This window comes from Cnephaeus nilssonii (assembly GCF_951640355.1).
Source record: "Cnephaeus nilssonii genome assembly, chromosome: X".
Classification (NCBI taxonomy): Eukaryota; Metazoa; Chordata; class Mammalia; order Chiroptera; family Vespertilionidae; genus Cnephaeus; species Cnephaeus nilssonii.
Genome location: NC_137071.1, coordinates 93,102,668 through 93,246,846, shown reverse-complemented (window position 1 = coordinate 93,246,846; position 144,179 = coordinate 93,102,668). Strand labels below are relative to the sequence as shown.

Here is a 144,179-nt window from a genome sequence, read left to right as displayed (position 1 = left end):
TCAGAGGAAACCATCCCTGCTAACAAAGTTGTCTTAAACTTTTAGCTTTCTGAATTGGACTATAATAAATGTCTGTTGTTTAAACCACCAAGTCCATGGTACTTTCTTACAGCAGCCCTAGCCAACCAGTACAGTACTAAACCAAACATCCAAATATTATTAGACATCTGTGGAATACTTTCAACATGAAAGACAGAATCCAAAGAAACAGACTAAAAACAAACAAAAATGATTCAGAGAAAGCAAGGACTATTCATAAAGGAAAAAAAAAAAAACTTCTAAAGTACTAATCCATGCTACAATATAGATGAACCTTGAAAACATGCTGATTGAAAGGAGCCAGATTTTAAGGGCCATATATTATATTATTCTATTCTGTTTATATAAAACTAGAGGCCCAGTGCATGAAATTAGTGCACGGGGTGTGTGTCCCTCAGCCCAGCCTGCACCCTCTCCAATCTGGGACTCCTTGAGGGATGTCCGACTGCCTGTTTAGGGCCGATGTTATCGGGCCTAAACAGGCAGTCGGACATCACTCTCACAATCCAGGACTGCTAGCTCCCAACTGCTCGCTTGCCTGCCTTCCTGATTGCCCATAATCGCTTCTGCCTGCCAGCCTGATCACCACCTAACCACTCCCCTGCCAGCCTGATTGATGCCTAACTGCTCCCCTGACAGCCTGATTGCCACTAACTGCCCTCCCCTGCAGGCCTGGTCACCCCTAACTGCCCTCCCCTCCAGGCCTGGTCACCCCTAACTGCCCTCCCCTCCAGGCCTGGTCACCCCTAACCCCCCTCCCCTGCAGGCCTGGTCCCCCCAACTGCTCTCCCCTGTAGGCCTGGATCCCCCCCAACTGCCTTCCCTGCAGGCCCAGTCACCCCCAACTTCCCTCCTCTGCCAGCCTGGTCACCCCTAACTCCCTTCCCCTGCTGGCCTGATCGCCCACAACTGCCCTCCCTTGCAGGCCTGGTCCTTCCCAACTGCCCTCCCCTGCTGGCCATCTTGTGGTGGCCATCTTGTGTCCACATGAGGGCAGCCATCTTTGACCACATGGGGGTAGCCATCTTGTGTGTTGGAGTGATGGTCAATTTGCATATTACTCTTTTATTAGATAGGATAGAGGCCTGGTGCACAGGTGGGGGCCAGCTGGTTTGCCCTAAAAGGTGTCCCAGATCAGGGTGGGGTTTCCCTTGTGGTGTGGGGTGGCCTGGGAGAGGAGTCTGTGGTGGTTTGCAGACCAGCCATGCCCCTCGGCTACCCAAGCAGAGACCCTGGTATCTGGGATTTATTTATCTTCTATAATTGAAACTTTGTAGCCTTGAGCGGAGGCCAGGGCCAGCCAAGAAGCTTGGCTTCCTTCATTGCCAGGGAAACCCAAGCCTCCTGCTTGCTCCGTGGCCGCAGCCATCTTGGTTGGGTTAATTTGCATACTCGCTCCTGATTGGCTTGTGGGCGTAGCTGAGGTACGGTCAATTTGCATGTTTCTCTTTTATTAGTGTAGATACCTAGAATAGGCAAATCCATACAGGCAAAAAGCAGAGTTGTGGTTGCCGGGGGTGAGGGGAGACTACTAATGAGTACTGGGTTTTGAAGGGGAATCCTATATAATAAAAGGCTAATATGCAAATAGACCAGATGGTGAAACAACCAAACAACTGAACAACAGGTCGTTATGACATGTGCTGACCACCAGAGGGTGTGTATGGAACATGGCGGGCATCGGCCATGGTGGGATGGTGGAGTAGGTGAGCAGGGGTGCCCGACCAAGGCAGAGCACTGGTTGCTGTCATCAGGATGAGCCTCCGGTGGTTATTGAAAATTCTTTGCTCCCACGCATGGCAGGCCCACCCAGCGCTCGCACCTGCTGCCGGTGCCGGCCTCACTTGCACCTGCTGCTGGCATCAGAGCTGCTGCTCACACACGTTGCTGGTGCCCGACGCTAGCCCCAATCACTCAGCACCATCAGCGGGTGCAAGCAGCAGCTGCCAGCCCCAATAGCCCCCCAGGGCTTCTCCACCTCCCCCTGCTCCTATGGGGCCATCGGGGCCAGCAGCCGCCTCTCACACCTGCTTCTGGCAACTGCCCCACTCAAACCGGCTGCAGGTGCAGAGCGATTAGGGCCAGCGCCAGGAGAATGTGCAAGTGGGGCCAGCACAGTCAGCAGGTGCAAGCAGTGGCTGCTGGCCCTGATCTGCCAATGAGGGCTTCTCCACCTCCCCCTGCTCCTTAGGGGTGATTGGGGCAGCAGCCGCAGCTCACACCTGCTGCTGGCACCAGCCCCAATCACTACACACCATCAGTGGGTGCGAGCAGGGCCAGCGCCATCAGCGCATGGGAACAGTGGCGGTGGGAGTGGGGCTGCTAGCAGACAGGGGACCGGGGACCACAGTGGGAGGGCCTAGGAGGGTGTGCGGATGATGGACCAAGACCCACCCCTGTGCCCACCGCAGCCTCACGGCCCACAGTTACTTTCAAGGTGCACAAATTCATGCACTGGGTCCCTAGTTAGATAATAATGGTGGTTACATAACTGTGAATATACTGAAAACAACTGCATTTTATATTTTGAAAGGGTGAGTTTTATGAGATCTAAATTATATCTCAGTAAACTTCTTTTAAAATTATATAATAATCTTAGAGATATACGTATGAAAAGATAGGATATATATGAAATACAAATAGGATGCTATAAATAAGGAACATTAAAAAAACATAAAAAGAGGTCCTGTATATTAAATTATATTATAGTGAAAAAATAATTCAGTAGAAGGATTGAAATATAAAATTGAGAAAATCTCCCAGAAAGTAGAGCAAAATGAGAAAAATAACAGGGGGGGGAAAGGTAAGAAAATTAGAGGACCAGTCCAAGAGATACAGCCCACAAATGATGGCAGTATAAGAGAGAATAGAGAGAAAACCTAGAAAGTTTTTAATTATCTACTGCTGCAAAATATCTTTCACCAAAATATAGCAGTTTAAACAACAATAATCACTATCTCTTCTGGTTTCTGTGGTACAGGTATTCAGACAGGGCTCCACAATGTCTGGGCTTCTGCTTGAAGGCTCCAAAGCTGCAGATTGGAATAATCTGATTGCTCATCCATATGCTTTGTGGTTGGTTCTGGCTATGGACTGAAAGTCTAGCTGGGGCTTTCAACTGGTACATCCATGTGGCCTGGGCTTTCTCACAATGGCAGCTTGATTATAAGAATAAGTATCCTGAGAGAGAAAAGAAATAGAGATATATCCAGGCAGAAATCATATTTCCTTTTTTTGACCTAGCCTTTGAAGATGCACAGTGTCTTTTCTGCCACATTCTATTGATTGAATTAGTTACATAGGTCCACTCCTGCTCAAAGGGAGGAAATATAGACTATACCACTCCTTGGAGGAATGCCAAGATCATACTGTAAGAAGAGTATGTAGGAAAGGAGATATATTGGCATCATCTTTGGAAAATACAATCTGCCACAGGAGAAAAACTTCAGAGAAATATGAAAGTAAAGGGAAAATTTTCCAGAACTGAAGAATATGAGTTTCCAACTTGAAAGGATGCATTAGGTACACAATCCATTGTATGAAAATAGAACCACACTAAGTCATCTTATTGAGAAATTTCAGAACATGAGGTCAAAAAGAAGATCCTGCAATCTTTGGTTAATTTTTTGACTCTCCTATGTCTTTTATTTTTGGAATCTTACACTGCCCCATTGGGGAGACTATGCATTATCACATACTCTACTTCCCCTAACTTAGGAGAGTACACTTACTTGCCCCAAGCCAATCAATGTACCTCATACTCCTAAGCATGCTAGTTGCTTCAGGGATGGACACATTTCACAAATAAAGCCAAGCCTAGCTTTTTTTTTTAGGGGGACTTCTATTGGTTATAAAAGAGCCTCTTCTGAGATTGCAAAGCAACAGGGCCAATGTAAGCCTGGAGCTGCCAGCATCTCTTTTCAGCCAAGTGGGAAAGGCCTGCTTGAGAATGAAGCCAACACTAATGGAAGTAGAGCCAAGAGATGGAAAGAGAAAGAATTAAAATGATATTGTTAGAATGCCCAGAACTAGCTGTACCCTTGGCCATCCATGGTTAAGTAAGTCAACCAATTCCCACCCTCAGCCCCCCCCCATTTATTTGTTTGTTTGTTTGTTTGTTTTTATTTTTTGCTTAAGCTGATTTGAGATGTTTCTGTCATAAACCAAGAGTCCTGATTAATTCACTAACTCACTGCATTGGTGTTTCAAATAAGAATAACCACATGAGATAGTAATCACCAGAATATACTGTACAAACTTTGTCAATTCCCAAGGGTAGATTCCAATAGTAGCAAGCATTCCTAGGGCACTCAAAAAATTCAAGAAACAACTAGAAAAGATTTTGCCCCCAGGATTTACTCACATTTCAATGAGCTATTTTAAGGAAACAGAGAAAGATCCAGTCCTGGCCAGGTAAGTAAGTTGGTTAGAGTATCATCCAGATACACCATAGTTGCGGGTTTGATCCCCAGTCAGGGCACATACAAGAATCAACCAATGAATGCATAAATAAGAGGAAAAACAAATTCTCTCTCTCTCTCTCTCAAATCAATGAATAAAATTTAAAAAAAAAATAGAGAAAGATCCTATTGACCTATCAAAATAAAATTTTACTTGTAATTCAACATTAGTGATATGTGTGCAAAAGTTAACTTTTTAAAACAGCAATGCCGTTATTTTCAGAAATGGCATATATTCTAAATGTGAGTGAGTTCTAAGTTATATGGTACAGCTGCAAACATGATAAAAGGAGTTTATAATTCTGATCTGTTTCAGAGATCCTTTGTAATCTCTTTAATTTTCTAAACACTTTATAATCATTATAACTTACTATTTTTTTATATATTTTATTGATTTTTTACAGACAGGAAGGGAGAGGGATAGAGAGCTAGAAACATCGATGAGAGAGAAACATCGACCAGCTGCCTCCTGCACACCCCCTACCGGGAATGTGCCCGCAACCAAGGTACATGCCCTTGACCGGAATCGAACCTGGGACCTTTCAGTCCGCAGACCGATGCTCTATCCACTGAGCCAAACCGGTTTCAGCATAACTTACTATTCATAATATATATATATGTATACATATCCTATATAATAAAAGCCTAATACACTAAGTGTCTGGTTGTCCAGTCGTCCGTTCAACCAATCAAAGCATAATATGCTAATGATATGCTAAGGCCGCTCAACTGTTCACTATGACGTGCACTGACCACCAGGGGGCAGACAGTTGACAGGTCAACCAGTCGCTATGACGTGCACTGACCACCAGGGGGAAGACTCTCCAACTAGTAGGTTAGCTTGCTTCTGTGGTCTGGCCCATCGGGACTGAGCAAGATGGGCCGGACACACCCTGGAGCCCTCTCACAGTCCCTCCCTGGCTGGCCAAACTCCCATGTCTCTCCCTGGCCTTGATTATGCACCAGTGGGTTCCTTGGCCTGGCCTGCACCCTCTCGCAATCAGAGACCCCTCGGGGGATGTCGGAGAGCCAGTTTCAGTCCAATCCCGCAGGCCAGGCTGAGGGACCCCACTGGTGCATGAATTCGTGCACCAGGCCTCTAGTATATATATATTCTCCTCAGGGCATATATTCAGAATTAAAAGAGAAAGGTATTTTCAAACACTGTTGGTAATCAGACTAGTGTGAGGTTATACTTTGGTGTTTATCTTTTGGAAACTGAACATATTCATTTTCCTTTCCAGAAGTGGGGAAGGAAGGAAAAGAAGTAGGGAGGGGAGACAGAGAAAAAAAAGCAAAGGAAAAGCAATATTAAGTAAGACTTCAATTATTTGTTAATTATAAGTATAATATCAAATTTCCCGTTACAAAAATACAAGGCAGAATATTTTTGCATAATTATAATTCTATCCAGCCTAGTTCCCAAATGGATGTGTTCTAAACTTGATATAAATAAATAACAATGCAGGGGAATGTATTTCCCCATGACAGTACCTCAGAGGAAAGAAAGTTTCAAACTCAGCTTGCTTTATCTTTACAGTTTAATGTCATGCTGTCTCCAGAATAAAAAATGACAGTATACTAAACCATGTATTATTAGACATATCTGAGATGTATTTAGAGCCATCAAAACACTTGATCCAGAATTTTGGTTTTGTTTATCTATGTTATTCACCCTGGAGAATAGAGCCAACTAGGATTTCTAAGGAAGTTAAAAATCAAACAATATTCTAATCACCAGATCATGATTCGTTGGATTGACTTTCAGAAAAGTTAAATACATGAAATTATTGGCTTTTGTCACCATTTCTTAGATAAAAAGAAAGGTATTTTAAGGCACATTTCTCCTATAATCTTTAGGAGCTAGACAGTTGTTTTTTGTCTCAGACACTCCTTAAGTATTTTACATACTTTATTATTTAATTGTCACGGAATCCTATGTGATGAGTACTATAATTGTTTGCATTTTAGAAGGGAGGAAACAGAGGCATAAATTTATTAAATAACTTTCTAGAAGCATGACAGCTAGTAAGTAGGGGAACCAGGATCTGAACTTCCAGCACTATGGTCCCACTATCTTAACCATCTCTCTCTCTAGTGCCTACAACTCAGAACTGGTTTGAAAATGCCCCCTGGAAATAGATGATCAGTCTGAAAAAAACCTTGTACATCCTGTCTGACAGAGAGCCACACTTAATATAAAAATTGGGCCCAGCATGGTTCAGTGGTTGAGTGTAGACCTATGAACCAGGAGGTCATGGTTCAATTCTTGGTCAGGGCACATGCCCAGGTTATGGGCTCGATCCCCAGTGGGGAGTGGAGGGTGGGGGTGCAGGAGGCAGCCAATCAATGATTCTCTCTCATCATTGATGTTCCTGTATTTCCCTCTCCCATCCTCTCTGAAACCAATAAAAATATCAGCCACCTAATAAATATCTACTCAGATCAAAGCATTTTTAATTAAATTTATTGGGGTGACACTGGTCAATAGGGTCAAAGAGGTTTCTAGTGTACATATCTATGATACATGATCTATGCATTGTATTGTGTGTCCACTACCCAAAGTCAAATCAGCTTCTGTCACAACACAAACCATTTTAAGTATATACAATATAAGGAAATTTCATGGTTATTAATATCCAATTTATGAGAATAAGAAAACATCTGGGTCTAATTAATCATTATAAACTTTGTATATTCTTATTCAAAGAGCTATCAAATTAACTCTGTCCACAATCAGCTAAGAATTAATTATAGTAATTCATGCATACTAGCTTATCACAACACAAAACCAAAAGCAACTTTCCCTGTCTCTATTTTTATTTTATCAAAGTAATGAATGTAAGTGGTAAAAAAACAAAGGATACAGAAAATCCTAGGACAAAAAGGCTGTAAACCCTTTCCCATCTCACCCTTCCACAACACTAATTCCACTTATCAAAAGCAATCCATTTTTACTACTTATCTTTTTGGCTCTCTGGAAATATGGCTGCTATGCTTAGACATCTATTTCTTGATTTGTATCTGTTGATGCCCTAATATACCTGATATGAAAGAAGCACTTAATTCACATGATCCCTCTGGCTGTCTCTCATCTTCCTGATTGTTGATCTTTGTTATTTCTAGTTATCTCCCTCTGGTTACCTTGGTAATTTTAAATACTGTATTATTTAAAGTTCTATTTCTAGTTCTAACAAGTTTTGATAGTATCTCTTGGACATAATGTAAGTACAAGTAATAATGGCAATATAGAATGTGGAATGTGGATAGGGCCAGTTTTCTGGACATGCAATTTGTGCAATCATACAGAGCCTAGAAACATTGTCTGGTTTAATGATCAACTGTCAGTGTCTTTAAATCCTCAAAATATTAAAGTAAATCTTTAAAAAAATAGAAAGGGATACCTTATTCATTGTCGAGTGATCCATAATTTAGTGTAATTCCAACTAAAATACCAACATATATTTTAAAGTTTCTCAATAGGGGCATTCTAAAGTGTATATGCTCTAGGATATCCAAGGTTTGCTTTTGCTATATCAGATGTCAAAAATTGTTATAAAGCAACATTAATGTGATATTGGTATAGGAATAAAGAACTGAAAAGTGAAACAGAAGAGTATGGAGAAATAGACCCATGGATATTAGAAATGATATATGCCAGGAGTGGTAATACAGAGATAGGATAGATTATTCAAACAATGCTGTTAGGACAATTGAATATCCTACCATATGACACACTCAAAAATTATTAACTCCTATTCATCAAAAGAGAAAGTTATCCCTTGCTACTTTCTTTTGGCTAATGGATAGAGAATCTCAGGTTTGACTCGGTGGATAGAGCATCGGCCTTCAGATTGAAGAGTTGGTCCCAGGTTCAATTCCAGTCAAGGGCATGTACCATGGTTGCAGGCTCCTCCCTGGCCTGGGCCCTGGTGAGGGCTCATGCAGAAGGCAACCAATCAATGTGTTTCTCTCACATTGATGTTTCTCTCTGTCTTTCCCTCTCTCTTCTACTCTCTAAAAATCAATGGAAAAATATCCTCAGGTGCGGATTTAAAAAAAAGTGAGAAGATAAGTGATAAACAAGAAGAAGATATATGCATCAAATATGCCTGACAAAATAATATCTAGAATAAATAAATCTTACAAATCAATAAGAAAAGACAATCAAACAGAAAATTGGACCAAAGACATGAACAGATATTACACAGAAGAAAAATGAGTGGCACAAAACCATGTAAAAAGATGTTCAGCCACATTAATTATCAGAGAAATATATTTGTACCATAATTTCATATCTACTAGTTTGTTACAAATTAAGAAATATGATATCATCAAATATTTGTCAGGATGCAAGTCACTGGGAACTACTGCTGTGAGTAGAAACAGTAGAAACACTTTTCAAAACTATTTGGCACTATTTTATAAAGTTTAACATTCAAATATGCTAACCACTCCTAGGATATATATATATCCTTGCATATGTGCATCAAGCTCATACCTACATAGTTCATAATAGCAAAAAATAAAAATGAAAAAAATGTCCAACAACAGGTGAATATAGACAAATGGTGATAAATTAAGATAATTAAATATTATACAGCAAAAAACTTAATTCACTGTAACTATATGCAATAACATGAATGAATCTTTAAACACCATATTGATTGGGAAAAAAGTATTTTTATTTTTATTTTTTAATATATCTTTATTGATTTCAGAGAGGAAGGGAGAAGGAGAAATAGAAACATCAATGATGAGAGAGAATCATTGATCAGCTGCCTCCTACATGCCCCCTACTGGGGATTGAGACCACAACTGAGACATGTGCCCTTGACCAGAATTGAACCCAGGACCGACCCTTCAGTCCACAGGCTGACACTCTATCCACTGAGCCAAACTGGCTAGGGCAATATTTCATTTTTAGAAAGCTCAAAATAAGCAGAGATGTATGTAAACACAAACACAAAATTCAGGACAATAGCTACCTCTGGGGGAAGGCTTGAAGATGGATGAGGGAAGAGGTACACAGATGTATACACCATCCAAAGCCCTGGATGAAGCAAACACATTTTTTTGTTCTCCCATTTCCTGGAAGATGAAATTTTTCTAGTTCACTTTTCATTTTGAGTGCCTCAACTTTATGTGGGTGTCTTAGTTCAATGGTCCACATTCTGCAGTCCCATGGGTTTATCTCCTGTCCTGCCAGAGTCATTATATTCTAAACCCTTTGTTATTGAGATTGGCAAGCATGGTGGATAGCTTCATCCCCAACTCCAGTTTACACCACTGGTTTTCAGCTACATTTGTTTTATTCCCTGAGAATTGGCCTTATTTTCTTTTGAGCTTTTATATGCTTCTGAGATAATCTACATTATACAAGACCAGGGGCTGTCACAACTAAATTATGAGACGGACAACTGGTCACCAGGAAGTGCATGGAGCACCTCTAGGTCCCTCCCCTGAGGCCCACAGGCTCTTATCACAGCAAGGCTACCGGCTGTTGGGTGGGCGGAGTAGTGGGGGATGGGCGGGGTGAGGCGGGCACCGAGAGGTAGTTAGCCTCCGGCCTAGGGCTGGGCCAGAGGCCTAATGACCTCACCGCTGTCACTGTGGCTGCGGATCAGGCCCAGAGAGAGAGGCAGGGCCTGATCTGCAGCTGCCAGGAAGGCTGGGGATCAGGCCTGAAGATAGGCCCAGAGAGAGAGGCAGGGCCTGGTCCACAGCAGCCGTGGCAGCTGCAGATCAGGCCCAGAAATAGGCCCAGAGATAGGCCGGGAGACTCTGACTGACATAGAAACCAGCCAATCAGAACCAAATCTGGGTGAACTGTGAGGAGCCAATGGCTGCCTAGGAGGCGGAGCTATTGATGCTGACTGGCGTAGAAACCGACCAATCAGAACCTCCCAGATTGCGAGAGGGATGTCCTGTGGGATCAGGCCTAAACTGGCAGTTGGACATCCCCCAAAGGGTCCCCGATTGGAGAGGGTGCAGGCTGGGCTGTGGGAAGCCCCCTGTGTATGTATTTCATGCACCAGGTCTCTAGTCTATCTACAAATTGGTTGGGACACCACCACAGCAATGACCCATCAGCAGGCTGTGTGGGCAGTAGGTGGGTGGGGACTTTCAGCGTGGGGATGCAATGGTGGCTGCTGCTTGCCCAGGGCTGGTCTGGAGCTCCAGAAAGCCACCAATGGCTGCTGCCACTTGCCTAGGGCCATCCTGGGGCAAGTAGCAGCGGGGATAGGAATGGGGGAAGGGGAGGGGGCGCCCAGCAGATGGCAGCCTGTACTCCCCACATGGTGGCGGCGGCTATGAGCACACCTGATGGCTGCTGCCACTTGCCCAGGACTGGCCAAGGGCTCTAGCAAGCCGCTGATGACCACTGCCCCTTCGAGGGCCCGAGGCTCAGGCAAGCTGCAGTGGCTACAATGGCTAAGGCTCAGGAAGCCTCACTGCCAGCAGTGGCAGTAGCAGAGGTGTGATGGGGGTGTCACCTTCCCCTGATTGCTGGGTCGCCTCCCTCAGAGGGAGGCCAGATTGCAGCTTAGGCCTGCTCTCTGTGGGGAGCGGGCCTAAGCCATCAGTAGGACATCTCCTGAGGGCTTCCGGACTGTGAAAAGTGGCAGGTTGGGCTGAGGGAACCCCCCTCCAGTGCATGAATTTCATGCATCAGGCCTCTAGTGTTTATGATATTTATCTAACATTCTCTGTTGGATTTTAGCATGGCACATCTTAAATTATTTTTCCAATCTCTTCTATGAAATTGATCTTTGCAAGTTTTCCAGTTCTACTTTGGTCAATTTTGGTCATCATATACTAAAAAGCAATTAGCAATCCCTCTATGTTTTCCCATTTACAGCCAAACACATGTATAGAATACTAACATAATTTGATCTCCAGATGTTACCTATGAATTTATGTTTCCTTTCTGCTTATGAATTTTACCAATTTTGGTTTTTTTCTACTTTTTTTCCTTGATCAATCTAGCAAAGGATTTATATAATTTATAGTTATTTCCTAAGTACAAGGTTTTGAATTTTTATCCTATCTACTACCATATTTTGTTTTCTAATTTATGAAATTTCATCTTTATTTTTCTTGTGTTTTCCTAGCTCCTTCCAGTTTCTTTCCTTGTTCTTTCTCTATTATTTTTAGGTGAGTACTTAGATTCTTTGTTTTTCATCATCCTTTAAAAAAATGAAGATATTGAAGGCCATGGATATTTTAATATGATTTACTTTCATTGTTTTCTAAGTAGTTTTCAATTTCTCTTTTTCTTTTATACAGAGATTATTTAGAAATGTGTTTTTTAATATCTAAGGACATAAGAGTCAACTTTGTATTATTTAAATCATATTTTATTTAAAGTGGATCAGTGAATATAATCTGTAAAGGAACTACTTTAAAAATTGGGTTTCAGGCCTTGGCTGATATTGCTCAGTAGTTAGAGTGCTGGCCCAAGCAGCGAAGTGTCACAGGTTCAATTCCCCATCATAGGCAATGTACCTGGGTTGAAGGTTTGCTCTCTGGCCCCTGTTGGGGACCATGCAGGAAGAAACAAATCTATGTGGCCCTCTCACAGTGATATTTTTTTCTCTCTCTCCCCACTTCCTCTCTCGCTTCTACTCTCTTTAAAAATAAAATCAATGGGAAGGATATCCACAAGTGAGGATTAACAACAACAACAACAAAAATTTGTTTCAACTTTCTTTTAGGACCAACTCATGATTGATAGTATTAAATCGTCCATTGCTTCCCACTTTATCTCCACAAAATAGTATGCTTACCAATCCACACATAGCTATTAACTCAAGTCTATTTATTGTTATTCAATTATTCTCTGTATCAGACAGGAATGGTGGTCATCGACTAGAAAGAGAACTAATACAACAATGATTTAAAAATGATAAAGGTGTGTGTGTTTTTCTCACACAAAAAAAGTAAATTTTGCAATAAGGACTGGCAACCCTATGATATTATTAATGCACCAAAGTGCCAGGTTCCTTTCATCTTTCTGCTTTGAATTTTTGAGTTTCATCTTCCATCCTCAAAGTTGCTTAATGCCCAAAAGATAGCTGTTGCAGTTTCAGCCATCACATCCAACATTCTAGAGAGAAGGAGAGAGAAATGGAAGGGGCACCAGAGTCAGCCTCCTTTTAAAAGTGTGTCTGGAACCCCCACCCAATGGTTTCTTTTTATAGGTCAACAACCAAACCTACTGTATGAATTTAGTTACTATATTGTTTACTGCATAGGTTTATGTGTATGTTTGTTTTGCTTTGCTTGTTATAATCACATAAGTCCTTCTTTGTCCTCATTGGTGCTTTTAACTTTGAATTCCTCCTCCATTCTTTTTTATCTGTATTTGCCTAATACTTATTGACAATTCCTTAATTCCAATATTTTTATCATGTTAAGAGTACTTTTAATCTATTTAACAGTCTATATATTTTAATGGAAGAAAACAGTTCATTCAAATATATATAATATACACTGAGTGGCCAGATTATTATGATCTCTGAACGCATAATAATCTGGCCACTCAGTGTATATCCTATATAATAAAAGGCTAATATGCAAATTGTCCCCTCGACCAGGAGTTTGACCAGCAGGCAGGCCAGCCAACCGCCCATGTCTCCTCCCCCTCTCCAGGCTGGCCAGACCCCACCCATGCACGAATTCATGCATCGGGCCTCTAATATATATATATATATATATATATATATATATATATATATATATATACACACACACACACATATATACACTGAGTGGCCAGATTATTATGTGTTCAGAGATCATAATAATCTGGCCACTGAGTGTATAGTCTGATGTGCTTGATTTTATGTTTTGCATCTTGCTTTACATTTACTATTTTTAAAAATACTAGTGGCCTGGTCCACGAAATTTGTGTATGGGGGTGGGGGGTGGTCCCTCAGCCTGGCCTGCACCCTCTCCAATCTGGGTCCAATCTGGGATCCCTCTCACAATCCAGAACCACTGGCTCCTAAGTGCTCACCTGCCTGCCTGATGCCCCTAACTGCTCTCCCCTCCTTGTCTGATCCCCTTTACTGCCTATATGCTCTCCCCTCCTGGCCTGATCCCCCTAACAGCCTATCTGCACTCCCCTCCTGGCCTAAACCCCCTAACTGCCTATGTGCTATCCATTCCTTTCTGCGCCTTCAGACCCCAGCAAATGAGTGCTGAGAGCTCTCCGCCGAGGCCCCGCCCCCATCCTGATGCCCCTCCAGGCCAGGCTTCCAACAGGGTGGGAACCCCCTGTGGCAGCCTCATGTCCCAGTGGCGCAAGTCCTCACCCCCGTCCCTGCCCACCAGCTCCTGTGCACACATAGCCTGGTTGTGACTGTGACACCATTAGGACCAATTAGCAAATTACCTCTTTATTATATAGATACTAGAAGCCCGATGCACAAAGATTCATGCAAGAATGGGCCTTCCTTTCCCTGGCTGCCGGCACCGCCTTCGCTCTGGCCCGGAGCCGCCATCCCATGCTGCCCAGAGGCCTCAAGTGGCTGAGGTGGTGCGGAACGCCTGCGTTGTTGCCATGGCGATGACGCAAGTGTTACGCACCTGGCTGCTGGGCACCTGCGTATGCAAATTAACCCACAATCTTTGTTGGGTTAATTTGCATACTCACTCCTGATTGGCTGGTGGGCATCACAAAGGTGCGGTCAATTTGCATCTTTCTCTTTTTTTAGTGTAGATTTTTATTTTTTTCCATTTTAAATTTTTTATTGATTAAGGTATTACATGTGTACATATCTTCCCATTGTCGCCCCCACCCCACTCCTATACATGCCCTCACCCCCCAGTGTCTTGTGTCCATTGGTTATGCTTATATGCATGCATACAAGTCCTTTGGTTGATATCTTATATCCCCCACCCCTCCCCAACCTTCCCACTGTAATTTGACAGTCTGTTTGAGGCTTTACTGCCTCTGTATCTATCTTTTTGTTCATCAGGTTCTAATGTTCTTTATTATCCATAAATGAGTGAGATCATGTGGTATTTTTCTTTCATTGACTGGCTCATTTCACTTAGCATAATGCTCTCCAGTTCCATCCAGGCTGCTGCAAATTGTAAGAATTCCTTCTTACTCTCTTATTCTCCTAACTAGAGGCCCAGTGCACAAAATTCATCCATGGGGAAGGCAGTGTGTGTGTCCCTCAGCCCAGCCTGCACCCTCTCCAATCTGGGACCCCTTGAGGGATGTCCAGGTAGGATTGGGCCTAAATGGGCAGTCGGACATCTCTCTCACAATCCAGGACTGCTGGCTCCCAACCGCTCATCTGCCTGCTTCTGCCTGCCAGCCTGATCACCCCCTAACCATTCACCTGCCAGCATGATGGATGCCTTACTACTCCTCTACTGGCCCGATTGCCCCTAAATGCCCTCCCAGCTGGCTTGGTCACCCCTAACTGCCCTCCCCTGCCAGCCTGGTCACCCCCAACTGCCCTCCCCTGCTGGCCCAGTCATCCCTAACTTCCCTCCCTTGCCAGCCTGGTTGCCCCTAACTGCCCTCCCCTGCATGCCTGATCACCTCCAACTGCCCTCCCTTGCAGGCCTAGTCCCTCGGAACTGCCCTCCCCTGCTGGCCTAATCGCCCACAACTGCCTTCCCCTGCTGGCCATCTTGTGGCAGCCATCTTGTGTCTACATGGGGGTGGCCATCTTTGACCACATGGGGGTGGCCATCTTGTGTGGAGTGATGGTCAATTTGCATATTACCTCTTTATTATATAGGATTGCTTAGTTTCACTCACTAAACTCAAACCTATATGCTCTCTCCTCTATTCTCCTTTTCCAAAAATAGATGAATATATAAATAGATGAACTTTAAAAATTTATCTTTTTTTAAATTTATTATTTTATTTTTAAATTTTTCTTCTTATCCACTTATTCTCTTTCAACCTTCACTATACTGAACCGTGGCCATTCCCCTATTATTTAATTCCTTTACTTTACTTTCTGGATATAAGCTCTGCCTCTACAGATTCTGAGACCCTCCCCCCCCCCTTTTATCCTGGTGTTTGTTGTTTGCATTTTTTTGGTGTATTTGTTTGTTTAATGGAGTTTTCTCCCTATATATGTATTTTCTGCTTCTTTTTTCTTCTTTTCTCTCTTACCTTTTTTCCTTTTCTCAATATAATTTTTGCTCTCTCTTCTCTCTCCTAATTCCCATTTCCCTGTTTGCCACTTTTATTGGGGTTATTGGTGTCATGAGTACATTCATGTTTTATTCTTTTTATGTCATGTCTTGTCGAGTTGTATTTTGCACTGTTCAGTCAGCGTAGTAGATAGTAAGGCACATAACCAGACACCCTGAGAGGAGACTCCATCCACAAATGGGACAATAACACTCAAGACATAACTACACCAAGAGAATCCAAATATTCCAAGTAGGGGGAATACATAGAATACCCAGCCCAGAAGACCTGACAGACTACACCACTGGGTCACACAAAACATCTACTATATAAGACAAACTCATGAAAATCTGGGTGACATAAAAGTTTTATCTAATACATAGAAACAACCACAAAGGAACAGCAAAAATGAGAAGATAAAGAAAAAAACATAATGAAAGAAATGGAGAAATCACCAGAAAAGGAAGTAAACAAAATGAAGGCAAGCAATTGGTCAGAGAAAGAATTCAGAGTAATGATTATAAGGATGCTGAAAAGGATGAAAGATAAATTCAACAACATGTGTAAGGATAAAGAGGAAATGGAGAAGAACCAAGAAAAAAATCTAGAATGACATAGCTGCAATAAAGAACACAATAGAAATCATCAACAGTAGATTAAAGAAGCTGAGGACTGCATTAGTGATCTGGAAGACAAGGAAGAAAAAAATCACCCATGGAGAGCAGCAACTGGAAAATAAAATTAAAAAGCAGGAGGAGAGCCTAAGGGAGCTTTGGGATAATATGAAACGAAACAACATCCACATAATAGGGGTGCCAGAGGAGCCGAAGCAGAGCAAAGAATAGAAAACCTGTTTGAAGAAATACTGACAGAAAACTTCCCTGATGTTGGGAAGAAAAAAGCCACACAAGTCCAAGAAGCACACAGAGTCCTACACAAAATGAACCCAAAAAGATTGACACCAAGACACATCATAATAAAACTAGCAAACAACAATGAGAAAGTAAGAATCTTAAAGGATGCCAGAGAGAGACAGAAAGTTACCTACAAGGGATATACCATTATAATATCAATTGATTTGTCAACAGAAACACCTCAGGCCAGAAGGGAATGCAATGAAATCTGCAAAGTGGTGGAAAGTAAGAGTCTGAATCCAAGAATACTATACACAGTAAGACTATCATTCAAACTTGAAGGTGAAATCAGGAGCTTCACAGACAAATACGGGCTAAGGAAGTTTATTACCACCAAGCTGTCAATGCAAGAAATGCTAAAGGGACTGCTGTAAAACAAATAAATAGAAAGGGAAGAAGGAACACAGGCATTAAGAATAAAAATTGAGACAAAAAAGAACCTATCAATAATAATCATGAGACTGCTCCATCTTGAAGGGGAGAGTGGCTGTGATCAGAAGCCTATACATTCCGGGACTCTACAACCACAACATCCAGGGACCAGCTATGAACTCAGGAACATAGGATCTCAAGCAGCGCGAATATGCAGACTCAGATGCGCTCTGCACTTTTTCACAGAAAGGTCAGATTTCACCTAGGAAAAAGTAAGGTCTGCAATCCAGGCTGGAGAGAGAAACGCACACAACTGGATCGAGAGGTTTGGGGGAAGTCTGAGCCCCACAAAATCCACAGCCATTGGGGCTAGCATGATCTGCCAATGTGGAAGGGGATCTGCAGGGTTGCTGGCAGAAGGGAACTCTAAAAATAAACCCATAGCTGGATTGGGTGCAAAAAGGCAGCCTGAAATTTAACCAGTGTGCTGGCTGCTTAGTGCCAGGGGAAAAAAAGACATGCACAGAGACGTTCACAGAGTTGCGCACAGTGCCAGAGGGTAAAAGTCGCGAGTTCACACACTTACTCTGGCTCTTTTTTTCTCTTTAAATCCTTGCTTTTGATTACTAAGCACAGTACATAGGATCACCCAATTGAGGACACACTGAGAGACTACAGGGGAAAATTGAATTTGTGGAACCTGGGGATCAGAGCGGGGAGTAATGATCAGAGAACCAACTCTGGGGCAGTCCATTCTCCCAAACCAGTATTAAGTGTAACAGGGAAAACAAAATCAAAATACTGGATACAGAGAACTTATAGCCCCAGAGGTCAATCCAGAAACACTGCCACCCAAGGGTTGAATCACAAATTGACTCTTGGGTAAAGACAAATAAAGGAGTCTAAGAAACAAAATACTGCCTGCTAGAAAATCAGGACTGTGGCTTACAACACAGAGGAGCAGTGGAACGCAGGGAACTTCAATACGGTCCTGACTATCTGACAGGAAACAGGCATGCCAAACAGAACATTAGAGGAAGTGAATAACCTTCACTACTGTACATTTTTATTTTTTCATCTTTTACTTAAAAAAATATTCTTTTTCTTTTTTCCTCACTTGATTTTACCTTTTAAATTATTATATTTTTATTTATAATCAATATTATTACTATTACTATTTTACCTTTTCTGTAAAAGTGTCATTTTATTTTCTCTTTCTTTTATTTTGGGATTAGTGTTCTACATTCTATTTTCATTTATCCTTAAACATCATTTTACTCTATCACAACTTTACTTTATGCCAACCCCTCTTCCTCATTTTCCCCTTTTGTTGTCCTATTTCTCTTACCCTATTCCTGCTTTAGATTTTCCCTATTCCTTCTTTTTACCCCCTGTTAAAATTTCACCATACTTATATATCTAATTTCCAATCCTGTGCTCTAAGTCTATACACACCTCTCTCTTCTCTTTCTCCACTATCCAAATTTATTTCTCTGTCTTTTTGTTGTTGTTTGATTGATTGTTGATCATATTGGTTTTTTATGCTTTTTTGTGAGATTGTTTCACTCTTTCTTTTTGTTTTGTTTTGTTTTTTGCTTTTGTTTTCACTCGCCTCATTTGACATTAGTTGTTGTTTATACTTTGCATTCATCTATAGGTATTTGTTGCTGGCATTTGTTGGGATTAGTGGATGTTCTATTGGAGTTTTCTCCCCATATAAATAGTTTTTCCCCTCTTCTTTCTTATTCTCTTTCTTTTCTCTCTTACTTTTTTTCCTTTTCTCAATATCATTTTTGCACTCCTTTTTTTCTTTCTTTCTATCTTATCCCCTATTTCTATAGTGGTGACCTTTATTTGGGGTTATTAGCATCGTGAATACATTTGTGTTCAAGTGCCCTGTGCATTGTGCCTTGTTGTGTTGTATTTTGTACCATTAAATAAACGCAGGAGAGAGAGAGCTACATAACCAGACACCAAAAGAAGAGAGATCATGGGGAGACAAAGAAATAGCCTGCACAAAAAGAAAAGGAGGCATCACCAGAAAAGGAAGTAAACAAAATGGAGGCAAGCAATTTGTCAGAGAAAGAATTCAGAGAAATTGTCCTGAGGTTGCTGAAAAGAATGGAAGACAAATTCAACAATATGTGTAAGAACCAAGAGGAAATGAAAAAGAACCAAGAAGAAATGAAAAATGACATTGCTGCTATAAAGAACTCAATAGAAAGCATCAACAGTAGACTAGAAGAAGCAGAGGACCGAATCAGTGAGCTAGAAGACAAAGTAGGAAAAAATGCCCAAGCAAACCAGCATCTAGAAAAAAAAGTTAAAAAAACAAGAGGAGAGCCTAAGGGAACTTTGGGAAAACACAAATGAAACAACATCTGCGTAATAGGGGTGCCAGAAGGAGAGGAAACTGAGCAAGGAATAGAAAACCTGTTTGAAGAAATAATGACAGAAAACTTCCCTGATATAGGGAATAAAACTCACAGAAAACCAAGAAGCTCACAGCGTCCCAAACAAAATGAACCCCAAAAGACCAACACCAAGGCACATTATAATTAAGTTGGCAAACAACAACAACAAAGCAAGAATCTTAAAAGCGGCCAGAGAGAGACAGAAACTTACCTACAAAGGATCCTCCATCAGACTAGCGACTGATTTCTCAACAGAAACTCATCAGGCAAGAAGGGAATGGAATAAAATATACCAAGTCATGCAAAGGAAGGGTCTGAATCCAAGAATACTGTACCTAGCAAGGCTATCAATCAAAATTGAGGGGGAAATCAGGAGCTTCACAGACAAAAAAGGAATAAGGGAGTTTATTACCAACAAACTAGCAATGGAAGAAATACTAAAGGGTCTGCTATAAAAAGAAGAAATAGGAAGCAAAGAAGGAACACAGGAGTAAAGAATAAAAATGGCAACAAAGAAGTACCTATCAATAATAACTTTAAATATAAATGGATTAAATGCCCCAATCAAAAGACATAGGGTAGCTGAGTGGATAAGAAAACATGACCCATATGTCTGCTGTCTACAGGAAACCAACCTCAGAAAAAAAAGGATTCACACAGACTGATGGTGAAGGGATAGAAAAAGGTTTTTCAGGCAAATGGAAATTTTAAAAAAAGCTGTGGTAGCTATATTTATATCTGACAAATTAGATCTCAAAGGGAAGGACATAATAAGAGATAAAGAAGGCCACTTCATAATACTGAATGGAACAATCCAACAAGAAGATATAACTCTGGTAAACATATATGCACCCAATACAGGAGCACCCAAATACATAAAAAAAAAACTTTTGGAGGATATCAAGGGAGAGATTGACAGCAATACAGTGATAGTAGGGGACTTTAATACCCCATTATCACCATTGGAGAAATCCTCTAAACAAAAAATCAGCAAAGAAACAGCAATCCTAAATGACTCACTAGATCAGATGGAATTAATTTACATCTTCAGAACATTTCACCCCAAAGCCACAGAATATACATTCTTCTCAAGTGCACATGGGCCATTTTCAAAGATAGACCATATATTGGGTCACGTGCAAAGTCTCTTCAAATTCAAGAAGATAGAAATCATATCAAGTATCTCCTCACATCACAATGGCATAAAACTAGAAATCAACTACAATAAAAACAATCAAAAAAGATCAAACACCTGGAGGATAAATAGCATGCTATTAAACAATAACTGGGTTACCAGAGAGATCAAGGAAGCAATCAAATGCACCATGGCAACAAACGGCAATGAAAAAACAACAATCCAAACTCTATGCGACATAGAGAAAGCAGTCTTGAGAGGGAAGTTTATAGTTCTACAAGCCTACCACACAAAAAAAAGAAACAATGGTAATAAATTACCTAACCCTACAACTCAAAGAGTTAGAAAGAGAGCAACAAGAAACACCCAGAATAAGCAGAAGGAAGGATATAATAAAGATCTGAGTGGAGATAAATGAAATAGAGACCAAAAAAAACAATACAAAAGATCAACAAAACCTAGAGCTGGTTCTTCAAAAGGATAAACAAGATTGATGAACCTCTAGCCAGGCTCACCAAGAAGTAAAGAGAGAGGACCCAAATAAAATCAGAAATGAAAGATGTGAAATAACAACCGATTTCACAGAAATACAAACAATTATGAAAAAATACTATGAACAACTCTATTCCAACAAAATGGAAAACCTAGATGAAATGGGCATAATCTTAGAAAAATAAAAGCTCCCAAAACTCAACTAATAAGAATTAAAAAAAACCTGAATAGGCCAATAACTACCAAAGAAATTGAAACTGGGATCAAAAATCGTCCAGCAAACAAAAGCTCTTGTCCGGATGCCTTTACAGGGGAGTTCTACCAAGCATTCAAAGAAGAACTAAAACCTATCCTCCTCAGAATATTCCAAAAAATTCAAGAGGAAGGCACACTCCCAAGCTCTTTCTATGAAGCCAGCATTACCCTAATTCCAAAACCAGATAAAAACACCACAAAAAAAGAAAACTACAGGCCAATATCCTTGATGAGCATAGATGCTAAAATTGTCAACAAAATTCTAGCAAATCATATTCAGCAATACATTAAAAAGATCATACCCCATGACCAAGTGGGATTTATTCCAGGGATAAAAAGATGGTACAATATTCACAAAACAATAAATGTGATACATCCCATAAAAAAATTGAGAGAAAAAAAATCACATAATCATATCAATTAATGCACAAAAAGTATTTGACAAAATTCAACAACCTTTCTTGATAAAAACTCTCAGCAAAGTGGGGATAGAGGGATCATACCTCAACATAATAAAAGCCCTACATGACAAACCTATAGCCAACATCATACTCAATGGTAAAAAACTAAACCCATTTCCCCTAAGAACAGGAACAAGACAAGGATGCCCACTTTTACCACTCCTGTTCGACATAGTACAAGAAGTACTAGCCATAGAAATCAGACAAGAAGAAGAAATAAAAGGCATCCAAATTGGAAAAGAAATAAAACTGTCCATATTTGTTGATGACATGATACTATACATAGAAAACCCCAAAGACTCCATCAAAAAACCACTAGACCTAATAAATGAATGTGGCAATTCAGAAGGATACAAAATTAACATCCAGAAATCTATGACTTTTTTATACACCAATAATGAACTCACAGAGAAAGAAATGAAAAAAACAATCCCATTTAACATTGCACCAAAAAAATTAGGATACCTAGGAATAAACTTAACCTAGGACGTGAAAGACCTGTACTCGGAAAACTACAGGACATTGGAAAAACAGATAGAGGGAGACATAAACAAATGGAAGAACATACCATGTTCATGGATTGGTAGAATCAACATCATTAAAATTTCCAAAATACCTAAAGCAATCTATAGATTCAATGCAATACCTATTAAAATACTAATGGCATATTTCAAAGATCTAGAACAAACTCTCCAAAAATTCATCGGAAATAAACAAAAGACCTCAGATAGCCACAGCAATCCTGAGAAAGAAGAACATAGTTGGAGGGATCACAATACCAGACATCAAACTACATTACCAAGCCACAGTTCTCAAAATTGCCTGGTACTGGCACAAGAACAGACATATAGACCAATGGAACAGAATAGAGAATCCAGAAATTGACCTAAGCCATTATAATCTATTAATATTTTCCAAGGTGGCAAGAGCATACAATGAAGTCAAAACAGCCTCTCTAATAAGTGGTGCAAGACTCCATAGGCAGCAAAATTGCAGACATATGTCCTAGCAATCTCTTTACAGACGTAGATCCTAGGGCAAGAGAGACTAAGGAGAAAATAAACAAATGGGACTACATCAAATAAAAAGCTTCTGAACAGCAAAAGAAACCCATCAACAAAACAACAAGAAAGCCCACTGCATGGGAGAACCTATTTGTCAATGTTACCTCTGATAAGGGTTTAATCTCCAACATTTACAGGGAACTCATAAAACTTAACAAAAGGAAGATAAACAATGCAATCAAAAAATTGGCAAAGGACCTAAATAGAGACTTTTTGAAAGAAGACATTCAGAAAGCCTAGAGACACAAGAATACATGCTCAAAGTCACTAATCATCTGAGAGATGCAAATCAAAACAACAATGAGGTACCATCTCACACCTGTCAGAATGGCTCTCATCAACAAATCAACAAATGATAAGTGCTGGAGAGGAAGCAGAGAAAAGGGAACCCTTTTGCACTGCTGGTGGGAATGCAGACTGGTGCAGCTACTGTGGAAAACAGTATATCATTTCCTCAAAAATTTAAAAATTTAACTGCCATTTGACCTAATAATCCCACTTCTAGGAATGTATCCCAAGAAAACAGAAATACCAATCAGAAAGGGTATATGCACCCTTATGTTCATAGCAGCACAATTTACAATAGCTAAGATTTGGAAAGAGCCTAAATGCCCATCAGTAGATGAGTGGATTAGAAAACTGTGGCACATCTGCACAATGGAATATTACACTGCAGTAAAAAATAAGGAATTCTTACCATTTGCAACAATATGGATGGAACTGGAGAGCATTATGCTAAGCGAAATAAGCCAGTCAGTGAAAGATAAATACCACATGATCTCACTCATTTGTGGAATAATAAAGAACATTATAAACTGATGAACAAAAATAGATACAGAGGCAAAGAAGCATCAAACAGATTGTCAAACTACAATGAGAAGGCAAGGGAGGGTTGAGGGGTAAGAGACAAACCGAAGGACTTATATACATACATATAAGCTTAACCAATGGACACAAGACACTGCAGGGGGAGTGAGGACATGTGCCAGAGGGTAGGGGAGGCCCGGGGGGGAGGGGTTGGTCAATGGGGAAAAAGGAGACATATTACTACTATTTGTAATACTTTAAAAAATAAAAAAAAGAAAACCTATTTGAAGAAATAATGACAGAAAACTTCCCCTACCTGGTGAAAGAAATAGATTTACAGTCCAGGAAGCACCGAGAGTCCCAAACAAGAGGAGTCCAAAGAAGACCACACCAAGACACATCATAATTAAAATGCCAAGGGTTAAAGACAAAGAGAGAATCTTAAAAGCAGCAAGAGAAAAGCAGTTAGTTACCTACAAGGGAATGGCCATACAACTATCAGCTGATTTCTCAACAGAAGCTATACAGGCAAGAAGGAAGTGGCAAGAAATATTCAAAGTTATGAATGGCAAGGACCTACAATCAAGATTACTCTCCCCAGCAAAGCTATCATTTAGAATTAAAGGTCAGATAAAGAGCTTCATAGACAAGAAAAAGCTAAAGGAGTTCATCTTATATGAAATGTTGAAGGGTATTCTTTAAGAAAAGGAAGAAAAAGAAAAGGATAAAAAATATGAACAACAGGGAAAACCAAATGGCAGCATAGGTAAACACCTAAACTGCTGCCTCGCACAACAATATCAAAACTACAACTAAAAGACAAAACGGTCACCATCCAGAACCACAGGAAATCTGGCTGAGTGGAAATTCTACAACTAGAAGAAAAGAGGAAAGCACATTAAGACTTAGAGGATCTGCAAAAGGCTGAGGTACGGAGACTCGCACGCAGAGAAGACGGGCAGCTGAGTGCGCAGCTGGCTTTCTAAAGCGGGAGGGAGAAGGAAGCTCCCGACTGCACTGAACTCCAGTCCCAGGCAAGATGCTGGGAAACCAGACTCATTTGGGGGGAAACTAGACTGTCAGGAAAAGAAAAAGCACACTGAGACTCGGGAGCTGCAGAGGCAGAGGTCCAGAGGTGCATGCGCAAAGAGAGGACTGACTGCTGAATGCATGGGAGGCTGAGTGTGTGGCTGGCTTTCTAAAACGGGAGGGAGAAGGAAGCTGCTGACTGCACTGAACTCCAGTCCCAGGCGAAATGCTGGGAAACCAGACTCATTCGGGGGAAACTGGACTGTCAGGAAAAGAGGAAGCACACTGAGACTCGGGAGCTGTAGAGGCAGAGGTCCGGAGGCGCGCGTGCACAGAGAGGACTGATTGCTGAATGCATGGGAGGCTGAGTGCGTGGCTGGCTTTCTAAAGCTGGAGGGAGACGGAAGCTCCCGACTGCACTGAACTACAGTTCTGGGCAAGTTTCCAGAAACCCCGACTCATTCGGGGAGAATCTGGACTGTCTGGCAGCGGGCGAAACTCAAGGGCAGCATTCTCTCAGAGGTGCTTGCAGCAATTACTGAGGGACACTGAGACCCAGGGGCCTCATAGGGCAGGGCTGATGGGAAACCAAGGCTGTCTGCTCCGCCTGAAACTCTGGCCCATCCAAGCTGAGCACAGAGGCTTTTGCAGTTTTGCAAGTCTTGTCTCATAAGAGTGTCTCCAGCACAGAAGTTCTCCCAGTGTAGACACAGCTGATCCTCACAGCCAATTGGCCTGGAGGTCAATTCCTCCCAGTGATACCAACAACAATCAAGACTTAACTACAACAAGGCTGAGCACTCAGTCCACAAAGGGGTGCACCAAGAGTGTCCACCTCAGGTAACTGGGAAGGCTGAGCCACTGTGCCCTAGAGGACACCTACCACACAAAGCTACTCTACCAACTCAGGGAAGCAGCAAAAATGTGGAGACAAAGAAACAGATCACAAATGAAAGAAATGGAGGAAAACAAACAACTGGATATAGTGTTCAAAACCACGGTTATAAGGTTTTTCAAGAATTTCCTAGAAAAGGCCAATAAATTTAGTGAGACCCTCGAGGATATGAAAAAGGACCAACTAGAAATTAAACATACACTGACTGAAATAAAAAATATTATACAGAGACCTAACAGCAGACTAGAGGACCGCAAAATCAAGTCGAAGATTTGAAATACAAAGAAACAAAAAACACTCAGCCAGAAAAGCAAAAAGAAAAAAGAATCCAAAAATTTGAAGATAGTGTAAGGAGCCTCTGGGACAACCTCAAGCATACCAACATCCAAATTATGGGGGTGCCAGAAGAAGGGAGAGAGCAAGATACTGAAAACCCATTTGAAGAAATAATGACCGAAAACTTCCCCTACCTGGTGAAAGAAATAGACTTACAAGTCCAGGAAGCGCACAGAACCCCAAACAAAAGGAATCCAAAGAGGACCACACCAAGACACATCATAATTAAAATGCCAAGAGCAAAAGACAAAAAGAGAATATTAAAAGCAGCAAGAGAAAAACAGTTAATTACCTACAAGGGAGCACCCATACGATTGTCAGTTGATTTCTCAACAGAAACTATGCAGGCCAGAAGGGAGTGGCAAGAAATAGTCAAAGTGATGAATAGCAAGGACGTACAACCAAGATTACTCTACCCAGCAAAGCTATCATTCAGAATCGAAGGGCAGATAATGAGCTTCACAGATAAGAAAAAGCTAAAGGAGTTCATCACCACCAAACCAGTATTATATGAAATGCTGAAAGGTATTCTTTAAGAATAGGAAGAAGAAGAAAAAGGTAAAGATAAAAATTATGAACAACAAATACATGTCTATCAACAAGTGAATCTAAAAATCAAGTGAATAAAAAATCTGAAGAACAAAATAAACTGGTGAATATAATAGAATCAGGGGCATAGAAAGGGAGTGGACTGACAATTCTTGGGGGCAAAAGGGTGTGGGAGGTGCGGGAAGAGACTGGAAAAAAGCATACACCTATGGATGAGGACAGTGTGGGGGAGGTAAGGGCAGAGGGTGGGGTGGGTACCGGGTGGAGGGGAGCTATGGGGGGAAAAAAGAGGAACAATTGTAATAATCTGAACAATATTTATTAAATAAGTCAAATTTATAGAAAATATTCCTTTATTAACCTTTGGTCGAGAATATGTTTGTATATTTTCAGAAAACAACTCCGAGACCATGTGGATTCCAGCAAGAGAGGAATCGACAGGACTACTCCAGCCATGAAGACAGAAGAGAAGCAGTCCAGAGACGGAAGACGCTGATGTGGCCTTCCCATACTAGCAGTTAGCAGCTGTGCATCACTGCAGATTGCCCAGGACCAAACCGGACAGAGTCGGACCTGCATTACCACCATTTGTCCACCATCCAGAACTGAAATGTCAGTGCTGTCATGTACACATAAGGAACTGTTGGACATTGAAATTGGGTCTCAAAAGAACTGTTGGCCCAGAAAGACACTCACTACACACTGACTCATTTGCCTGTCACCATAACCATTATTGCTTGTCTCATTTTCGGTTCTTATAAGTGTATTTCTAATAGCACATGATCTCACTCATCTAGGGGAAATAATGAACAACATAGACTGATGAACAAGAACAGACCCAGAAACAAGGAGGCATGGATCAGACTGTCGGGCCTCGGGGGGAGGGTAGGGAAGGGTGGGGGTAAAGGGGGAGATCAACCAAAGGACTTGTGTGCAGGCATATGAGCCTAACCAGCGGTTAAGGACAACAGGGGGGTGGGGGCATGTGTGGGGAGGGGTGTGGGATGGGAATGGGGGGACGAGGACAAATATGTGATACCTTAATCAATAAAGAAATTAAAAAATATATATATGAACAACAAAATGGCAACAAATATATACCTATCAATAATTGAATTTAAAAATGAAAATAAATAAGAAATTTAATGAACAGAATAAACTGGTGAATAAAATATAATCAAAGACATGGGAATGAAACAGACTGATGATTCTCAGAGGGAATGGGGGTGGGGGGATGGAAAGAGATTAAGCCAAGATCTTATACGCACACTAGAGGCCCAGTGCACAAAATCCATACAAGGGTAGGATCCCTAGGCCTGGCCAGTGATCAGGGCCGATCTGTGGAGTGACCATTGGGGCCATTGTGGACCCCGCTCGCACCTGCCTGGGCCTGGCACGGCCTGCTCACCAATTGCCCCACTGGTTGCCCCATAGACTGCAACTTCCAGGGCAATAGGGGGCCCCTGCTCACACCTGCCTTGGCCTGGTGCTGTCTGCTCACCAGCCCCGGCCCCTGTTGCTGCCGCCAGTCACTGTCATTGGGGTGACTGGCAGGGCATTCGGGGCCTCCTCTCGCACCCGCTTTGGCGTGGCGCCACCCGCTAACCTGCTCCACCATCCCTCTGCAGTCCTGCTCTAGTTAGGGCTCATTGCTGCATGGTAGCGCTGCATCACCAAGACCTGCCATGTTCTGAGCCACCCCCTGGTGGTCAGTGCACGTCTAACTCCAGGTCATTGGAACCCCTGCCCGTGGGGACAATTTGCATATTAGCCTTTCATTATATGCATACATGCATTACTGATGGACACAGACAATAGGGTGGTAAGGGCCTGGGGCAGGGCGGGAACTGGGTGAAGGGGGGCAATGAAGGGAAAAAGAGGGACATTTCTAATAATCTCAACAATAAAGATTTTTGAGAGAAAAAAGTTGAGCAAACAGAAAAGTGATATTTTTTCTTAGACACACAGAGCAACCTGCTAGCCCAAAATGTGGAGGAGAGTCAAGTGAATACAAAGAATCACAGCAGAGATCCGATTAAGGCAGAAGCTAAGATGGCGGTGGAGTTGAACGGCTGATCTGTTGCCTCGCATGGCAGTTTCGGAAATACAACTAAAAGATGGACTGGTGAGCACGGCGACTCCTGCTCGTGTCTCCCCAGGCTGGGCGGCTGCTCCTCTCAGTCAGCACCTCAGCTGGGGCCATGGGCTTGTCGGCGGCCGCAGCAGCTGCTGTGGTGGCGGCCGCGGTGGCTCTCGGTGAAGAAAGAGACCATCTTTCTGCAGGACGGGCTCATCCGAGTCACCGACCTGGCCGAGATGCCCAGTGAGATCCTCGGGGCCCTGGTGGCCACCGACACCGACTTGGAGGATTTTTATGATTTCCCATCTTACATTCAAGTTCTTTAGCCATTTTGAGAGAGGAGAACCAAGAAGGCGGCAAAGTTAAACAAATGAACTGCGCCGCGCACAGCAATTTCAAAAATACAACTGGAGGACAGAGCGTCTGCCACCCAGAACCACAGGAGAGCTGGCTGAATGGTGGATTTACAACTAAGAGGGAAGAGGAAAGAGCAAACTCGGAGGGGATGAGGTGCGGAGGCATGTGGGTCGGGCTGGTGGCGGGGGAAGGGACGTGTGGCTTTTTTTCCAACCCTAAGGGAAATAAGCTCCCCATCACTCTGAAATCCAGCTTCTGGGGACACATGGGAGACCCAGACGACTGCAGGGAGAGGCTGGACTCTTGGCCTTTGTGTCGGAGAGTGGGAGTAACTTCCTTGCGGAGGTGCGCCCAGCAATCAGTGTTTGCTGCGCTGGAGTGCGGTACGAGGGGACTTGGAAACGTGAAAAGGCAGAAAAAGCAGACTTGCAACCATCGCAGTTCACCACACCATGGCCTGGTGGTGCCCTGAGGCCCCGCCCCGCCCTGAGACCCACCCCGCACGTTTTGCAGGCCCACCCGGGCTCCAAGCAGCGGCTTTTGCATGTGGGTGGCCTGCCCTGTGGCAGCTTCACCAGATGGACTGCGGTTCCAGTCGGACTGCTCCAGGGCCGCTCAGGCAGGAGGAGGAAACTGCAGTTTTTGCTGTAACTCCTGCTGAGTGGCCTCAGACAGTAGCTGACCTACACTCCATTGGAGACCCAGAAACGAGGGCATGTAGTGGTCGGTGTGAGATGACACCAGATTTCAACCACTTGCATAAGGGATACTTTCAAGAGGCAGACTCAGTGAGCGCCAAAGCCTTGCTGCAACAAGTCCCGGCCCATAAACGTATCTCCTGCACAGCAACTCTTCCTTTATAGACACAGCGGGTCCTCACAGCCAATTGGCCTGGAGGAAAATTCCTCCCAGTGACACCAACAGCAATCAAGACTTAACTACACAAAGGAGGACCAAGATGGAGGCATAGGGCGGACGCCTGATTGTTGCCTACCACAACAATTTTGAAACTACAACGGGAAAACAGAGCAGACATCATCCAGAACCACCGGAGGGCTGGCTGAGCAGATGCTCTACAACTAGAATAAAAGAGAGGGGTACGTGGGATGATGCTGATGCCGGTGAGCCAAAGATCACACTTTAAGAACTACGGCTCTGGCGACACAATGGTGGCCTGGAACGTGCTCGGCGCAGTTCCCCCAGCGGTCTCCGGCTGAGGGGACTGCTCCGCTCGCTGCCGAGCACGGACAGACAAGCCCCTGGGAGACATGGGGTGGGAGACTCCACGCTTGCTGACCTCCGAGTCCTTCAAGAATCTCAACGCCCCGGAAGTGGCCAGGTGCGCACGCTCGGTGACCGGCCACCGCTGCAGACCCAAGTGCCGACGCAGCGACCCCAGTCCAGCCCGCCACTGCGCATCAGGCACACCGGAGCTTCACCGAGCCCGCCGCCCAATGAGTTCTGCGGCAGCCGCCCTGTAGCTCTGAGAAAATGGCCGAAGGAATTGCTGAGAGGGAACTGACCAACAGGAACTGGGATCAAGAAGACGCAGCCCCGCTGGGACCTGGGTCAGGGTGAGGCTGGGTCCTGGGTCCGGGCGAGGCCACATGCCCCTGGATCTGGGTAAGGCTGCACGCCCCTGGGTCCGGGTGAGGCTGCATCCCGGGTCTAGGTGAGGCTGCGCGCCCCTGGGCTCGGGTGTGGTCACACGCCCCTGGGTCTAGGTGAGGCCTCACACCCCTGGGTCTGGGAAGGCTGGGTCCCAGGTCCGGGTGAGGCTGCGCCCCTGGGTCTGGGTGAGGCTGGTTCCCGGGTCTGGGTGAGGAAGCGCGCCCCTGAGTCAAGGTGAGGCTGGGTCCCGGGCCCGGGTAAGGTCGCGCCCCTGGGTCTGGGAGAGGCCATGCGCCCCTGGGTCCGGGTGAGGCCACGCACCCCTTGGTCCGGGTGAAGCTGGATCCCGGGTCCGGATGAGGCCGGGCGCACCTGGATCCGGGTGAGGCTGGGTCCCAGGTCTGGGTGAGGCTGCCCCCCTGGGTCCGGGTGAGGCCACGCGACCCTGGGTCTGGGAGAGGCCACGCGCCCCTGGGTCCGGGTGAGGCCACGCGCCCCTGGGTCTGCGTGAAGCTAGATCCCGGGTCCGGGTGAGGCCGTGTGCCGCTGGATCCGGGTGAGGCTGGGTCCCGGGCCGGGTGAGGCCACGTGCCCCTGGGTATGGGAGAGGCCACGCGCCCCTGGGTCCGGGTGAGGCCACGCGCCCCTGGGTCTGGGTGAAGCTAGATCCCGGGTCCAGGTGAGGCCGTGTGCCGCTGGATCCGGGTGAGGCTGGGTCCCGGGCTGGGTGAGGCCACGTGCCCCTGGGTATGGGAGAGGCCACGCGCCCCTGGGTCCGGGTGAGGCCATGCGCCCCTGGTCCGGGTGAAGCTGGATCCCGGGTCCGGGTGAGGCCGTGTGCCCCTGGATCTGGGTGAGGCTGGGTCCCGGGTCCGGGTGTGGCCGCGCACACCTGGGTCCGGGTGAGGCCACGCGCCGCTGGGTCTGGGTGAGGCCACGCGCCCCTGTGTCCGGGTGAAGCTGTATCCCGGGTCTGGGTGAGGCCGTGTGCCCGTGGATCCGGGTGAGGCTGGGTCCCGGGTCCGGGTGAGGCCACGCGAACCTGGGTCCGGGTGAGGCCACGCGCCCCTGGGTCCGGGTGAAGCTGGATCCCGGGTCCGGGTGAAGCCGTGCCCCTGGGTCCGGCCAAGACCAAACCAGAGAGAGTCGGACCTGCATTACCACCATTTGTCCACCATCCAGAGCTGAAAAGTCAGTGCCGACATGTACACATAAAGAACTGGTGGACATTGAAATTGGGTATCAAAAGAACTGTTGGTCCAGAAAGAAACTCACTACAGACTGATTCATTTGCCTGTCAGCATAACTATTATTGCTCGTCTCACATTCAGTTCTTATAAGTATATTTCTAGCGACACATGATCTCGCTCATCTAGGGGAAATGATGAATAACATAGACTGATGAACAAGAACAGAACCAGAAACAAGGAGGCATCGATCGGACTATCAGGCCTCAGAGGGAGGGTAAGGGAGGGTGGGGGGACGGGGGAGAGATCAACCAAAGGACTTGTGTGCATGCATATGAGCCTAACCAATGGTTAAGGACAACAAGGGGGTGGGGGCATCCGTGGGGAGGGGTGTAGGACGGGAATGGGGGGATGAGGACAAATATGTGACACCTTAATCAATAAAGAAATTTTAAAAAAGCAGAAGCTGCTGGAGCCAATTATTGGCAGGAACACTTAAAGGGTGGTTTTGATGAATTACTTGAAGGTAGGCGTGGAGTAGGCCGAGGGCTGAAAACACCTGGGGGACCAATCTTAGGGGGAAGCGTACATTTTCTTGGGTTTTGCCTCTAGGAAGCCCACTAGTTCCTCACAGTAAAGATCAGAGAAAAATTCTCTCATGTTTCCTCTAGGAGGTGGTGCAAAGCAATCCTTTTTTAAAAAATATATAGTTTTACTGATTTCAGAGAGGAAAGGAGAGGGAGAGAGAGGGGGATCGAGCCCACAGTTCAGGGATGTGGCCTTGACCAGAATCAAACCTGGGACCTTTCAGTTCACATGATGACGCTTTATCCACTGAGCAAAACTGGCTAGGGCAGTGGTCGGCAAACTCATTAGTCAACAGAGCCAAATATCAACAGTACAACAATTGAAATTTCTTTTGAGAGCCGAAAACTGACTTCTGCCCATGGGCCACGGAGTTTCAATCGCACTGTACGCGCACACCTGCATGTGGTATTTTGTGGAAGAGCCACACTCAAGGGGCCAAAGAGCCGCATGTGGCTCGTGAGCAGCAGTTTGCCGACCACTGGGCTAGGGCAGCAATCATTTTTTCAATATACCCCGTGTTTTCCATAATAAAGGCCTGCTCTCCAAAGGAAATACCTTACCTGAACCCTTCCTGAGAGAATGTGTAACCATTAGATATACCTTCAAGAAATGTTCAAAGTTGTTTAAGGAGAAGTATAATGACATAGGTCAAACACTCAAATCTACATAAAGAAAGGAAGAACTTTTGAGGAGGGAGAAATGAAAGTAAAATAAACTCTTATGTTGCTTAATCATAATTAATCTAATCCTATATAATAAAAGGCTAATATGCGAATAGACTGAACAGCGGAACAACAGAACCAAACAACCAGTCGCTATGACGTGTGCTGACCACCAGGGGGTGCACACAGAACATGGTGGGCATCGGCAGCACGCTGCACAGTGAAAGACATGGTGGGCGTTGGCGGTGGTGGAATGGTGGAGCAGGTAAGCAGGGGCACCAGACCAAGGCGGGGCACGGGGCACTGGTCGCTGTCATCGGGGTCAGCCTCTGGTGGTTACTTAAAATTCTTTGCTCTCGCACGCTGTGGTCTTGCTTGGAGCTCGCACCCACTACCAGAACTGGAGCTGCCGCATGCACTCGCTGCAGGCGCCCAGCACTGGCCCTGATCGCTCGGCACTGTCAGCATGTGCGAGTGGTGGCTGCTGGCCCTGATCGCCCTACAGGGCTTCTCCACCTACCCTTGCTCCTGAAGGGTGATCGGGGCCAGCAGCCACCTGAAAAGGATGATTCCTTGCTGCCAGACAAGTCAGAGCACATTAATCCACATGTTATTGCCTCCTACTGGCCAAAAACCTGAACAGCCATAGGCAAATACTTCCAATCTTACAATGGATTCTGTACAAAACCTTACCCTTTTTTTTTCACATTTTTTTAATTTAGGTATTATATGTGTACATATCTTACCATTGTTCCCCCCACCCAACACCCATACATGCCCTCACCACCCAGAGTTTTGTGTCCATTCGTTAGGCTTATATGCATGCATACAAGTCCTTCGGTTGATCTCTTATCTCCCCCACCTCTCCCTAAACTTTCCCCTGTAATTTGATAGTCTGTTTGATGCTTTACTGTCTCTGTATCTATATTTTTGTTCATCAGTTTATAATATTCTTTATTATCCATAAATGAGTGAGATCATGTGGTATTTTTCTTTCATTGACTGGCTTATTTCACTTAGCATAACGTTCTCCAATTCCATACAGGTTGCTGCAAATGGTAAGAATTCCTTCTTTTTATGGCAGCATAGTATTCCATTGTGTAGATGAACCACAGTTTTCTGATCCAGTCATCTGCTGACGGGCACCTAGGTTGTTTCCAAATCTTAGCTATTGTAAATTGTGCTGCTATGAACATAGGGGTGCATATATCCTTTCTGATTGGTGTTTCTAGTTTCTTCGGATATATTCCAAGAGTGAGATTACTGTGTCAAATGGGAGTTCAATTTTCAGTTTTTTGAGGAAACTCCATACTGTTCTCCACAGTGGCTGCACCAGTCTGCATTCCCACCAGCAGTGCATGAGGGTTCCTTTTTCTCCGCATCCTCGCCAACACTTGTCATTTGTTGATTTGTTGATCATGGCCATTCTGACAGGTGTGAGATGGTACCGCATTGTTGTTTTGATTTGCATCTCTCGGATAATTAGTGACCTTGAGAATGTTTTCATGTGTCTCTTGGCCTTCCTTCTGTTTTCTTTTGAAAAGATTCTATTTAGGACCGTTGCCCATTTTTTTATTGGATCATTTATCTTCCTTTTATTAAGTTGCATAAGCTACCTGTAGATGTTGAGATTAAACCTTTATCAGTGATACCATTTGCAAATATGTTCTCCCATAGAGTGGGCTTTCATGTTGTTTTGTTGATGGTTTCTTTTGCTGTAAAAAAGCTTTTTATTTTTATGTAGTCCAATTTATTAATTTTCTATTTAGCTTCCATTGCCCTAGGGGCAGTGTCAGTGAAGAAGTTCTTTTGCCATATGTCTGAGATTTTGTTGCCTGTGGATTCCTCTAGTATTTTTATGGTTTCCCATCTGATGTTTAAGTCCAATATCCATTTTGAGTTGATTTTTGTGTATGGCGTAAGTTGGTGATCTAGTTTCATTTTTTCGCATGTATCTGTCCAATTTTCCCAACACGATTTATTGAAAAGACTGTCTTGACTCCATTGTATGTTCATGCCTCCTTTGTCAAATATTAATTGAGCATAGTCGTTTGGGTCGATATCTGGATTCTCTATTCTGTTCCATTGATCTATATGTCTGTTCTTGTGCCAGTACCAGGCTGTTTTGAGAACTGTGGCTTTGTAATACAGCTTGAGGTCTGGTATTGAGATCCCTCCTACTTTATTCTTCTTTCTCAGGATTGCTGTGGCTATTCGGGGTCTTTTTTTATTCCAGATGAATTTGTGGAGAGTTCTTTCTAGGTCTGTGAAATATGCTGTTGGTATTTTGATGGGGAGTGCATTGAATCTGTAGATTGCTTTGGGTAGTATGGACATTTTAATGATGTTGATTCTACCAATCCATGAACATGGTATGTTCTTCCATCTATTTACGTCTTCCTCTGTCTCTTTTTTCAGTGTCCTGTAGTTTTCCGAGTATAGGTCTTTTATCTCCTTAGTTAAGTTTATTGCTAGGTATCTTAGTTTTTTTGGTGTGATGGTAAATGGGATTGCTTTTTTAGTCTCTTTCTCTAAGTTAACTATTGGTGTATAGAAATGCCATAGATTTCTTGGCGTTAATTTTGTATCTTGCTACATTGTTGAATTCATTTATTAAGTCTATTAGTTTTTTGATTGAGTCTTTTGGGTTTTTTATGTACAATATCATGTCATCTGCAAATAAAGACAGCTTTACTTCTTCTTTTCCAATTTGGATGCCTCTTATTTCTTCTTGTCTAATTGTAATGGCTAATACTACAGTACTATGTCAAACAGGAGTGGTGAGAGAGGACATCCCTGTCTTATTCCTGTTCTTAGGGGAAATGGTTTTAGTTTTTGCCCATTGAGTATGATGTTGGCTATGGGTTTATCATATATAGCTTTTATTATGTTGAGGTATGATCCTTCTATTCCCATTTTGTTGAGAGTTTTTATCAAGAAAGGATGTTGGATTTTCTCAAATGCTTTTTCTGCATCTATTGATATGACTATATGATTTTTTTCTCTCAATTTGTTTATGTGATTTATCTCCTTTATTGATTTGCGGATATTGTAACATCCTTGCATTCCTGGGATTAATCCTACTTGGTCATGGTGTATGATCTTTCTGATGTACTGCTGGAGACGATTTGCTTAAATTTTGTTGAGGATTTTGGCATCTATGTTCACGAGGGATATTGGTCTGTAATTCTCTTTCATTGTGTTGTCTTTATCTGGTTTTGGTATTAGGGTGATGCTGGCTTCATAGAAGGAGACTGGAAGTGTTCCTTCCTCTTGAATTTTTTGAAAAAGTCTGTGGAGGATAGGTTTTAGTTCTTCCTTGAATGTTTGATAAAATTCTCCTGTGAAGCAATCTGGCCCTGGGCTTTTCTTTGCCAGAAGGTTTTTGATGACTGCTGCAATTTTTTCCATAGTTACAGGGCTATTGACCTGTTTAGATTCTTCCTGATTGAGTTTTGGAAGGTTATATTTTTCTAGGAATATGTTCATTTCCTCCAGGTTGTCCAGTTTGTTGGAACAGAGTTGTTCGTAGTATATTGTAACAATTCTTTGTATCTCAGCGGGGTCTGTTTTTATTTCACCACTTTCATTTCTGATTTTGTTTATTTGGTCCTCTCTCTTTGCTTCTTGGTGAGCCTGGCTAGATGTTCATCAATCTTGTTTATCCTTTCAAAGAACCAACTCTTGGTTTTCTTGATCCTTTGTATTGTTTCTTTCATCTCTATATCGTTTATCTCTGCTCTGATTTTTATTATTTCCTTCCTTCTGCTTACACTGGGCTTTTCTTGTTGCTCTCTCTCTAACTCTTTGAGTTGTTGGGTTAGGTAATTTATTACCATTGTTTCTTGTTTTTTGCAGTAGGCTTGTAGAGCTATGAACTTCCCTCTCAGGACTGCTTTCACTGTGTCCCATAGATTTTGGATTGTTGTGTTTTCATTGCCATTTGTTGCCATGATGTTTTTTTTTCTTCTTAGATGTCTTTGGTAACCCAGTCATGGTTTAATAGCATGCTGTTTAGTCTCCATGTGTTTGATTTCTTTGGATTGTTTTTATTGTAGTTGATTTCCAGTTTTATGCTGCTGTGATCTGAGAAGATACTTGATATGATTTCTATCTTCTTAAATTTGGAGAGACTTTGCCTATGTCCTAACATATGGTCTATCTTTGAAAATGACCCATGTGCACTTGAGAAGAATGTATATTCTGTGGCTTTGGGGTGAAATGTTCTGAAGATGTCGATTAATTCCATCTGGTCTAGTGAGTCATTTAGGATTGATGTTTCTTTGCTGATTTTTTGTTTAGAGGATTTGTCCAATGGTGATAGTGGGATATTAAAGTCTCCTACTATGATTGTATTGCTGTCAATCTCTCCTTTGATATCTTCCAGGAGTTTTTTTATGTATTTGGGTGCTCCTGTATTGGGTGCGTATATGTTTACAAGAGTTATTTCTTCTTGTAGGATTGCTCCCTTTAGTATTATGAAGTGGCCTTCATTATCTCTTATTATGTCCTTCACTTTGAGATCTAATTTTTCGGATATAAGTATTGCTACCCCAGCTTTTTTTTTTTTCATTTCTATTCGCCTGGAAAACCTTTTTTCATCCCTTCATTCTCAGTCTGTATGCGTCTTTTTTTCTGAGGTGGGTTTACTGTAAACAGCAGATATATGGGTTTTGTTTTATTATCCAATCAGTTACCCTTTGTCTTTTGATTGGGGCATTCAATCCATTTACATTTAAAGTTATTATTGATAGATACTTATTTGTCGCCATTTTTAATCTATAACCCTGTGTTCCTTCTTTCCTTCCTATTTCTTTCTTTCTTTTTTTTTTTTTTTTTACAGCAGATCCTTTAGCATTTCTTGCATTACTCGTTTGGTGGTAATAAACTCGCTTAGTCCTTTTTTGTCTGTGAAGCTCCTGATTTCACCTTCAGTTTTGATTGATAGCCTGGCTGGGTAAAGTATTCTTGGATTCAGACCCTTCCTTTGCATGACTTTTTATATTTCATTCCATTCCCTTCTGGCCTGATGAGTTTCTGTTGAGAAATCAGTTGCTAGTCTGATGGGGATTCCTTTGTATGTAACTTTCTGTCTCTCTCTGGCCGCTCTTAAGATTCTTATTTTGTCGTTGGTGTTTGCCAATTTAATTATAATGTGTCTTGACATCGGTCTTTTGGGGTTCATTTTGCTTGGGACTCTGTGAGCTTCTTGAATTTGTGTGGGTTTTTTCTTCCCTATATCAGGGAAGTTTTCTGTTATTATTTCTTCAAACAGGTTTTCTATTCCTTGCTCAGTTTCCATTCCTTCTGGTACCCCTATTATTCAGATGTTCTTTTGTTTCGTGTTGTCCCGAAGTTCCCTTAGGCTCTCCTCATGCTTTCTAATTTTTTTTTCTAGAAGCTGCTCTATTTGGGTATTTTTTCCATGTTGTCTTCTAGCTCACTTATGTGGTCCTCTGCTTCTTCTAGTCTATTCTTGATGCTTTCTATTGAGTTCTTTACAGCAGCGAAGTCATTTCTCATTTCTTCTTGGTTCTTCTTCATTTCCTCTTGGTTCTTACTCATATTATCGAATTTGTCTTCCATTCTTTTCATTAACCTTGTGACCATTTCTGTGAATTCTTTCTCTGATAGGTTGCTTGCCTCGAATTCGTTTACTTCCTTTTCTGGTGATGCCTGCTTTTCTTTCCTATGAGGACTGTTTCTTTGTCTCCCCATGGTCTCTCTTCTCTGGATGTCTGGTTATATAATTCTCTCTCTCCTGCGTTGATTTAAAGGTAGAAAATAATACAACCAGGTACAACACACAAGGCACTGAACAGAATTGTATTCACGATATTAATAACCTCCAATAAAGGTGTCCCCCAGAGAAAGACAAATTAGGGGATAGGAAAGGAATAGGAAGAGTAAAAAGAAAGAACAAAAAAAAGGAGTGTGAAAATGAACTTGGGAAAAGAGAAGAAAAAAAGAAAAGAAAAAAAAAGCAAGAAAGACAAGAACGATACTAAGAGAGAAAAGGGAAATAAACTATAAATATGGGGAGTAAACTCCAATAGAACAACCACTAATCCCAGCAAATGCTAGCTACACGAACCTGGAGATTAATACAAACTGCAACACCAACTAATATCAAGTGAGGCAAGGGAAAACAGAAGCAAAATGCAAACAAAAACAAAGCAAGCAAAAGAACCAAACAAACAAAAAAAGAATAAGCAAAACAATCTCATAAAAAAGCATACAAATTCAATCCAATCAACATTTAAGCAAACAACAACAAAAGGCCAGAGAGAAAAACAATTTTTTTTTCTTTTTTAGTTAAGGTAGCATAGAGAGAGGTATGTATGGACTTGGAGCAGGAGGTTGGAAATAAGATATATAAGTAGGGTGAAATTTTAGCAGAGGGTAAACTGAAAGAGTAGGGAAAATCTAAAGCAAGAAAGTGTTAAGATAAACAGGAGACCAAAAGGGAAAAGTTTAGGAAGAGAGTGATGGCATAAAGTTAGCGTTGAGATAGGGTAAATTGATGTTAAAGGAAAGATGCAAATAGAATGTAGGACACTAATCCCAAAATAAAACAAAGAGAAAATTAAGTGACACTTAAAAAAAAAAGTAAAATAATATTAATATAATGCTGATTGAAAATAAAAATGTAATAATTAAAAAGGTGAAAATCGAGTGAGGAAAAAAATTAGTTTCTTAAGTAAAAGATGCAAAAAATGAAAATAAAAAAATAAAACATTAAAATATAAAAAATTAAGATAAAAAAATTAAAATTAAATTAAAATGAAAAATAAGAATAATAAAATGTGCAATAGTGGCGGTCATTCACTTCCTCTATTGTTCTGTTTTGTACGTCTGTTTCCCGGTCCGGTCTGTATTGGAGTTCCCTTCGTTCCACTGTTCCTCAGTGTTGTAAGCCAGTCCTGATTTTTAAGCAGGCGGTGTCTTAATTCCTGGTAATTATTTTTTATTAAACCAGAGACAATTTGTGTTTCAGCCCCAGAGTGGCAGTGTTTCCAGATCGACTTCCAGGCCTCTCTATCTTTTTTTTTTCTCCCCCTATGGCACTCACTACCTGTTTGTGGAAGTGTGCGCCTCAGAGCTGCCTCTCCGATGGTCACTCCCAGCTCTGCTCCCCAGGTTCCGGAGAAACAACTTCTCCCTGCAGTCTCTCGGGGTATTCCCCAACTGGGTTTTCCTGTGTATTGGGGTTAGTATTCAGAATCGGAACAAGCCCAAGTGTGCGGACAGTGGATCTCCGCACAAGACTAAGCAGCCTGCACTCCTTTGAAAAATTCTTAGTCTGACCCTCCTCATCAGATCAAAATGGGTTGCTTTTTAGAGAACCCTTCTGTTAGCAGCTCAGAGGACCCCCTTCCACATTCATGGATCTCGGCAGCTCCAACATCTGCCGATTTTTTTAGGCACAGACTTCCCAGGTCCTGCAGTTCCCAGCGTTCGCGCATTTCCCTCTCCCTCCACCAGGACGAGAAACCTCACCTTATCCCTGCGAAATCTGACCTTTTCTTGGTACAGTGAAGAGTTCCTTTGAATCCGTGTGTTTGAGCAGATTGGGGGCCGGTGGTCTGGTGCTCACAGCTGTTCAGTGTTCGCCATTGTCGTGGAAAGTCAGGCCTCCAATAAAACCCTCCTTTCCTTGTAAGATGGTAAGTTTTCCTCCTCTGAGCCCGCTGCTCTGGGAGGGGACCCAGCCGCTGTGGGTGCTGCACGGTCAGGGGAACCCTTCATAGCACTCCTCCACCTTCTCCAGGAGTTTACCTGTCCCTTAGCTTGCCAACAGACACTCCCCGTGTGATTCTCAGCTGTTCTTACTCTCCACCCCAGGACCAGTCTTAGAACATGTCGATATTCAGCAGCCATTTTTCCTACTCCTCTAAACCCTACCCTTTGATGTGTATATCTCTACCTTGCCTTCAGACAAATTTTGTTAATAAATAGCAAAGAGTCCTGAGACAAGGAGAACTTAGTTCCTTTAGCTAAGTCTTCTCTGACTCCCCATAATGCCTTCCAAAATTATGTTTTGTCTTTGGACTCTTATTTAATTTACGCACAGCACATTCTCCAGGTTCCTGAACCCTTCTAGATGCTGGATCAATTTCACTGGCATTACCAGAGTGTGTTCTGTCTTGGTGAATGTGCCATATGAATTTGAGAAGAATATGTGAACTATTGTTGCTGAATGAAGTACTCTATGGATCAATTAGATCGAGTTGATTGATGGAACTATTCAGTTTAACTATATTCTTACTGAATTTTTGCCTTCTCAATCTCTCAATTACTGAAAGAGGGGTATTGAAGTTCAGGTGTTTGGCCAGTAGGAGGCAATAACATGTAGATTAATATGCCCTGAGCTGTATGGCAACAAGCAATCATCCTTTTCTGGTTTGGGGAAATGCCCTCAGCCATCTCCAGATGATTCAGCCCTGCTAACATGCTGGAGTTGGCTTCTGGCATTCTGGTTCATAAAACATACCTTAAATTTAAAATAACAGATATCATACAATGTCTGTTCTCAAAACACAATGAAACTAAACTAGAAATCAATAACAGAAAGATAATTGGGAAATCCCAAAATATTTGGCGATTATACAATATATTTTTAAATGACACATGGATCAAAAGAAAAGTTTCCAATAAATTTTAAAATATTTTGAACTAAATGAAAAAATACAACATCAAAATTTATGGGGTGCAGAAAAAGCAGTAAAAGGGGATTTATATGTCAGCAATGAACAATTGGAATTTGAAATTAAAAACACAATACCTTTCCCATCAGCATCAAGGAAACCATCAACAAAATGCAAAGGGAAACCACTGAATGGGATAACATATTTTCCAATGATATATCTGATAAGGAATTAATATTCAAAATTTATAAAGAACTCAAACAACTCAACACCAAAAACAAACAATCCAATTTAAAAATGGGCAAAGGACTTGAATAGACACTTCTCTAAAGAGGATGTATAGATGGCCAATAGGAATAGGAAAATATGATCAACATCACTAATCATCAGAGAAAAGCAAATTAAAACCACAATAAGATATCACCTCACACCTGTCAGAATGGCTATCATCAATAAATCCACAAATGACAAGTGCTGGCGAGAATGTGGAGAAAAGGAAACCGTACTGCACTATTGGTGGGAATGAAAATTGGTTCAGCCTCTGTGGAAAACAGTATGGAGTTTCCTCAAAAAATTAAAAATGGAACTGCCTATGACCCAGTGATTCTACTTCTGGAAATATATTAGAAGAAACCTGAAACACTGATTCAAAATAATATATGCACCATTATGTTCATTGCAGGGCTATTTATAAAGCTAAGATTTGGAAGCAGCTCAAATAACCATCAGTAGATGAGTGGATAAAAAGCTGTGAGACAGAGGACGAGAAAAGATGGCGACCAGCAGGAAGTAGGGAGAGAGAGAGAGTGTGAGTGAGGAACCCACAGAGGAGAGTGTAGACGTGTGGTGTGTGTGTGTGTGTGTGTGTGTGTGTGTGTGTGTGTGTGAGCTAGGGTCAGTTAGATTCTGCAGGTCTTCCAAGGGGCTGGCTAACCGGGCAGTCCTAGACGGTGGAGCCCCGCGCACAAAGCGAACACTTCTCGGCGGCTGGTGCGGACGCGGAGACCACGACATCTTGAGAAACAGAGCTGCCTGAGACTAGGATCCTGGCTTCAGACACAAACCAGGACCCTGCAGACACTGGGGACAGAGAACTGCTATCACAGCTTCAGACCAACAGACAAGAATCCAGACTTCCCGGCAGCAGATTTCCGTGAGTCAAAGAGCCTATCCCCCTCCCCACAGGCTCGAGGATAGCGCCATGGTAACTGACAGACCCGCCCCTCGCGCAAGCTGCAGAGCGCCCACGCACAGACGCGCTCCCTTTAGGGTATTTGGTGCGTGGGACAGATGCAGCTCCCCTTCCGGGAAATGTGACAGCATGCACAGAGGGCTCCCCTTTGGGGAATTTCGGGGAATTCGGCTTGCGGGACACAGCTCCCCTTCGGGGAATCTTAGAGCATGCACAAAGGGGCTCCCCTTTGGTGAATTTGGCGCACAGGACGGACTCGGCCCCCCTCCGGGGAATCTGGGAGAGTGCACGGAGGCAGCTCCCCTTCAGGAATTTGAGAGTGTGCGAAGCCCTAGCTGGTTTGGCTCAGTAGAGAGAGCACACACAGGACGCAGCTCCATTTCAGGGAATTTGGCACACTGGACACAGCTGCCTGGGATCCCTGACTCACAGCACATTCACACTAAGAGACAGTGACTCCAATTGTTGGTGCATGCACACACAGGGACCCTGATTCTCAACGAGAAACCGCAAGAGGCAACAGAGACTCTGACACTCGAGTCTTGGTGCAGACACAGGGAAACTCTGACTCCTGGCACATGCTAAGGATCTCATTTTCGGCACATACCAACAGTGTGGTGCAGACAGGGCCCCTGATTCTAAGTGTGCACACGAGATCACATGGAACACCGGGGACACTGACCCTGGGCAAGCCTGGTTCCCACCAACCAACGGCAGCCACACGTCCTAGTGTCAGAGCACTTCAGTGAAACTCGGGTGGGGCGAAGTCCCCACAGCACACGGCCCAGGTCCACGCAAACTGAAGCTTGAGCTTTCTGGTGATCGTCAGAATGGGGAGATGAAATAATTCACAGAGGAAAGAAAATGAGGAGTCACCAAGAAAGGAAATTAGTGAAACTGAAGCTTGCAACATGACCAAAAAAGAGTTCAGAGTAATGGTCGTGGAATTTATACATCGGATGGATGAGAAAATCAATAACTTATGCAAGAATCAGGAAGAAATGAAAAGTGATATTGCTGCAATCAAAAACACCATGGAAAGTTTCAAGAATAGACTAGAAGAAGCAGAGGACCGAATTAGTGAGTTAGAAGATCAGGTACAGAAACAAGCTCAATCTGAACAGCAATTGGAGAAAAAAATTAAAAAGCAGGAGGAAAGCCTAAGGGAGCTTCTGGATAACATGAAACGAAGTAACATGCATATAATAGGGCTGCCAGAAGGACAAGAAGAGCAGCAGGGATTAGAAAATCTATTTGAAGAATTAATGACAGAAAATTTCCCAGATATGGGAAAGATAAAAGTTACACAAGTACAGAGAGTCCCAAGCAGGATCAACCCCAAAAGACCCACACCAAGACATGTCATAATTTCAATGGCAAATATAAATGATAAAGACAGAATCTTAAAGGCGGCAAGAGAGAGACAGAGAGTTACCTAAAAAGGAACACCCATCAGATTGTCAAATGATTACTCAACAGAAACACAACAAGCTAGAAGAGAATGGAAAGAGGTATACAAAGTGTTGCAAAGCAAAGGACTGAATCCAAGAATACTATATCCAGCAATGCTATCAATCAAAATTGAAGGGGAAATCAGGTGCTTCGAAGACAAAAAATGGCTCAGGGATTTTATCACCCCCAAACCAGCAATGCAAGAAATGCTAAAGGGAATACTATAAAAAGAAGAAATAAACAGGTAAGAAGGAATACAGACACAAAAATGATACGATTAAAAACAAATACCTCGCCGAAGCCAGTTTGGCTCACTAGATGGAGCGTCGGTCTGCGGACTGGAAGGTCCCAGGTTCGATTCCGGTCAAGGGCATGTACATTGGTTGCGGGCACATCCCCCGGTGGGGGGTGTGCAGGAGGCAGCTGGTCGATGTCTCTCTCTCATCGATGTTTCTAGCTCTCTATCCCTCTTCCTTCCTCTCTGTGAAAAACCAATAAAATATATTTTAAAAAAAAACACAAATACCTTTCAGTAATAACTTTAAATGTAAATGGACTAAATGGTCCAATCAAAAGACATGGAGTGGCTGAATGGATAAAAAAACAGGACCCATATATATGCTGTCTACAAGAGACCCACCTCAGAACAAGAGACTCACACAGATTGAAAGTGAAGGGATGGAAAAATATCTTTCAGGCAAATGGAAATGAAAAAAAAGCTGGGGTAGCAATACTTATATCTGACAAAATAGACCTCAAAGTAAATGCCGTAACAAGAGATAAGGAAGGCCATTTCATAATACTAAAGGGAGAAATCCAACAAGAAAAAATAATTCTGGTAAACATATACGCACCCAATATAGGAGCACCCAAATACATAAAAAAAACTCCTAAAGAATATCAAGGGAGAGATTAATAGCAATACAATCATAGTAGGAGACTTTAATACCCCACTATCACCATTGGACAAATCCTCTAAACAAAAAATCAACAAAGAAACATCAATCCCAAATGACTCACTAGACCAGATGGAATTAATTGACATCTTCATAACATTTCACCCCAAAGCCACAGAATATACATTCTTCTCAAGTGCACAAGGGTCATTTTCAAAGATTGACCATATGCTGGGTCACAGGCAAAGTCTATTCAAATTCAAGAAGATAGAAATTATATCAAGCATCTTCTCAGATCACAGTGGCATAAAACTGGAAATCAACTACAATAAATACAATCCAAAGAAATCAAACACATCGAGACTAAAGAGCATGCTATTAAACAAGGACTGGGTCACCAGAGAGATCAAGGAAGAAATAAAAAACATCATGGCAACAAATGGCAATGAAAACACAACAATCCAAAATCTATGGGACACAGCGAAAGCAGTCTTGAGAGGGAAGTTCATAGCTCTACAAGCCTATTTTAAAAAAACAAGAAACAATGGTAATAAATTACCTAATCCTACAACTCAAAGAGTTAGAAAAAGAGCAGCAAGAAAAGTCCAGTTTAACCAGAAGGAAGGAAATAACAAATATCAGAGCTGAGATAAATGACATAGAGACCAAAGAACCAATACAAAATATCAACAAAAACAAGTGCTGGTTCTTTGAAAGGATAAACAAGATTGATGGACCTCTAGCCAGGCTCACCAAGAATCAAAGAGAGAGGACCCAAATAAACAAAATCAGAATTGAAAGAGGTGAAATAACAACAGACCCTGCTGAGATACAAAGGATTGTTACAAGATACTACGAACAACTCTATTCCAACAAACTGGACAACCTGGAGGAAATGGACATATTCCTAGAAAAATATAACCTTCCAAAAATCAATCAGGAAGAATCTAAACACCTCAATAGGCCAGTAACTATGGACGAAATTGAAGCAGTCATCAAAAAGCTTCTGGCAAACAAAAGCCCAGGGCCTGACGGCTTCACAGGAGGGTTTTACCAAACATTCAAGGAAGAACTAAAACCTATCCTCCTCAGATTATTCCAAAAAATTCAAGAGAAAGGAACACTTCCAAGCTCCTTCTATGAAGCCAGCATCACCCTAATATCAAAACCAGATAAAGACAACACAATGAAAGAGAATTACAGACCAATATCCCTCATGAACATAGATGCCAAAATCCTCAACAAAATTTAAGCAAATCGTCTCCAGCAGTACATCAGAAAGATCATACACCATGACCAAGTAGGATTTATCCCAGGAATGCAAGGATGGTACAATATCTGCAAATCAATAAATGTGATACATCACATAAACAAATTGAGAGATAAAAATCACATACTCATATCAATTGATGCAGAAAAAGCATTTGACAAAATCCAACACCCTTTCTTGATAAAAACTCTCAACAAGGTGGGAATAGAAGGCTCATACCTCAACATAATAAAAACGATATATGATAAACCCACAGCAAACATCATACTCAATGGACAAAATTAAAAACATTTCCCCTAAGAACAGGAACAAGACAGGGATGCCCACTCTCACCACTCCTGTTTGACATAGTACTGGAAGTATTAGCCATTGCAATTAGACAAGAAGAAGAAATAAAAGGCATCCAAATTGGAAAAGAAGAAGTAAAGCTGTCTTTATTTGCAGACGACATGATATTGTACATAAAAAATCCGAAAGACTCCGTCAAAAAACTAATAGACTTAATAAATGAATTTGGCAATGTAGCAGGACACAAAATTAATGCCAAGAAATCTATGGCCTTTCTATACACCAATAGTGAACTTACAGAAAGAGAGACTAAAAAGGCAATCCCATTTACCATCACACCAAAAATATTAAGATACCTAGGAATAAACTTAAGTAAAAAGGTAAAAGACCTATACACGGAAAACTACAGGACACTGAAAAAAGAGATAGAGGAAAACGTAAATAGATGGAAGAACATAACATGTTCATGGATTGGTAGAATCAACATCATTAAAATGTCCATACTACCCAGAGCAATCTATAGATTCAATGCGCTCCTCATTAAAATACCAATGGCATATTTCACAGACCTAGAAAGAACTCTCCAAAAATTCATCTGGAATAAAAAAAAGACCCCAAATAGCCACAGATATCCTGAAAAAGAAGAATAATGTAGGAGGAATCTCAATACCAGATTTCAAGCTCTATTACAAAGCCACTATTCTCAAAACAGCCTGGTACTGGCACAACAACAGACATATAGATCAATGGAATAGAATAGAGAATCCAGATATTGACCCAACTACTATGCTCAATTAATATTTGACAAAGGAGGCATGAACATACAATGGAATCTGACAGTCTCTTCAATAAATGGTGTTGGGAAAATTGGACAGATACATGCAAAAAAAACGAACCTAGATCACCAACTTACACCATACACAAAAATAAACTCAGAATGGATACAGGACTTAAACATAAGATGGGAAACCATAAAAATATTAGGGGAATCCACAGGCAGCAAAATCTCAGACATATGCCCAAAGAACTTCTTCACCAGTACTGTCCCTAGGGCAATGGAAGCTAAAGAGAAAATAAACAAATGGGACTACATCAAAATAAAAAGCTTTTTTACAGAAAAAGAAACTATCAACAAAACAACAAGAAAGCCCATTGTATGGGAGAACATATTTGCAAATGGTATGACTGATATAGGTTTAATCTCCAACATCTACAGGCAGCTTATACAACTTAATAAAAGGAAGATAAATGATCCAGTAAAAAAAAATGGGCAAGGGACCTAAATAAAATCTTTTCAAAAGAAGACAGAAGGAAATCCAAGAGACACATGAAAACATGCTCAAGGTCACTAATTATCCGATAGATGCAAATCAAAACAACAATGTGGTACCATCTCACACCTGTCAGAATGGCCATGATAACAAATCAACAAACGACAAGTGTTGGCGAGGATGTGGAGAAAAAGGAACCCTCATGCACTGCTGGTGGGAATGCAGACTGGTGCAGCCACTGTGGAGAACAGTATGGAGTTTCCTCAAAAAACTGAAAATGGAACTCCCATTTGACCCAGTAATACCATTCCTAGGAATATATCCTAAGAAACTGGGAACACCAATAGGAAAGGATATATGCACCCCTATGTTCATATCAGCACAATTTACAAAAGCTAAGATCTGGAAACAGCCTAGGTGCCCATCAGTAGATGACTGGATCAGAAAACTGTGGTACATCTACACAATGGAATACTATGCTGCCATAAAAAAAAGAAGGAATTCTTACCATTTGCAGAAACCTGATGGGACTGGAGAGCATTATGCTAAGTGAAATAAGCCAGTTAACGAAAGAAAAATACCACATGATCTCACTCATTTATGGATAATAAAGAACATTATAAACTGTTGAGCAAAAAGATAGATACAGAGGCAGTAAAGCATCAAACAGTCTGTCAAATTACAGCAGGAACGTTAGGGAGAGGTGGGGAAGATAATAGTTCAACCGAAGGACTTGTATGCATGCATATAAGTATAACCAATGGACGCAAAACTCTGGGGCGTGAGGGCATATATGGGAGTGAGGTGGGGGGGCAATGGTAAGATATGTACACATATAATACCTTAAAAAATGAAAAAAATAAAAATCAATAAAAATTTTAAAAAAAGCTGTGAAACAATTACACAATGGAATACTATGCAGCTGTAAAAAGAAGGATCTCTTACTTTTTGCAATAGTATGGATAGACTTAGAAGTAATATGCTAAGTAAAATAAGGCAGTCAGAAAAAGACAAATACTATATGGTTTCACTTACATATGAAATCAAATGAACAAAATTAATAGACACATAGATACAGAGAACAGACTGACAGCTGTCAGAGGGGAGGGGGGATGGGAGGCTGGGTGAAATACATGAGGGGGTTAGGGAGAAGAAAAAAACTACCCTGATAGACAGGGACAACAGTATAGTGATTACCAGAGGGAAGGGGGATAGGAGTAGGTAGAAGAGGATAAATGGGGGATACATGGTGACAGAAGGAGACTAGACTTTGGATGGTGAATACACAATAAAATATACAGATGATGTATTATAGAATGGTACACTTGAAACCTATATAATTTTATTAGCCAATGTAATATCAATAAATTCAATTTAAAAAGATCAGAACAGGGAATATATCAAAGAAGATATTCAGAGGGCTAATAAGCATATAAAAAGATGCTCAACATAGTCATTAGGGAATTGCAAATTGAAACAAGATTCCAAGAGACACCTATTAGAATGGCCAAAATTCAAAACACTGACAAAAAAAAAGTATGAGAATTCGGAGCAACATGAATTCTCATACATTGCTGGTGGGAATATAAAATGGTACAGCAACTTTGAAAGAGAGTTTGCAGTTTCTTACAGAACTAAACATACTCTTACCATATGACCTAGCAATCATGTATCTTGGCATTTACCCAAAAGAGTTGAACACTTATGTCCAGAGAAACTTCACATGAATGTTTATAGTAGCTTTATTCATAATTGACAAAAAACTTGAAAGCAACCAAAATATCCTTCATAAGTTAATGGATAAACAAACCATGATACATACAACAGACAATGGAATATTATCCTATCTAATGAAGAGGGGATATGCTAATTGACCCTCACACCATCACAAAGATGGCGGCGCCCACAGCCAATAAGGAGGGAATATGCTAATTTACTGCCCTGCCATCAAATATGGCGGCACCCACAGCCAATAAGGAGGGAATATGCTAATTGACTGCTCCGCCCCCAAAGATGGTGGCACCCACAACCAATAAGGAGGGAATATGCTAATTGACTGCCATGCCCTCAAAGATGGTGGCGCCCACAGCCACAAGATGGTGGCGCCCAGTCCCCTCAGCCCCGCTGGGGCGGCAGGCGAGTGATGGGCCCAGCCTTGCTGCACGCCTGCCTCCAGAGTCCCCCAGTCTCCTCAGCCCCCCATCCACCCAGGGCCGGCCCAAGGTGCAGGCAAGCCTCAGATCACGGCTTCCCAGGCGCCCAGGGCCACCCGAGGCTCAGGTAACCAGGGCCAGCCGAGACTTGTGCTTCCGGCAGTGGCAGCAGCAGAGGTGTGATGGGGCATCGCCTTCCCCTGATCACCTGGTTGCCTCCTGCTTCAGAGGGCTCCTGGACTGTGAGAGGGGGCAGGCCGGGTTGAGGGACTCCGCTCCAGTGCATTAATTTTCTTGCACCAGGCCTCTAGTCTATACTAATAAAAGGGTAATATGCTAATTAGACCGGGTCAACCAGCCACCTTCCAGATGTCGGACTTCCTTCCGGACAAAGCCATAGTGATATGAGCCGAGGCAGAGGCAGTTAGGGGCAAGATCAGGCTGGCAGGGGAAAGCAGTTAGGGGCAAGATCAGGCTGGCATGGTGTTAGGGGCGATCAGGCCGGCAGGGGAGGGCAGTTGGGGGCAACCAGGCCAGCAGGGGAGGGCAGTTGGGGGCGAGATCAAGCTGGCAAGGGAGGGCAGTTGGGGGCATCCAGGCCAGCAGGGGAGGGCAGTTGGGGGCAAGATCAGGCCAGTAGGGGAGGGCAGTTGGGGGAAAATTGTCCTGCAGGGGAGGGCAGTTGAGGGTGACCAGGCCGGCAGGGAAGGGCTGTTGGGAGCAACCAGGCAGGCAGGGGAGAGCCTTTGGGGGTGTGACCAGGCCGACAGGGGAGTGAATTTGGGGGTGAGATCAGACCAGCAGGGGAGGGCTGTTGGGGGCAACCAGGCCGGCAGGGGAGGGAAGTTGGGGGCATTAGGCAGGCAGGCAGGCAGGTGAGTGGTTAGGAGCCAGATGTCCTGGATTGTGAGAAGGATGTCTGCATGATTGGGCCTAAACTGGCAATCAGACATCCCCTGAGGGGTCCCAGATTGGAGAGGGTGCAGGCCAGGCTGAGGGAAAACCACCCCCCCTGCACGAATTTCATGCACCGGGCCTCTAGTCCTATATAATAAAAGGCTAGTATTCAAATTGTCCCCTTGGGTGTTCGACCAGACCAGGAGTTCAATCACTCACTATGATGTGTGCTGACCACCAGGGGGCAGCGCAGTACATGGCAGGTGACCAGCATTGGTGGCGGGGCACTGAGGGAGCAAGGGAAGGAGGAGGCGGGAAGGCCGGGAGGTGGGGAACTGTGCAGTGGCGGCACGGGCAGCGAGGAAAGGAGGAGGCAGGGAGGCTGGTAGGTGGGGAACCTGATTGGCCCTGATCACCAGCCCGGCCTAGGGAACCTACCTGTGCACAAATTTTGTTCACTGGGCCTCTAGTCTATACTAATAAAAGGGTAATATGCTAATTAAGGCGGACATCTTCCAGACAACCATCAGGACATCCTTCCAGACAAAGCCGCAGCGGCTGCCTGAGGCTCAGACAAGCTGCGGATGGCGGCTGCCGCTGTGAGGGCCAGCCCGAGGCTCAGGCAGCCGCACCCAGCTGCAGGGCACAAGGCTCAGTCAGCCATGGTGGCTGCCAGTGGCAGCAGTAGCAGGGTGATAGGGGTGGCACCTTGCCCTGATCGGCCAGGTCGCCTCTGGCAGAGGGAGGCCAGACTGAGGCTTAGGCTGGGGGCCAAGGCAGAGGCAGTTAGGGGCGATCAGGCCGGCAGGGGAGCAAGGTAGGGGCAATCAGGACGGCAGGGGGGAAAGGTAGGGGCAATCAGGCCAGCAGGGGGGCAAGGTAGGGCCGATCAGGTGGCAGGGGGGCAGTTAGAGGCAATCAGGCAGACAGGCAGGCAGAGGCAGTTAGGGACGATCAGGCAGGCAGGCAGAGGGCTTAGGGCTGATCAGGCAGGCAGGCATGCAAAGTGGTTAGGGGCTATCAGGCAGGCAGGCAAGTGGTTAGGAGCCAGCGGACATCTGCCAAGGGGTCCAGATTGGAGAAGGTGTAGGCTGGGCTGAGGGACCCTCCTCCTGTGCACAAATTCCATGCACCAGGCCTCTAGTGTATATATATATATAAAAGGCTAATATGCAAATTGTCCCCTCGGGATTTTGACCAGGAGACTGGGAGTTTGATTGCTCTCTATGACATGCGCTGACCATCAGGGGATGGCACAGAACGAAGGAAGTCTCCAGCTGGCAGCCCCTGGCGGGCAGCCAGAAGGCCCCAATCAGCCCTGATCGCTGGCCAGGCCTAGGGACTCTACCTGTGCATGAATTTCAGGCACCGGGCCTCTAGTTTCCCAATAAAAAGAAATGCACTATCAAGTCATAAAAAGACATGAAAGCTTAAAATGCATATTGTTAAGTGAAAGAAGCCAATATAGAAAGGTTACATACCGTATGATTCTAATTTATGAAACATTCTGGATAAGACAAATCTATGGAGACAGTAAAATCTCAGTGGTTGCCAGGGATTAGAGGGTTGAGCTACTGACTAAGGATTTTTAGGGTGATGTAACATTATGCTTTTGTCCAAAGCCATACACTGTACAACACAAAGAGTGAACCTTAATGTAAACTATGGACTTTAGTTAATAACAATACGTTGACATTGGCTCATCAATGATAACAATTTTAGCACAGTAATGCAAGATAATAATAGAGGATACTGGGAGGGAGGTATCAGGAAACTGATATGGGAACTCTTTTTTTTTTTTTTAAATTTCTTTATTGATTGAGGTGTCACATATTTGTCCTCATCCCCCCATTCCCATCCCACACCCCTCCCCTTGGATGCCCCAACCCTCTGTTGAACTTAAGCATTGGTTAGGCTCATATGCATGCACACAAGACCTTTGGTTGATCTCTCCCCCCTCCCCCCACCCTCCCCTATCCTCCCTCTGAGGCCCGATAGTCCGATCGATGCCTCCTTGTTTCTGGTTCTGTTCTTGTTCATCAGTCTATGTTGTTCATCATTTCCCCTAGATGAGCGAAATCATGTGTCACTAGAGATATACTTATAAGAATTGAATGTGCGACGAGCAATAATAGTTATGCTGACAGGCAAATGAATCAGTCTGTAGTGAGTTTCTTTCTGGACCAACAGTTCTTTTGAGACCCAATATCAATGTCCACCAGTTCCCTATGAGTACATGTCGGCACTGACCCCTCAGCTCTGGATGGTGGACAAATGGTGGTAATGCAGGTCCGACTCCCTCTGGTTAGGTCTCGGCCGGACCCAGGGGCACTGCTTCACCCGGATCCAGGGGCCCACGGCCTCACCCGGACCCGGGGCCAGGCTCACCCGGATCCAGGGGCCCACGGCCTCACCCGGACCCGGGGCCAGGCTCGCCCGGATCCAGGGGCCCGCGGCCTCGCCCGGACCCGGGACCCGGGCTCGCCCGGATCCAGGGGCCCGCGGCCTCGCCCGGACCCGGGGGCCGGGCTCGCCCGGATCCAGGGGCCCGCGGCCTCGCCCGGACCCGGGGGCCGGGCTCGCCCGGATCCAGGGGCCCGCGGCCTCGCCCGGACCCGGGGGCCGGGCTCGCCCGGATCCAGGGGCCCGCGGCCTCGCCCGGACCCGGGGGCCGGGCTCGCCCGGATCCAGGGGCCCGCGGCCTCGCCCGGACCCGGGGGCCGGGCTCGCCCGGATCCAGGGGCCCGCGGCCTCGCCCGGACCCGGGGGCCGGGCTCGCCCGGATCCAGGGGCCCGCGGCCTCGCCCGGACCCGGGACCCGGGCTCGCCCGGATCCAGGGGCCCGCGGCCTCGCCCGGACCCGGGACCCAGGCTCGCCCGGATCCAGGGGCCCGCGGCCTCGCCCAGACCCAGGATTCAGCCTCACCCGGACCCAGGGGCGCATGGCCTCGCCCGGACCCAGGGCACGTGGCCTCACCCGGACCCGGGGCCCAGCCTCACCCTGACCCAGTTCCCAGCCTCACCCGGACCCAGGGGCACGCGGCTTCACCCGGATTCGGGAACCAGCGGGGTTTCGTCTTCTTGATCCCAATTCCTGTTGGTCAATTCCCTCTTGGCAATTCCTTCGGCCATTTTCTCAGAGCTCCAGGGCAGCCACCGCAGAACTCGTTGGGCGGCGGGCTCGGCGAAGCTCCAGTGTGCCCGGTGCGCGGCGGCGGGCTGGTCCGGGGTGGCTGCGTCAGCCCTTGGGTCTGCAGCGGTGGCCGGTCGCCAAGCGTGCGCACCTGGCCGCTTCCGGGGCGTTGAGATTCTTGAAGGACTCGGAGGTCAGCAAGCGCGTAGTCTCCCGCCCCATGTCTCCCAGGGGCTCGTCTGTCCGTGCTCGGCAGCGAGTGAAGCCTTCCCCTCAGCCGGAGACCGCTGGGGGAACTGCGCCGAGCACGTTCCAGGCCGCCATTGTGTCGCCTGAGCCGTAGTTTTTAAAGTGTGGTCTTTGGGTCACCGGCATCAGCTTCATCCCGCGTACCCCTCTCTTTTATTCTAGTTGTATAGCATCCGCTCAGTTAGCCCTCCGGTGGTTCTGGATGGTGTCCGCTCCGCTCTCCCGTTGTAGTCTCAAAACCCTTGTGGTAGGCAGCAATCAGGCTTCTGCCCTATGCCTCCATCTTGGTCCTTGTTTGTATAGTTAAGTCTTGATTGTTGTTGGTGTCACTGGGAGGAATTGTCCTCCAGGCCTATTGGCCATGCGGACCCTCTGTGTCTATAAAGGAAGAGTTGCTGTGCGGGAGACACGCCTATGTGCCGGGTCTTGGTGCAGCAAGGCTTCGGCGCTCACTGCGTCTGCCTCTTGAATGTGTCCCTTATGGGAGTGGTCGAAATCTGGTGTCATCTCACACCGACCACTAGATGCCCTCGTTTCTGGGTCTCCAATGGAGTGTAGGTCAGCTACTGCCTGTGGCCCCTCAGCAGGAATTACAGCATCCCTTATATTCGTGACCTGTTTCGGTGTCTTCCCCTTTTGGCTGCCTCCCTATCGCTCAGCTTCCCCAATCTCCCTAGTTGGTCGCTCTTGATACCCCCCTTTGTGGGCTGAGTGCAAAGTCTTGGTGTTGTTAAGCCTTGATTGCTGTTGGTACACTGGGAGGATGTGACCTCCAGTCCAATTGGCTGTGAGGATCAGCTGTGTCTATGCCGGGAGACAGCCCCATTCAACTAGACTTGCAAAATTGTAAAAGCCTCTGTGTTCAGCTTGGATGGGGCGGAGTTACAGGGCGGAGCCTTCCGCCTTGGCTTCCCCTCAGCCCTGCCCTATGAGGTTCCTGTGTCCCTCTGTACTCCCAGCAAACACCTCTGAGAGAAAAGCGCCCTGGAGTTTCGCGCGCTGCCAAACAGTCTAGTCTCTCCCCCAATGAATCTGGATTCCCAGATTCTCTCCCGGAACTGGGTTTCCGTGTAGTCAGAATTGGGGCTCACCTCAGTCTGGCGCTTTTGTCTCCTTCCCTCCAGGGCGACTCAGCGGCACAGTCAACAGCCCATCCTCTGCGCACAATCCCGTGCGCGCCTACGGTGCTCTGCTCTTCGCCGCCTCTCTGCATCTCTGCCTTACAGCCCAGCTTTCCCCAGTATGAGCATGGCTTCCCCGGGTCTTTCCCGGAACTGGGGTTCAGTGCAGTTGGAACTAGGGGTTCAGCACAGACCGGAGCCCTTGTCTCCCTCCCGCTAGGGCAATCCAGCGGCACAGGCAACAGTCCCTCCTCTGCGCACATTCCCGTGCGCGGCTCCGGCGCAACTCCTCCGTGTCTCCGCCCCACAGCCCAGACTCCCCCAGCATGAGCCCGGCTTCCCAGGGTTTCGCCGGGAACTGGGGTTCAGTGCAGTCAGAGCTGGGGTTCAGCACAATCTGGCGCTTTTATCTCCTTCCCGCCAGAGAACGCCAGCCAGGCCGTCAGCCGCCCCTTCCTCTCCGGCTCCGTCTTCCTCGCACGCGCGCGGGCTCGTGTCTCCGCCCGTGTCTCCATACCTCAAGCTTTTACGGCTTCTCTGATTTTCCTTGTGGTTTTCTTTTTCCTTCTAATTGTGGGCATTTCAGTCAGCCAGCTTTCCTGTGGTTCTGGATGATGTCCGTTTTGACTTTTAGTTGTGTTTTTGATATTGTTGTGCCCGGCTGTAGGTTAGGTGTTTAACCTATGCCGCCATCTTGGTTTCTCCCTGATATGGGAACTCTTTATTTTCAATTTTCCTGTAAGTCTAAAATTGTTTTAAAACATAGACGATGTAATTTTTTTCTACTATCTAGTTCAAAGGTGATGTCAAAGTGAGGCAAAATAGTCAGAGAATGTGCCATGAAAGAAATGAAGCTTTATCTGGGTCCTAGAGGGTATGTATGATTTCTAGAGTTAGAAAGGACAATGAATTTCAGCTGGGATTGAGGCATGAAAAAGACTCAGAGGGTTCAAATTGAGAAGCAGGAAATATAACACAGAATAAATCAATGCAAAGACAACAGGCAGCAATTTGATGGAGGCTAGGAACCAAGGCTTACAGGCATGGAAGTAGACTTTACCAGGGCTGTGTCCTCAACACATATTCATTCAATAAATATTGAGTAAGCACCTACTATGTTCCCAAAACTGTGTTGTTGTAGGCACTGGGGATAAGCAGTGAATAAAAGGAACAAAATTTTCTGTTCTCACTGAGTTTACATTCTAGTGAGAGGAGACAGACAGAATCTGCCTGGTGTTTTCAAGAAATAGCAAAGAAGCCAGTGTGGCTGGAATGGAATGGAGGTAAAAGGTGAGATAGAGGAGATAATAGAGGCCAGTATGTAAAGGGCACTAAGGCCAGAATAAATAAGGACTTTGAGTTTTACCCTGAGGCATTTAGAGAACAATTGGAGGGTTTTGAGTGGCAAAGTGTCTTGACTGAATAAGGTCACACTCTATTCTGCTGAGAGACCAGAGAAGTTGGTGCAGTAATATCCGTAAGAGACAATGGGGGCTTAAACTATGGTTTTACCAGTTCAACTGGTTATAAATAGATTGTGGACTCAGAAAGAATTTGCTGATGAATTAGATGAGTGAGAGAAAGATAGAGTCAAAATGAGTCAGTTTTAGGCCTGAGCAACTAATTCGAAGAAGAGGTTGCCAGTGACTGAGAGAAGGATATGGGAGGAGCAGGGTCACAAGCAGGGTTGAGCCTGAGTCTGAATTCAGCATTCAGTGGAGCTGTCTTGAAAGAGGGCATTTCAAGAGCTAGAGATCAGAGAAAGGCAGAGTTAAGTGGGCAAGACTAAGTCACAGTATATACAGGTATCTAGTATAGTCATGTTGATTCACTGAACATTTCCTAAAATCGGCCACATTGTATGTGCCAAAGACACAAAGGTGAACAAGATATCTTTCCTGACTAGAAAGAATTCATAGTCCAATTAGGGAAATATAAATATAAGTGATCCTAGTCCATTAAGCATAATAGTAGAAGTAGTCAACATTTACTGAGTCCCTGCTATATGCCAAGCAGTATGGTGAAGAAGCAGGGGATATGAATAAAATTCTATAAGAGCATAAAAGAAATTCTTACAAAGGTTCATAAAGACATTCACAAGGATTTTCACCATACTGTGACATCAGGGAGTTGGCAGTGACCTAGACACCCATCACCAGGGAAATGTATTAGTAAAATCTATGGAATACTCAGCAACAGCTAGAAGCAAAAACCAGGTATACACACAGCAATGTGGATTAGCTCAAGAACATAGTGCTGAGTGGAAACAGGTTTACAGTTCAATGCTATCTCTAGAAATGTAAAAGGCATACACAAAACACTACATGCCTTAAATTACCAAGGATATATATCAAACATATTTCAGTTGGTGTCTAGAAAAAGAATGAGAGTGGGGATTGGGAAAGTTGAGGAAAATAATATTTACAACATAAAATAATATAAATAATAAAAAGGCCTTGCAGGGACTGATGATAATGTGCTGAGAATTGAAGAGCTAAGTTAGCTAAAATATCTGCACCTGAGATAAAATAACTAGGTAATAGGAATCTAGATGATAACCCAACAGAGAAGGGTATTTCTGGGGGCCAGGAAGGGTGAAGATACATGAAGGCATGATAGTGCATCATAGGTTCAGGGAACAGCAACGTGTTTAGTGTGGTTTGCAGTGGTTGTGGAGAGCTGATAATAACTGAAAGCTCTGGGTAAAGGGAACAACACCCTACACATGGAAGGTATTATCATTCTCATCAATCCATCCCTTTTTACACCACTGGGGTTAAAGATCATGCTGTGCTCCCATCCAGGTTATAGTGAGATTTTATTTCGGCCCTACTTCAGTCTTTGCTTCCGTGACTACTCCAGAAACCCTAGTCCAGTAAGTCATTCCTATTTACTGTGGCCTCAAGGAATGTGACCCTTGGTCTGTTGCTTTTTAAAGTAACACTGATGCTTTAGCTAGGAATGGGGTAGGAAGAGAACTGGAGGCCCAAGGATGCCTCTCATTTTGGGGCACTTACTAATACTTGGGACAGTTCACCTTGGCTACCCCAACTCAGTGCTACCAGTTAACTCTCACTGGTCATATTCCAGGTGGAGTCTGGCCACCCCTTCCTCACCCCAGAGTGGGTCCTGTTCCACTGTCATAGGTGTACCTATCTTTCATATCTCTTACCACAGTTGCAACTCTACATTAACTTTTCTGATCATTTGATTTCTGTCCATCTATGTCTCTGGATCCAAGTTCAATGCTGACAGTCTTTTATTCCTTTCTTTTTTTCTTCACCAATGATTCATTAGCACTTAGCATAGTGCCTGGCATATGGTAGAGGCTTAATAAACTTCTCAGTTGGATACAAGCCTTCCAAAAGAAACCTAGGTTAAGGTGGATCCAATTATACTGCAGAAGTAGGAATGAGAAACTTGGGGTTTGTTCTTCTGTGGAGGGTAAGGCGGAAGAGCTGCAAGGAAATAGGTGCATGGGCCCCTATGGATGAGTCGCTGACTGTTGCTATACACAAGCCCACCCCACTCTTCAGGGAAATAAGCTGCAAGTAAATGAACAAGTGTTTAACACACTCTTTTTTTTTTTTCTTCTTTTTTTGTATGTCAAGTAAAACTATGGAACTAAATCAAGGGAAGTATATGGGTCAGTGCTGGGTCTGTGGAAGGACTAACATTTCCAATGGTCCAGTCCACAATCCATTGCCCCTCAGAGAACACAGGATGTATCCACAGGACAGCCTAAAATATCTTGGGGAAGAGGCGGCATTATTCTCATTGTAGTTGCCATCTTTACTAGTTCAAAGCCTTCTTTAACGATTCACCTTTATTCTTGACCACACACACACACTCCACCTTCACCTCAATCAAGCTTTGCCCCACTTTAAAAAAACAAAACTCAAAAACAAACAAACAAACAAACAAACAAAAAAACCTCCAAACCAAGCCCGCCAGGATTCTAAGTGAATGCACTTGATCGCTATGGTAGGCCCTTTCCCACGCTTCCATTTGCCCTTCTATACAGGAATGGGCACTCTAGCTGTCCCCCAGAGACGCCAGGCGGCCTGACCTCCACCTTCCAGACGACTAGTCGCCGCCCTTCCCACCTTCCCGCGTTCCTCAGAGTCCAGGAACCCTAAGTCCGCGCGCGAAGCAGATTTCAGGTTGTATGCAGCAGATTTCAGGCTGTACGCAGGCGCGCGCCCCAAGGCCCGCGCAGAGAGAGGGCGGGGATGAGGGGCCGAACCCTGAGGGAGGGTGGGCGGGGGGGAGGGGCGGTGCCGATCACGTGACGTGGTTTCACTGTTTACACGCGGAACGGCCAGAGCCTTTGGCCTCAGTCAGTCGTTCGGCTCCGTTTCGGTTTCACTTCCGGTGAGGGGCAGCCTTCGACTGGCCGTAAGCCTACGGTGAGAGCAGGCGGCGGTGACGGCGGCGCCTCTGCCGGGGGGCGTGCGGTAGCGCGGCGGCGGCGGCGGCGGAGGCGGCGGCGGCGGCGGCGGCGGCTGGGCCTCTAGTGCCCGCAGACCACCTCTCCAGGACGGACTCCAGGTGCCAGCAGGGCCGTCGAGAAGATGGAGGAGCTGGTGGTGGAAGTGCGGGGCTCCAATGGCGCTTTCTACAAGGTACTTGGCTCCAGGGCAGGCCCCATCTTCGCCCTTCTTTCCCTCCCTTTTCTTGTCGGCCTCGGCGGGAGGCAGGCCTGGGGCCCTCTTCCCTAGTGCTGCGCCCTGGGGGCCAGGACGCTCTAGGCGGGATGTTGTTTGAAAGGGAAGGACCGGACTTGGGCCTGTAGGAAGCCCCTCGATCTTCGCTTCCTTTCCTGTTAGCGGCCCTGGCGCCTAACAGAATGAGAAGCGAACCAGGTGGAGAGGGTCCCCTTTTGGGGGCTGAGCCCCGCCAGGGAGAGCTGGGAATGGGCGCTGGCTCGCGGCAGGTTGGAGATCCCTGCAGGAAGGGCCGATATCTATGTGAAGGGACTGCATGGCTTATGGCTTATTTCTCTTTTCCTAAATATTCTCTCCCAGTGGGATCAGGGCCTGACGTGATGGTAGTTGCTGAGGACCGGGGTGGGGGGGGGGGGGCGAGGGGGCGCGCTTCTGTGGAGCCACCTTCTGCCTTGCAGAGGGGTTTGATATCTCCTTTGGCTTCTCTTTTTCGGTCCAGCATTGGGACTTCGGAGAGCTCCACTGTTCTGGGCAAGGGATGTGAAGAAAGAGTAGTAAGAAGCTGTAGCCACTACCAAATCACAATGGCAACTGATTTTTAGTTGCTTCTCTTTGTAGATTTCAGAAGAGATTTTTAGATCCAAAACTTTCAGGAAAACACTGACATATCCGAGTAATGTATTAAAGAAGTTAGTAATCTTGAATATTCGTGGCCCCTCAACCTCGTTATAAATATGGGCAAATTCAGGAATAAAGATGCTTAAGTAACTAAAAACATTAGCTACTCTACCACTTAAAAAACAAAATTTTAACCCTCCAAAGACCTGAATATATGCTATGAAACTTCAGGAAATTAACTGAATGTTATAGGGAATTTTTTTAAATGAGTAAAAATAATTGTTTTATACTTAACTGTCGCTCTGAATGGTGCATGTTGCAGTGGATTGTATTATTGAGGTTTTAAATAGGCATGATGGTTTTACTGTGTGTTTTTTTTAAGTTATGCCACTGCAAATCAACTAATATCTTACATTTTCAAAAGGAGGATTAAAAAATATTTTGAGGTATCAGTAGTGCATCTGTTGTTACACACTAACTCTAGATCTAGTAATCTATAAATTCTTGTTTCCTCTTCAGTATCCTTCTGTAACTTCTGCAGGTAATATCTCACCTTACTACAGTCTTGGCAATAGAAGGTGTGTATGACAGAAAGCATGTAAAGTAGCTGTTGCCATTATCCAGCATGATTCTTAAATTTATTATAGAATAACTTAAATGTTTCAAATGAGATTGATTTGGCTGAAGGAAAATAAACAATTGACTCAATTATATATGTGTTTACCAATTTTATGGAGATATTTGGAAATCAACATATTTCATAAGCGAGTAAAGTATATAAAGTGTTCCATACTTTTAGCAAAAAGATAAAATATTTTGCTGTAAAAGGAGGAAGAATAACCCAACATTTATGTTCGTAAGTCTCACCAATATAAAATTGTTTCTGTTGACTCTGCAGTCAAAATTTTGATTGCATTTATTTCAGGGATCCATAATATCTGCTAGTTAGTTTGTGTAGAATTTTCTCTGGTTCCAAGATTGGCAGTTTTGCTTACTAGATTTGAGGTGCTAAGTATTAAATAAATATAAGCAGGGGCTAATGGTTGAACAATATTCTGATCTGTGTTATTAGCTTAGATTGGATGCCACTCTTACTGTCTTGTAGTGGAGTTTGCTTGCTATACAGGGCAAGTAGCACATCCTGGTCTTGAAGGATTTATCATTCTCTTCCAGCAACCTATGATTTGTACCCATGATTTTGCTTGCAAACCGATTGGAGTATAAGAAGCCACCACATATTTTTATACAAGAAAAATAAAGTGAATTAAGCCTGCTAAAAAATGCCCTCTGTCTTTGCTATCAATCCCAGTTGTTTTTTTTTTTTTGTTTGTTTGTTTTTTAACAAAGTTGCTTAATTTTAAGGTGAATAAAAAGAATGGGTTGTCCTATCCCATAGTTTCCTGAGGGGAAATTTGAACAAATGTGTGTAATGAAATTGCTGTTTTATTTATTTAGTTAGGTTTATTTTTAAGAAAACCTCAAATGATCTGTATTGGTGGAAAAATAGTTTCTATAATGAAAAAAGTTTTAAACTTTTATAGGACTCATTGTTGTGAGTTATAAAAGTAAAACAAAAGTAAACTAAGTAGCTTGTCCAGTGGGATTGGCAGAAAAGATGGGAAATAAAGACCAATAAAAAATAAACTATTGTGGAGAAATGTTAAATTTATGAAAAAAAGGAACCTGGTTCATTAAATTGATAGAAAAGGTTTTAAAAACAAAACAACTTCAGTATAATTGAACTCAGACTTTAATTTGCCTAACAGAACCACCATATTACAAGGGACAGTTCTTCATCTTCTGTGAGCACATTATACAACCTTGCAATACAAACTGGATAGATATGGCAACAGTTGAATTATTTTTTCTAAAAAATAACTTAAGCTCAGGATGCAGAATTAACAGAACCATGAAACCTAAACCCTAAGATTGTAACAGCTCATTTCTATATTTCCCTCTGGTGTTTATTTTTAAAAATTTGGAAGTTAGATTTATTAATTGTCAAAACCACTACTATTACGCTTAGCTATTTCTTTGACTTAGAAAATGATAGTCACGTGTACAACTTATAGAGCCTTACCTTATTTAAGACATGAAGACACTTGTGTTATACCTCACAAAATCTTTACAAAGCAGTTCTAAATGAATAATGTTGAAATATAGTCTTTATTCTAGGGGCATCTGCCTAAAATTGTGCAGTGGGGGTTTTGTTGTTATTGTTATTGGGTTTTTCTTTTGCTGAGTTATATATTGAGAATAGTAATGAATTAACTCCATTTTAAATGTAGAATGTATGTCATTGCAATATGAATGTACTAATACATCCCAAGATACCTAGGTTTTGTATACTAGTATGGAAATTACTAAAAATGGATAAGTCGTATGTTGGAAACATAAAATATGAAACCTTTTTGTTTTCTGAAAATACAGGGTTTCTCAAAAAAATGTATACGCACTTTAACAATTGATAGCTCAATTTTGAAAAAGAAATGTATTTTAATAAACACTGCCTTTATAATTATTCAAAGTATGTATATACATTTTTGGAGGACACCTTATATACTGACTGATAAGTAATATGGTGTAAATATAATAAACTACATTCTTATTGCTAAATTATATTTTAATATATTTTATGTTTTTAAGTTTAGAATCTTAGGATAGACTTTAATTTGGTGAACAGTGATATGAAGCTAGCAGCTAAAGATGGCAAAATATACAATCCGGGAATTTTTTTATTTTTTTTTTACTGAAGACATAAGTGGTCCAACATGTCATATCAGCTACATAACTTGCTAAAAATCACTGTTTTACTAAACTTGCATAAGGCACTATTCATGTTTCCTCTGAAGTCTCTAGACTAAGGTGACCAGATTTTAACATTGGTAAAGCGGGACACCATTGACTGGGGGCTGGGAGGGGGGTTCTTGATTAAAAATTTGGTCTATATGGAGCAACAAAAATTTTCATAGAACGCAAAAATGATATTGTAATATATTTTTTTAAATTTCAACATAAGTACAATTTACAAATATAATAAATAAAAAATTGTGTATAGTATTATTTTATTCTTTGGCATATTTCTCATTTGAGTGAATTTTTTTTTTGGTAGATTGCTGTCGTTGTTTAAAAGGTCATGAATTTGCCGTAAGTGTCACTTTCAAGGACGGCGCTAGACTTTTTGCCGCCACTATAAAATATAAATAATATGAGTACTGTCTGCTAAATTCAAGAAAATTTATGTATTTATGAAATAAATAAATTACTTACCTAAATTATCTGAATAGCTGATTTGTAATGATATCACTTGTTTAACTAGCTTACTAGCATGCAGTACGATGTGTATCAGTGCGATGTGTATCGTCTGAGAGACAGTTACAAAATGTTTTCGTCGTTGCCAATCCCAAAAAATGCCATTGTTCATTAAGTCCAAACAATGGTGGTCGAATTCTAACAACTGATCAACAATGCGAACTTTGATAAGCAGTTCTCGATAATCAGTTCTCAACAATTATTTGTTATTATTAAAGTTTAACATTTATAAAATTAACAAAAATAATATAAAACTCATATCCTGGCTAAATAGCCACATGGCCACCGAAAACCGTATATTCCCTTCCCGTTCTCCCGCTGTTCCCTAGCTTGTCCTGCATTCTTTCCAAAAATCGGGACTTTTTTAAAACGCCGCAGGACGCAGGACAAATTGTTAAAAATCGGGACTGTCCCGCCAAAAGCGGGACGTCTGGTCACCTTACTCTAGACCTAACTTTGCATGCCGGTGATATTCTGTACTTTGAGGAAATAAATTATTCAATTCAACCACATTTTTTTCTTCTGAGAGTCTAAATAATTTTTTTTTAATATGCAGTATCTTTATGGATGCATTATTTCCCCCTTTTAAACTGTGTTTTTTCCAACTTCATACTCAAACATTCTGAAAACCTCCAAATAATGAATTAAATACAAAATTCAGTGCTGTAATAACTGGATTTCTGATTCCTACCCACTATGGAATGTACTTACTGATTATGATTGCTGTTAACAGATGCTGAGAGCTTTCTAGGTGCCAGGCACTGTTCTAGGTGCTTTCCCTCTGTTAATTTATTTAATATTCTCCCATTCTGAAGTACTGTGGTTCCCATTTTATAGATAAGATCTATAAATAGATGAGATCTATTACTAGCTAGTAAAGGTCAGATCTGAGTTTTGAGATCAGGTAGTCTGACTTCCTGAAATGATGAAATTTAGTTTGAAGAAATAAATTGGATTTGATTTCCTACCCATTTTTTTTTTTTTTTACTTCACTGTAATCTTTTATTGTATTTACTAGAAGCCCAGTGCACGAAATTCGTGCACGGCGGGGGGTTGTCCCTCAGCCCAGCCTGTACCCTCTCCAATCTGGGACTCCTGGAGGGATGTCCAACTTCCCGTTTAGGCCTGATCCTGGTGGGATTGGGCCTAAACGGGCAGTCGGACATCCCTCTCACAATCCAGGACTGCTGGCTCCCAACTGCTTGCCTGCCTGCCTTCTTGATTGCCCCTAACCGCTTCTGCCTGCCAGCCTGATCACCCCCTAACCACTCCGCTGCCAGCCTGGTTGATGCTTAACTGCTCCCCTGCCAGCCTGTTTGCCCCCAACTTCCCTCCTCTGCCAGCCTGGTTACCCCTAACTGCCCTCTCCTGCAGGGTTGATCACCTCCAACTGCCCTCCCTTGCAAGCCTGGTCCCTCTCAACTGCCCTCCCTTGCAGGCCTGGTCCCTCACAACTGCCCTCCCTTGCAGGCCGGGTGCCTCCCAACTGCCCTCCCCTGCTGGCCATCTTGTAGTGGCCATCTTGTGTCCACATCGGGGCAGGATCTTTGACCACATGGGGGCAGCTATATTGTGTGTTGGAGTGATGATCAATCCGTATATTACTTTTATTAGATAGGATAGAGGCCTGGTGCACGTGTGGGGGCCAGCTGGTTTGCCCTGAAGGGTGTCCCGGATCAGGGTGGGGTTCCCTTGGGGTGAGGGGTGGCCTGAGCGAGGGGCCTGTGGTGGTTTGCAGGCCGGCCACGCCCCCTGGCAACCCAAGCGGAGGCCTGGTATCTGGAATTTATTTTCCTTCTACAATTGAAACTTTGTAGCCTGGAGCGGAGCCAAGCCTGCTGCTCCCTCCGGGGCGGCAGCCATTTCTGTGGCAGTTAATTCACCTTCTACAATTGAAACTTTATAGCCTTAAGCGGGTGGGCCCGGCCAGGGTGTGAGGAAAGCTTTGCTTCCCCTGTTTCCGCCGGCAACCCTGGCCTTCTCTCTCAAGCTCCATTCTGCCGCCATTTGTTTGAATTTGTTTACCTTCTATAATTGAAACTTTGTAGCTTGAGTGGAGGCTTAGGCCTGCAACGCTATGGGAAAGCTTGGCTTGCTCTGTTACCTGGGAAACCTTGCTCTCTGTGGCTGTAGCCATCTTGGATTGGGGTTAATTTGCATACTCGCCCTGATTGGCTGGTGGGCGTGGCTTATGTAGCAGAGTGATGGTTAATTTGCATATTACCATTTTATTAGAGAGGATTACTGTAGCACTGCCTTAGCATTCTCTAAGTAAGTTGCAAGGTTATGTTGCCATTTTTTACTGTTGATACAAAGATGTCATGACATGTAAAATGTTCAACTAATGTATCAGTTTCCTTTTTATGCAACCTGAAATATTACACTGTCATTCTTTGTATGAATGCTTTTTAAGAAAGATACTAGTAAAGTTAGAAATCTTTGACCTTGCTATGAAATTGGCTTTTGTTACATTGAGAGCACGTAGAATTGAACTATTCAAAAGTTAGACTACAGCCCCTTCCGGGTGGCTTAGTTGGTTGGAGTGTTGTCCAATGCACCTAAAGGTTGTGGGTTTGATTCCCAGTCAGGGCACATACCTAGGTTGCGGGTTCAATTCCCTGGTTGTGCATGAACCGGAGGCAACTAATCAGTGTTTCTCTCTCTCTCTCTCTCTCTCTCTCTCTCTCTCTCTCACTCTCTCTCAAATATCAATAAAAAACATATCCTCGTGTATGGATTTTTTTTTTAAGTTAGAATACATACAGGAAAATTAATAACTTTTAATATTATTCTCTTTGTACTTGTGTGTTGTCTTTGGTTCAGGGTGAACTGCTGGATATACACTATGGTTGGAAGGTTGTTGATGAGGTTTATGTACATTTCCCTTTTTGTTGTTCATTCCCTTATTTTGTTTTTTAAAATACCTTTATTGTTGGAAATATTACATATGTCCCTCTTTTTCCCCCATTGACCCCTTTTAGCCTGCCCTAGCCCCCCACCCCAGGCCTTCATCATACTACTGTCTATGTCCATGGGTCATGCATATATGCATACAAATTCTTTGGTTGATCCATTCCCTTATTTTGTTACTGCCTACATAGTAACTTTATATGTGAGACCTTGGGTTTGAATCACAATTTTTTTAGATTATTTTTTAAAATATGTTTTTATTGATTTCAGAGAGAAGAAGGGAGAGTGAGATAGAAACATCACTGATGAGGGAGCTGCCTCCTGCATGCTCCCTACTAGGGATTGAGCCTGCAACCTGGGCGTGTGCCCTGACCTGAAATGTAACCGTTACCTTCTGGTTTATTGGTCGATGCCCAACCACTGAGCCACACCAGCCAGGCTGAATCATATTTTATCACATATTTTATCTATCCTCTATCTCTTACAGGTTTTCTTTTGAAGGATTATTTTGCAGTGCTCTTAAGTTTTCTCTAGTGAGAATTATCACTGCACTATATGTGCTCTCTCCAGTGATATATAGAGGTTATATTTATTAGTGGTCAGGGGCTTACAATGAAATTTCTCTACATGATAAAGTCTCTTGTGACCCGTGACTCACACTTGTGAGAGAATTTACTAACCAAAGGGTGTGAGGTATAGTGAGGCAGTAAGTGTTCACTCAAATGGGATGGATTTTCTTCTTAGTTTCATCCATCCTGATAATGTAATATTTGAATTGGATTTCTAGTCATTATACACTTTGGTAAGTATGACTTTTGTGATTGTCTCTTTGGGCCAGTTGCCAATAAGTTGGGAATCCCATAATGATTTTTTGATTTCCTATTTATTCCCCCTGATGGGGAACTTGTGTCTGTCTTTAGCTGCACTTTAGCACCTTTCTCAGACCCCAAAGATTTTCATCGCATTTTTTCTCTCTCAGAGTCTAAATAACCTTTTAGTATTTACTATCTATCTTTGAGGAAATAGCCATTTATTTTTCTGTCTCAATTTTTAAATCTTTAAAAGTGTGATTTTGTTGAGATGTAACTGAAATGCAAGAGCACTTACGGTTCTGCATCTTTTTTTTTTTAAATACATTTTATTGATGTTTTTACAGAGAGGAAGAGAGAGGGATAGAGAGTTAGAAACATCGATGAGAGAGAGAAACATCATCAGCTGCCTCCTGCACACTCCCCACTGGGGGATGTGTCCGCAACAAAGGTACATGCCCTTGACCAGAATAGAACCTGGGACCCTTCAGATCGCAGGCCAACGCTCCATCCACTGAGCCAAACCGGTCAGGGCTCTGCATCTTTTATAAAGTGTGTTCCTCTATGCTTTACCTCTAAATTAATTAATGACAACTATGTGCCAGGCATTGTGCTAGACACTGGACATGTGTGATTTTATTACAACGGTATTAAAAGGCAGGTCCTGTTCCCCTGTATCTGTTCCTTACTTGCAGATGAATGAGGAATCTAAGGTCTAAACCACTTTTTGGAGATTTCCACAGCTATGATGTGGTAGAATCAGGATTTTGAATCTAGATATCATTCACAGCAAAATTTTTAACCGCTAAGTTTATTGACTCTTACAAGAGCCCTAGCTCTCATTCAGTATAGCTCCCTTTATGTAGTCATTCAAACCCATTCAATCTGCCTTCTTTGATAACCTCTCAGAAATCCCCTCCCCAAACACCAACTTGACTATTTTCTCCACAAACACCAATTTTGCTTGATATAGATAGATAGGGATTACAACAAAATGTAGTTCTCCAAGTTGGTGGTGGGTGGTATGATAGTGCTCTGGAAGTGGCCAGGGAAGGGAGAGTACGAATGTTGGGGTAAGGGAAGGACAGGGCCAAAAGGAGGGTTATTGGAGAAATAATAAGAAACAGGAAGATGGGACCCTCGTTGGAAGTGACAGTTTAGCAAAAGGCCTTAGAAGTCATAGGAGGCGGTTCTTGGCGTGAGTGCTGAAGAAACCAGTTAGTTACATGCCTTCTGTATTAACTTAATATGCAAACAGTGACCAAAGATGACTGATTTTGGAACAATCATACAAATATCCATCTATATACAGATAAGCCTCCTTAACTCAAAGGCAGTGGCCCTGGTAGGCTGTGATGATTACTCAAACCATTTCTGACACTACATCAAGAATTGCTTTCAGAGTATTTGAAAGCATTTTTGTTTTGTTTTGTTTTAAATAGTCACAACAGTTGTAGATCTTCCTCCTTTGAGGGAATGTTTGATTTAGGAAATAGACAAATGTGGTGAATGAATCTGATTAAACTGTGCAATATCTTTTTGGCAAATAGAAAAAAATATATAGCAATGAAATAATGGATTTCAGAGTGCTTTTAAGGTGGTTTTGAAAATAATCCCCAACATTTGTAGATGTTTTAAATCAGTATCGTCCAGTGGATCTTTATTCGATGAAAGGAATAGTTTCTATTTACGCTGTCCCCTACAGTAGGCACTAAGCCATGTGTGGCTATTGAGCAATTGAAATGTGGCAAGTATGAGCAGGAGACTTATTTTTAATTTTATTTCATTGTAATTAACTTAAATATAGAAAGTCACATATGACCAGTGGCTGCTAAGGTGGGTGGCACAGTTTTACACAATGGCAATAGTATTGGAAAGACACCTGATTTAATGGCAACAGTTTTTCATCCAGCAGTAATAAAGTTCTTTTACCTAACTAAAGGTGTTAACATTTTCAGCATCTAATATACAGTAAGGAATTAATATTAATTACATTTGACCTTTGAATAATCCTCGGGTTAGGGGTGCAAACCTCCATGCATTAAAAAAAAATCTGTGTATAACTTTTGACTCCCCCAAAACTTAGTTTTCCCCTGGTATTTGTGGGAGATTGGTTCCAGAATTCCCCGTGAAAACCAAAATCCTTGGATGCTCAAATCTGCTATATAAAATTGTATAGATGAATGCATAGTAGGCCCTTTACATCTGCAGTCTCCAGTGTGGATCAAAAACAGTACAGGTACTTATAAAAAAATCCATGTGTAAGTGGACCCATGCAATTCAAACCCATGTTGTTCACAGGTCAACTGTACTGCCAAAATATGCAAAATAAAACTTTAGACAAAAGCAGTGGCCCTTCTACCACACCCATTTCTCCAATTCTAAGCCTTTGTTCCTGCTGCCCCTTAGCCTAGGCCTGTGCCTCCCTAACCTCCACTCCCTTTTGTTGTGCTAATTCTTCTTTTAAAACTCAATAGGAACCTTATCTTCTTGTGTGTCTTCCTGATCAACACATCTACACACCTTCCCTCTAACACACATACCTTTCCTCCAAAGTTAGCATAGGAAACCCTTAGGCAATGATCCACTTAATAACTACTCATACAGTTTTTAGTAGTCACTCAAGACCTGTGCCCTTACCCCCAGGAAGTTTGCTGTTAGTGGAAAAATGAGCAATAGTAATAAATGGGATATGTTTATAGAAGTGATAAGCATAGGATGTATAAGAATGAAGAAGACAATTTAACTTAGTCCTCAGGGTTTTCTAATACAAGGTGAGATCTGAACTGAAACCTAAAAGACCAATAGGAAGTAGCTAAGTTAAAGGATGGGAAGGACAATTGGAAAGAAGAAAAAGCATTTACAAAGAGAGGCCCAAGTAGTTTAGCACTGCTGGGTCACAACCTCCAAGGATTTGATAGATGAAGCTTGGAGAGATAAGCAGTGGAGCCAGGTCATGAAGGGACTTTTACAGCCAGAAGAATTTGGCCATAATCTTTGCAGGTAGAGAAAAACTACAGAAGAGAAAAGTACAGAACAAATTTGAGTAAGAAGCTTAAATCTCTCAAGCCATTATAAAATGAATTAAGATATAAAGCTCCTTGGGTTTCTTTATGGTTTGTCCTACTCCTTTACTTGTCAGAAAACAAAAACAAAACATTCCGCTCCTGTTAAACTTAATTTTACAGAATTACCGACAGCATGCTGATTAACAAATTCTTACTAATGAGTTAGCTGTTAACTTTTGTTATGTTATTTTATAGAATTATGCACAGCATACTGATTAAGTAATTCCCCATAATTAGCTATTACTTTTGTTATGTCTTTCTGCAGGTTACTAGCAATTGTGGTATCAGATTTTAAAGAGTTAAACCTCTGTGCTATATATTACTATATTTTTCTCCAAGTACATATGAGATTGAGAATTTAATTAAACTCTAGTAATGGGGCATTTTAGTGGTATTAGAAGTATATTGTTGTTAAAGAAAATTTAGTATACTTGTGTATATATAGATTTGCAGTTTTTACAGTTACATTTAGTTATTACTGTACTAGAGGCCTGGTGCATGACATTCATGCACTGGAGGGGGGATCCCCTCAGCCCAGCCAGCACCCTTTCCAATCTGGGACCCCTTGGGGGATGTCCGACTGACAGTTTAGGCCCAATCCCTCTCTCAGTCTGGGACTGCTGGCTCCTAACTGCTCACCTGCCTGCCAGCCTGATCGCCCCTAACTGCCCCCCCTGCCAGCCTGGTCGCCCCCAACTACCCCCCCTTCTGGCCTAGTCGCCCCCAACTGCCCCCCTCCTGCCGGCCTGATCACTCCCTACTGCCACCACCACCCCCTGGCCGGCATGCTCGCCCCCAACTGCCCCCCACTGCCAGCCTGGTCGCCCTCAACTGCCTCCCCTGCCGGCTTGGTTGCCCCACACAGCCTGCTGTTCAGTCGTCCCTCACTAACCCCCCTGCCAGCCTGGTCGCCCATGTAGCCTGCTGTTCAGTTGTTTGGTAGTCCCTCACTAACACCCCTGCTGGCCTGGCCGCCCCACGCAGCCTGTTGTTCGGTCGTTACTGTGACGGCGTCCTGGACAATTTGCACATTCCTCTATTATTAGTATAGATACTAACATTTTTATTAAGGAGAAAAAGATATGTTACAACAGCTGTGCTAAGGGCTCTGGCATAGGGCTCTGGAACAAGTTTTATAGTTTCCAATAATTGTAGCCTGAAGTATACCTCCAGCTTTGTACTCACTACCTCTCCTATTAGATGCTGAACTCTGGAGCAGTTTTTCATGTTTTGTTTTAACTAATCAATATTCCCAGGGCCTAGCACAGAGTAGGTGACTACATATAGATGTGATTCATGAATGAGTTATTCTCATAAAATGAACAAACTTTCATTTAAATCTCCATTTTATTCTTTTTAAAAAAATATGTATTGATTTTAGAGAGGAAGGAAGAGGGATAGAGAGATAGAAACATCAATGAGAAAAGAACATCGATGGGATGCCTCTTGCATGCCCCCCCACTGGGGATCGAGCCCACAGCCCCCTGCATATGCCCTGACTGGGAATTGAACTGGAAACCTCTTGGTTCATGGGTCAATGCTCAACCACTGAGCCACACCAGCCGGGCTCCATTTTATTCTTAAACATAAAATATTTGGTATCGGTGTAATTTTTTTTTTTTTGGTATCTGTGAAATTTAACTAAAAACAAAAGATCTTCAAGTTTAGAAGGTAATTTAACTGTTTGTTTTTACAGGCCTTTGTAAAGGACGTTCATGAAGATTCAATAACAGTTGCATTTGAAAACAAGTAAGTGTCTTGATGTAATTTTAGTGTTCACGTTCTTTAATATTTTATGCTAATTATTCCTTTTACTCCTCATTAAAAAAATTCAAGTCTAGTTTGAGTGTTTTTCAGGAATGGATCTTCATGTTACTGACCAGGAAGTTCGTGAACAATTCAGTATTAAACCAGTGGATAAACTGTTCCTGCTAATGACCTCAGAGATTCCTTTTGTAAAATCTTGATCCTTACATCTCAGTTTCCTTGAATGTGGAGAAAGAAACCAGATCCTTCTCTATTAATAACTGAGAGTTTGGATAGGAATATTTGTAATTGTTAAAAGATGAAAATTAATGGATTCACAGGTATTGGTAAAATTGATGTGAGTTTTGTAACATTAAATCTAAAATTAGTGGTTTTAGTTTTCTAGTATATTTTATTGGAAATAATCATGTTTACCCCTTAACTTATTTTTTACTTGTTACATATACTAGTATTTATATTCAAAAATAGTGGTAACTGATCTTTTGTGCTTTCTTCTGCTAGATGAGTAAACATCATATTTATAGGTCTAGGAATATTATCTATACAAAAGTATCAGTAATGTAGATGTTATTTTATTTGGGGAGACCAGTCTCTTGCTTAAAACTTGTTTTCAATTACATTTTATATTCAATGTTATTCTGTATCAATTTCAGATGTACAGAAAAGTGGCCAGAAAAATCCTGCACTTTACAGAGTGGTCCCCCTGGTGCCCAAGCCCACACCTGGCCACACATAGTGATTATGACACTGTTGACTATATTCGCTATGCTGTAATCCACATCTCTGTGACTATTCTGTAACTACCAATTTATACTGCTTAATTCCTTCATCCTTTTCACCCAGCCCCCCTTACCTCCTCCCATCTGACAACTGTCAGTCTGTTGTCTGTATCTATGTTTACTAAGATTTTTGATTGCTAATAAAGGCTATTTTCAGAGTAGCCATTCAAGATTCTAAAGTACAAACAAACTCCTTGACTGTCGTGTAGACATGGTCATGATATTAGGATTTTATTGAAGTCTGAAGAGTAGTCAACAATGATAACATTTTGGCTTTTATATACCAAGAGAATTAATAGTACATCAAAAGCAAATTACAAATTTACAGAGAGAAGAAATAGATTAGTAAGTAGTTGCTTAGCACTTGGGGGGATAGGGAGCCACAGCTAGAGTATAGGATTTCTTTTTTTCTTTTTTTAAATATATTTTATTGATTTTTTACAGAGAGAAAGAGAGAGGGAGGGATGGAGAGTTAGAAACATCGATGAGAGAGAATCATCGATCAGCTGCCTCTTGCACACCCCCTACTGGGGATGTGCCCACAACCAAGGTACATGCCCTTGACTGGAATAGAAACCTGGGACCTTTCAGTACGCAGGCCAGACGCTCTATCCACTGAGCCAAACCGGTTTTGGCTAGTATAGGATTTCTTATTGAGATGATGAAAATGTTCTAAAATTGACTGGTAATGGTTGCACATATCTGTGACTATACTTAAAATCATTACATTGTACATACACTTAAGTGGATGGATTATATGATATGTGAATTATATATCTCAATAAGTCTGTTAAAATATAGTATCTGACCCAGACGTACTGTAATTAGATTGTTCACAGATTTTTTTAGCTACCAACAGGGCAAAGTAGTATTCTCTGATCCCTAAAACACATTTAGGGGGACAGAGATAAAAGGATTTAGTGTATCCGACTCTGTTCTTAGTTCTAGACTAATAATTTCAGTCCAAATTATAGTTAGAATACCTTTCTCTGTATACATAGAGCCAAAAGTTCTAGAATCTGCATTTCTGCTATTTCCGGTATCCATGGTTATACACGAAACAATAGCATCACACCTCTAACAGAGGAATCTTTGGTAACTTGGAGAGTAATTTTTTTTCTCATAATTATACTCTTTACTACTTGCTCCAATCACTAGTTAAACACTGTTTCCCAAAAAAGGAGAGTTATCTTTATTTGCCACTCTTAGTTTCTCCTGTAGTCCTTAATCTAGAGCCATGGTCGGCAAACTGCAGCTAGCGAGCCACATGCGGCTCTTTGGCACCTTGAGTGTGGCTCTTCCACAAAATACCATGGTCTCGATGAGTCTATTTTGAAGAAGTGGCATTAGAAGAAGTTTAAATTTAAAAAATTTGTCTCTCAAAAGAAATTTCAATAGTTGTACCGTTGATATTTGGCTCTGTTGACTAATGAGTTTGCCGACCACTGATCTAGAGTATTAAGCAAATAGTCATTTCCTCTGCATTTAAGAATCAGTTTACACACTGATTTATCAGATCATTTCTCTTGTTTTCAATCAAATTTCTACTATAAACTTAAAATTATTATATCTTTGGACCTACTACTTCTCTTGTGTATTATAGCTGTATAAAAATTTATCTTCAAGCTATCTGCCATCTCTGGAATTTGAAATTGATAAACTCTTTTTCCTTGAATTCATAGAGTATGTTTTAGAGTCAACGCTGTATTTAAGCACATCACCAGGACTTGCTAGGTCCCTACCAAAGTAGTCTCTTGGCCCCTTTTTGTTTTATTTTTAACAGAAAAACAACTAATATTTTATGGAACTTCGGACTATATTTACCCTTCCTTTCAATCATAACCTCCTATTACTGTAATACAAAATTGTTTTACATGCTTTTTTTTTTTTTACCTTCCCCAGTTCATGTATTTTGAATAAAGAATTAGAATTTTTTACCCTGGCCGGTTTGGCTCAGTGTTTAGAGCTCCGACCTGTGGACCAAAGGCTCTCAGGTTCGATTCCCAGTCAAGGGCATGCACCTCAGTTGCAGGTTCCCCAGCCCCGGTAGGGTGCGGGAGGCAGCCAACTGATGTGTCTCTCTCATGTGGATGTTTCTCTATCCTCTTCCTCTCTCCCTTCCACTGTCTCTGGAGATCAACAGGAAAAATATCCTAGGAACCAAGAAAATTATATCATGTATTATTACTTGCTTTACGAATCGAATTTAGCAATGATTTGTAACATGTTAAAAGTCATTGGTTTTTAGTAAGTTGAAAAAGGCTTTCCTGAGGTAAAGATAATTTTTTTGTTTTATAGTTTTCAAGTATGTATAATACTAGATAAAGGGATCAGGCTAATATAGGTCCTCATCAGATTTCCACACATTCTGACTTAATTACCTATCCTCCTGTCTTATATAATAGCTCTTCTTTTAAAAAAGTTGTACTTTTCTCAATAGGATTTTACTAAGAAAGCTCTTTAGTAAACAAAACAAAACAAAACAAAAACCAGAAATGACTGCTCTAGCAGTTGAATCCTCCAGTGTTTTTTTTTTTAAGTTTGTCTTTTAGTATTTTATATCATTGTGAATATAAAAGAATAATTTCGTGTTTTTCAAAATTGTTCCATATCATTTAAAATTAAAAAAACAAACAAAAAAAAAACACATAGGCAACTTACTGAACTTCTATAGGCTGTCTCCATTGGGTTTCTGTGGTATAGGAGACCCCATCAGGCCCCACCATACTGATCAGCCGCCAGCTATCCATGGCAAGAATTGGCCACATCGTGGGATCTAAAATTTAAATAGGGAAAAGTGAGTTCTGAATTGCTAATGTGCTGACTGCCCCATTTTGCTTGGGAATTAGATGGCATTTAGTACCAGTTTCTATGGTAATTGGAATGTGGTTAAAATTCCTTTGCAAGTAGAAGTATGGTGATGGTATTACTAACATTTACTAATACTAACATATTTAATTTAAGCATCAAAGGAAATTGCTGTTGTGACCTTACATTTAGAACTTTTAGAGGTTGGAATTAATGACAAAAAACTTGTTTGGAAAATTGTAATGTTGATCTGTTGTGTTTAAAGAAATATTCCAAATAGAAGTACAAGGCTCCTGTGCTGCATGCAGACTTTGTTGAGATGTATCTATATTGCCCTTGTGCCCCACTCAGCAAAACACTGACAGTTTTAAAGCATTTGCTTCATTAAATTAGAAAAACAGAGGGTCACATTTAACCAAAGTTGATGGCATCATGGTCATTGTTTCTATTAAACCAACAAGCTTGTTAAATAATTGTGTTTGCTTATTTGCAGCTGGCAGCCAGAGAGGCAGATTCCATTCCATGATGTGAGATTCCCACCACCTGTAGGTTATAATAAAGATATAAATGAAAGTGATGAAGTTGAGGTAAGTTTCCCATGTCATCAAGTTATTGAGCACTGAAGGAGCAGGAGCATTTAAATTCCCTGTGCCTTTTGTACTCCTTGTTTTTGACACTGTTTAAACTACCTTGAGAATTTTAGCAGTGATGGACATTTGTTTTTAATTTGAAACAATATATGATGCTTAAATGTGGCTGCCTGAGTAGCAATTTTGGGCCCATCTTTGAAAATCACCACTGCTTTCCTTTGCCCACTAATACTTCTTTTCTTGCTTCCTTCAATCTCTGAATCTTTGGATCAGGAAAATTAGTTTTACAAAGGAAAAAAATCATAACTTCATAATAGAGCATCATCCTAGAATTTCTTTAAGTAGTAGTAAAAAGTAGTAGTAAATCATCCTGGTATATTTTTTCAAAGCCATGTATGCATTTTAGTATATACGAATGTAGGTAAAACCTTTTTATAGGGCATGCTGTGAACCACCAGCTCATGTGCTATTTATGTCTTTGACCAAAAGGTGCTGTGGAGATGTAACACATTAACAGAAACATTGTGTTTGTGTTTTCTCTAGTTACAGAAAATTGGGGGTCATGGCTTAAGACACTTAGAGTCTGGTTATGTTATGATTGGTCTGTGTAGTATCCTCTCTTTCCTCATCTTTCACACACACCATTTTTAAGTTTCTTCTTTCTCCACAATGCCTTGTTAGTAGATGCTACTTTATGAGTATGTGTGTATTAAGGAAGCAGTTAAATAGACATTTGTACAGGTAAGGTAAAATATACTAGGTCTTTGAATTCTTATTTTTTGTACTAGGTACAGATGATGCAGTGAAACAGAAGAGTCCCTGCCTTTATGAGGTCACATTCTAGTGAGGATTGCTAACATGGCAGGTGTAAGTCCTAGGAAGAAAAAAAATTCAGGATAGAAGGTGATGTAGGGGTAGGAGTGCTCAGAGAAGGTCTCTGGATGTTCAGGTCTGTGTTCTTTTCTCTACAATTATAAATTAGAAATAGAATAAAGTACTATTTATTTACCAAAAATGTACTCAGTACCTACTAGGTGTAAGGAACTGGACTTGGTTTTATGAGGGGTCCCAGTAGAGAACTAAAAACTGTTTATACTTGAGGACCTTTAACTGTTCATTTTCCCTGGGAGACTACAAGCTTCCTGAAGGCATGAATCAGGACATTTGGTCTGTCTATATTGGGAGTTCTCATAACACTGTTTGGATCGATAAATGGGACTTTTTTTTTTCCAAATGAATCACATGACAGGTGGTAACCAATGAGACCCTGTTGCTAGGGTGACCTCCCTATATTGCCTAACAATAATAACTGAGGTTACTGGTCTGGCTAGAGCAGAGTTGAAAGGGATTGATGGTGGCAAGAGGGGAAGGTAGGTTAAATTAAGTAGTATTTAGTCACTGTATTGTATTACCATTAACTTAAGTTATAAAAGGGAAGTGAGATACCAGGTCTTTTGGTCTGTCTATATCAGGAATGTTCTTAATAGTGAGGGATAGAGGTTTTTATCCCCCCTCCCCCAACTTAGTCACCTGACAGGTGGGGACCAATGGGACAATGTTGCCAGGGCAACCTCTTTGTTTTACATAATAATTACCAGGTTATTTCTCTGGGTAGGGCAAAGTTAATAGGAAGTCATGGAGGCAAGAGGGAAAGGTAGGTTTGGTTTAGTTGTATTTAGTCACCGTGTTGTATAACTATTACAATTATAGTTATAACTATTAACTTCAGTTGTAAAAGAAAGACAAGAGTTGGAGCTTTGAGTTGCTTGTTAGCCTTAGGCTCTGTGCTTCTTTCAGTTCTCTCCTCCCCACCCACCTTGTGGTCCTCCCTGCTGCTGCTCCTGCTTCTGAGTATTTCTGTTTCTCTCCCCATGTATGCTGTATTGTCTCTTTTCCTATTAACCTTAATTTGTCTTCAATAAAGGTTCCATGCTGGACATAGTAAGTGAACTTTGAAGTGGTCATGAGAGAAATTGATGTGAGAGTAGGAAGGTGGTATCCAGAGGATTGCCAGTGTGGAGTTGTCCATTTTAGTAGAGAGCAGACAGGAGAACAGAGAGTGACCAAGGATCTCTTCATTTAGTCCCTAGGAGACATGAATGCCAGGATGGTATTTTCAGTGGGCTGTGAGTGGTCAGCGGCCTTATCCATTTAGTGACCATGCAGCCCTGCTAGCGGTTCTCAACCTGTGGGTTGCGACCCACAGGTTGAGAACCGCTGCTGTAGAGCCTAAGACCATCGGAAAACACAGATATTTACATTACGACTCATTAACAGTAGCAAAATTACAGTTATGAAGTAGCAACGAAAATAATTTTATGGTTGGGGGTCACCACAACATGAACTGTATTAAAGGGTCGCAGCATTAGAAAGGTTGAGAACCACTGTTTTAGATAATTTTTTAAACTTTCAAAGTATCTAAGGAAAGTATGCCCAGGTTTATGGACAGTTAGCTTTTTCTGAGCATTCATATTCAGAGTACTAATTATTATTGAATTAGAACAGATAAGATAAATAGGAAAACTCTTTTTACAGGGCTCTCTGAGGTAATCAGGCAGCTTCTGATTATGTATCTGTGTCTAGCTGTAGGTGTACAATCTGATTTAAGGATACAGGATATGGGTTCAAAAGACACATAGGGTCATTTTAAGAAATTTTCCTCAATGTCTGATAATCTATAAATTTCTGAGTGATGTTAATCATGAAATATTCTGTTGTAATTTTTGTGTAGGTTTATTCCAGAGCAAATGAAAAAGAACCTTGCTGTTGGTGGTTAGCTAAAGTGAGGATGATAAAGGGTGAGGTAGGAAAATGCATATTTAAAATTTTTTCTTATACTATTTCCCTTTTCTAAACCCAGGTACTACATTTCAGTCTGGATTTTTATTTTAAAGTAATAAGTAATGTGAGTCATTTTATTACAATATTTTCTGTATATGTTAAGTATGTTTCTTGTGTTTCAGTTAGTTGATCAAAAACAGTGTTTTTTGACTTCAAGAGAATTTAAAAATTGCTGAATAGGCAAACTTATGGTTCTTTCTATAAATACTATGACCAGGAATGAATTTTATTTATTTCTCTCAGTTTTATGTGATAGAATATGCAGCATGTGATGCTACGTACAATGAAATTGTCACAATTGAACGTCTACGATCAGTTAATCCCAACAAACCTGCCACAAAAGATACCTTCCATAAAATCAAACTGGATGTGCCAGAAGACTTACGACAAATGTAAGTTGATGGGCAAGAAACTGAGAATTTACAGGTGATGTGCAATGAGTTTAAAAGAATAAACATGTTAAAATCATAAAAATCAATTTTTAAGTTCAGTGAAAATGGTTTGTAAAATGTAGCGAAAAAAAAACGTGCTTAGCTTTTTTAGTTATATAACTAAGCCGCATTGCACTTGTTTAAACTTACTTGGCTAGATACCTGGCTCATGTACATTTGTTTTCTAAAATAAACTAACTTTGTTAACAGACTTTTAAGGTTTTGAAACTGATTAATACAGGTTGTCATAAGTCACAAATAAAATTCTAGACAATGAAAATTACTCCAGGTTTTTTTCCCTTTTAGCTAATATTTTCAGGTAAGTATGTAATAACTAGGGCTAATGAAGCTTCAAAAGGTCATCTCTTTATCTGGAGTAATGCTTAAAGACTTTTAGTTAAGAGATTCCTTTTTAAAGATTGCATCAAAGGAATATAATGTTTTATTTGTACATGCTGTACTTTAAACATTAACTTGCAGTTCAAACTACACAGGAATCTTACATTTTGATTATAGAGATTGAATAGGCATGTACTTTTTTTGCCTTCTGATTCATGTGCATTTCCTTCTCTTCCTTAAATTGGTCAGCAGTTTTACTTTAGGGAAAAAAAACAAAAAAACAAAGTTGGGTACCCTGTAGCTATTCCCAATAGTTTTCAATAGTTAATTCAAGAAAATAACTTACTTATATATAACTGAAATGAAGAAGCCTACAGAGGAATAATGGCTTCCTTAAATATGTCACCTTTAGTAATCTAATACCATCCGAAATCCCTTAAGAACATAACTTTGTTTTTTTCCTTTTTCTATATTCTCAAATGCTTGATAGAGGTGAACAGCAAAGGAACTAAACCTTTAAATTGATATAAGTATTTCTTGCATAAATCAAATTTAATATGAATCCACAATTCTAAGTGGAAATCTCTGCATATATTTATGCCAGTATTTGGTAATCACTCATTTTAACTTCACAATGGATATTTATTTTATTTTTAGGTGTGCCAAAGAATCAGCACATAAAGACTTTAAAAAGGCAGTTGGTGCCTTTTCTGTAACTTATGATCCAGAAACTTACCAGCTTGTCATTTTGGTGAGTGTTTTTGAGTTGTTTATTTTGGTGTGTATCATTTGGGGCATTTGCTTTGATAATAATGTTGTTAATTTATATCTTTTAGTCTATCAATGAAGTCACCGCAAAACGAGCACACATGCTGATTGACATGCACTTTCGGAGTCTGCGCACTAAGCTGTCTCTGATACTGAGAAATGAAGAAGCCAGTAAACAACTAGAGGTAGGTTGAATAATGAGAAACTAGTATGCATGCCTATCTTTCCTCACTACTATTAAAGAGATACACATATTCAGATAAGAAATTTTCGTTTTTCAACATGAGTCACTAATATGTTTGGGCTTCATTAATGTCATGCTAGAACTAAATATTAAATTTTGATAATATTTAAAGAAAGTGCTTATCCACAAGTTTTGGGTGTCATTTTAACTTAGTTCAGTCATCACTGAATATTTGAAAGAATTCATAGTATGTGTGGATCCAGATCATTAGGTCTTACAGACTCTGATCTCATTTTAGGTTGTAGGCGCCTATGTAAGATAAGTTGTAATTCCTTGACATTCTATAATTATTCAGTGTAATTTAATTACTGTACCAACAGTTTTTATAAATCCCTTTTTTCAGGTTGGGGGGTGAGGTGAGATGATGTAATTTTAATGCCATCCATCACTTCATCAAAGGGCTGTCTAGACCCCAGTGTCTAGTGATAAGTTATACAAATGGCACTGTTTCTAGAATATATAAACCAATGTCCATTAATAAAAGTGAAGCTAATGCAGTTTTCTGTGGAGATGTTATTTAATTTTTTTTTACTTAAAAAACATAGAGTCTAACAGACCCAGTGAGCTGGTTTTTATTTGGGAACATTTGATCTGATTCTTAATCACTATATTGTTGATGTCATTGGTTAACTAAAGCAGCCTTGCAAATAGGTTTTCAAAAGTTACCTTGGAAAATTGTCAACAAGCCTTTTCCTATTAGCAAAAATATCTCAAATAGCATAGAGACCTTCAGTAACCTAAAAAGAACTTATGCTATGGGTGGGTGTTATTTTCTAAAATCTGTTAATTTCCAACATAAACTAATTTATAGGCCCCTGGTATACAGTTGTCTCAATAGTTGAAAAGCATAATATTAATCAGATATACATTTCCCATCAGAGTTCAAGGCAGCTTGCCTCAAGATTTCATGAACAGTTTATTGTACGAGAAGATCTGATGGGTCTAGCTATTGGTACTCATGGTGCTAATATTCAGCAAGCTAGAAAAGTACCTGGGGTCACTGCTATCGATCTAGATGAAGATACCTGCACATTTCATATTTATGGAGAGGTAAATATTTGACTAGTTCTTTTCTAAAACAAAATCCAATATTTCAGATGGTTCATCTTTTGGTTTAAATCTTTTTCCCCCCTTTTATTAGGATCAGGATGCAGTTAAAAAGGCTAGAAGCTTTCTTGAATTTGCCGAAGATGTCATACAAGTTCCAAGGAACTTAGTGGGTGAGTCAGAAATTGCTTTTGAGCTCTGGCCACATGCTAAGTGATTAGAGCACCGGCCCTCACTAGGAAAGGTCATGGGTTGGATTCCCGGTCAAGGCTACATACCTGGATTGTAGGTTTGACCCCTTGCCCTCATTGGGGCACATGTGGGAGGCAACCAATAGATGTGTCTCTCTCATGTGGATGTTTCTCTCCCTGTCCCTCTCCCTCCCTCCCTTTCTTTCTCTGCCCCCCTCCCCCCTTCACTCTCTCTAAAAACCAATGGAAAAAATATCCTGTTGACATACTCTACAAAAACAAAAGTTTGGTAAATCATTTACACCAATAGAATTTCATTTTAACTCATTTAATTGAAATGTAATCTTTGAAATATGATATATTGCTTCAGTGTACAGAAAATATTAGGTAAATGTGATACTCCAAGATTACATTTCAGAAGGTGTACAAACGATACTGCTTTGTTTAGTTTAGTTCAAACCAATTAGTGCCAAGAAAGATACATTTTGCACAGCCTCTTCACTGTATATTTTACATATATTAAAATTAAGTATGTTTTTTCAAAATGAATGACATTTTTGGGGCTTTATAATTTGGAATAGATTCATATTTGATCCCTCTAATGAGGCTATAAAACAATAGCATTCTTAATTATCTCAGAGTTGAAAATCTTAATGTAGGCTTAAATCTAGTAAGTTTCAAAGCTATAACTCCAAAGGTCTCTGGGGCTTTCTGCAACATCAATGGTAATTATATTTTTACTAGAGGTCCATAGGTTCTGTTACAAATAGCAAGGTATCATTCTTTTTAATGATCGATTCCATTGTGAGTGAGTGAGTGAGTGAGTGTGTGTGTGTGTGTGTGTGTGTGTGTGTGTGTGTGTGTGTATTTAGCACATATTTATCCATTCATCTATCCATAGGCACCTAAGTTGCTTTCACATATTTTTTTAAATATATTTTTATTATTTCAGAGAGGAAGGGAGAGAAAGAGATAGAAACATCAATGATGAGAGAGAATCATTGATCAGCAGCCTCCTGCACACTGTCACTGGGGTTGGAGCCCACAACCCGGGCATGTGCTCAAAACAAATTTTGGCTTCCAGTTTTTCCCATCCCTTCCTTAGATGAGATGGTGGGGCAAGCACATGATGAAGGTGGTCAGTGCAAGGGTGCTTTAGGTACTTTGGGAGAGCCCTTGGAGTTAGATGTAACTTACATGTAGAGTTCTTGAATCAGTATTTCTTACATTTGTAATTTATGATGTCTATGAAAGCAGTCACTTCTCAGTTAATGATATGACTGAATATTATAAAATGAGTGAAAGAATCGAGCGCTTGAAGGCTTTGGAGTTTTAACAGATGTATTGAATAGTACTTAATCTTAAACTGGTTTTGAGCCTTTTCATAGTGGTTCCGAGTTAAAGTGTGATTTCTTAATCTTTTACTCTGTGACTTATCCCTTCAACTTTTAATATACTGATATAATTTGTGAGTAATGCACAGGAGTAATATTCTATTAACACATTGTCCTAAAGAATGTGCACTTCTTATAGATGTATGTGTAGCTGCTTAAGCTACTTTAAAATTTAGAGGATCTTTTATAAATGTGTCATAAAATTATAAAAATACAGTTATATGCTGCATGTGACATTTTGGTCAACGACACTCCACGTATACTTCAGTGGTCTCATGAGATCATAATGGAACTAAAAAATTTTTGTTGCCTAGTGACACTGTAGGTATTCTGACATCATAGTGCAATGCATTACTCACATGTTTGTGGTGATGCTAGTGTAACCACACCTACTGTGCTGGCAGTCATATAAAAGTGTAGCACATACAATGATCTACAGTGCATATACTTGATAATGGTAATAAATGACTGTTACTGGTTTACGTATTTTCTATCCTATGTTTTTTTGTCATTATTTTAGAGTGTACTCTTTCTACTTACAAGAAAAAAATTTACTATAAAAGTATACCGTGTTATGCCAGCAGCAGCCTCATACATCTCCTGTTCACTGTCTCAATTGCATCATTTTCTCTTATGCTTTATTTAATTTCTTGTTGTTTTATTTAATAACATGCTATAGAGACTTATAGCCTAGGGGGCATTTGGCTATAACATAGCCTAGATTTACAGTAGGCTATACCATCTAGGTTTGTGTAAGTGTACTTGCACAATGACAAAATTCCTCAGCTAAGCATTTCTAAGAACATATCCCCATTGTTAAGTGGTGTATGACTGTGTTTACCATGGGCAAAGAAGCAGATTTAAATCAGGTACAGATAGAATTGAAATTGTCAAGTAAATATGCAAATACATTTTTATTTATTTGTTAATACATTTATTTAAAATATATTTTTATTGATTTCAGAGAGAAAGGGAGAGGAAGCAAGAGAGAGAAAAACATCAATGATGAGAGAGATTCATTGATCACCTGCCTCCTGCATGACCCCTCCTGGGGATCGAGCCTGGACCAAGAATCAAACTGTGACCTCCTAGTTCATAGGTCAACGCTCAACTACTGAGCCATGCCGGCCGGGCGCAAATATATTTTTACTAGAGGCCCGGTGCACGAGAATCGTGCACTGGGGGAGGGGGCTTTCCTCAGCCGGCCTGTGCCCTGTAGCAGTCTGGGGCTCTTGCAGTCCAGGCCCCCTCACTTCTTACTGCCCGCCTGCAGTCGGGGGATGTCCGACTGACAGCTTAGGCCTAAGCTGTCAGTCGGACATCCTTAGTGGTGCCACTGAGGCAGGAGAGGCTCCTGCCACCGCCGCTGTGCTCTCCAGCTGTGAAACCGGCTTCTGGCTGAGCAGCACTCCCCCTGTGGGATTGCACTGACCACCAGGGGGCAGCTCCTGCATTGAGCAACTGCCCCCTGGTGGTTAGTGCACGTCATAGCAACTGGTCGTTCTGCTGTTTAGTCGATTTGCATATTATGCTTTTATTATATAGGATTATCTATCCTTTACCTTAACTTTTAATTAGAACGTTGAAGAAAGACTGATATACACCACTGTACTAGCAAGTTTAAAGTGTACACTTTTGTGCAAAATAAGAACCTATCTTTGAAATGCTTTAAAAATTCAAAATTCTCCAATCAGTTTATGAGTATTAATCAATTCCAATACCTAGCCAATGGAATTTAAACAATGATAACCTAGTAAAATGGAAAGCCAAGTTTAACCCTATCTTTTCATTTGAAGAGTCTCTGTTTTGGTCTTTCAGTTTTATATAAAACTAGAGGCCCTGTGCACGAAATTTGTGCACAGGGGTGTGTGTGTGTCCCTCAGCCCAGCCTGCACCCTCTCCAATCTGGGACCCCTTGAGGGATGTCCGACTGCCCGTTTAGACCCTGTAGGATCGGGCCTAAATGGGCAGTCGGACATCCCTCTCACAGTCCAGGACTGCTGGTTCCCAACCACTTGCCTGCCTGCCTGCCTGATTGCCCTTAACTGCTTCTGCCTGCCAGCCTAATCACCCCCTAACCACTCCCCTGCCAGCCTGATCGACACCTAACTACACCCCTGCAGGCCTGGACGCCCCCAGTTGCCCTCCCCTGCCAGCCCGGTCACTCCTAACTGCCCTCCCATGCCAGCCTGGTCGCCTCAAACTGCCCTCCCCTGCCAGCCTGGTCGCCTCTACCTGTCCTCCCCTGCAGGCCTGGTCACCCCCAACTTCCCTCCCCTGCAGGCCTGGTCCCCCCCCCCAACTTCCCTCCCCTGCAGGCCTGATTGCCCACATCTGCCCTCCCCTGCCAGCCTGGTCGCCCCCAACTGCCCTCTCCTGCAGGCCTGGTTCCCCCCAGCTGCCCTCCCCTGCTAGCCTGGTCTCCCCTAACTGCTCTCCCCTGCCAGCCTGGTCGCCCCCAACTGCCCTCCCCTGCAGGCCTGGTCGCCCCCAACTTCCCTCCTCTGCAGGCCTGGTCCCCCCCAACTGCCCTCTCTTGCAGGCCTGGGTCCCTCCAACTGCCTTCCCTTGCAGGCGTGGTCCCTCCCAACTGCCCTCCCCTGCCGGCCATCTTGTGGTGGCCATCTTGTGTCCACATGGGCGTGGCCATTTTTGACCACATGGGGGTGACAATCTCGTCTGTTGAAGTGATGGTCAATTTGCATATTACCTCTTTATTATATAGGACTAGAGGCCCGGTGCATGAAATTTGTGCATGGGCGGGGGGGAATGTCCCTCAGCCCAGCCTGCACCTTCTCGCAATCCAGGACCCCTCAAATAGGGTCCCTAGGCTTGGCCGGTTATCAGGGCTTATCGGGGCTTTCCTTCCCCCCAGCTGCTGGCAGTTAGCCCCACCTCCACCACTACCACTGCTTGCCATCTGTGCGGTGCTGCCCCCCCTCCTCCGCAACTGGCAGCCTCCCTCTGCTGGCAACAAGTGTGGAGTGTGATCGCTTGGCTGGCCTGGGCCTCCCTCTGTGGGGCAATCAATCACGGGGCCCCTAGATCGATCTCCCCGCAGAGGGAGGCCCAGCCCACCCGGCGAGGGCTCCGCAATCAATCACCGCACAGAGGGTGGCCTGGGCCTCCCTCTTTGGGGCGATTGTGGAACCCCCCCTCCGGTTGATTGCCCTGCTGGCCGGTGGCCTGGGCATCCCTCTGCAGGGTAATCGATCGTGGAGCCCCCCCATCGATCACTCCGCAGAGGGTGGCCTGGGCCTCCCTTTGTGGGGCGATCATGGGGCGATTGCGGGGCCCCCAGCCAATCGCATCGCACCTGCCTTGGCTGGCCTGGCACCAGTGCATGTCATAGCATGGTCGTCCGGAAGATCGTCCAGACAGTTGTTCTGTTCAGTCGTTAGGTCGATTTGCATATTATGCTTTTTTTATTATAGACTAGAGGCCCAGTGCATGAAATTCATGCACGGGTAGGATCCCTAGTCCTGGCCAGTGATCAGGGCCGATTGGGGCCTTCTGGCTGCCAGCCGGGGCCTTCCTTCCCTGGCTGCCGGCTGGGGCCTTCCTTCATTCCGTGCCACCCCCTGGTGGTCAGAGCACATCATAGTGAGTGGTCGAACTCCTAAGGGAACACTTTGCATATTATCCTTTTATATATATAGATAATGCTATAGTTTACAGTGGGGTGTAAGTTATGTGTTCTTAAAGCCAAACATGAATTATTCATTTCTTAATTTAGGCAAAGTAATAGGAAAAAATGGAAAACTGATCCAGGAGATTGTGGACAAGTCAGGAGTTGTGAGGGTGAGAATTGAGGCTGAAAGTGAGAAAAATGTTCCACAAGAAGAGGTATGTTCTAATGCATATGTTTCTGGTTTGTATAAGAAAAATAAAAGATTTTTATTATTTTATTTGAGATTAATTTAGAGGCCTCTGTGATATGCACATAATGTAAATGTACAAATTCTTGATTATCAGACATGCCAGTTAGTGGTATAGTTGTAGACATGGCCTCTGTTAATTTTCTAATGCTGTGACTTTGGATTAGTCACTTTAATCCCTTTAGCTCTTATTTCTCAATCTTTAAAATGGGTTGTTGTAATTGTAAAAAAAAGTACAAAGCACTTTTCAAATATCATTTAATTTTACTGACTGAAACAAAATTGGGACACTTCTTAGGTTTCTGGCTTTTATGTTTTGCCTTTATTATTTTGTGTGTATGTATAAATATTTGTGTTGGGGGTTGGGGAGGTGAGGGCATGCTCTTCTGTACAATGGTACTGTGTTTAAAATAAAATCCAAATTGCCATAATTTTCATATATTATCTAGTCTTCCTTTTGTGAAAGGTTCTTTTGGCTGAAATTAAATCTTTGGGGTTTTTTTATTGCATGATTTTTGCATTCTGTTTTGTTTACCAAAACTGTTTATAATAATTTATCTTCTTAAAATATCATTGATACAATAATGGAGCTAAATAAAGACTTAAAATTAGTTATTTTTTCTCTTTTTTGTTTTACCAAGGAAATAATGCCACCAAATTCCCTGCCTTCCAGTAGTAACTCAAGGGTTGGACCTACTCCCTCGGAAGAAAAAAAACATATAGATATAAAGGAAAACAGCGCTCATTTTTCTCAACCTAACAGTACAAAAGTACAGAGGGTAAGAAATATTTATCACGTTGAATTACATTAAAAAGTAATTTCTTCCACTCAGATGTTACAAATGGGTGTTTCGGGTATTTTCTCTGGTTAGGCTTATAAGCTACTCATGTATTTTTTTCAAATCTGATTTTTAGGTTATGAGATATTATAAACCAAAGTGATACCTACTTTTCAGTTTATTCACAGTGACAAATCTTATGTTGTAAAGATAAAATGCAGGGTTGCATTTAATGGTCACATTTTTCTTTTGAGGGTGGACTTTAATTTTTCCATGTTGTCTCTTGAAATTTTGCAGGTTGTATTAGCTCAAAATGTACCGTCTGTTACACGCATTAGTTACTACTTAAAACCATATTTTAGAAACTGATTTTCAATATTTGAACTAACCTAACTGTTTAGAAATTAGTTTAAAAGTCCTACAGTGAAAGTCCTGCGTTCAGGCTTCTGTGTATCATTTGTTATAGTTAATGACATCACTTGCATTCCTTATACTGCTTTAGGTGTTAGTGATTTCATCAATTGTAGCAGGGGAATCCCAGAAACCTGAACTCAAGGCTTGGCAGGTAGGAAAACATTCCTTGAAAAATACATTTTAATTTTATATTTTAATGTTTATCCCCCTTGTTAAGAGAGACTACAAATGACCTTCAGGGTTGGAGTCTGGTGGAGGAGTGTTTGTGGGTACGTGAATTTATTGCCCTGGGGAGAAAGCTCAGATTTCTTCCTGTTGCTTATAAGGCTTTTCTTTCATGGTAACCTGTCCAATATCATTTGTTACAACTCCTCCCCCTTTGCATTCTAGAGAGACTTAAAGCCATACTGAAGTATTTAGAGGTCTCTGAACAGTCATACTGAACAGTCAGATGCATATGTTTTCTCCGCCTAGAGCACTCTTCTTCCTGCCACCATGCTTTGTCCTTACTCTTTATGCAGCTTTCTGTGTGTACTTGCCACAGGTCCCCTCCACATGACTGGCTGAAGAGCCTTTCTCCCTTCCGTGCTCCAGTGAATGTGCTGCCCCTATTGTAGCACTTAGTACGTAGACATTTACTTGTCTACCTCCTCAGCCACATTGTGAGTTCCTTGAGTGCAGGGACTTCTACATAGCTCGTGAGAACTGTTTATGGGGAAAATGTTGTGATTTACAAGAGATTCAAAGTAAAATGCCGTTTTATAAAGAGAAATATAATCTCAAGTGCATTAGATATTCCTCTCTGCTGGGCAGCTCAGTTCTCACCCTAGAACAGGGAATTACTTTTCTTGGTGTCAAGTATAGAAGGCCACCATTCTACTCTCACATTTTTCATTTTAATTTACTATTCTGGTCCACTAGCGATATGCTTAAATTAGAGTGGCACTGGATACACTAACAGTTTGGATATGTTGAAAAAGAAAATGTTTTAAAATTATTTGTCCCAAAGTTGATCAAACTAAATCAGTAACAGGGTTTCAAAGCTTATTTTGGTAGCATATAATCCAAAAGGAAGGATATAGCATTTCATCATATGACATTTTAGAAAATAGTATGGTTTACTGCTTTCTTAACAGTCAGTTGGGGGGAAAACTCAACAGTCAACATGTTTTTTAGAAGATCTGATCCATGGGCTTAATAATTTCCATAGTTCATATATTATTTGATGCAAAAAAAAATCTATTATGAAGCCCATGGGTTTTCAGTTGCACCTGATTATTCAGATGGTCATTGCTACTAGAAAGCAGTTTCTGTTCTATCAGATAAAGGTCAGTCTGCAAGCTGTATTTCCTAATTGTTCAGTTTTGTTCCCCAGTAACAGCCATGTTCATGTGGAAGGAAAAAGAAAAAACCTGTTCCAGCCCCACATCCATTTAAGATGCTGTGTACTGAATGCATGCAAGCAAAAGCAGCCCAGGAGTAGCCACACCTATCAAATGAATGCTCTTTTTAAAAGAGTGATACTTGCTAAAGAGACAGCTTCTTGGCTTCTAACACCTAGAAACTTCGCCTAGAAAATTATAATATTATATCCACATCAGAGCCATTGTATGCTTTTTTAGTTACTTGTGAATGTTAGTAACCATGTGTATTTCTTCAGCAAAATATTGAACTGTTCTCAACTTTGAATGTCATAATTGCCAGCTGTTAGTTAGCACAACTGGCCTAGGCTTCCCTATAACTTGTGACAAGAAATAGTGTTTTTTCTCATTTGTACTGATGGGCTGGAAGTATAAATTTTTAGTATACAACTTTTAAAAATCTATCCTTATATTAAAGTAGTACCATAGAGAGAAGATGAAACTTACCTTATGATTCAGCCTTTTATAATTTTGAGAGCAAATTATTGAAATGTATTATAGTGTTAAATTTTATGCTCATGGAAATGCCAGGTTTTTTCCCACTCAGTGCATTTTAATGTATCCCAATTCTGTTTGTGTTTTTTTTTTTTTTTTTTGGTACTCTGTTGACTTGGTTAGCTAATTTAATTTTTAATTTTGTACCATAGTGTCTAATTTTTAATGATTTTTAAAAGAAGTTGATTTTGATAAAAATTTTTAGATGAATTAGAGTATTTTGTTTATGCATCTCATGTTAAAGCCTGTATAATTTTGAATTACATAATTTGTGACTTTGCCAACATTTAATTGTAGTGTTTAAAACATAATAACCTGATTCATTTAAGGGGTTGCTATATTCATTCATCTGTCCTTATTCACAGATGTGTAAAATATGCCAATTACTTTTGTTTTCATGTATTATTGATTTATAGTTACAACAAACATTTGTGTACCTACTGTTTGTCAGACCCTGTACTAGGGATTGAGTCATTATTTGCATTTTTCAGATTAATACATTATTAATTTTATGGAATCATTGTCACCATTTCTTTTCCAGGGTATGGTACCATTTGTTTTTGTGGGAACAAAGGACAGCATCGCTAATGCCACTGTTCTTTTGGATTATCACCTGAACTATTTAAAGGTGAGAACAGCAAGATCTTTAATTTCAAATTCTCTTTGCACTAAAATATAAAAACTCCATAGTAAACCTTTCAGTAGTTAAGATTCATTCTGAACATTACAATGAATGACCTGTAAAAAGTAATAGACAAAATGCTCACTTTGTTTAGCTTATTATATTCCTTTTGAAAAAACAAGTCAATTTTCATCATCATCACAAATGTAAGGACCAGTATCCCAGTTCTCAATAAATTCCCCCGTTTCTCATTATTCCTCTTTTAAACCCTTGCACTCAATTTAGGTTAATCCTGTACACAGCTTTTTCATTAGGTTGATCCTTTCTAGCCTTTGTGAGTTTTCCACTTGCTTTTGTTGTCTCTTTTATGTCATTTATTAAGGAAATCCCAGTGTTTCAAGAAATCTTCTTTTTAAATGTGTACCCTTCATATTTTTCTCTATACTCTGTTATACAAAATAGAAATTATTTTTGTAGCATTTATGCCCCCTCTAGATTGCAAACTGGAAAGTAGGAACCAGGGGGCTACAAGGTATAAATGGAAAGGGCACTAGATTGGCAGTCCAGCGATTTGCTTCTAGATTATCCTTTGTCATGGACTAGCTGTGTGACTTTAGGCAAGTCAATTCCCTAGACTAGATGCTTTTTAAAATGTCTTCTCGCCAAAAAGTTCTATAAATCAATGAAATGGAGTCTTATCCATGTCACTTTATAATTCTATCCATGTGTATCAAAATATAATGTAACTGGTACTAAGTAATATTTTAAAAGTAATCCAACTTTCTATTTTATTTATAATGCTATCTTAAGAATTTGTTGCCGATTTCTTAGAGAAACAAAATTAAACAATTTCTACTTGTATGCAAATAAGGAATAAAAAGTTCAATAGTTAGACATTTCATTCATTTTTATGGTGGTTAGTTAATAATTGAAAGTGGGAAAGTTTTATCCAGCAAGGCTTGCATGGGTAGGATTTCCCATTGATTTGCTTATTTATTTTTATTTTAAAACATGTTTATGTGTAATCTGTTGTATGTGTTTTTCTTCATATTCTTAGCTTACATTAATTATGAAGACCTGGAGAGTTAGTGTTGCATTGTATTGATCCCTTGTTCTTTTGACTAATCTTTCTTAGATCTTTTGATTTATTCTTCACAATTGAATATCTTTTTTGGTTATCAGCAGCTGTCCTGTTGCCATTCTTTCCATCACCAGATCTTCACTTGATTGGGCTTGTCATCTTTCACCAAAAGGTGACTGCTTTGCCCCAGTGAGATAACATGGACTGCCATTCTGTTTTGCAAGATGTACCCATTCCATGAGCTATAACTATACTTTTGGAGTAAGCCACTCACTCAGCCGCAGTCTCTTCTTTGTTCAAATCCTTTATAAAACAGATTCTAGTTCAGAGCTCAGATCAAACTCACCCAAATCCTTACCTGCCCTTTCTTTCCCAGAAACTGCCACAACCAGATTTTAGGAGCTTAGCTTTTCAGGGGCTTCTCCAGTGACTGTTCATGTAGACAGTTTCTCTGGTGGCCTCTGCTTGACTGAGACACTCAGTACTACTACTATATTTATGGATCTAGCTCCCTATAGCCCACAAATGGGTAGATTGGAAGGATGAGGGTTATAATTGAGACTGTGTATGGATTTGACAGAACCCAACATATTGGAAGCACTGTATGTAAGGATCTGTCTGTGGACCCTAGGTGTATATTTTGATCAACTAAATTTATATTGTCCATCATACTTGGTCTAGCAGAGTTGTAGTGTTTAAGGGGTTTGCAAGGCATGATGTAAGACCTAACTTTTTTGGTCAGCTATTAAATAGTTTTCTGCCCTGTATAAGGAATATGATAATTTTCAATTCATTGAAAATAATTGTTCCTTAATTGTATAATCACATCCAAAGACCTACTGTAGTATATGTTCTTTGCAAACAAGATGGCCCAAACTCAATGCTTTGTAAATTAAGATATTAACTGGCAAATCTATTTCAATTCATATTATTTACAATGTGTGATTTTTAGGGTTAGCTGGTTAAATCTTTAAATGTCTATTTTCTGTATTCATACATTTTAGAGTTGTTTTATTCAGTATCCTGTCATTCAGAAATCCCAAAATTAGCATATCTGTGCCTTAACAGATTCCATTGAGTAATAGTGCCAAATCAAGCAACTTTAAATTCTATTAATGCTGAGTATTTTTGTTATATCTCTAATTCTGGGCATCAGTAATCTGTTACTTAATTTTGTTTTTAAGGAGATCATTCAGTTTCTTGATAATTCTGTATAACAGTGTTTACTATAAATTAAGAACTGAAATTGAAATATTTCCAATATACTTTTTTATCTGATGAAAAGGAGAAAGGTATTATTAAGTAAAATGAAGTAAAATGTCAAATTATTTTTACTGTTATCTTGTATATTTTAAATAGGAAGTAGACCAGTTGCGTTTGGAGAGATTACAAATTGATGAGCAGTTGCGACAGATTGGAGCTAGTTCTAGACCACCACCAAATCGTACAGATAAGGAAAAAGGCTATGTGACTGATGATGGTCAAGGAATGGGTCGAGGTAGTAGACCTTACAGAAATAGGGGGCACGGCAGACGCGGTCCTGGATATACTTCAGGTACAAACTAAGCATTTTACTCAGTAACTTTATCTGTTCCTACACTTAATAGCTGCTAACCTCTAATATTCATTAGAACCCCATTATAACTATTTCTCACTACATGTTTTCCGATTCACAATGGGTCAAATTGTGTTGCAAGAGACATAGAGTAAAAACCATAATGACACATAGCGTTCACAGGGCAGGTGTGAGTTCTGTCCACGTTCTGACTGGGGATAAATCTGCTTAAGCCCTTGTGTGTTGATGATTTTCTTAAGGCCTTTCCTAATTTTATTACTGTATAGCCAAAACTTTTTACATTTGTGTACTGTGGCTCATTTTTTGTCAGGCATGTGCTGGTCATACTTGCTGGATGGACTGTAAATCAGGGGTCTACATCCTGTGGCTCATAAGGTGATTTTGTATGGCATGGCCAAAGTCAGCCCTAGGCACAGTCAAGAAGTCGGCGAAGTTTCTCTTTGCCTTCCCAGCTCTTCTGTCAGTGCTTCTTTCTTCTCTCCCAGTACTTTTCCTGAACGCTGTCCCCACCTGCCAGTGCCTACTGTCTTTCTTGCTCAACTGTGTAACTACTATGTAATTTGCTGATGGTGGTATAAGGTATAATCCATCTCACAAATATTTGCGTTTCAAAAAGGAACTCTTTAAGATGGAAAGCCTTCAAGATCCACAGGAATGAAGCTATAATGGTGAAGCTATAATTGGTCATTAGCTCCAACAAAGGAAGAGAGAGAGGTAGTAGAGTTGACATTCTGGAGTTGGGGAGAGACATACCCACTCCTATGGCCAACTTTGAACCTAACCCGTAACCCTCTTTCAAAAGTCTGCTCTTTTTGATATTGAAGTCCCACCTCACTTTGGAGCTCTTCTTCCACTCCCATCCCTTACATCATTAACTCACCCCCTCAGGCATAATGAGTGTATTATAATAAAACTTTTATTAATAATAAATTATTCTAGTGGGAATGGGAAGAAAGGTTATGGACCAAGTATCAGGCAAGCATATCCCCATTCACCTGGTCCAATCCCTGTTCCCACAAGGGATCCTTCCCTGAGACAGTTGCCATGGTCGCCGCCTTTGCCACTCTCAGAGATGACCAAAATGTGTGCTGCATTCCCCTCTGTTCCTTAACCAAACCTTATTAAAAGGAACTATATAGAGGTTTTGTTTCTCAAAGTATTGCTTTTAACCATTGTAGACAACTTTTCCTCCAGAGAGCGCAGATGGTTAAAGGAGTATAGCTGTTTAATGATGTGGCATACTTAGATTTGAACTTAGATGGCTAATAAAATGCCTTTTTTTAAAAATGAGAACCAAAAATATTTTCCAAGATTACCTCAAAAATTGTAAAGCCCTTCATTTTGAATTTAAGATAATTTGTTTTACAAAATAGAAGGTGATAATACCCTTTGGTAGGCTTATAAATTGGGAAGAAGAGTATTAGATTACCCCTAAAAGGTCTCTGGAAGCTTCTGATAACCTAACTTTTTTTTTTTTAAGTCGGACAATGGTATATAACTTTTAACTCTCGATAGGAACTAATTCTGAAGCATCAAATGCTTCTGAAACAGAATCTGACCACAGAGACGAACTCAGTGATTGGTCATTAGCTCCAACAGAGGAAGAGAGGGAGAACTTTCTGCGCAGAGGAGAGGGACGACGACGTGGCGGTGGAGGAAGAGGACAGGGAGGAAGAGGGCGCGGAGGCGGCTTCAAAGGTAGAGGCTTTCTTTTTAAAGAAATCTTTATTGTTGAAAGTATCACATATAACCCCTTCTTCTCTCCCTCCTTCATTGACCTCTTCTAGTCCCCCCTCACCCCCCATCCTATATAATAAAAGGCTAATATGCAAATTGACCAGACGGCGAATGACCGGTCACTATGATGCGCACCGACCACCAGGGGGCAGATGCTCAACACAGGAGCTACCACCTGGTGGTCAGTGCACTCCCACAGGGGGAGCGCTGCTCAGCCAGAAACTGGGCTCATGGCTGGCGAGTGCAGAGGCGGTTGCAGGAGCCTCTCCCACCTCCACAGCACCGCTAAGGATATCCGACTGAGCCTAAGCCGGCAGTCAGACATCCCCCAAGGGCTCTTGACTGCCAGAGGGCGCAGGTCAGGCTGAGGGATCCCTCCCCCCCCCCCGAGTGCACTAACTTTGTACACCGGGCCTCTAGTAAGAAATAAAGGTGAATTGTAACAACTGCCTGCAGTTTGGTGAGAAATCTTGGTGACTTAACACCGTATTACCAAGACCCCAATTCTCCTGTTTTGTACTGCTCATCATAGTAAGGCTTCAGCCTTTCATACAGTAATTAACAGAATATTAGCCTTTCTTATGGTTCATGTAGAATATATAAATCAACACTGATAAATCAACACTCAGCTTCTTCAGAGTCTAAACATAATACCTGAAATTAGCTCAGATTGACCTGTGACAGTTGCATAGTTGTAATGCCTTCAAAATATTTTGTTTCTTGGCAGAATGCTGCATTATTAATCATTATGTAACTGTAATCACTAGATTGCTGATTATATTTTAGATTTTTTTGGTTGGTCTAAGTAAATTGAGGATATGGGAATAAAGAGCTTCCAATAAGCATGCTAAAATCAGTAATTGTTGAACCTTTTAAAACATCCCTATAGGAAACGATGATCACTCCCGAACAGATAATCGTCCTCGTAATCCAAGAGAGGCTAAAGGGAGAACCGCAGATGGATCCCTCCAGGTAAACCCATATGCCTTTTTCATCTAAATTATTTGCATTACGGTAGTTTGAAATTTAATGAGTTTATTTTTAAACATATTCAAAAATTATAAATTTGATATCCGAAATAATTTCCTTTTACCGTTACAACTGTGATAATCTTTGATTTTCATGCAAACATACAAAGATTTCTCCAGAGAATAATTAAAGTATTTGTGAAAACTTTGTCACATGACTTCAGTACCACATTGTTGGTTCCTCTGATTTCCCCAAGAAAAGAACACCCCAGAATGTACTGAGAGGGAGACCTGAGTAAACCTTGTGGGTCCCTCTTCCCCTGAGAAGCAGGAATAGAAGGAGGAATACTTAAATGGAAAGTAAGGAAAAGAAGGCATGTCTTTCAAACGTAATAATTGTAAAAGGCAGGGCTGATGATACTCAGCTAGAACCTGCTGAATCAGTCAGCTGCTTGTTTACAGTCAGCTGCTTGTTTACAATCAGCCTCTATTCTGAAACTTCCATATCAATTGGTTGTCACCTGTGCTGTATCTATTGTTAAATAATTTTAAAATTACCTCGGACAATGTCCAGACACCTTTGCTAAGTGTTTTGTGTGTGTTTTATCTAATTTAATCTTGCAGCAGCCACCTAAGGTAAGTCATTTTGTTCTTCTGTTTTAAAGGTTAGTAAATGGAAGTTTAGAAAGATTTAGTCCTTTGCCCAAAGTCACATAGTTAGCATATGGTGCAGTGATATTTGAACCCTGGTGTCTGATTCCAAGGGCACATGTTAACTACTGGTGGGTTCTTTAGGACCAGCATAGAAAAGACCTTAGACCTAGATAAAGAGATGGATGAAATAATGTACTTACATGTATTTTACAAAGATGTAAGGCATTTAATGTACCAATTTTGTAATTCCTTTCTTAAATGGACATATTTGATGAACTAGGCTTTTTTATCACATCGGTTAAAAGGATGCATATTTGTAACTAAAATGGCATATCGAAAGAAAGGCTGTATTTTTTATGTAAGTATGAGAATAGATGTAAATCAGACACTGACTGGCTTATTTCACTTAGCGTAATACTCTCCAGGTCCCTCTGTGCATGCAAAAATAAAATAAAATAAATCAAAGCACCAAACACTTGACAATAAAACATTTAAAACATACAACCATACCCAACACTTCAACTCATTTTGAAATTAGAGTGAACCATTTTGAGATATATGTAGCATTTGTACTTGAAGCAGATCAATATTTGTCATTATTTTAGGCCCATTTGTCAATATTACCTTCCCTTTGTACAGTGTCTAGAATTCTGTTAGCAGTGTTTTAAGTGTCCTGTGTTGGAACTTAAAATATTGTATAAATCAGTATTTTATTTGTAATTGCATTAATCTTTACACTCTTCCTGGGATTCCAGTCCCTCTGCTAATTAGTGTCTTCAAATTTCCCTGTACAATTTTTCTTCAGAGTTCAAGTTATATTATCATCTGACTTTCCTTACTGAAATACAAGCTGCTAGAAACCAATGCTCATATTCTTCTACCATAGACAATGGGAGCACTCAGTATAGACAAACTTAATCACACCCATGATGGACATAAAGGTGTAAACTGAAGGCTAGTTAATAAGAGAGCTATTATTCTGGTAAAGTCAGGTTCGGAAGATATTAATTTGCCTCTTTTTTCCTGCATTTCATAATCTTTGAAGAATAACCCATTCTTTTGAACTCTTAATATTATAGCCATGTATATTTTGTAATAGTCATTCATTTTAATTATTTGTTTCTCACTGTTTTATTCTGCTTAGAAGAAGACACGGTAGGATTGTGAGTTTTTGTCTAACTTTGAATGCAATGAGATGACCAGTGGCTTCCAGTTAAAGAAGAAGAGTGTCTTAAAATCATAAAATAAAGATCCTACCTGACCTAATTCCTTTCACTACTTCTATTTTCATCCCCCATTTCCCTTTTTGACATGTGGAGTTTACACTTCAGGCTTAAATTTCTTGTCAGGCCAATTACAGATTACAATAGGATTTGGTGTGTGTATATAACAAATATAACTTGTTTTAGATCAGAGTTGACTGCAATAATGAAAGGAGTGTCCACACTAAAACATTACAGAATACCTCCAGTGAAGGTAATCGGCTGCGCACGGGTAAAGATCGTAACCAGAAGAAGGAAAAGCCAGACAACGTGGATGGTCAGCAACCACTTGTGAATGGAGTACCCTAAACTGCATAATTCTGAAGTTATATTTCCATTACCATTTCCGTAATTCTTATTCCATATTAGAAAACTTTGTTAGGCCAAAGACAAAAGGTAGGCAAGGTGGCACAGGGCATGAAATGAACACAAATTCTGTTTAAGAATTTTATTTTTCTGGTATTGGCCATAAGCAACAATTCTCAGATTTGCACAAAAATGATATCTTGATCTTGAAATTTTCAAGCACTGCTTTTAAGTATACTTAGCACTTCAGGACAGGATTTTAGTTTGGTTTATTTTTTAAAGTACTGAGAAGTGATATTCTTTGTTAATTTGGATCATTTTCCTACATCGGTGATAACACTGGTACATTTCAGTTTTTCTGAATAAATAGCACTTATGGTAATCATATTAGACTTATGTTTTCAGTCTTGTTTAGAAGTCAATGAAATAGTATGTCATTTCATGTCCTGTGTCAATTTATGTGTTGGTCCACTATTTCAGTATTTTAGTGGACCCTGAGATGTGTGTGATGTGACATTTGTCATTCCATTAGCAAAAAAAAAAAAAAAAAAAAAAGTTGTATGATCTGTGCCTTTTCTATATCTTGGCAGGTAGGAATATTATATTTGGATGCAGAGTTCAGGGAAGATAAGTTGGAACACTAAATATTAAAGATGTTGCAAACCCTGTCAAACATTAGTACTTTATAGAAGAATGCATGCTTTCCACTTTTGTTCCTTGCATAAACATCAGGTTAGGCAGTATAAAGAATAGGATTGTTTTTGTTTATGTTTTGTTGCACTGAAGTTTGACAAATAGTGTTATTGAGAGGGTTGTGTAATTTTTTTTCTAAATAGACAGGAGAAGAAATAACTGTCTTTTCATTTGAGAGAGGCTAAAATGTTTTCAGCGAGGAGCAAATCTTTTTTGATTGAAAGTTAGTAAAATATGCCTGCTCTTTGGCCTGATGACCAGTTTTAACTTAGAGCCTTTTTTATTTTGTCCTCCCCTTGTTTTGTGAAGTTTTTCATATTTTAATTTCAGGCTTAATTTGGGGAGATAGGAGGGTCATTTCTATGTGTGCATAATAAACCTGTGAAGTACAGGTACTTTGTCTAAGAAATATTGGAAGCAGGTTAAATGTTTTGTAAACTTTGAAATATTAGGTCTAATGCATAAGCAGAATTGGAAAGCAGACTAAGATTGGTTAACAAATAACTTTTTTTTGTTTCTTTTTCTTTTTTGATGTGTTGGGTTTGGTTTTGTTTTTAAGTCTTTTTTTTTAATGGGTGAAATTTAGTGAGGCAAATTATGTGAAGGACCTTCACTCTAAGATGTTATATTTTTCTTAAAAAGTAACTCCCAAGCCGGGGTACCACTGAATCTGTAGAGCCGTACAAACAGAAGTTCTGCCTCTGATGTATTTTGTGAGTTTGTTTCTTTGAATTTTCATTTTACAGTTACTTTTCCTTGCATACAAATAAACATAAAATGGCAACAAACTGCACATGATTTCAAGAATATTAAAAAGTCTCTTAAAAGTATTGCCAAATTAATGTTGATTTCTAGTTATTTATTCTTGGAATGTATAGTATTTGAAAACAAATTGGTACCTTGCACACATCATCTGTAAGCTGTTTGGTTTAAAATACTGTAGATAATTAACCAAGGTAGAATGACCTTGTAATGTAACTGCTCTTGGGCAATATTCTCTGTACATATTAGCGACAACAGATTGGATTTTATGTTGACATTTGTTTGGTTATAGTGCAATATATTTTGTATGCAAGCAGTTTCAATAAAGTTTGATCTTCCTCTGCGAAATTGATGTTGATGCAATCCTTACAAATGATTGCTTTTAAAGTTTTAAGATAGAAAAAGAAATCTATAGAAAGTGTTGTTATAAAATGTAACTGTTACCATTGGAAATTCACGTCCTAGAAAGTTAGCCGTTATCTACCAACTTTCAATAACTTGATCATGTTTAATAAGGTGAAAAAAATCAACAAAATGGTACAGAAGCACATTGTGCCATTACAATATGCACTAAGTCTCTTTTTTTACAAAGGCTGAATTCAGCAGGGCGCTAACTTGCTTAAATGTGAATTATTAACTTCTAAAACTGTAATTTGATTCACATGTTTTCAAATAGAGTTGGAGTTGATTCATATTACAATATTTGTGTGCTAAATGTGTATGTTTTTCAGTTAAAAGTTATGATGTTTTTAAAATCTTATTAAAGTTTCAAAAAATCTGAAGATTGTTTATCTAGATGTAAATTTTTATTAAAAAGTTGCACTTATGAAAAAGCAAAAAATTAGTCTGACAAATGTTTGCTCCTGGTCTTAAATTTCTAAATATATTTTTAAAAATTAATGATATGTGGGGGGAAAGTTATTTACCATGCATAGCGTATATGCCTTGCAAATCTTTTATGTGTCCTTAAAAGGTAAAAATGTTGATATTTGAAAATATAATTCTTCATATTCCCAGTTAGAAGATTTCAACACATTAATTATATAGAATGCCACTAAACCATATTAAACACATACTTTTGTCTGTGTAACCATAAACATACCCTGCCATTTGGAAAATATTAAATGTGTCTATGTAGCTAAAAGTGAAAATAACTTTGATGTCAATATCTCAGAAAATAAATGACAAGACTGAGGTAGAATGTGCCTGAATTGGCTATTGTGGTCACTTCAAGGAACTCTGGTGCAGCCTGGAAAAGAAGGGTAGAAATGGAGAGGCAACAGTGTCAAAGTTCTGCGTGGTGTTAGTCCAAAATGATCCAATGATGCAGGACAATCTCCTCTACATTGATGTTTTTTGTTTTGTTTTTCAGAAAAATATGCCTTTGTTTTCTGCTTGTCTAGTTTTTCATTGTGGTACTTTGTGGTTCTTTGATACTTGTTCTGCCTAGTTATGGGCTCCTCCAGAGCCAAAAGAGCTGATCACAGTCTATTAGAGGTTGTAGGTACAAACAATCTTCAAGTAACTTGGTTGAGTTTTCTTGGTTTCACAGTATTTTTCAGTGCTACACATGAACAGCCTGTTGGCAGTAATGGCCTTGAGACTCAACTGGATTCACTCAGAGGCATTTCTCTCATCTGATCATGATCTTGAAGGTCCTGGTATCTTGAAGTCCACTGCCCTTTTAGAGTCAATATACTGATTTGATCCCTATTGAGCCAGTTTGTTTCATGACCATAAACAGCATCTTTCCCTCATAACCCTCTGATCCCTCTGATAACCAGTTATTCAGAAATAGCCATTACCAGATGCTCATCTTGATTGCTTAGAAGGCTTAACAGGTACCAGCATTTAAATCTTGAGCATCTTTTTTTGTTTAGGGCTGTTTACAAATTTTATTTGGGACTAAAGTTTCCTTCTATTTTGCAGAACTTTAAGAAATGGGGGAATTATTTTTTATGCTAAGGAGTTTTATTGTTAGTGGGAGAGGTATTCTAAAAAGTCTTTGCAAGTATAGCTGCTAAATGCTTAAAAACTGACCTTCAAAATTGATTGCTTAAAATTTTTGCCACCAGTTTTGGTATACCATACAACTTAATCACAGGAGTAGTTTGAAAATTGGAAAGAAGATTAAGTATCAACAAAAGATGGTTCCATGGAATCCTGGAAATTAGGGTCTATTAATCATTATTCAGTATCATACAGAACTTGAATGGCTTGCTAAGAGGAAAAAAAGAATGCTAGTGTTATTTCAAGTATAAAGCTTTTTTTTATTGTTAAATGCTAAGACATCTTTATCAGATTTCTCTAGCGATCAATACTTGTAAGATAATTGCATCAAAGAACAGTACTAGTGATCAAGAAATATATATCATTGAAGGGGCAAGTGGAGCATAGATACTACATGATAGAAAAGGACATACGGAGTTATGCTGTAAAAAGGATGAATCCAGAGATAGAGTCCATACTTGACCAGGGCATGGAATAGCTTTGTGATAATTGGATGAGTCATTTCACCTCTAGGTTTCGATCTTTTGGGTTAAATAAATGGTTGCTAAGGTATCTGAACTCCAAAGTGTGTACACATTAATAAAGTATTCATGTTTTATATGGAGAAAGCTACAGAGAGTGTTAACAAACCACCCACATGATTTCATCAGGTTCTCATTAAATATTTACCAAACATTCACTGAATAGCAGGCACTTCACAAGCTTTTTAGGGAGGGATACAAAGATTCTATTGCATGTCTTTTGAAAGCTCAGTTTGTTTGTTTTTAATAGAATTTATTGGGTTGACATTGGTTCACAAAACCATACAGGTTTCAAATGTACACCTCAAAATATCTGCACACCCATCATGCACTCTTTCAGTTCCCATTCATCTACCTTTGCCCACCTCCTCCTAGCCTCCACTCCTGTTTCCCCCTGGCTATCACCACATTGTTGTCTGTGTCTATGTGTTACGTATACATGTTTTCTGGCCAATTCCTTCACCTTCTTTCAACTAGTTTCCCCACCGCCATCCCCTCTGACAGCTGTCAGTCCATGCCTCTGTTTCTATTTTGTTCCATCAGTTTATTCTGTTCATTAGATTCCACATATAAGTGAGATCATATAGTGTTTGTCTTTCTCTGACTGGCTTAGTTCACTTAGCATAATAATCTCCAGGTCCAACCATGCTATTGCAAAATGTAGGAGTTCCTTCTTTTTAATGGGCTGCTAGTATTCCATTGTGTAAAGGTACCACAGTGAAAGCTCAGTGTTGAGTGAGCTTTATGAGTCAATGGGCAGTTCTGGTATATGGTATAGTAAGTGTGAAGATGCTTAGGGTGCGGTGGGAGCTCTTTGGAGAAACACATTCAGTCGTTGGTTTTGTTGTCAGGAAAGGGCTTCTCAGGTGAAGTGAAATCTTACATATGAGGGAGGACAGATTGGAAGAGTTAGCCAGAAGAAAATGTACTGCAGGCATTGATCTAGGTATGAAAAAGTGTACTATTCAGGAAGCTTCCAAGATTTCAGTGTGACTCAGACATAGAATTTGAGATAGGGATTAAGAGAGGTGAGCTAGAGATACTGTCAAGGAGCGTCTATGGTGCCACATTAGAAGCTAGACTTTAGGAAGCCTTTGAAGGATTAGAAACAGATTTACACTTGTGTGGAGGGACAGATAGGATTGCCGCACAGCTTGAATCCTCTGTCCAGTTGCCTGGTTACCAGCTAGCAGGAGGTACTAGGCCCAAATCCTCTGCCCCACAGTCCAAATCTAGCTTCCCACAAGGTCACAGCTGCCCTGACAGATGGTATTTAAGTCCTGATTTGATCATCTGCATGCAAGGCTGTTGTCAGGGTTGCCCTGTGGAAGGGTAGACTCAGGTTTTTTAGTACAGTCACAAGGTGCAGCCAGCAGTGCCCCAGCCTTTGCATGGCTGCATGAGTGAATGGGTGTCCATATGCCTCTTCTTTCTGATTCACCTTGCTAGTATTTTTCCCTTTTCCTTTTGCATGTTAGTATGCTGTTTGCCTTCATCCACTGCTTTACAGATGGTTCCCAATAGGCAAACCACTTATTCCATCTGGCCTTTTGAAAATAGCAAAAGGGATCAAATAAGCCATACCAAGGGATGGACCACATCCCTCCTAGGGCTGGTGGTGGGAAACCTAGCTGAGCTGAAATCACTGGTGAACATGTTATTGTAGTGTATATGTATGGCCATGCCATGTGCCACAAAGGCCCTGGAAAGTTCTCCATGTAAGGCAGATTGAGAAAGTTTGATTCCTTAATACACACTCCCTTACAAGTCAGCCAGTCATGTGAGCCTATGGTAGAAGAGAAAAGAGCCCTTGGTCCCAAGTGCACTAAAACAGTAGATGAAACCTAACCTTTTAGATTTGAAATCTGTCGTGTAGTGTAGCATCCAGGGGCTTGAGGGGTGGTGGTTGAGGTATAGCCTGAGGGGCTTCAATATGCTAACAGAGAATTTGACTCCCAGCAATGGTCACAGGAGTCCCTTGAGGCTTAAAATGCTTAGGCTACACCCATGAGTTAAGTGACACTGAATGGGAAACATTTGGGGATTACCACCAGATTCCCTTTTGCTGAATGAATTGGCTAGTCCAACCTTTGGGAGGAGAGCAAATGTGCCTGCCCTGTGCTTGAATTAGATACTCCTGAAAATTGGATTCACATAGCCACAAAGAGGAGACTTCCCCAAGGTGCTGAATGAAAACTGGAACATGTCTACTGAGGTCACAGCTTCTTTGAAGCACTCTGGCATTATATAATGGTTGGGTGAAAATCCTAGGCATCAGGGATAACTCATGATCAAATGAACTTAATTCAGAGAATGCTGGAAAAGTTGATGCAATCTTACATGAGGATATTTCTTACTTGACTCTGCCAGGTAGTAAGGGATGGGATAATACTTTAGGGTTGATTTATGTGCCACCCTAAAGTGGCACACTATATAATGGGCCCTATAAGGTTTTCCAAGTCTCAGCAGAAATTAAAATGAGGGAGAAGAGCACCACTCCAGACTTCATTCTGAGGCTCCCTAAGGCAGCACGCTTTGGGGCTGGTGGGCTGATAAGCAACCTAAGTCACTCCAAAGAGGTTTCAGGGAGAATAGAAAAAAAAAAAAAAAAGGCTGAGCCTGGCCAACGTGGCTTGGTGATTGAGCATTGAACTATGAACCAGGAGGTCATGATTCCTGGTCAGGGCATATGCCCGGTGTGGGGCATTCAGGAGCCAGCTGATCAATGATTAGCTCTCATCATTCATGTTTCTATCTCTCTGTCTCTCCATCTCTGAAATCAATAAAAATATATTTTAAAAAATTATATTACTTGTGTTTTCTTCTCTAGGATTTTCTGTGTAAAAAGAAACATTTTAAATTGACAGAGCATGAAGTTCACCTTGACTATCCTGCCTCAGGCATTTTGGACTTTCTCAGAAATACTTAATAACTGCAATATATCAGTGATAAGTTGGGCAAGCCCATTCCATTATATTGATGACATTTTTTAAATTTATCTTTATTTAAGAGTCTGTTCTAAGTCAACCAAATTTGATTCGGGAGTGCTGCAGTAAAAAGCCACAGAAGCAATACAGGCCCATCAGAATTTCAGACCTCTAGGAAATGGGCACTTGCAGTTGGTACTGGTACCTGGGTAACTCCCAGGCAGTCCTTTATAGGGCTGGGATTTAGACCACTAAGGAGGGGGTGCCAACAACTGGCTGATACTGGTGTCTCTGAGATGTGATACTGGTTCTGAAAGAAGTGTGTGTCGGGGGGATGGATCTGGAAATTGAATTCAGCTGCTGCTACTAAACCATTTCTGCCAGAGTGAAGAACCATGGTCTTCCAATCTCCCTTTAGATCAGTGGTTCTCAACCTTTCTAATGCCGCAACCCTTTAATACAGTTGAGAACAACTGCTTTAGAGCCTCTTATCAGAACTTAATAGGCAGCACTAACAAAGGATAAATGTGGTGTTTAGAGTCCCAGACAAGACTCACAAAGCAGAGTATAGAAAGAAGGATGATGTGGAGCTGAGGGACACTAGCTTAATTATTGACAAAGTGCAACAATCCAAAAACCTGTGAAATGGAAATGGTACATCCAATTAGGTGTCGAGCCAACTGCAAGAATAGGTAGCTGCCCACCCAGTAGGTACTGAGATGGCCCCATTGCCTGCTTTGCTTGAACTACTGGCTAGATGGGGATCTCAATTTTGAGACTAGGTACCATACAAGGAAGCCTGTTTCACTAATGGGTAAGCAAGTTCAGTGGAATACTAAGCGATCCTAATATATAAAAACCCTGGGTCGTAACGACCAGAGACTGACCAACCGGAAGTCAGTGCTGGCCCCCAAGCAAGTGGTAAGGGGCAATCAGGCAGGTAAGCAGAGGGGTTAGGGGTGATCAGGTAGGCAGACCAGCAGTTAGGGGTGATCAGGTAGGCAGGCAAGTGGTTAGGGGAGATCAGGTAGGCAGATGGCCCCTCGCAGGTCTGGCCCCACCCCCAAGCAAGCATTAGGGGCAATCAGGCAGGCAGGCAGAGTGGTTAGAGGTGATCAGGTAGGCAGGCAAGCAGTTAGGGGAGATCAGGTAGGCAGACAGCTTCTCGCAGGGCTGGCCCCACACCCAAGCAAGTGGTTAGGGGCAATCAGGCAGGCAGAGTGGTTAGGGGTCATCAGGTAGGCAGACGGCCCCATGCCGGGCTGGCCCCACCCCCAAGCAAGCAGTTAGGGGCAATCAGACAGGCAGAGTGATTAGGGGTGATCAGATAAGCAGACCAGAGGTTAGAGGAGATCAGGTAGGCAGACGGCCCCTCACCGGGCTAGCCCTGCCCCCAAGCAAGCGGTTAGGGGCAATCAGGCAGGTAGGCAGAGTGGTTATGGGTGATCAGGTAGGCAGATGGTCCCTCACAGGGCTGGCCCCGCCCACCAGCAAAGAAAGAGGGAGGCCCAGGCCAGCCAAGCCATTTCACCCCAGCCGGTTGCCTGCAGAGGGAGGCCACTGGTGGCAGGGGAGGAGGAGGCAGCGCTGCACAGATGGCAAGCAGTGGCAGTGGCAGGGGGTGGGGCCAGCTGCCTGCAGCCCAGGGAAGGACAGCCCTAATAGGCCCTGATCTCAGGCCAGGCCTAGGTAGCCTACCCAAGGGGTCCCGGATTGTGAGAGGGTGCAGGCCGTGCTGAGGGACCACCCCCCCAGGTGCACGAATTTTCATGCACCGGGCCTCTAGTCCTATCTAATAATAGACAAATCTGCAAATTGACCATACCTCCGACACACCCACAAGCCACGCCCACAAGCCACGCCCACCATCCAATCAGAGCGAGCATGCAAATTAACCCAAACCAAGATGGCTACAGCCACAGAGAGCAAGGTTTCCTAGGTAACAGAGGAAGCCAAGCTTTCAGCCTGCCCTTGCCAGGCCTAAGCCTCCACTCAAGCTACAAAGTTTCAATTATAGAAGGTAAACAAATTCAAACAAATGGCGGCAGAATGGAGCTTGAGAGAGCAGGCCAGGGTTGCCGCCGGCAACAGGGGAAGCAAAGCTTTCCGCACACCCTGGCCGGGCCCATCCACTTAAGGCAACAAAGTTTCAATTATAACCCCAACACAAATGGCTACCGGCCTCGGAGGGAGTCCCAGGCTTGGCTCTGCTCCAGGGTACAAAGTTTCAATTATAGAAGGAAAATAAATTCCAGATACCAGGGCCTCCGCTTGCATTGCCAGGGGGCGTGGCTGGCCTGCAAACCACCACAGGCCCCTCGCTCAGGCCACCCCACACCCCAAGGGAACCCCCACCTGATCCGGGACGCCCTTCAGGGCAAACCAGCTGGCCCCCACCCCTGTACCAAGCCTCTATCCTATCTAATAAAAGAGTAATATGCAGATTGGTCATCACTGCAACACACAATATAGCTGCCCCCATGTGGTCAAAGATCCTGCCCCCATGTGGACACAAGATGGCCACCACAAGCTGGCCAGCAGGAGAGGGCAGTTAGGGGTAACCAGGCCGGCAGAGGAGGGAAGTTGGAGGCAAACAGGCTGGCAGCAGAGTGGTTAGGGGGTGATCAGGCTGGCAGGCAGAAGCGGTTAGGGGCAATCAGGAAGGCAGGCAGGCAAGCAGTTGGGAGCCAGCAGTCCTGGATTGTGAGAGGGATGTCTGACTGCCCGTTTAGGCCCGATCCCAGTGGGTCCCAGATTGGAGAGGGTACAGGCTGGGCTGAGGGACAACCTCCCTCCGTGCACGAATTTCGTGCACCAGGCCTCTAGTTTGTTATAATACTGGTACAACCAGTGGCATTGGCTGCTCTGCAGTATTTATGGGTATAACTTCAAGTGGTACTTTTGATAATTCATTCTGCTCCTTGGTGAAGGAAGTAAACCTTTACCTAGACCAGTGATGGCGAACCTATGACACGTGTGTCAGCACTGACACGCATAGCCATTTCTGATGACACGTGGCCGCTGAGGCGGCCGCATGCCGAGGATGAAACATTTGCTGCTCCTGAGGATGAAACATTTGCGAAATAATGTTTTTTTCTCAAAGTGACGCACTACCCGAGTTATGCTCAGTTTTTTGGCGAAGTTTGACACACCTAGCTCAAAAGGTTGCCCATCACTGTCTATGGAAACATGTAAGTCACCCACTCGCTCAATTAATAAGTCACATATGTATCTATATCCTGAAAGGACCACATGCTGAGAAAAGCAAGATATCTGCAATGGGAAAATCAATGAATCCTGTGAGCCATCATATCCATGGTGACCTCCTAGATCCATGTCCAGACCCACCACAGTAACAAAACCACCACGAAAAACTAGCCTTCAGTTGGTTATTCAGATTGATTATAATTTAGCTATAAATCCAATTTGGCACTGGGAGCAAGTGAGTATAGCTTACACCTACTCTGCAGCCATCTTGAAATCCAAAGGGAGTCTCTTAAAGCAGCAAGAAAAAAGCAGTTAGTTGGATCCAAGATGGCGGCTGACAGGACAGCAGTGAGGAAGAGTGTGTGTGAGTGAGGGAGAGAAAAGGTAGTGCGTGGATGTGGGGGGCATGTGTGTCCATGTGTGAATGAGGGACAGTTATATTCCGCAGGACTGTTGGGGGCTGGCGGACCAAGGTCCCCTAGCCAGGCAGCCTCTACTATCACTGTAATCTCTCCCAGGGTAGCCAGATGTGCCACAGAGACCATGCCATATTGAAGGGGAGAGCAGCTGTGATCGGAAAGCCCAGCCTTACCTTCACCCGGAGAGACCTCGGACACCACCCAGGACCTTACAGCCACAGAAGCCAGGGACCTGCTGCCTTTGCTACGAACCCACAAACACTGAGACTACAGCCTCCCTGGCTGTGGGCGCCTAAAATGTTTGTCCAGGGGGAGACAAAATGGTGGCTGATAGGTGGACAGTTCCTGTGCCTTTTCACGGAGCAGATAGAAGAAACAGCTGAATCAAATAACATCCACCTGGAATTAGTGAATTAAACACAGCTGGTTTGACAAACCATGAACGGAAATGTCAGAGGTCACCTGGAGAATGGTGGGATTGGGGCTCTGGGCTGGAGGGAGAAACGTGCACAACTAGGAATAGAGTGTCAGAGGGAGACTGTGCTGCACCAACTCCGCGTCCAGCCTGAATGCTACTTGGGGACAGTGTAGCGTTTGACTGTGGAAGGGGGTCCATAAGGCTGCTGGCAGTGGGGAACTCTAGATCTAAGCCCACAGCTGTGAGAGGCTACACCCAGAAAGGCAGCCTGAAGTTCTGCACCAGCCGAGCAGTCCCAGGGAGAGAGACACAAGAGGTGGCAAGGTTGCTCTGCCTTTATAATACGCTTACTTTTACTCACTAAACCCAATGCATAGGATCTTTCAATTACAAACACTCTCTGAGGCTGTAGTGCAGGGGAAGGTGGCTTTGTGGATGCTGGGGAGCAAAATAGGGAGAGGCAACCAGGAAGCCAACTCTTGGATAGTCCAGTCCCTCCAACCCTGAACAGCCATTTTTCTCCTGAAGACCAGGCCCCTCCTCACAGCACAGCTGCATCCAGCCTTGAGCTCGGCAGGGAAACAAAGGATTCTGAATAGCCCCACAGAGCCCTCTGGGACTGGGTTGAAAGGCCATTTGGTCCCGGAAATGAATACAGCAACACCGCCACCTAGAGCGTGTGTCTGAAATAGACACTTGTGTAAATACAACTGAAAGCAGGCTGAAAAACAAAGCAGGCAGATTGATCCTGCCTGCCTGAAACCAAGGCTGTGGAATCCGACACAGAGGAGCGTTGAATCGCTGGCAGCTTCAACACGTTGCTGACTACCTAACAGGAAACTGAGATGTGGCAGACAGAACAGTAGAGAGGGGTCTTAAACCAGCCTCCATGGGACACCAAAACTCAGCTAAAGTGAACGAACTTCACTTTTTTACTTTTTATCTTTTACTTAAGAAACTAAATTTTTTCCTCTTTGTTTTATTTTTTATTACTTTTATTATTTTTAACCTTTAATTTTTAATTTACTTATTATTTATTTGTTTATTTATTTATTTATTTATTTATTTATTTATTGGATTAGTGTTGTACATTCTATTTTTATTTTCATTTTATCATTATTTTACTCTATCTCATTTTTTCCTTTATTCCAACCCTTTCTTCCTCATTCCCCCCTTTTTCATCCTGTTTCTCTTCTCCTGTCCCAGCTTTAGTTTTTCTCTCTTCTTTCTTTTTGCTCCTTGTTAAAAATTGATCTTCTTTATCTGCTTTATTGATGCATTACTAGTATAGTGGTCTCTGTTGGCTTACTCATATATCCAATTTCCTTTCCTCTATTCTAAGTCCATGCACCCTTCTCTTTTCTATTTCTTCACTAGGCAATTTTTTTCTTATTATTGTTGTTTGTTTGATTGTTTGTTGATTTTTTAAATTTAATGCTTTTGTTTTTCCTCTCTTCAATTTTTCTCTTCTTCCATTAATAGCTTAATTAGTTTCACTCACCAATCTCAGGCCTATCTGCTCTCTATTCTCCTTTTCAAAAAATAGATTAATATATACATAGATATATTAAAGAAAGGGGAAATTTATATACATTTATTATTTTTGAAATTATTATTTATTTTTTTTATTTATTTTTTTTGAGTACTTTGTTTTTATGGGTTTTTTTACTTTTCTTCTTATACATTCATTCTCTTTCTACCTCCTCTATACTGAATCATGGCCGTTCCCCCACTCATTCAATTCCTTTACCTTACCTCCTGGAAATAAGCTCTGTCTCTTCAGATTCAGCTCCCCTCATTTTTCTCTGGGTGTTTGTTGTTTGCATTTTTTGGTTTAGCTGTTGGTTTTGTGGAGTTTTCTCCCCATATACGTATATTTTTCCCCATCTATTTTCTTATTTTTCTTTTCTCTCTTACCATTTTTTCCTTTTCTCAATATCATTTTTGTACTCTTTTCTCTTCCCTAATTACCTTTTTTTTGTTGGTCACCTTTACTTGGGGTTATCGGTGTCATATGTTTTTTCCCCTCTGAGTTGTGTCTAGTTGGGTTGTATTTTTGCCTTTTGGTCAATGTGGTAGAGAGTGAGCCACATAAACAAACACCCTGAGAGGAGCAAACATGGGGAGAAAAAGTAACAGCCCCCATACAAAAGAAAAGGAGGAATCACTGGAAAATAAAGTAAGCAAAATGGAGGCAAGTAATTTGTCAGACAAAGAATTTAGAGCAAGGGTCATAAGGACACTGAAAAGGATGAAAGACAAATTCAACAACATATGTAAAGATCAAGAGTAAATGAAGAAGAACCAAGAAGAAATGAAGAATGACATAGCTGCAATAAAGAACACAATAGAAAGCATCAACAGTAGACTTGAAGAAGCTGAGGACCACATCAGTGAGCTAGAAGAAAAGGTAGGAAAAAACACCCAAGCAGAACAACAACTGGGAAAAAAAAAACATAAAAAAGAGGAGTAGAGCCTAAGGGAGATTGGGGACAACACAAAACAAAACAACATCCGCATAACAGGGGTGCCAGAAGGAGAGGTAACTGAACAAGGAATAGAAAACCTTTTTGAATAAATAATGACAGAAAACTTCCCTGATATTGGGAAGAAAAAATTCACAGAAGTCCAAGAAGCTCCCAGAGTCCATAACAAGATGAACCCAAGAAGACTGAGACCAAGATACATCATAATTAAATTGGCAAACACTAACAACACAGTAAGAATCATAAAGGCTGCTAGAGAGAGACAGATCCCTGTTAGCTATAAGGGATCTCCCAATAGACTATCAACTTATTTCTCAACAGAAACCTATCAGGCTAGAAGGGAATAGAATGAAATATACGAAGTGATGCAAAGCAAGGAACTGAATCCAAGAATACTATACCCAGCAAGGCTATCATTCAAAATTGAAGGTGAAATCAGGAGCTTCACAGACAAAAACAGGGCTAAGGGAGTTTATTACCACCAACCCAGCAATGCAAGAAATGCTAAAGAGACTGATGTAAAAAGAAGAAATGGGAAGGGAAGAAGGGACACAGACATAAAGATAAAAATGGCAACAAACATGTAACTATTAATAATAACCTTGAATGTAAATGGATTGAATGCTCCAATCAAAGACATAGGGTGGCTGAATGGATAAGAAAACATTATCCATATATTTGCTGTCTAAAAGAGACCCACCTCAGAACAAAGGACTCACACAGACTGATAGTGAAAGGATGGAAAAAACTTTTCAGGCAAATGGAAATGAAAAAAAAAAGCTGGGGTAGCAATACTTATATATGCCAAAATAGAGCTCAAAGTGAAGGCCATAATGAGATAAAGAAGGTCACTTCATAATACTAAAGGGTACAATTCAACAAGACGATATAACTCTGGTAATCATATATGCACCAAATACAGGAGCACCCAAATGCATAAAAAAAATTATGGAAGTTATCAAGGAAGAGACCCACAGCAATACAGTCATAGCAGGAGACTTTAACCCTGTGGACACCACTGGATAAATCTTCTAAACAAAAAACCAGCAAAGAAACAACAATTCTAAATGAATCACGAGATCAGATGGAATTAATTGACATCTTCAGGACATTCCAACCCAAAGCTACAGAATATACATTCTTCTCATGTGCAAAGGGGACAATTTCAAAGACAGACCACATATTGTGACACAGGCAAAGTCTCTGCAAATTCAAGAAGATAGAAATCATATCAAGCATATTCTCAGATCACAATGGCATAAAATCAGAAATCAAATACAATAAAAACTGAAAAAAATCAAACACTTGGAGGCTAAATAACATGCTATTAAACAATGACTGGGTTACCAAAGAGATCAAAGAAGAAATAAAAAGCATCCTGGTAACAAACCACAATGAAAACACAACAATCCAAAATCTATTGGACACAGTGAAAGCAGCCCTGAGGAGGAAGTTCATAGTTCTACAGGCCTACCTAAAAAAACAACAACAAGAAAAAATGGTAATGTATTATCTAACCCTACACCTCAAAAATTAGAAAGAGAACAAAAAGAAAAGCCCAGAGTAAGCAGAAGGAAGGAAATAATAAAGATCACAGCAGATATAAATGACATAGAGACAAAAACACAACAACAATACAAAATATCAATAAAACCAAGAGCTGATTCTTTCAAAGTATAAACAACATTGATGAACCTCTAGCCAGGCTTACCAAGAAGAGAGAGGACCCAAATAAACAAAATCAGAAATGAAAGAGGTGCAGTAACAACGGACCCCATAGAAATACAAATGATTATGAAAAAATGCTATGAACAATTCTATTCCAACAAACTGGACAACCTGAACGAAATGGACATATTCTTAGAAAAATAAAAGCTTCCAAAACTCAATCATCAAGAATAAAAAAACCTGAATAAGACAATAACTGCTGAAGAAATTAAAGCGGTAATCAAAAATCGTCCGGCAAACAAAAGTCCTGGTCCGGACAGCTTTACAGGGGAGTTCTACGAAGCATTCACAGATGAACTGAAACCCATCGTCCTCAGATTACTCCAAAAAAAATTCAAGAGGAAAGCATACTTCCAAGGTCTTTCTATGAAGCCAGCATTACTATAATTCCAAAACGAAATAAAGACATCACAAAGACAGAGAACTTTAGGCCAATATCCATGATGAACATAGATGCTAAAATCCTCAACACATTTCTAGCAAATCGGATCCAGCATTACATTAAAAAGATCATACCCCATGACCAAGTGGGATTTATTCTGGGGATGCAAGGATGGTACAATATCTTCAAATCAATACATGTGATACATCACATAAACAAATTGAGAGACAAAAATCACATAATCATATCAATCAATGTAGAAAAAACATTTGACAAAATCCAACACTATTTCTTTATAAAAATTCTCAGCAAGGTGGGAATAGAGGGATCACACCTCAAAATAATAAAAGCTTTTTATGAGAAACCTACAGCCAACATCATACACAATGGGCAAAAATGAAATCCATTTCCCCTAAGAACAGGAACAAGAAGGGATGCCCACTTTCAATAATCATGTTTGACATAGTACTGGAAGTGCCAGCCATAGTGATCAGACCAGAAGAAGAAGTAAAAGGCATGCAAATTGGAAAAGAAGAAGTAAAACTGTCATGATTCGCAGATGACATGATACTGTACATAGATAATCCCAAGATTCTATAAAAAAATCTACTAGAATTACTGAATGAATTTGGCAATGTAGCAGGATAGAAAATCAACACTCAGAAATCTAAGACTTTTTAAAAAATGAATTAATTAGGTTTTTTTATTAAGGTACTAGAGGCCCGGTGCATGAAATTCATGCATGGAGGGGGGATTCCCTCAACTCAGCCTGCACCCTTTCCAATAGGGGACCCCTTGCGGGATGTCCGACTGCCATTTTAGGCCTAATCCCAGGTATCGGGCCTAAACCAGCAGTCAGACATGCCTCTCACAATCCGGGACCACTGGCTCCTAACTGCTCACCTGCCTGCCTGCCTGATTGCCCCTAACTGCTTCTGCCTGCCAACCTGATCACCCCCAACTGCCCTCCTCTGCTGGCCAATTTGGTTTTGATTGGTCCGTTCCTATGCCAGCATCAAAAGCTGCACCTCCTAGGCAGCCATTGGCTCCCCACAGCACCCAGATTTGGTTCTCATTGTTCGGTTCCTATGTCAGTCATTGTCAAAAGCTCTGCCTCCTAGACATCCATTGGCTCCCCACAGCACCCAAATTTGGTTCTCATTGGTCTGTTTCAATGCCAGTCAGTGTCAAAAGCTCCACCTCCTATGAAGCCATTGGCTCCCCACAGCACCCAACTTTGGTTCTCATTGGTCAGTTCCTATGCCAGTCAGCGTCAGAAGCTCCGCCTCCTAGACAGCCAATGGCTCCCCACAGCACCCACCTTTGGTTCTCATTGGTCGGTTCCTATGCCAGTCAGCTTCAAAAGCTCCGCCTCCTAGACAGCCATTGGCTCCCCATAGCACCCACTTTTGGCTCTGATTGGTCGGTTCCTATGCCAGTCAGCGTCAAAAGCTCTGCCTCCTGGGCAGCCATTGGCTACCCACAGCAACCACCTTTGTTTCTCATTGGTCAGTTTCTATGCCAGTCAGTGTCAGAAGCTCCACCTCCTAGGCAGCCATTGGTTCCCCACAGCACCCAACTTTGGTTCTGATTGGTTGGTTCCTATGCCAGTCAGCATCTCCAGGCCTATCTCTGGTCCTGATCAAAGAGGCCGGGCTTCACAGCAGCCCCCTCCGAGTTGGGGAGAGAAAGAAAAGCCTGGCTGCTGGTGAAGATCAGAAAGAAAGAGGGAGAGAAAGAGAGAGGTAAGTACAGTGATCAACAGCTTCCACTGAGGCTGCAGATCAGACCCTGACTCACTTTCTGGGTCTCAGCCACCTGGACAGTCAGTGCTGGGTTGACAGGCTGCAGCTGGGCAACCCAGCGCTAATTTCTGGATGGTCTGCGTTTGGTCGCAGGCTCGGCCCCTTCCCAAGCCCCAGGCTTTAGGCTTGGGAAGCGCCCCCCCCCGCTGGCCCCGCCCCTCCAATCGCAGGCTCAGCCCCTTCCTCCGATGGCCTGCTGAGAGGGAGCTGGGTGCTGAGGAGGTTCCTGGGACCCAGGTATGTATGCAAATCAACCTCCATCTTTGTTGGGTTAATTTGCATACTCACTCTGATTGGCTGTGGGCATAGCGAAGGTACGGTCAATTTACATGTTTCTCTATTATTAGGTAAGATTATATGTGTAAATATATTACCAATGCCCCACCACTCCCATACATGCCCTCACCCCCCAGTGTTGTGCGTCCATTGGTTATGCTTATATGCATGCATACAAGTCCTTCGGTTGATCTCTTATCACCTCACCTCTCCTAAAACTTCCCGCTGTAATATGACAGTCTGTTTGATGCTTTAGCCTCTATATCTACCTTTTTGTTCATCAGTTTATAATGTTCTTTATTATCGACAAATGAGTGAGATCATGTGGTATTTTTCTTTCGTTAACTGGCTTATTTCATTAGCATAATGCTCTCCAGTCCCATCAGGTTGCTGCAAATGGTAAGAATTCCTTCTTTTTTATGGCAGCATAGTATTCCATTGTGTAGATATACCATAGTTTTCTGATCCAGTCATCTGCTGATGGGCACTTAGGCTGTTTCCAAATCTTAGCTCTTGTAAATTGTGCTGCTATGAACATAGGGGTGCATATATCCTTCTGATTGGTGTTTCTAGTTTCTTAGGATATATTCCTAGGAGAGGGGTTACTAGGTCAAATGGGAGTTCTATTTTCACTTTTTTTGAGGGATCTCCATACTGTTCTCCACAGTGGCTGCACCAGTCTGCATTCCCACCAGCAGTGCACGAGGGTTTCTTTTTCTCCGCATTCTCACCAACACTTGTCATTTGTAGATTTGTTGATGATAGCCATTCTAACAGGTGTGAGATAGTACCGCATTGTCATTTTGATTTGCATCTGTCGGGTAATTAGTGACTTTGAGCATGTCTTCATGTGTCTCTTGGCCTTCCTTCTGTCTTCTTTTGAAAAGATTCTATTTAGGTCCATTGCCCAATTTTTATTGGATCATTTACCTTACTTTTATTAAGTAGTTGTATAAGTTGCCTGTAGATGTTGGAGATTAAACCTTTATCAGTGATAACATTTGCAAATATGTTCTCCCATACAGTGGGCTTTCTTATTGTTTTGTTGATGGTTTCTTTTGCTGTAAAAAAGCTTTTTATTTTGATGTAGTCCCATTTGTTTATTTTCTCTTTAGTTTCCATTGCCCTAGGAGTGGTATCAGTGAAGAAATTGCTTTGGCATATGTCTGAGATTTTGCTGCCTGTGGATTCCTCTAGTATTTTTATGGTTTCCTGTCTTATGTTTAAGTCCTTGATCCATTTTGAGTTTATTTTTGTGTAAGGTGTAAGTTGGTGGTCTAGTTTCATTTTTTTGCATGTATCTGTCCAAAATTTCCCCAACACCATTTGTTGAAGAGACTGTCTTGTCTCCATTGTATGTTCATACCTCCTTTGTCAAATATTAATTGAGCATAGTGGTTTAGGTCGATATCTGGATTCTCTATTCTATTCCATTGGTCTATATGTCTGTTCTTGTGCCAGAACCAGGCTGTTTTGATAACAGTGGCTTTGTAATACAGCTTGAAATCTGGTATTGAGATTCCACCTACTTTATTATTTTTTTCTCAGGATTGCTGTGGCTATTCGGGGTCTTTTTTTTATTCCAGATGAATTTTTGGAGAGTTATTTCTAGGTAAGTGAAATATGCCATTGTCTTTTAATGGGGAGTGCATTGAATTTATAGATTGCTTTTGGTAGTATGGAAATTTTAATGATGTTGATTCTACCAATCCATGAACATGGTATGTTCTTCCATTAATTTACGTCTTCCTCTATCTCTTTTTTCAGTATCCTGTAGTTTTCCGCATATAGGTCTTTAACCTCCTTAGTTAAGTTTATTCCTAGGTATCTTAATTTTTTTGGTGCGATGGTAAATAGGATTGCTTTTTTAGTCTCTCTTTCTGTAAGTTCACTATTGGTGTATAGAAATGCCATATATTTCTTGGCGTTAATTTTATATCCTGCTACATTGCCAAATTCATTTATTAAGTCTCTTAGTTTTGTGATGAAGTCCTTTGGGTTTTTTATGTACAATATGATGTCATCTGCAAATACGGACAGCTTTACTTGTTCTTTTCCAATTTGGATGCCTTTTATTTCTTCTTCTTGTCTAATTGCAATGGGTAATACTTCCAGTACTATGTCGAACATGAGTGATGAGAATGCGCATACCTGTCTTGTTCCTGTTCTTAGGGGAAATGGTTTCAGTTTTTGCCCATTGAGTATAATGTTAGCTGTGGGTTTATCATATATATCTTTTATTATGGTGAGGTATGACCCTTCTATTCCAACCTTGTTGAGAGTTTTTATCAAGAAAGGTTGTTGGAGTTTGTCAAATGCTTTTTCTGCATCAATTGATATGACTATGTGATTTTTATCTCTGAATTTGTTTATGTGATATATCACATTTATTGATTTGCAGATATTGTACCATCCTTGCATTCCTGGGATAAATCCTACTTGATGATGGTGCATTATCTTTCTGATGTACTGCTGGAGCCGATTTGCTAGAATTTTGTTGAGGATTTTGGCATCTATGTTCATGAGGGATATTGGTCTGTAATTCTCTTTCATTGTGTTGTCTTCATCTGGTTTTGGTATTAGGGTGATGCTGGCTTCATAGAAGGAGCCTGGAAGTGTTCCTTCCTCTTGAATTTTTTGGAATAGTCTGAGGAGGATAGGTTTTAGTTCTTCCTTGAATGTTTGGTAAAACTCCCCTGTGAAGCCGTCTGGCCCCGAGCTTTTGTTTGCTGGAAGCTTTTTGATGACTGCCTCAATTTCTTCCATAGTTATTGGCCTATTGAGATGTTTAGATTTCTCCTGATTGATATTTGGAAGGTTGTATTTTTCTAGGAATATGTCCATTTCCTCCAGGTTGTTCAGTTTGTTGGAATAGTGTTGTTCATGGTATTTTTTCACAATCCTTTGCATTTTGGTTGTGTCTGTTGTTATTTCACCTCTCTCATTTCTGATTTTGTTTATTTGGGTCCTCTCTCTTTGCTTCTTGGTGAGCCTGGCTAGAGGTTCATCAATCTTGTTTATCCTTTCAAAGAACCAGCTCTTTGGTTTGTTGATCTTTTGTATTGTTTCTTTGGTCTTTATGTCATTTATCTCCACTCTGATCTTTATTATTTCCTTCCTTCTGTTTACACTGGGCTTTTCTTGTTGCTCTCTTTCTACCTCTTTGAGTTGTAGGGTTAGGTAATTTATTACCATTGTTTCTTGTTTTTTTGCAATAGGCTTGTAGAGCTATGAACTTCCCTCTCAAGACTGCTTTCGCTGTGTCCCATAGATTTTGGATTGTTGTGTTTTCAATGTAATTTGTTGCCATGATGGTTTTTATTTATTTCTTGATCTCTCTGGTTACCCAGTTATTGTTTAATAGCATGCTATTTAGTCTCCATGTGTTTGATTTTTTTGGATTGTTTTTATTGTAGTTGATTTCCAATTTTATGCCATTGTGATCTGAGAAGATGCTTGATATGATTTCTATCTTCTTGAATTTGAAGAGACTTTGCCTATGACCCAACATATGGTCTATCTTTGAAAATGACCCATGTGCACTTGAGAAGAATGTATATTCTGTGGCTTTGGGGTGAAATGTTCTGAAGATGTAAATTAATTCTATCTGTTCTAGTGATTCATTAAGGATTGCTGTTTCTTTGCTGATTTTTTGTTTAGAGGATTTGTCCAATGGTGATAGTGGGGTATTAAAGTCTCCTACTATGATTGTATTGCTGTCAATCTCTCCCTTGATATCCTCCAGGAGTTCTTTTATGTATTTGTGTGCTCCTGTATTGGGTGCGTATATGTTTACCAGAGTTATTTCTTCTTGTTTGATTGCTCCCTTTAGTATTATGAAGTGGCCTTCCTTATCTCTTGTTATGTCCTTCACTTTGAGATCCAACTTTTCAGATATAAGTATTGATACCCCAGCTTCTTTGTCATTTCCATTCGCCTGAAAAAACTTTTTCCATCCCTTCACCCAGAGTCTGTGTGTTTCTTTTCTTCTAAGTTGGGATTCTGATAGACAGCAGATATATGGGTCATGTTTTCTTATCCAATCTGTTACCCTATGTCTTTTGATTGGGGCAATTAATCCATTTATATTTAAAGTTATTATTGATAGGTACTTATTTGTCGCCATTTTTATTCTTTACCCCCGTGTTCCTTCTTCGCTTCCTATTTCTTTTTTTTTTACAGTAAACCCTTTAGCATTTCTTGCATTGTTGGTTTGTTGGTAATAAATTCCCTTAGTCCTTTTTTGTCTGTGAAGCTCCTGATTTCACCTTCCATTTTGATTGATAGCCTTGCTGGGTACAGTATTCTTAGAATCAGAACCTTCCTTTGCATGACTTTGTATATTTCATTCCATTCTCTTCTGGCCTGATGTGTTTCTGTTGAGAAATCAGTTGCTAGTTTGATGGGGGTTCCTTTGTAGGTAACTTTCTGTCTCTCTCTGGCCACTTTTAAGATTCTTACTTTGTCGTTGGTGTTTGCCAGTTTAATTATAATGTACCTTGGCGTCGGTCTTTTGGGGTTCATTTTGCTTGGGACTCTGTGGCCTTCTTGAATTTGTGTGGGTAATTCTTCCCTAATCAGGGAAGTTTTCAATAATTATTTCTTCAAACAGGTTTTCTATCCCTTGCTCAGTTTCCTCTCCTTCTGTAACACCTATTATGCGGATGTTGTTTTGTTTCATGCTGTCCCAAATTTCCCTTAGGCTCTCCTCCTGCTTTTTAATTTTCTTTTCTAGAAGCTCCTCTACTGGGGTATTTTTTCCCATCTTGTCTTCTAGCTCAGTGATCCGGTCCTCTGTTTCTTCTAGTCTATTCTTGATGGTTTCTATTGATTTCTTTCCTGCAGTGATGTCATTTTTCATTTCTTCTTTGTATTTCTTCATTTACTCTTGGTTCTTACTCATATTGTTGAATTTGTCTTCCATTCATTTCAGCCACCATATGATCATTTCTCTGAATTCGTTCTCTGATAGGTTGTTTGCCTTGATGTTTTTTACTTCTTTTTCTGGTCATTCTTGCATTTCTTTCATATGCGGGCTCTTTCTTTGTCTCCCCTTGGTCTCTCTTCTCTGTATATCTGGTTATGTAGTTCTCTCCCTCCTGCGTTGATTTAAAGGCACAAAATACAACACAACCAGGTACAACACACAAGGCACTGAACAGAAATGTATCCCTGATATTAATAACCCCAAATATAGGTGACTACCAGAGAAAGGCAAATTAGGGGATAGGAGAGAAAGAAGAAGAAGAAAAAAGAAAAGAAAAGAAAAGAAAAGGAGTGCCAAAATGAAGTTGGGAAATGGCAAAAAAAAAAAAAAAAAGTATGAGAGAAAAGAAAGAGAATAAGAACGAAAAGGGGAACAAAATATATATATGTGGAGAAAACTACAATACAACAGCCACTAATCCCAGCAACTGCCAGCAACAAATACCTGGAGATTAATACAAACTACAAATAACATCTAATATCAAGCGAGGCAAGGGAAAACAGAAGCAAAAAACAAACAAAAACAAAGCAAACAAAAAAACAAAGGAACAAAAAAATATGTGAAACAATCTCACAAAATAGCATAAAAAATCATTATAATCAACATTCAAGCAAACAACAACAAAAGGACAGAGAGAAAAAACAATTTTTTGGATAGTTAAGGCAGAGGAGAGAGAGGTGTGTATGGACTTGGAGCAGGGAATTGGAAATTAGATATATAAGTAGCGTGAAATTTTAACAGGGGATAAAAAGAAAGAATAAGGAAAATCTAAAGCAGGAAAAGGGTAAGAGAAATAGGACAACAAAAGGGGAAATATTTGGAAGAGAGTGATGGCATAAAGGTAGAATTGAGATAGAGTAGAACGATGCTAGAGGAAAGATGAAAATAGAATGTAGGAGGGAGAGAGAGAGTGTGAGTGAGGAACCCATAGAGGAGAGTGTAGATGTGTGTGGTGTGTGTGTGTGTGTATGAGATAGGGTCAGTTAGATTCTGCAGGTCTTCCAAGGGGCTCCCGAACAGGGCAGCCCTAGACGGCGGAGCCCCGCGCACAAAGCGGACACTTCTCGGCGGCTGGTGCGGACGCAGAGACCACGCCATCTTGAGAAACAGAGCTGCCTGAGACTCAGATCCTGGCTTCTGACACAAACCAGGACCCTGCAGCCACCGGGGACAGAGAACTGCTATCACAGCTTCAGACAAACAAACAACAAGAATCCAGACTTCCCGGCAGATTTCCGTGAGTCAAAGAGCCTATCCCCCTCCTCGCAGGCGCTGATAGCGCCATAGTAACTGATAGACCTGCCCCTCCCCCAAGCTGCTGAGCGCCCACAGCGCGCGGAAAGCGCCATAGTAACTGATAGACGCGCCCTTCGCCCTAGCTGCTCACAGGAGCGCGCACAGCGCGCACAGACAGCGCCATAGTAACTGATAGACCCGCCCCCGGCCCAAGCTGCCGAGCTTTGCGCAGGGACGCGCTCCCTCTTAGGGAATTTGGCGCGCGCTCGCGCACGGGACAGAAGCAGCTCCCCGTCGGGGAAATCTGTCAGTGCGCACAGAGGGCTCCCCTTCGGGGAATTTGGGGGAATTTGGCTCGCGGGTCACAGCTCCCCCTTCGGAGATTCTTAAGAGCCTGCACAGAGGGGCTTCCCTTTGGGGAATTTGGCGCGCAGGACGGACTCCGCCCCCCTTCTGGGACTTTGGGAGAGTGCACTGAGCCGGCTCACCTTCAGGTTTTTAAGAAAGTGCGCTCTAGCCGGTTTGGCTCAGCAGAGAGAGCACACACAGGACGCAGCTCCCCTTCAGGGAATTTGGCACGCCGGACACAGCTGCCTGGGATCCCTGACTCACAGCGCATTCACACTAAGAGCCAGCGACCCCAATTGTTGGTGCGTGCACACACAGGGACCCTGATTCTCAACGAGAAACCGCACAAGGCAACAGAGACTTTGACACTCGAGTCTTGGTGCAGACACAGGGAAACTCTGACTCCTGGCACATGCTAAGGATCTCATTCTCGGCACATACCAACAGTGTGGTGCAGACAGGGCCCCTGATTCTAAATGTGCACACGAGACCACACAGAACACTGGGGACACTGATCCTGGGCAAGTCTGGTTCCCACCAACCAAAGACAGCCACACGTCCTAGTGTCAGAGCACTTCAGTGAAACTAGGGTGGAGCGAAGTCCCCACAGCACACGGCCCAGGTCCACGCAAACAGAAGCTTGAGCTTTCTGGTAATAGCCAGAATGGGGAAACGAAATAACTCACAGAGGAAAGAAAATGTGGAGTCGCCAAGAAAGGAAATTAGTGAAAATGAAGCTTGCAACATGACCGAAAAGGAATTCAGAGTAATGGTCATGGAATTTATACATCGGATGGATGAGAAAATCAACAACTTATGCAAGAATCAGGAAGAAATGAAAAGTGATATAGCTACAATCAAAAACACCATGGAAAGTTTCAACAGTAGACTACAAGAAGCAGAGGACCGAATTAGTGAGTTAGAAGATCAGGTACAGAAACAAGCTCAAGCTGAACAGCAATTGGAGAAAAAAATTAAAAAGCAGGAGGAAAGCCTAAGGGAACTTCGGGACAACATGAAACGAAGTAACATGCGTATAATAGGGCTGCCAGAAGGACAAGAAGAGCAGCAGGGATTAGAAAATCTATTTGAAGAAATAATGACAGAAAACTTCCCGGATATGGGAAAGATAAAAGTTACGCAAGTAAAGAGAGTCCCAAGCAGGATCAACCCCAAAAGACCCACGCCAAGACATGTCATAATTTCAATGGCAAATATAAATGATAAAGAGAGAATCCTAAAGGCGGCAAGAGAGAGACAGAGAGTTACCTACAAAGGAACACCCATCAGATTGTCAAATGATTACTCATCAGAAACACAACAAGCTAGAAGTGAATGGAAGGAGGTATACAAAGTGTTGCAAAGCAAAGGACTGAATCCAAGAATACTATATCCAGCAAGACTATCAATCAAAATTGAAGGGGAAATCAGGAGCTTTGCAGACAAAAAAAGCCTCAGGGAGTTTATCACCACCAAACCAGCAATGCAAGAATTGCTAAAGGGAATACTGTAAAAAGAAGAAATAAACAGGTAAGAAGAAATACAGACACAAAAATAGATATGACTGCAAACAAATACCTTTCAGTAATAACTTTAAATGTAAACGGACTAAATGCTCCAATCAAAAGACATCGAGTAGCTGAATGGATAAAAAAACACGACCCATATATATGCTGTCTACAAGAGACCCACCTCAGAACAAGAGACTCACACAGATTGAAAGTGAAGGGATGGAAAAATATCTTTCAGGCAAATGGAAATGAAAAAAAAGCTGGGGTAGCAATACTTATATCTGACAAAATAGACCTCAAAGTAAATGCCATAACAAGAGATAAGGAAGGCCACTTCATAATACTAAAGGGAGAAATCCAACAAGAAGAAATAATTCTGGTAAACATATACGCTCCCAATATAGGAGCACCCAAATACATAAAAAAACTCCTGGAGGATATCAAGGGAGAGATTAATAGCAACACAATCATAGTAGGAGACTTTAATACCCCACTATCACCACTGGACAAATCCTCTAAACAAAAAATCAGCAAAGAAACAGCAATCCTAAATGACTCACTAGACCAGATGGAATTAATTGACATCTTCAGAACATTTCACCCCAAAGCCACAGAATATACATTCTTCTCAAGTGCACATGGGTCATTTTCAAAGATAGACCATATGCTGGGTCACAGGCAAAGTCTCTTCAAATTCAAGAAGATAGAAATTATATCAAGCATCTTCTCAGATCACAGTGGCATAAAACTGGAAATCAACTACAATAAATACAATCCAAAGAAATCAAACACATGGAGACTAAACAGCATGCTATTAAACAAGGACTGGGTCACCAGAGAGATCAAGGAAGAAATAAAAAACATCATGGCAACAAATGACAATGAAAACACAACAATCCAAAATCTATGGGACACAGCGAAAGCAGTCTTGAGAGGGAAGTTCATAGCTCTACAGGCCTATTGCAAAAAACAAGAAACAATGGTAATAAATTACTTAACCCTACAACTCAAAGAGCTAGAAAAAGAGCAGCAAGAAAAGCCCAGTGCAACCAGAAGGAAGGAAATAACAAAGATCAGAGCGGAGATAAATGACATAGAGACCAAAGAAACAATACATAAGATCAACAAAACCAAGAGCTGGTTCTTTGAAAGGATAAACAAGATTGATGGACCTCTAGCCAGGCTCACCAAGAAGCAAAGAGAGATGACCCAAATAAACAAAATCAGAAATGAAAGAGGTGAAATAACAACAGACCCCGCTGAGATACAAAGGATTGTTACAAAATACTACGAACAACTCTATTCCAACAAACTGGACAACCTGGAGGAAATGGACATATTCCTAGAAAAATATAACCTTCCAAAAATCAATCAAGAAGAATCTAAACAGCTCAATAGGCCAATAACTATGGACGAAATTGAAGCAGTCATCAAAAAGCTTCCGACAAACAAAAGCCCGGGGCCTGATGGCTTCACAGGAGAGTTTTACCAAACATTCAAGGAAGAACTAAAACCTATCCTCCTCAGACTATTCCAAAAAATTCAAGTGGAAGGAACACTTCCAAGCTCCTTCTATGAAGCCAGCATCACCCTAATACCAAAACCAGATAAAGACAACACAATGAAAGAGAATTACAGACCAATATCCCTCATGAACATAGATGCCAAAATCCTCAACAAAATTCTAGCAAATCGGCTCCAGCAGTACATCAGAAAGATCATACACCATGACCAAGTAGGATTTATCCCAGGAATGCAAGGATGGTACAATATCCGCAAATCAATAAACGTGATACATCACATAAACAAATTGAAAGATAAAAATCACATAGTCATATCAATTGATGCAGAAAAAGCATTTGACAAAATCCAACACCCTTTCTTGATAAAAACTCTCAACAAGGTGGGAATAGATGGCTCATACCTCAACATAATAAAAGCTATATATGATAAACCCACAGCAAACATCATACTCAATGGACAAAAACTAAAAACATTTCCCCTAAGAACAGGAACAAGACAGGGATGCCCACTCTCACCACTCCTGTTTGACATAGTACTGGAAGTATTAGCCATTGCAATTAGACAAGAAGAAGAAGTAAAAGGCATCCAAATTGGAAAAGAACAAGTAAAGCTGTCTTTATTTGCAGACGACATGATATTGTACATAAAAAATCCGAAAGACTCCGTCAAAAAACTAATAGACTTAATAAATGAATTCGGCAATGTAGCAGGATACAAAATTAACGCCAAGAAATCTATGGTCTTTCTATACACCAATAGTGAACTTACAGACAGAGAGACTAAAAAGGCAATCCCATTTACCATCGCACCAAAAAAATTAAGATACCTAGGAATAAACTTAACTAAGGAGGTAAAAGACCTATACACGGAAAACTACAGGACACTGAAAAAAGAGATAGAGGAAGACGTAAACAGATGGAAGAACATACCATGTTCATGGATTGGTAGAATCAACATCATTAAAATGTCCATACTACCCAAAGCAATCTATAGATTCAATGCACTCCCCATTAAAATACCAACGGCATATTTCACAGACCTTGAAAGAACTCTCCAAAAATTCATCTGGAATAAAAAAAGACCCCGAATAGCCACAGCAATCCTGAGAAAGAAGAATAAAGTAGGAGGGATCTCAATACCAGATTTCAAGCTGTATTACAAAGCCACTGTTCTCAAAACAGCCTGGTACTGGCACAAGAACAGACATATAGATCAATGGAACAGAATAGAGAATCCAGATATTGACCCAAACCACTATGCTCAATTAATATTTGACAAAGGAGGCATGAACATACAATGGAATAAAGACAGTCTCTTCAATAAATGGTGTTGGGAAAATTGGACAGATACATGCAAAAAAATGAAGCTTGATCACCAACTTACGCCATACACAAAAATAAACTCAAAATGGATACAGGACTTAAACATAAGACGGGAAACCATAAAAATACTAGAGCAATCCACAGGCAGCAAAATGTCAGACATATGCCAAAAGAAATTCTTCACTGACACTGCCCCTAGGGCAATGGAAGCTAAAGAGAAAATTAACAAATGGGACTACATCAAAATAAAAAGCTTTTTCACAGCAAAAGAAACCATCAACAAAACAACAAGAAGGCCCACTGCATGGGAGAACATATTTGCAAATGGCATCACTGATAAAGGTTTAATCTCCAACATCTACAGGCAGCTTATACAACTTAATAAAAGGAAGATAAATGATCCAATAAAAAAATGGGCAACAGACCTAAATAGAATCTTTTCAAAAGAAGACAGAAGGAAGGCCAAGAGACACATGAAAACATGCTCAACGTCACTAATTATCCGAGAGATGCAAATCAAAACAACAATGCGGTACCATCTCACACCTGTCAGAATGGCTATCATCAACAAATCAACAAACGACAAGTGTTGGCGAGGATGCGGAGAAAAAGGAACCCTCGTGCACTGCTGGTGGGATTGCAGACTGGTGCAGCCACTGTGGAGAACAGTATGGAGTTTCCTCAAAAAACTGAAAATGGAACTCCCATTTGACCCAGTAATCCCACTCCTGGGAATATATCCGAAGAAACTAGAAACACCAATTAGAAAGGATATATGCACCCCTATGTTCATAGCAGCACAATTCACCATAGCCAAGATTTGGAAACAGCCTAGGTGCCCGTCAGTAGATGACTGGATCAGAAAACTGTGGTACATCTACACAATGGAATACTATGCTGCCATAAAAAAGAAGGAATTCTCATCATTTGCAGCAACCTGGGAGGAATTGGAGAACATTATGTTAAGTGAAATAAGTCAGTCAATGAAAGAAAAATACCACATGATCTCACTCATTTATGGATAATAAAGAACATTATAATCTTGAACAAAAAGATAGATACAGAGACAGTAAAGCATCAAACAGACTGTCAAATTACAAGGGGAAGGTTAGGGAGAGGTGGGGGAGATAAGAGATCAATCAAAGGACTTGTATGCATGCATATAAGCATAACCAATGGATGCAAAACTCTGGGGGGTGGGGGCATATATGGGAGGGGGGTGTGGGGAGGGCAATGGTAAGATATGTACACATATAATACCTTAATAAAAAAATTGAAAAAAAAAAAAAAAAAAAAAAAAAAAAAAAAAAAAGAAAATAGAATGTAGGACACTAATCCCAAAGTAAAATAAAGAGAAAATAAAATGACACTTTTTAAAAAAAAGGTAAAATAGTAGTAGTAATAATACTGATTGAAAATAAAAATGTAATAATTGAAAAGGTAAAATCAAGTGAGGAAAAAAGAAAAACATAGTTTCTTATGTAAAAGATGAAAAAAAAAATAATAAAAAAATAAAAAAATAAAATGTGTAGTAGTGAAGGTCATTCACTTCCTCTATTTTTCTGTTTGCCACACCTGTTTCCCAGTCAGGACAGTATTGCAGTTCCCTGCATTCCAATGCTCCTCAGTGTTGTAAGCCAGTCCTGATTTTTAAACAGGCTTTGTGTCTTAATTTCTCGTATTCCTTTATTTTTGATTACACAAGAGTCAATTTGTGATTCTGCCTCTGGGTGGCAGTGTTTCTGGATTGACCTAAGATTCTATAAGTCCTCTCTAGCCTATACTTATATCCTGCTTTCCCTGTGGCACTGAATACCAGTTTGTGGCTGCACCAGAACTGGCTCTCCGATGGTCACTCCCCACTCCGATCCCCAGGTTCCAGAAAAACAACTTTCCCCTGCAGTCTCCTAGGGTGTCCCTGACTGGGTGATCCTATGTAATGGGCTTAGTAATCAGAAGCAAGGATTTGAAGAGGAAAGACCCCAAGTGTGCGAACAACAGGGTTGCATGTAAGTCTCCGGAGTCCCCCTTTCCCCCTTGGGTCTAAAAAATTTTTAGGCTGTCCTTTTGCGTCAGATCAAAATGGGTTGCTTTTTAGAGATCCCTTCTGTTAGCAGCTCTGAGGACCCCCTTCCACATTCATGGATCACGCCAGCCCCTACAGCCACGGATTTTTCTAGGCGCAGACCTCCCCTGGTCCTCCAGCTCCCACAGTGCTCGCGTTTCTCTGACCTGCTGGGAACGGATACCTCACCTTATCCCAGGTGAAATCTGACCTTTCTGTGGTGGAGTGTAGAGCTCCTCTGAATCCGCATGTTTGCGTCAATTGGGGACCGGTGTTCTGGGGTTCGCAGCTGTTCGGTGGGTGCCGCAGTTGTAGATTTTCAGGTTTCCGATAAGATCCACTTTCCACTTCAAGATGGCACGGTTTCCGCATCCGAGCGGGTTGCTCCGGGCAGGAACGCAGCAGCAGTGTGGGCTGCCCAGTCAGAGGAACCCCATCCAGCAGGCCCTCACCTTCTCCTGGAGTATAGCTGTCCCTTAACTCGCCAACAAACACACCCCATGTGACCCTCAGCTGTTCTTTCTTTCTGCTCTGGGACAAGGCTCGGGACACGTCTTTCTATTCCACCGCCATTCTCCCCCTCCCCCCCCCCCTGCAAAGTTACTGATTTTAGATGCTTTTGTCAGCCCTAAGAATATCTCATTAATTACGGACACCCACACTGGGAGGGTCCAGAATGGGTCCCTTTCACCAAAACTGTGGCAAATAAATTTGTTCTGGGAGCCCCAGTATCCCTGAAGAACTCTGGGATTATTCCTCTATCTTATGACTTTTTTATATACCAATAATGAACTCACAGAAAGAGAAACTAAAACAACAACAGCAACAACAAAAACAATCCCACTTACCACTCCACCAAAAAATTGAGATAACTAGGAATAAACTTAACTAAGGAGGTAAAATACCTGTACTCAGAAAACTACAGGACATTGAAAAAAGAGGTAGAGGAAGAGATAAATAAGTGGAAGAACATACAGTGTCCATGTATTGGTAGAATCAACATAATTAAAATGTCCATACTACCCGAAGCAATTTATAGATTCAATGCAATCCCCATTAAATTCCAAACACCTAGAACAAACTCTTCAAAAATTCATTGGGAATAAAAAAAGTCCCCCAATAGCCATAGCAATTCAGGGAAAGAAGAACAATGTTGGAGGGATCACAATACCAGATATTAAGTTATATTACAAAGCCAATATTCTCAAAACTGTCTGATACTGGTACAGGAACAGACATACAGACCAATGGAACAGAACAGAGAACCCAGAAATAGACCCATGCCATTATGCTCAATTATTATTTTACAAAGGAGGCAAGAGCATACAATGGAGTCAAGAGAGTCTCTTCAATAAATGGTGCTGGGAAATTTGGTCAGATACAGGCAAAAAAATGAAGCTATACCACCAACTTACACTGTACACAAAAGCAAACTCTAAATGGTTAAAGGACTTAAATTTAAGATGGGAAACTATAAAAATCTTAGAAGACTCCATAGGCAGCAAAATATAAGACATATGTCATAGCAATATCTTTACTGATACAGCTCCTAGGACAATGGAAACTAAGGAGAAAATAAACAAATGGGACTACATCCAAATAAAAATCTTCTGCACGGCAAAAGAAACCATCAACAAAACAACAAGAAATCCCACTGCATGGGAGAACATATTTGCCAATGTTATTTCAGATAAGAGTTTAATCTCCAAAAATGTACAGGGAACTCATACAACTTAACAAAAGCAAGATAAACAATCCAATAAAAAAAATGGACAAAGGACCTAAATAGACACATTTTGAAAGAGGACATACAGAAGGCCAAGAAACATATGAAAACATGCTCAAAGTCACTAATCATCTGAAAGATGCAAATCAAAACAACAATGAGGTACCATCTCACTCCTGTCAGAATGGTTATCATCAACAAATCAACAAATGGTAAGTGCTGGTGAGGATGTGGAGAAAAACGAACCCTCATGCATTGCTGGTGGGTATGCAAACTGGTGCAGCCACTGTGGAGAACAGTATGGAGTTTCCTCAAAAAGTTAAAAATGGAACTCCCATTTGACCCAGTAATCCCACTTCTAGGAATATATCCCAAGAAACCAGAAACACCAATCAGAAAAGATACATGCACCTCTATGTTCTTAGAAGCACAATTTACAATAGCTAAGATTTGGAAACACCCTAAGTGCCCTTTAGCAGATGAGTGGATTAAAAAACGGTGGTACATCTACACAATGGAATACTATGCAGCTGTAAAAAAGAAGGAACTTTTACCATTTGCAGCAGCATGGATGGTACTACAGAGCATTATGCTAAGCAAAACAAGCCATTTGGAGAAAGATAAATATCACATGCTCTCACTCATATATGGAATATAATGATCAACATAAACTGATGAACAACAATAAATCCAGAGATAAGGTGGCACTGAACAGACCATCCAACCTTAGAGAAGGCAGGGGAGGGGGGTGGTTAGAGATCAACCAAAGGACTTGTATGTATGCATTTAATCATAACCAATGGACACTGACACTGCGGTGGTGGAGGCTTGCCCTTGAGGGTGGGAGTGGATGGGGGAGGGGGTCAATCAGGGAAAAAGGGGACATATGTGACACTTTAAACAATAAAATCTACACTAATGAGAGAGAAACATGAAAATTAACCATCACTCTGCTACACCCACCAGCCAATCAGGAGCGAGTATGCAAATTAAACCAACTAAGATGGTGGCGGCCATGGATCTGGAGTGAGCAGGAGGCTTGGGTCGCCCCTGGTGATGGAGGAAGCCAAGCTTCCAGCCTATTCTGGCCAGCCCTGGCCTTTGCTCAAGGCTACAAAGTTTCAAATATAGAAGATAAATAAATCCCAGATACCTGCTTCCAGCTGGTCCTGGCCTCCACTCAAGGAGGTGCTGTAAAAAAAAAAGAAAGAAAAAAAGGAGGGGCTGGGAACCTGGATTGCCGGGGGATGTGGACAGCCTGAAAGCAGCCCTCAGCTCCTCACCCAGGCTGGCCACACTCCCATGGGGTGAGGGTCCCCGCTGGGGGGCTTGGCCAGCCTGCAAACAGCCATCAGCCCCTCACTCAAGCTGGCCAGGCACCCCAGCAGGACCTCCCACCCTGAAGGGGCTGTGGCCAGCTTGAAAACAGCTCTCAGCCCCTCACCCAGGCTGGCCACGCCCCCCCCCAGTGGGGCCCTCACCCCATTGGGGCGTGGCCAGCCTGCAAACCACCATAGGCCCCTCGCCCAGGCCGCCCCACACCCCAAGGGAATCCCCACCCTTATCCGGGACACCCTACAGGGCAAACCAGCTGGCCCCCACCTGTGCACCAGGCCTCTATCTATACTAATAAAAGGGTAATATGCTAATTAGACTGGGAGACCTTCCAGGAGACCTTCCGGACGTTCTTCTGGACAAAGCCATGGTGGTGGGGCCGAGGAAGAGGCGGTTAGAGGCCAAGAGGGGAGGGCAGTTGTGAGTGATCAGGCGAGGATGGGATGCCAGTTGAGGGTGATCAGGCTGGTGGAGTGCGGGGCCATTGGGGGTAAGCAGACCAGCAGGGGGGCCAGTTGGTAGCGAGCAGGCGGTCAGTGGGGGTCAGTTGGAGGTGATCAGGACAGCGGGGGGGGGCAATTTGGAGTGAGCAGGCCAGCAAGAGGGCAGTTGGGGGAGAGCAGGCCAGTGGGGAGGGAAGGTGGAGGCAAGCAGGCCAGCAGGGGGGGCAGTTTAGGGTGAGCAAGTCAGCAGGGGAGGCAGTTGGGGGCAAGCACACTGGCAGGGGGGGCAGTTGGGGGTGATCCGGCTGGCGCAGGGGGCATTTGGGGTTGAGAAGGCCAGGGGCAGGGGGCTATTGGGGGTGAGCAATCCAGCAGTCAGAGTGGTTAGTGGCAATCAGGCAGGCAAGCAGGCAGGTAAGTGGTTAGGAGCCAGCAGTCCTAGATTTCGAGAGGGATGTCTGACTGCCAGTTTAGGCCCTGATCCCTGTAAACCAGCAGTAGGACATCCTTCAAGGGGTCTCAGATTGGAGAGGGTGCAGGCCGGGCTGAGGGACACCCCCCCATGCACGAATTTTGTGCACCGGGCCTCTAGTAATAATAAAATGACTAATCTCTTTTAAAAAAAATCAATTAGTTACTTATAAGGGAATTCTCCTAAGACCATCAGCTTATTTCTCAACAGAAACTTTGCTGGCCAGAAGGGACTGGCACAAAATATTCAAAGTGATTAAAAGCAAGGACCTACAACCCAGGAAAGCTATCATTTGGAATCAAAGGACATATAGAGCTTCTCAGACAACAAAAACTAAAGGTGTTCATCACCACCAAACTAGTATTATATGAAATGTTAAAGGGTCTTCTTTAAGAAGAAAAATAATAAAAACTATGAATGATAGAATGACAGTAAATGCATATCTATCAACAATTATGTTATTTTTCTTTTTTATTGAATTTATTGTGGTGACATTGCTTAATAGAATTATATAGGATTCAGGTGTTCAGATTTATAACATATCATTGCATTGTGAGTTCACCACTCCAAGTCAGGTCTCTTCCATTACCATTTATTCACCCATACCCTTATACCTTCTCCACCCCCTTTTAACAATTATGCAAATAGATTAAATGCTCAATCAAAAGACATGGTGATTGAATGGATAACAAAACATGTTCCTTACATATACTGTATACAAAAGACTCACTTCAGATCTAAACCTACAGACTGAAAGTAAAGGGAAAGAATAAAGTGTTTCATGAAAATGGAAACAAACAAACCAAAGCTTGGGTAGCAATACTTATATCAGACAAAATCAATTTAAAACAACTATAACAGGAGACAAAGAAGGACCCAACAATTCTACTGGGTAGTTATCTGAAGAAACCCAAATCACTCAATCGAAAAGACACATGCATCTATATGTTCATTGCAGTAAATTTACAATAGCCAAAATATGGAACCAACATAAGTGACCATCAATAGGCAAATAGATAAAGAAGAAGTGGTGCATATATACAATGAAATATTACTTGGCCATAAAGAAGAGTGAAATCTTGCCATCTGCAAAAACACCAATGGACTTAAAGGATATTGTGATGAGTGAAATAAGTCACACAAAGACAAATGCCATATGATTTCACTTGTATGTGGAATAAGAAAAACAAAATAAACAAACAAGCAGAACAGAAACAGACTCAGATATAGAGATCATTTTGCCAGATGGGAGGTGGTTTAGGGAAATGGATGAAAAAGGGGAAGACATTAAGGGGTACAAAGTGTTGAAGACAACCAAGATGGCGGCATAGGTAAACACCTGTACTTGCTGCCTCTCACAACCACATCAAAACTACAACTAAAAGACAAAACAAATATCATCCAGAACCATGGCAAAGCAGGCTGAGTGGAAGTTCTACAACTAGAAGGGGGGGAAAAAAGCGCATTGAGACTGGTAGAAGGTGAAGAGGAGTGGAAGTGCGAAGGCGCATGCAAAACGGGCTGTCAACTGGGTGCACTGTTGTTTTTTTCAGTCGGGAGGGAAATACAAGCTGGCGATTGCTCTGAACTCTAGTTCTGGGTGAGACGCTGGGGACCCAGACTCATATGGGGAGACACTGGACTGTCTGCATTGGGCCGGAATGCGAGGGCAGCTTTCTCTCAGAGGTGCTCGCAGTGATCATTGTTCCTGCATGGGGCTGCAGGACACAGAGACTTGGGGAGCTCTCTGATGCAGGGCTGACTGGCAGCCATTACTGTTTGCTATGCCCTGGTGATTCCCTGAGACTCCACCCTACCCAATTTACACCCCCACCCAACTTGTGCACAGCAGCTTTTGCACATGAATGGCCTGTCCTTTTGTAGCCTAAAACCTAACAAACTGCAGCTGGGTCAGAGAGCTCCAAAGCTTCCAAAGGAAGGCCCAAGGCCTGGCAGCAGCAGCCTGCCTTGCTTCACAACTGGGCCTCATCTGGGTACTTCCAAACCCCAAACAAAGAGGAGGAATCTGCAGATCTTTCTGTAGCTCCTGCTGGGTGGCTTCAGGCAGTGGCTGACTTTGCACCTCCTTGGAGATCCAAGAGCCAGTGTACCCAGTGGTCAGTGTGAGACCATACCAGATTACAACTCTTCACATCCATAAGTGACACACTCAAGGGGCAGACTCAGTGAGTACCAAAGCCCCACTGAAGCAAGTCTTGCCCCATAAGGGTGTCTCCAGCACAGCAGTTCTTCCATTGTAGACACAGCTGGTCCTCACAGCCAATTGGCCTGGAGGTCAATTCCTCCCATGATAACTACAACAAGACTGTGCACACAGCCCACAAAGGGGTGCACTAAGAGTGTCCACCTCAGGTGACTGGGGAGGCTGAGCCACTGGGCCCTATAGGACACCTAGCACACAAGGCCACTCTATCAACACAGGGAAGCAGCCAAAATGAGGAGACAAAGAAACATGTCACAAATGAAAGAAATGGAGGAAAGCAAACTACTGGATATAGAGTTCAAAACCATGGTTATAAGGTTACTCAAGAATCTTCTAGAAACCTCTGAGAAATTTAGTGAGACCCTCAAGGATATAAAAAAAGACCAATAAAAAATTAAGCATACACTGACTGAAATAAAGAATAATATACAGAGATCCAACAGCAGACTAGAGGATCCCAAGAATCAAGTCAAAGATTTGAAATACAAAGAAGCAAAAAACACCCAACCAGAAAAGCAAAAAGAAAAAAGAATCCAAAAATATAAAGATAGTGTAAGGAGCCTCTGGGACAACTTCAAGCTACCAACATCCGAATTATGGGGGTGCCAGAAGAAGAGAGAGAGCAAGATATTGAAAACCTATTTGAAGAAATAATGACAGAAAACTTCCCCTACCTGGTGAAAGAAATAGACATTCAAGTTCAGGAAGCACACAGAACCCCAAACAAGAGGAATCCAAAGAGGACCACACCAAGACACATCATAATTAAAATGCCAAGGGCAAAAGACAGAGACTCTTAAAAGCAGCAAGAGAAAAACAGTTAGTTACCTACAAGGGAGTACCCATATGACTGTCAGCTGATTTCTCAACAGAAACTATGCAGGCCAAAAGGGAGTGGCAAGAAATATTCAAAGTGATGAATAGCAAGAACCTATAACCAAGATTACTCTACCCAGCAAAGCTATCATTTAGAATTGAAGGTCAGATAAAGAGCTTCACAGATAAGAGAAAGCTAAAGGCGTTCATCACCACCAAATCAGTATTATATGAAATGCTGAAGGGTATTTTTTTTAGAAGAGGAAGAAGAAGAAAAAGGTAAAGATAAAAATCATGAACAACAAAGTGACAACAAATACATATCTATCAATAAGTGAATCTAATAAAAATCAAGTGAATAAAAAAATCTGATTAACAGAATAAACTGTTGACTATAATAGAATCAGGGGCATAGAAAGGGAGTGGAGTGACAATTCTCAGGGGGAAGGGAGTGTAGGGGGGAGTGGGAAGAGATTGGACAAAAATCTTACACCTGTGGACGAGGACAGTGCTGGGGGGGGGTGGGTGGGTAAGGGCATGGGGTGGTGTGGGAACCGGGTGGAGAGGAGCTATGGGGGGGAAAAAGAGGAACAATTGTAATAATCTGAACAATAAAGATTTATTTAAAAAAAGAAGTACAAAGTGTTGGTTACAGAATCGTCATGGGAATGTAAAGTACAGCATAGGGAATATAATCAACAACATTGTAATAACTATGTATGGTGTCAGATCGGTACTAGATATATTTGTAAGTAATATAAATGTCTGAACACTGGGTTGTACACCTGAAACTAATATAATATTGTACATAAACTGTAATTAAAAATAGAATTTTTTAAAAAGATAATTACAGTCCCTGGCCATGAAGCTCAGTTGGTACAATTAAGGACACATTATATGCATGGATCTAGACCAGTGGTCGGCAAACTGCGGCTCGTGAGCTACATGCGGCTCTTTGGCTCCTTGAGTGTGGCTCTTCCACAAAATACCACGGCCTGGGCAAGTCTATTTTGAAGAAGTGGCGTTAGAAGAAGTTAGTTGAAGTTTACAAAATTTGGCTCTCAAAAGAAATTTCAATCGTTGTACTGTTGATATTTGGCTCTGTTGACTAATGAGTTTGCCAACCACTGGGTTAGAGCATCATCCAATACTCCAAGGTTATGGGTTTGATCTCCAGTCATGGCACATAGAATCAACCAATGAATGCGTAAGTGGAACAACAAAAATTGATGTTTCTCTCTCAGATCCATAAAAAATAATTATAGTACAAATAGATATCATGTGCATCTGCATATGATGCAATGAGAAAGGCACAACACATTTAGTGTTCCTGCTAAAAATATTAATAAGATAAATCTAATTAATCGTGTGGAAACATCAGACAAGTTCAAATTGATGCACATTATACAAAATAAATGGTTTGTACTCTTCACAGTTATTAAGGTTATGAAAGACCAGGAAATGCTGAGGAAATTTTTCTGATCAAAGGATACTAAAAAGACATGACAGTTAAATGCAACATGTGATTCTGGACCAAATATTGAACCAGAAAATTTTGTTGTTGCCTGGCCGGTATGGATTAGTGGTTGAGCATTGACTTATGAACCAAGAGGTAAAGGTTCAATTCCTCGTCAAGGCACATGCCCAGGTTGTAGGCTCTATCCCCAGTAGGGGGCATGCAGGAGGCAGCCGATTGATGATTCTCTCTCATCATTGCTGTTTCTCTCTCTCCCTTGCCCTTCCTCTCTGAAATCAATAAAAATATTTTAAAAAATAAAATTTTGTTGTCTTTTGTTATAAAGAACATTACTAAGAAAATAGGCTAGAAATGAAGTCTGTTGATTACATAAGATAATGCTAATTTCCCAATTTTGATAATTGTACTGTGATTATGTAAGAGAGTGTTCCTATTTTTAGGAAATACACAAATTACTTAGAACTAAAGGACTGAGATGTGTATGAGCTGAAAGAAGTTTTTAGCAGTAGCATAGTGGCTAAGCATCCTTAGGCTCTGGGGTTAGAGTGCCTGAGTTCTAATCCCAGCACAGCTATTTACTAACTATGAGACAAGTTATTTAAACATACTGTACATTAAATTTCCTCATCAGTAAAATGCATGATGTTAATAATAGCACCTACCTTATACCAGAGATGGTATGAGAGTGAAATTAGGGAACATATATAAAGCACTTAGACCTGTGTGTGACACATATGTATAATCAATATTGGCTCTATTTAAGCTATTCTGCCTCTGACCTCTGAATACAGAGAGAAATGGGATGTGGCTGTCTTGCTCAAGGAGACAGTCTAGTGGAAGAAATATAAAGCTTACAAGATAATAATAAAACCATGTGATGAGTGCCCTGGTAGGAACTTTAGCTTTGTGTAGCTGAGCCTGGAACAATGAATCCTGTGAGAGGAAGTCAAGAGAAGTTTCACAGAGGGATTTTGATTTTAATTGGATCATAAGATGTGAACCAGAGTTTTCCAAAAATGCACTTTTCACACTTTCATTAGGCCAAGGGCATCATAGATTTAAAAGCACAGAATTCTGGAAGGGCATTGAGTACTATAGTGTAGTATAGGCAATGGAGTATTGATTAACAGAAGTGTCAGGCTCACCTGTCAAGTATGTGTGGGGAGAGGGGTAGCACTAACTACCAGTTCGTTGACAAAGGTTCAACCCAGCTTAAATATCACCTATAGCAGCCTCAAACAAGTCACAAATCTCTCTGAACCTTAGTTTCCCCCCAAAATGGAGATATTAACACTTACCTGAGACTTGTTAGGAGAATTAGTGTAATGTGCTTACCATGGTGTCCAGCACATGGCTCATCTTAAATGTTAGTAATAAATCTGGTGTTAGACATTTTTAGGGCTTGCCAAGTTTTCTGGTTCTTTTTTCCTTCCAGGCACAGGCCTCCAATGAATGAAGTATGGCTCCATAACTTCCTTTGGCCAGTGAAGTGGATGGAAATAGAAAGGATATGTGTCCTTGCTGGGCCAAAGCACTGAAGAGCCAGGGTGGTGTGTTTCTCCACACTCTCTTCCCCTGACACAGCAATTTGGAAGCTCAAGTTGAGATGGCAGCTGGTCCCATGCCAATTCTAGATAGGGAAAAACAATCACACCTTGTTGATAGGGTGATAAAATTGGACACAAGGCTTAGAAGCATGTTTGTTTAACAAAGGAATTCCAACTCAATGTAAACAAAGAAAAGTCACCAGGAAGACTGATGGCTAAGTCAAGCCATCCAGTGTTGCAAAAACTCCCAAACAATGAGTGGAGAAAGTGGTAAACATTCAGCATGTCTTTTCCTTTGTCTGAATTAACTATGAATTCTATTTTTCACTTTCAAGCACCATATGATTAATGATATTAAACCTAACCTTGCCCTGGCCAGTTTGGTTCAGTGGATAGAGTGTCAGCCTGCGGGCTGAAGGGTCCCAGGTTTGATTCCAGTTGGGGGCATATGCCCAGGTTGCGGGCTCAGTCCCCAGTGGGGGGCGTGTGAGAGGCCGCCGATATATGGTTTTCTCTCATCATTGATGTTTCTGTCTCTCTCTCCCTCTCCCTTCCTCTGTGGAATCAATAGAGATGTATTAAAAACAACAACACCTAACTTTATAGGGAAGTATGAGAAGAGGATATACTCTGGTTTGGGGTTCAGGTAAGGTCTGCTGAAGAAATAATATTTAAGCTGAGACCTGATGGAGGAAGAGGAGGAGTTAGCCAAGGAGAAAGGAAGGGAAAGCATATGAAAAGGCAAGAGAGAACACTGTGAGTCTGGGTAAGTTGGGCATGGCTATAGCATACGAATGAGGAAAAGGTACAAGATCTAAGGCTGAGGACCAGCCAGTGTGGCTCAGTTGGTTGTGCATCATCCCATGGACCAAGTCACTAGTTCAATGCCCAGGTTTAAGGCTCGATCCCCAGTAGAGGACATGCAGGATAAAGCTGATCAATATTTCTATCTCCCTCTCCCTTCCTCTCTCTAAAGCTTAACCACTGTGCAACATTGCCCAGGCTCTATTATATCTTTTCATTCCTCTAAGTCTTTCTTAAGCCTCCACCATGAAAAATACCTTTCACATCTTTTTTTGCCAGGACATTTTCTATTCAATCTTCAAAGACCAAATTAAATATCATTTCTCAGTAGCTTTCACTGAGTTTAGGCAGAATTATTTGCCCTTTCCTCTGTGTTCCTGCAGCTCTGTGTTCATACATTTGTTTTTAAGAGCAGTCATCACATTATATTTTACATGCCTCTTCTCACACTAGACTGGAGCTCCCTGAGCCCAGGGCCTCCGAATTATTTCATTTTGTTCTCCTAGAAGCAAGACCATTGAACTTGCTTGGTTGATCTCCAGCTTGAGGCAGTGGACATGGATGAGGCTAGATATTTAAATAGGAAAGCATCATTGACATAGTGGTGATCTGTGAAGAAATGGGAATGAATATATCACTGGAGTTGCGGGGGGGGGGGAGGAGGACTAGAGAACACAAATAGTAGGCAGTAGTGTGCTAAATCTTGGGGAATGCCTACATTTAGCCAATAGGATGAGGATTAGAAGGACATGAGAATCCTGCTTTTTCATAGCAATTATCCATTAAAATATTTTTAGTCAGAGGATACTATGTGCCACTCACTGTTTAGACACTGAAAACATATCAGTAAACAAGGCAAACAAGATCTCTGCTTTCATAGAGTTTACAGTACAATAGGGATACATAGCTTTTCTCAGGGAAAGAGGAAGGTTAATAGTTTCAAATGTTGTAAAGAATTTGAGGAGGATACATACTTCTGTGGTCTTGGAATTTGAAAATTGGAATGTGAAGGAGCCATGCAGCCAGTTTCATTCCAAAGATAATGACCAAGAGTTGTGATGGAAGGGAAGTCAGAAATTCAGATGCTAAAATATGAAAGAAGAGGATAGAACTTTCTGGAATTTAGTAGGCCCTTGAAATGCAGAAAATGAAGCAGTTGCTATAATCAGATAATGTAAGCTTCAAAAGAGAGGAGGTTTAACACAAGCATTAAAAACATGATCTGGGGTAACAAAGAATCCAAGGAGTTTATTGACCCCTTCTCTTCACCTGGAAGTGAAAGGACAGTTTCCAGGGCAGTGAGGAACCCAGGGAGGGTTAATCAGTAAGAAGCTCAACTTCAGCCATTTACTGTTGTATAAACCAGTGCTCAGTCATGATCTTAGAAATTTTGTCCACCTGAATTCTTGTTAAAATTTTGGTTTCTAGTGGTATGATATGGATTCCTCAGGAATATTGCACTGTTGTAGAACTGCCATGCCTAGCCTTTATAGCAAACACAAATGCTATAGTCAATTACTAGACATAGCAAGCCAGATCTGGAAGGAATCTTCACAATCAGTCTGTCCAGAGCCTGTATTTTGCAGAAGGGGAAACAAAGGATCAGAGAATGCAACCCATGAGGTGGTCAAGAGCTAAGTTCCCAGCCCGTGTTCTCCAGTTTAATACCCTGTTCTTTCAGGGCATCTGCATGGTGCCCAGCAATGCAATCATTTTCCACATGTGCTCTGACATGAAGAAGGTTGCTATTGGGTGACAATTGTTTATAAGTCTCTCGAGTTTCTGCATGTCTCAGGAGAACTTTTGTTATTTTTCTTTGACCCTATAGTCTTGCAAACTCTACTAGAATCTGTGAAACTGTGTCAGGTTACCTCGTAACTCACAGAGTAAAACCTCAGACACTTCACAAGTTCCAAGCAGTGGTTTCAAGAAGCAGTTAATAGTATTTTGTGGGACAGACATCTTCTGGTCAAATTAAAGAAAAGCTGAGGCAAACAAACAAAAAACAAACAAACAAAAAAAACCAAACTCACTTAAAATATAAAAAAAATAGAAAAGCAGTTTGCTTTTGGTAACATCCTTTAAAAAACTAAAGAGCATTATTAATTGCTCCTGCATGTGAGCATGGGGTGTGGTTGAGTGTGCTAAGTTTTAAGAATTATTTTCATAGGAAACCTTTCTTTCCCCCCAACCCTCCTGTGGAATACCTATTAACATTGGAAAGAACAATATAATAAAAATTAGTAGAAAGACATTTTGAAAGCCAGAATAAAATGTAGTAAGAACAAGGCTGGAAATGCAGTTGATGGGGGTAGTTTTCACATCCCTTGAAAATTAGAATGAGGTAGGTTAGCAAGTATGCCAGCACCACTTACAACATCCCTTTGCAGGCATGCCCAAACCAAGCAATTTTTTCTTTAAAAATATTTTTATTTATTTCTGGGAGGAAGGGAGAAGGAGCGAGATATAGAAACACCAGTGATGACAGAGAATCATTGATCTGCTGCCTCCTGCACATCTCCCACTGGGGATCGAGCCCACAACCCAGGCATGTTTCCTGACTGGAAATTGAACTGTGACCTCCTGGTTCAAAGGTCAACACTTAACCAGCTGGGTCAAACCAAGCCATTTAATGGGATTTTGCTTATGGGTCAGATTTTAGAGCAAGAAGGGGTCTTAGAGACAATGCTTATTCTCTCATTTACACATGCAATACTGAGGCCCAGCAAGAGGAAGGCATTTAGGATAATCCAATTCATTAGTGGCAAATGATGGGAATACATCTATGTCATTCATTAGTGTTCCTCACACACTCTTTGTTTTCATGTTTCCTATGTAAAGAGTTTGTAACGCAACCTTAATGTCTCTGAAGGCAAATGCCATTTGTTCCACTTGAAAGCTCCTACTACAGTGTAACAACCTATTAAATATCTACCCTATTCACTATAGTCACTGTGCACATCCAGCACTGCCCCTTACAACTTTCTGCTGTGATGAAAATGCTTCATATTTGCACTGTCAAACATGGGCACCATGCCATAGATATCTATATCTATATCTATATCTATATCTATATCTATATCTATATCTATATCTATATCTATATCTATATCTATATCATCTATATCTATATCTATATCTATATCTATATCTATATCTATATCTATATCTATATCTATATCTATATCTATATCTATCTAAATCTATATATAACTATATATCTATATCTATCTATCTGTCTATATCTATCTATCTATCTATCATCTATCTATCTATCTATGTCTATCTATATCTATATCTATATCTATATCTATATCTATATCTATATCTATATCTATATCTAATCTATCTATATCTATATATTTATATAGATATTGAGCACTGGATATATGGCTACTGTGACTAAGGAACTGATTTCTTAATTCCGTGTACTTTTTATTAATTAAAATGTACATTTAAGCAGACATATTTGGCTAGTGGATACT

At 41.6% G+C, this 144,179-nt stretch overlaps 1 protein-coding gene across 13 annotated transcripts; it reads left to right on the top strand.

Annotated features, from left to right (window-relative positions):
* Positions 1-59,777: 59,777 nt before the first annotated feature.
* FMR1 (fragile X messenger ribonucleoprotein 1) lies at positions 59,778-99,798 on the top strand. 13 transcript variants are annotated; one of them, XM_079765415.1, is made up of 17 exons: positions 59,778-60,072; positions 72,528-72,580; positions 76,679-76,772; positions 79,507-79,578; positions 79,860-80,008; positions 81,044-81,137; positions 81,223-81,339; positions 82,278-82,448; positions 82,540-82,618; positions 87,767-87,876; positions 88,550-88,687; positions 89,190-89,252; positions 91,559-91,645; positions 94,080-94,275; positions 95,887-95,994; positions 96,923-97,005; positions 99,116-99,798. In XM_079765415.1, exons 1-17 carry the CDS (start codon positions 60,022-60,024, stop codon positions 99,224-99,226), a joined length of 1,776 nt encoding a protein of 591 aa, XP_079621541.1. In that variant the 5' UTR covers positions 59,778-60,021; the 3' UTR covers positions 99,227-99,798. The 13 variants fall into 13 exon arrangements, with proteins under 13 accessions (XP_079621541.1, XP_079621538.1, XP_079621539.1 ...); XM_079765412.1 differs by having other exon boundaries at positions 99,065-99,798; XM_079765413.1 differs by having other exon boundaries at positions 95,848-95,994.
* The last annotated feature ends 44,381 nt before the right edge of the window (positions 99,799-144,179 follow it).

Bases quoted from the DNA above. Each gene is read 5' to 3' on its own strand.
- FMR1 (XM_079765404.1), top strand. From the start codon at position 60,022: ATGGAGGAGCTGGTGGTGGAAGTGCGGGGCTCCAATGGCGCTTTCTAC. The intron at 60,073-72,527 runs GTACTTGGCTCC...TTGTTTTTACAG, and splicing joins CCAATGGCGCTTTCTACAAG to GCCTTTGTAAAGGACGTTCA. The intron at 94,276-95,811 runs GTACAAACTAAG...AACTCTCGATAG, and splicing joins CGGTCCTGGATATACTTCAG to GAACTAATTCTGAAGCATCA.